The 144,179-nt window shown below is 43.1% G+C and overlaps 5 protein-coding genes and 1 long non-coding RNA gene across 13 annotated transcripts in view; 3 read left to right on the top strand and 3 right to left on the bottom strand.

Annotated features, from left to right (window-relative positions):
* Positions 1-291, top strand: part of SP110 (SP110 nuclear body protein) — a 47,957-nt gene extending 47,666 nt beyond the window's left edge. Inside the window, exon 23 of the transcript XR_003211793.2 lies at positions 144-291. The gene's annotated coding sequence lies outside the window, so the exon portion shown is untranslated. The remainder of the gene's footprint in view (positions 1-143) is intronic.
* An 11,252-nt stretch (positions 292-11,543) lies between these two features.
* LOC112837715 (probable G-protein coupled receptor 148) lies at positions 11,544-34,242 on the bottom strand. Of its 8 annotated transcripts, none has more exons than XM_073877534.1 (6): positions 34,131-34,242; positions 30,862-31,460; positions 22,910-23,121; positions 22,075-22,317; positions 21,042-21,130; positions 11,544-15,449 (listed from the first exon to the last, which is right to left on the bottom strand). In XM_073877534.1, exon 6 carries the CDS (start codon positions 15,424-15,426, stop codon positions 14,512-14,514), a length of 915 nt encoding a protein of 304 aa, XP_073733635.1. In that variant the 5' UTR covers positions 15,427-15,449; positions 21,042-21,130; positions 22,075-22,317; positions 22,910-23,121; positions 30,862-31,460; positions 34,131-34,242; the 3' UTR covers positions 11,544-14,511. The 8 variants fall into 8 exon arrangements, with proteins under 8 accessions (XP_073733635.1, XP_025746034.1, XP_025746025.1 ...); XM_025890249.2 differs by lacking the exon at positions 22,910-23,121 and adding an exon at positions 30,072-30,493; XM_025890240.2 differs by lacking the exon at positions 22,910-23,121.
* Positions 34,243-34,351: 109 nt separating this feature from the next.
* On the top strand, positions 34,352-66,042 carry LOC112837782 (uncharacterized). The gene is made up of 3 exons (XR_003211817.2): positions 34,352-34,617; positions 52,479-52,573; positions 61,489-66,042. It is a non-coding gene; the product is annotated as an uncharacterized lncRNA (long non-coding RNA).
* On the bottom strand, positions 53,449-69,847 carry LOC141370090 (uncharacterized). Its single transcript, XM_073877559.1, has 3 exons — positions 69,385-69,847; positions 59,031-59,240; positions 53,449-56,992 (listed from the first exon to the last, which is right to left on the bottom strand). Exons 2-3 carry the CDS (start codon positions 59,041-59,043, stop codon positions 56,184-56,186), a joined length of 822 nt encoding a protein of 273 aa, XP_073733660.1. The 5' UTR covers positions 59,044-59,240; positions 69,385-69,847; the 3' UTR covers positions 53,449-56,183.
* SLC16A14 (solute carrier family 16 member 14) lies at positions 68,128-95,590 on the top strand. Its single transcript, XM_025890229.2, has 5 exons — positions 68,128-68,718; positions 74,897-75,168; positions 82,145-82,288; positions 87,561-88,538; positions 94,827-95,590. The coding sequence occupies exons 2-5, from the start codon at positions 74,910-74,912 to the stop codon at positions 94,976-94,978; spliced, it is 1,533 nt and encodes a 510-aa protein (XP_025746014.1). The 5' UTR covers positions 68,128-68,718; positions 74,897-74,909; the 3' UTR covers positions 94,979-95,590.
* Positions 95,591-109,388: 13,798 nt separating this feature from the next.
* The window catches only part of FBXO36 (F-box protein 36), an 88,614-nt gene continuing 53,823 nt past the window's right edge, over positions 109,389-144,179 (bottom strand). Inside the window, exons 2-4 of the mRNA XM_025890368.2 lie at positions 143,095-143,203; positions 123,141-123,313; positions 109,389-111,922 (exon numbers count right to left, since the gene is read on the bottom strand). Of these exons, the coding sequence (XP_025746153.1) occupies positions 111,734-111,922; positions 123,141-123,313; positions 143,095-143,203 (471 nt within the window). The 3' untranslated portion in view covers positions 109,389-111,733. The remainder of the gene's footprint in view (positions 111,923-123,140; positions 123,314-143,094; positions 143,204-144,179) is intronic.

Genomic DNA, 144,179 nt, shown 5'->3' on the forward strand with positions numbered 1-144,179 from the left:
GCCACCTTCGGTTCCCACCCCAGTTTAGAGACAGAGTCTCAGGCTGTTAGAGTCTCAGGCTGTTTCACCCACAGATTTTGAAGAAAGAACAAGAGGCTTTAAACTCAGTAAGCTTAGTTACTGTGACTCTCATTTTTACTTAGGAAAGGAATGGATTAAGTATTCAAGACTCCTCAAAGAGGGCACATTCTGCGTGGAGCCCTGGGTGTTATGCACAAACAATGAATCATGGAACACTACATCAAAAACTAATGATGTAATGTATGGTGATTAACATAACAATAAAAAATTTAAGACTCCTCACTCCATCGACTGAGCTGTGTCTTCTCTTTGATTTCAAAGACAAGATAGGTCTATGAGCCGTGCTGGATATTTTTCATGAGGTCCCAGGCTCTTAATGGATCTCTTTAAGTACCAACACCACTGAGAGAGAAACAAGTGGGGGATGTGGCCTCAAGATGGGCAAATTCTCATTTTAAGTGGCATGGACTGTGATCCGTCTGACACTCTACCTTTTAGCTTATTCCTTGCCTGCGTACCAGTCAGATCCCAGTCTTATCTGTGCCCCGCCTCCAACTCTCCTACCCCTGCATTGCAACTATCTGGAATTAACCCACCCTTTCCAGTGCTGCCTCCAATTTCTGACCTTTACAGTCTGGTCATGGGTTGTTGCCGCTCCTCAATATGTCTTCTTCTTAACTGCTCCCAAGGAAATGCCCACCTCACCCTAAAGAAGCAAGAAGGAGAAACCAGGAATCTTTTTATGGTTTCCTTCAGTTCAGAATTGTAGAGCACCCCTGAGCCCACTAAGCCATGGAGTCCATGGCCATCTGGAATGCTGAGTATGTGTAGAAAGTGAGAAGGGGAATAGGGTTCCATATGCCTCCACTCCTAAAAATTCCCAGAGAAAAATATTTTTTGTAAATGCTGAAAATATGATACGACTGTTCATGGAATCCATGGTTCTGTTTATTCTAAAACTATAAAAATCATAATTTTTCATGATGATAGAAATAAAAACCCTAACTTGTACAGTGAATAGTTTTAGAACAATTGGATATCCACATGCAAAAAAATTAAAAAGAAAAAAAAAAGGAACTCAACCTCATAATCTCATATCACATACAAAAATTAATTTAAAATGGATCATACATTAAATTGTAACAGGTAACCTGGTAAAGCTTCCAGAAGAAACATGGGAGAAAATATTTGAGTCTGTGGTCAGCAGGATGACTTTCCATAGATGTCCATTCCCTAACCCTAGAACCTGGAATATGTTAAGTTATATGGCGGAGGGACTTTGCAGATGTAATTAAGGTTACAGACTTTAAAATAGGGAGCATATCCAAGTAGGCCTAATCTAATCACAAGATCCTTTAAACACAAAGAACTTTCTCCAGCTGAAGCAGAAGGGAAAATTAGAGATTCTAACTATGAGAAGGATTCCACGTGCTTTTACTGGTTCTGAGAGTTAGGCTCTCATGTGCGAGTATCAGAGAAAGGCCTCTAGGAGCTAAGGGCAGCCCTGGCTGATACCAGCAAGGAAATGGGGACCCTGGTCCTATAACCTTATGGAACTAGATTCTACCAACAACCTCAATGAACTTGGATTCTTCTAAGGAAATGGATTCTTTCTGAGCCTCTCAGCATGAGCCCAGCAAACCAACATCTTGGTTTTGGCCTTGTGAAACCCAGAACAGAGAAACCAGCCAAGGAACCCACACTTCTGACCTCTAGAACTGTGAGAAAAGAAATTCATGTTGTCCTGGGATGCCTGGATGGCTCATTCAGTTAAACGTCTGCCTTCGGCTCAGGTCATGATCCCAGGGTCCTCGGTCCCACATCAGGCTCCTTGCTCAGCAGAGAGTGTGCTTCTCCCTCTGCCTGCTGCAAAAAAAAAAAAAAAAAAAGTATATATATACATATATATATATACATATTTTTTTAAAGAAATTCATGTTGTCTTATGCCACTCAATTTGTAGTAATTTGTTACAGCAGTAAGATTTTAGGTAGGACATAAAAAACATGAACCGGGGACACCTGTGTGGCTCAGTTGGCTAAGTGTCTGCCTTTGGCTCAGGTCGTGATCTCAGGGTCCTGGGATCAAGCTTGCATGGGGGGTCCCTGCTCAGGGATGGTGTCTGCTTCCCCGTCTTCCTTTGCCCATCTCCCCCACTCATCCTCTCTCTCTCTCTCTCTCTCTCTCTCTCAAATAAATAAATAAAATCTTTAAAAAAAAAACATGAATCATAAGAGGAAAAAATGTATATATTGAACTTCATCACAGTGAAAACCTTCTGTTCTTTGAAAGATACTTTTAGGAAAATAACAACAAACAACCAAGCCAAGACCAGAAGAAAATTTACAAAACATGTATCCGATGAAGGACCTGAACCCAGAATATACAAAGAAATCTTACAACTCAGTAATTAAAAAGACAAAACACTCAATTTCTTTTCAGTCAGGAGGACAGAAGATTTGAACAGATGCTTTATCAAAGAAGATAGATAAATGGCAAATTAAGCACGTGAAAAGATGATCAACATCACTGGCCATCAGGGAAATGCAAATTAAAGCCCCAGCAAGATAGCATTACATACGTGTCAGCATGGCTAAAATTTAAAAGACTGACAATACCAAGAGTAAGTAAGGATGCAGAACAAATAGAAATCACATGCATGACTGATGGGAACACAAAATGGTACAGCCATGTTGGAAAACAGCTTGGTAGTTTTTATAAAATTAAACATGTGCTTATCATTTGATCTAACAATACCCCCCGTTGGTATTGAAATGAAAACACAGGCCCACATAAAGACCTGTATGTACATGGACGTTCATAGCAACGTTATTTGTAATGGCCAAAAACTAAATTTAGGAAATATCCTAAATGTCCATCAACCAGTGAATTGGTAAAAAATTGTGGTACATTCATGCAATGGGATACTACTCAGCAATAAAGAATAACAAAGTATTTACACACAACAACAACATGAATACCAAAAGCATTCTACTAACTGAAGAAAGCCAGACTCAAAAGACTGGTGCATTAGTTTTCCAGGGTTGCCATAACAAAATATCACAGACTGGGTGGCCTAGACAAGAGAAATTTGTTTATTTTCTCACAGTTCTGGAGGCTGGAAGTCTAAGATCAGGGTGTCAGCAAGGTTGGTTTCTGGGGGAGAGTTCTCATCCTGGCCTGCTGACAGCCACCTTCTGGGTGTGTCTTTACATGGCCTTTTCTCTCTCTGTGTGTGTGGAGAGAGATTTCTGTTGTCTCTTCTTATAAGGACCCCAGTCTTACTGGGTTAGGGCCCACTCATATGACCTCATTTAACATTAATTATCTTGTCAGAGGCCCTATCTCCAAATATGGTCATATTTTAAGGTACTCAGGGTTAAGATTTCAATATATGAATTTGGGGGGAAAAAACACAATTTAGTCCATAATAGCTGGTAATGGGATAATTTCATTTACAAGATGCCAGTTGTATGATCATCTAGAGAAGGAAAAGTGAGAGGAACAAAACACAAATTGATAGTTGCCCTGGGGTGGGAGGGAGTTGACTGCCGGAAGGAACTTCCTGGGGTGCAGAAACTGTTCTCTGTTTGGATTGTACTGGTGTCACCAGATTCTCTACAGTCGTCAAGACTCACTGAATCTACATCTAAAAGGGGTGAATTTTACTGTATGTAAATTATGCCTCAATAAACCTGACTTCAAAAGAACTACACCCAAAGTCAGACCCCCCCCCTTTGGTCCCACTTGGTCCACATGCGTCCCCTAAATTTGATCATTCTTGTTACTTACACTTTTGACAGCAACAGATGTATTTTCTAGACTTTTTCTGCCGAGACCTCTGCAGTGGAAGACCCATTTAAAGGCACAATGCCCAGAAGAAGGCTCTGTGCCTTTATGATCCCTACAACTTAGGATAATGATTTAGAATGAATTGCCTCACCCCGGCTAACAGTTCATCTCCAGATTAGGTGAGGATTAAAAATGATAATAATAATAATAAGATATTTAAAAAGAAAAGAGCACAGCCTGTCCCATATTAGATCTTCAGCTTCCCTGTATTTTACCAGAAAACAATGGTTGAATTCTCTAAAGTAAGGACATGCAGGCTGCCGTCAGAAGTGCTGACAACAGAGACCACAGAAAACAAATCAACACTCATCCCAGACCTCTCTGGCAGCAGTTACCCTTGGTGTGGAGATGAGAACTACTCAGTAAGGCTGGGAACAGCATCTGCCCTAGGGCATTCCTGCTGCAGTTTACCATTCCAGGTCTCCCACACAGCTCAGTGAAATTCAGAAAACTCCCTAGATTTAAGGCTCTTCAATCCTGATGTTCTACCTAGATATCAAAGCAATGGTAAGTCACAACCTACTGTATTATGTGTACTGGGCCAACGGCCAGGGGCGGAGTAAGTGCAAGAAAGAGATGCTGAGCCAGTCTGCTAATCATAATGAGGCTTTCAAAGACTTTTCCAGAGAACTCTTTCACTTTTTATCTTTTATGCTACCATATTTTACGGAGTCTAGAACACTACAGATGGTAAGGAAGGGGGGAAAAGTTGCAAATTAAACTATGCCACAATTATTTTTTATTTCTTCGGAATTGCACCGTGTACTTATTCAATGAGCTTTTAAACTTACTTAGACAGATTTTTTACCCCATATCACCTATGAGCCAACAAAAATATAGATGCAAAGAAAATTATTTGGTTAAGGTGTTTCTTAAATCTATTCAGTCCAATTTTCTTGAACCACACTTCAAATCAAAGTCATCAAATTCTGTGTTTTGCCAGACTGTCTTTCTAGGCCAACGTTAGCAAACGTTTTCTACAAAGGGTCAGATGGTAACTAATTTGGGCTGTGGGGTCCATGCGCCTACTTGACACTGCTGTGACAAGAAACAGCCATCAGTGGTACTTAAATCAATGGGCATGGTCCAAAAAATCTTCATGGGCACAGGAATTTGAATGTCATATACAGGCTATGCAATAGCAGAGGGTGGGCCAGATTTGGTCTGTGGACCATAGTTTGCCAACCCCTGTTCTGTACCATCAGGAGCATTGGTAATGCAGTCTATCTTTTTGAATCATACACTGTAATCTCCAGGATTGTCCTGAAACAATCCATTTTGCAAATTTGGATGCTGGGAAACATTGGTCAGGGTAGACTGGGTTATGACGCAGTAAAATCTCAGTGGCTCGGAGACTGCTGGGAAGATGGCGGAGTAGGAGGACCCTGGGCTCACCTCGTGCAGTGTGGCCACCTAGAGAACACCCACACTGGCATAAATAACTCAGAAAGCGACCTGAAGACTGGCAGAACACTCTCTGCTGCTGGAGGTAGACAAGAGGCCACAGCAAAGTGTATCCACCCACTCTGAAACGCTCTTGACAAGATCCCTTCAGTGCCATGCCACAAGCCTGACAGTGTGCAAGCAGCCAAGACAAGGGCCAACACCACACCAAAGTGAGTCCTGCTCCACGGAGAGGGGAGGGTAACCACACACCAGTCTGACTGGTGTGACCTCAGCAGTGGGCTGGGGGCAGGCAGCTGGTCTGACTGCAGGCCCCACCCGCCAACAAAAGCTTCTCAGGGGACAACACAGGGAAAGTGTCCTTCAGTTTGTTGCTACTTCGTCTCTGGCAAACACCTGGTCTTACTCAAGTCCAAGGCAGCCCCAGATCAGCCCACTAACACCACAGACACCAGACTTTGCCCACAACAGGCAGAGAGCCATAGCAGGCTGGACTGAAGGCAAACACAGCTCCACCACAACGGTAGGACACCCCTGTAGCAACACACGTAGGAGACACCCCTGAAGCACAATTTTCTGGTGAAAAGAAGACATTGCACTGTGGGGCACTACAGGACCTCTTCTTCATAAAGCCACTACTTTCAAGTGTGGGAGACATAGCTGACTTTCCGAACACATAGAAACCAACACAGCAATAGACAAAATGAAGAGACAGAGGAATATGTCCCAAATGAAAGAGTGGGACAAAATCATAGCAAGAGACCTAAACAAAATGAAGATAAGTATTATGTCTGATAGTGAATTTAAAGTAATGCTCATAAAGATACTCGCTAGAATTGAGAAAGGAGAATAGGACTTCCATGAGACCCTCCACAAAGAGATAGGAGACCTAAAAAAGAACCAATTAGAGATAATGAACTCACTAAATGAAATTAAAAATAGACCACCTGGAATAAATAACAAACAAGAGGAAATAGAAGAACAGATAAGCAACCTGGAGGACAGAGTAATGGAAAGTAATCAAGCTGAGCAGGTGAGAGGGAAAAAAAATACACAGAACGAGAATAGACCCAGAAAACTCAGCGACGCTATCAAGCATAACAGTTGCATGATAGGGATTCTAGAAGGAAAAGAGAGAGCAAAGGGGGCAGAACATTTATTTGGAGAAATATAGCTGAAAACTTCCTGAATCTGGAGAAGGAAACAAATCCAGATCCAGGATGCACAGAGAGCCCCCAACAAAACCAACCCAAAGAGTTTTCCACCAAGACACAAAATAAATAAGATGGCCAAAAGTAGTGATAAAGAGAGAATTTTAACTTAAGAGAAAGGAGAGCAGTTACATATAAGAGAAACCCCGTAAAGCTATCAGGGGATTTTTCAGCAGAAACTTTGCAGGCCAGAAAGGAGTGGCATGATGTATTCAAAGTGCTAAAAGGAAAAAATCTGCAGCCAAGAATAGTCTATCCAGCAAGGCTTTCATTCAGAATAGAAGGAGAGAGAGAGTTTTCCAGAAAAGCAAAAGTTAAAGGAATTCATGAACAGGAGCAAAACCAGGCATGCCCCCATCACAAACAATGCCATCAGCCTGTGGGTCCAAAATCCATAATCCTGCCACCCTCCTGCAGTGTCAGCATGCACTGCCTGCCACTTGCTCAATGCCAAGTCAACATGCTTTCACCTCAGATCAACAAGGGCTCAAACTGACACTCTTCCCCTCAAATTCCAGCCCTGTGCTCAGGTTTGTGCACAGAAGTGGGCATAATTATAAGAGCAGCATGAAGCAATCCAAATAGTGACACTAATTCTGTGGAATACATAATGGGTAAAAGGAGTGTGCTAGGCTGAGAACATTAACAAGCACATCAAAGAACAATACCTATAGCATGATTCTAGTTACTTAAAGAAACAAACTCTGGGAAAAATAAAACAAGATGAAATCAGAGAGGGAGACAAACCATAAGAGACTCTTAATCATAGGAAACAAACTGAGGGTTGCTGGAGAGGAAACAAACTGGGGTGGGGTACGGGGTAACTGGGTGATGGACATTAAGGAGGGCATGTGATGTAATGAGCACTGGGTGTTATATAAGACTGATGAATCACTGAACTCTACCTCTGAAACTAATAATACACCATATGTTAATTAATTGAATTTATTTTTTTTTTCATTTTATTATGTTATGTTAGTCACCATACAGTACATCATTGGTTTTTGATGTGGTGATCCACAATCCATTGTTTTCGTATAACACCCAGTGCTCCATGCAGTACGTGCCCTCCTAATACCCATCACCAGGCTAGCCCATCCCCCCACCCCTCTCCCCTCTAAAACCCTTTTTGTTTCCCAGAGTCCATAGTCTCTCATGGTTCATCTCCCCCTCCGATTCCCCCCCTTCATTCTTCCCTTCCTTCTTCTAATGTCCTCCACGCTATTCCTTATGTTCTACAAATAAGTGAAACCATATGATAATTGACTCTCTCTGCTTGACTTATTTCACTTAGCATGATCTCCTCCAGTCCCATCCATGTTGGTGTAAAAGTTGGGTATTCATCCTTTCTGATGGCTGAGTCATATTCCATTGTATATATGGACCACATCTTCTTTATCCATTCGTCTGTTGAAGGGCATCTCGGCTCCTTCCACAGTTTGGCTATTGTGGACGTTGCTGCTATGAACACTGGGGTGCATATGGCCCTTCTTTTCACTACAGCTGTGTCTTTGGGGTAAAGACCCAGGAGTGCAATTGCTGGGTCATAGGGTAGCTCTATTTTTAGTTTTTTGAGGCACCTCCACACTGTTTTCCAAAGTGGCTGTACCAACTTGTATTCCCACCAACAGCGTAAGAGGGTTCTCCTTTCTCCACAACCTCTCCAACAGTTGTTGTTTCTTGCCTTGTCAATTTCTGCCATTCTAACTGGTGTAAGGTGGTATCTCAGTGTGGTTTTGATTTGAATTTCCCTGATGGCTAATGATGATGAACATTTTCTCATGTGTCTGTTAGCCATTTGCAGGTCTTCTTCAGAGAAGTGTCTTTTCATGTCTTTTGCCCATTTTTTGACTTGATTATTTGTTTTTTGGGTGTTGAGTTTGAGAAGTTCCTTATAGAGCTTGGATATCAGCCCTTTATCTGTAGTGCCATTTGCAAATATCTTCTCCCGTTCTGTGGGTTGCCTAAATTAAAAAAAAAAAAAGAAACCCCCCAAAATAAAATGAATAAAATAAAATCTCAGTGGCTCAAAACAACAAAGGTTTATTTATCACTCATGTAAGGTACCCTAAAGGTCAGGGCTACTTTCCAGGGCTGCTGTCCCCCATGCAATGACTCAGCTTTACCCCATATAAACACATGTCCCCTCAATATTGTCAAGGGACAAGAATGTGGAAAATCACATCTAGCTCTTGAGAGGTTTTCCTCCGGGAGCGGCATGTTTTGCTTTTCACTGGCAAAGCCAGTCACATGGCATGGTGGTTTTTAAATATATCTATAAACTCATTGACATTGTCACCTCCAAAAGGTGGAGTCTAACTCCCCTTCCTTTGCAAGTGACTAGACTAGGTGCCTCAGTGCTAACACAGGGAATGTTGCAGGGGTTGTGCTGTGTGACTTTCAAAGCTAGGTGTCTTACTCTGTCCAGGCTGCTGGAACAAGACAGCACAGGCTGGGAGGCTGCTGAACAACAGAAATTTACTGCTCACAAATCTGGAGGCTGGGATCTGAAATCAGGGTGCCAGCCTGGTTGGGGGAGGGCCCTTTTCTTGCTGTGCCTTCATATGGCAGAAGTGGCAAGGGAGCTCCCTGAGGTCTCTTTTATAAGGGCTAATCCCATTCATGAGGGCTCCACCCTCATGACCTAAGCACCTGCCAAGGCCCCACCTCCAAATACCACACACTGGGGGTTAGGATTCAACACAGGAATTTTGAGGAGACACAAACATTCAGCCAATAGTATTTCAGCAATATTTCTGAATTTTAAAAAACATTAATGCAACATAAACTATAGGTATAATGAAATTTAAGTGTAGAGTTTGATAACATCAAGTATATTCACATTACTGTAAAGCAGATCTCCAGAACTTTTTAATCTGAAAAAAAGTTCATTTCAAACTTCATGCCCATCAAACAACTCCCATTTCCCCCCTCTTCCCAGCCCCAGCTCCGCCCCACTAATCACCACTGTACTCTCTCTTTCTATGAATTTGACTGCTTTAGATACATCACATAAGTAGAATCAAACAGCATTTATCTTTTTGTAATTGGCTTATTTCACTTAGCACAATGTCCTCAAGGTTCATTCGTGTTGCAGTGTGTGATGGGATTTCCTTCTTTTGAAGGCTGAATGATATTCCAACATATGCATAGATGACATTTTGTTTATCAATTCATCCATCAATGGGCAACTGGATTGTTCCAACCTCTGGGCTATTGTGAATAGTGCTATGTCCATGGCTGTGCAAACATCTCCTCTAGACTCTGCTTTTAAAAGTGTGGGATCCAGTGGAATTGCTGGGTCAATCCAGTGCCTCCATTTTTAATTTTCTGAGGAAACTTCAATCTGTTTTCTGTTGTGGTTGCACCATTTAACAATCACCAACAGTGCCCAAGGGTTCCGATGTCTCTACACCTTTGCAAACATTTGTTATTTTCTGTGTTTTTTGATAGTAGCCATCCAAATGGGTGTGAGGTGTGATTTCATTGTGGTTTGGATTAGCATTTTGTTTGATCATTCTTAAATAATAAAAAATTCTTTGGTCTTTTTGAGGTCCAAAGAACAATCTCATTTTAGCAAATGTGATAGGCAGAATAACATCCACTATTCCCACAAAGATGCCTTAATCCCTGGAACTTGTGGATGTGTTTTGCTACATTTCAAGGGGGAATTAAGGTTTCTAGTCATCTTCCCCCAAGCCCCCAGGTGGCCTGTGACTCCTGCAAGGTTAGCAGAGGTAGAAGCTGGGAGGAGATATAAGGGGCAGGAGAGACCATCCTTCCAAAGGCAGATATAGGATGATGTTTACATCTTCTGGGTGGGGCAGTCTCCAAGTGATAATTCTTTCTCTTCAATAGCGCTTTGTGGAGGTAATCAAAGTTACCCCTTCTGGGCCCTTGGGCAATCCTTGTCTCTGGCCAGGTGCTGCTCATCCCATCTTCATCTTCTGTAGCCTGTGGTAACTTCCAGCCTCTTTTTGCTGATGACCTCTCTCCTTTGGCAAGAAGCCTTTAAAGACAGGTCTTTTCCAACAACCCCAAGGTCAGATCATTCCACAATTCCTCTTGGCTCATAAGAATACTCTGGCATCCTTTCCCCTCTTCCATCAGGGGTAAATGTGTGGTTTTCTCCCATTGCTTATGTATCTTTGCTTGGTCATCAGTAGGGCAGTTCCAGCCATAGCCCTTGATCTTCTCAAAGAAAAAAAAAATGCTTAAAATTCATTAATGGGGCTGATTTTACAGTCTTGAACTTCTTCTGAACAATGGCCTGGATTCTTTCAACATTTTCTTATGATGAGTATTATGAACCACTTTTCCGTTCTTGCTTTTAGGGACTTTGCCCAAGTTCATTCTTAGTTAGCCAATATATGTTTATATAGCATATCTATGGATAAGCCAGAAATAGTTTCATGCAGTAATAATATGGTTGCTATTATGGTAAAATGCAATGTTCATAAGAACTTAGGAATCTTGAGATAATTCACATTTTTTCCTTAAGTAATGTATTTTCAGAGCTATTTGCGAAGTGTGTGTTCTCTGAACATTTCTCCCAAACCTATATACCCCTTCTGACTTTAAATTCAATATCATTGCACCATTTCCAGAGACCAAAGAAACACTTTATAGGAACCCTCAACAAATTACAAGTGACTTTATCCACCACTTCCTCTCTCCCTTCCACATCTTGCCCAGGCTTAAGGTTCTCTAAGGGGTGCAAAGGATTTATACATCATGAGAAAGATTATTGTTAATGTCATTTAGGATATGAACAAACATTCTAAATACCAGCTGAGACAACTTTCCAATCCAAGACCAGGATATCAAGACCAAAATGACCTTATAAATTTTTAATAATTTGCTCTTTGTAGATCATCTCTTAAGGAAAACACGAGAAGCTAATCACAGTTGTTCACTCTTAGACAAGAACTGGGGACCTGGAAAAAGAGGGGGAAGGGCTTACTTTTTACTAAGTATCATTTTTAACCTTTTGAATTTTATACTGTATCTTCCCAATTCAAAAGTTGTTTTAATTTTAAAAATAACAGTTCGCATTTGAAGGTATAAAACTATCATTCTAACAATCAATGTTACAAGTAAAAGTCACCTTTTTACATAAGAAAATATTTTAAAAGTTTTAAGATTAATGTGATTTCATTTATATGTGGACTCTAAAAAACAAAACAAATAAGCATACAAACAAACAAAACAAATAGACTCTTAAATACAGAGAACAAACTGGGGGTTGCCAGAGGGGAGGTTAGTAGGGGGATGAGTGAAAGATAAAGGGGATTAAAAGGTACAAACTTTCAGTTATAAAATAAGTAAGACACAGAGATGAAAAGTACAGCATAGGGAATATAGTCAATCATATTTCAATATTGTATGGTGACAGATGGTAACTATACTTATCGTGGTGAGCATTAAGTAATGCATAAAATTGGCAAATCAATATATTGTACATTTGAAAATAATATAACATTGTATGTTAACTATACTTCAATAAAAAAAATTTAACACACCCCCCCAAAAAAAGAGAAAAAAAAAAAGAAAACTTTAAGGATAAATTGAATTGTGTATTTTAGATCTAGGGCTTATAATTGAGTTAACTTTGGTAGATTTTTTGAGTTTTTATTCTACTCTTGGCTCTCAGATTATTTTATATTTCAACAAAAACAAAGAGACAGCTTGGGTTCTGTGGGGTTGGAATTTGTAAAAAGGGCATGTCTTACTGACCAGTGAGTCCACTACATCATTTGTAGAGTGCCTGCCATCTACAGGCACTGTGTCACGTGCCAAGACACAAAGGTAATCAGCCCTGGCAGTCTCTCCTGCCTTGGAGAGACGTGCATATTGCAGAATAGAAGGTCATGCTTTGAAATCTCAGAGTTGAGAATGGAGGAAGAGAGAAGACACACTGAACACCCAGAGAAGAGGCAAGAAGGACTTGGAGCCAAAATGGGGTCCAGACATGATATGGAAGCCACTAGAATCTGAAAACAAGGTGGGGGCCTAAGGATGGGAGGGTGTAATCAAAGCAGTGGGTGAAAAAGAGGCTCTTTTCCACAAGGCAGGTGTCCACACCCAAAGCAAAGTGGAAAACTGAAGCCCAAATTTCCTAAGCAATTGGTCCAGCTCTCAAGGGTGATGAAATGGTCACCTTTGGCCAAGTCATGTGAATGGAAAATCTGAAAGGGAAGGTCCTGTCCTCCTAAGCTCCTGTAAGGCCTTTCTAAGCCTCAGCTTTTCTCATTTGTAAATCAGGAATAATAATACGTACATTATATACCTGTTGTGGGGATTTGGTTTTGTGTATATGAAATGACTTGCATGGTGTCAGAAGCATAATAGTTGCTCATGTGTTGAGCAACTATTATGCTTCTGTTGTTGTTATCACCTGTAAATAAAACTAAATGTCATAATGGTGGATCCCATGGATTGGCTCTCTCAATCCTCATTTCACCCCCATTTGGGGATAACTTCCTGTTCCTGTGAAACTAGTAACTACATTTCCCAGACTCCTTTTTCTTAGGGTCTGGATGCCAGATAGGTTCCACCAGTTAGAAGCAATCACTTGAGATTTGGAAGATGGAAGGAAGTGGAGGCCATCTTCCGGTTGCTCTTTCTTTTGCAAACTTACTACATTAAGAGGGGCCTGAGGCATGGGGGGCAATGGTGGAAGCAGCTGCTGGACCACCAGATCCCAGCTGCAGTGGAATCTTGACACCAACAAGTGGTGGCTCCTGATTTCCACTCCTCCAGCCCCGCCAGCGTCTTTGTAAGCATCTAAGTCCCATATTAAATCCCATGTGTCTAAAGTACCTGGAGTGATGATTCCTGTTTCTAGAACTGAATCCTGACTAACTTAGAAGTGGATGCTTCATCTAAAGAAATCTCATATGTAAATTCCCGTGAAAGACTTTATTTTGTACTATTGTCTCAAAATGGCTTAGATTTAAATCATGAGTTAATTCCCATGTTTAAACCAGTTCATTGTTCTTCTTGATGCCATTCTCTTTGAGAACTGTTAACATAATACAATTAAAGTGTTCTGGGATCTTGAAAAGTTAACTCCAAGTATCATATTGAAAGAGGCAGAGTATATTTTTGTGATTATAACCCATCCATTGTCTTTCTTTATACTTTATTTGGTTGAGAGGAAAATGGCCCCTGAAATAAGTTTGCTTCCTAATATCCATTCTTCCTTCCTTTCTTAGTAACAAGAACCCCAATTTTTAGCTAGTGACACTACCACCCAGCTAAAATTTATTCCCGCTCTCCCTTAAAGCCAGGCATCGTCATATGACTAAGTTTTAGCCAGTTAAATATAAGAAAAAGTGTTTTGTGTAATTTCTAAAAAGTGTCTTTAGAAGGAAGGTATAAACCCTCCTTTGCCCCTTCCTCCTTCCTGTTGGCTGGAGTATGAATGTGATGACAGGACCACTAACAGCCATCTTGGGTCATGAGGTAGTATAGTAATCATGGCAGAATAGAAGAGCATGAACCTGTTGCCTACAGAGCTGCTGTATAGGACTGGATTTTTTACCTCCAGATTTCTTTTACAACAGAAAAAAAAAACAGACAGACAATCTCAAACCTTAAAAAATCATTGTTATTTTGTTTCTGTTTTGCTGTTACATATAGCCAATCCTATGCTTAATTAATATAAGAGGAAAAGCCAAGTTAACTTCTTCTCTTCATATCAACCATGGACTGTTTGTCAATTTTTAAAAACATTCTCAAGTGCATTCTCAAATCTGCCTCATTATTGAAACACAGTAGGACATGCTGCTAAGAATGTTGATCTGGGTTTAGAATTAAAGACATAAAATGATCTCACAGAGGCCAGTTCAGTGTACACAGCAGCGAAGTTTGCAAGCCAGATTAATAACTCTGACTTATTCGTATTGCTTTCAACATCAAACCAAGCACCAATTTTAGGTTGAGTAGAAGGCAAGTCCTCAAGCCCAGCTGATGATCCATTAGGGCTAGAGTTATTGATTCAAAATGGCTGTGTTTCAGGTTAAACTGGCTCTCTGTTGGTCATCATGTGACCACACCACCGCTGACAGCACATCCAACGGTGCAATCTGCTTTGCAGCTCTCTATTCCAGAGCCCATAGATCAGAGGGTTAAGACACTGGGCAAATGCAAAGACTCCAAAAAGCACCAGATTTAAAGCAAAGAAAAACACCCCACACATCTTTCCCAAGCCTATGAATATCAGGGTTGGTATTACATGTAAACCCATCTGCACTAAATGAATAAGGACTGTTTTCCTTGCTTTGATATTTGATCTATTAAAATGGCCAGCCCGTTTCCCTTCTTGGTAGATCAGAGAGTAACTTATAAGAATGATGGACAGAAGAAGGAAAAGGAAAACCATGCCAATAGCTCTGGCAGCAGAGCCATTCAAGATCACAGGGCAAAGGGGTTCAGATTTAAAAACAGCACCCTGAGTGGGGTTAGTGCCCTCTATGAGGAATAAGCAAACATTCTTGAATATAATGATTGCCCAAGACCCAGCCAGAATCCTATACTTAACTGAATCTACAAAGGACAGAGATTTCAAAGGCCAGCAAATGGCCAGGTACGTGTTGACAGCCATCAAGGCCAGGGTGAAGAGGATCCCTTCTCCAACACTTAGCTGGACTCCAAATACCACCCAGCACACCAGCATAGGACTGTTGGCCAGCAGAGCCCGCATCCCTTGGAAAACCACCCCCAGGCCGCAGTAGGAGGAGATGCACAGCAGATGGTGGCACAGGAGGATGTATCGGACCTCTTTCTTCAGCTTCGAATTCTGTGACACTATCGTGATGATGATGACAGTGACAAATGTGGCAAAGAAGAAGGCAACTGTGTATACAGAGGCCTTCACTGTTGCCTCCAGCCTCAGCCAATCTGATATGTTGCAGCGTTCAGAAGACAAGTTCATGATCTTTCAGGGCAACTTGGCTCCTGCAGGATTAAAGAACAAGAAAGAGTGACTCTTAAAGCTTCTGGTGTGGTTTTTCCAGCTCTGTGATCTTGCATACATCTCAAGGAATATGTTACATGTTTTTCTGTAGAGAGAACAACAACTTTAGATAGCACTGACATGGATCAAAGAAACTGGACAAATCATCTGGGGTCTTCACTTTATTTCAAGAGAGGGGCACATACTCAAACCATCCAAAAGGAAAGTTTGAAAGACGGACTCTCAAGAGTCAGCAAATTGCTCAAAATCAGGTCAAGGTTTTATTCTTTGTGCGTCCTTTTTCATCTTTGATTGTGAGAACTTTTTCAGTTTGGAGCCACAAAGCACAACATTGTAAAACTCAGATGATGAACCACCAAGCACTTGTTAACACTTAGCACATGCAAAGGTCTGGGGAAGACTTTAGGGCAAGAACTGTAAGGAATGTGGGGAAGCCACTGATGCAGAGTCCTGAATTCATTTGGGTCCATAAGACATGACAAGGATATTTACAAAATGACAGCAGTCACGGGTGACATTTACCCAGTACTTTCTAGGGATCAAAACTATTTTTAGAGAATATTCTTCACCAATCCTGGGGTACGTTTTATTTTCCACTAAGTGGTTTTTTATGCACTTTTCACAAATGGCGAAACAGACTTAAAGAGGCTAAGTAACCTGCTCAGGGCCATATGGTTATTGTGTAGAGGGGCCAGGATATGCATTTCAGAGTACAGCTCCTGAGCCCACCCTCTCAACCACTACAGGGATATTCATGTCAAATGCAAGGTCAAATAAATGCATGCTCTGAGTTCTTCTTTGGCCAATGTCATTGGCCCCCCAATGCCAACTGAACGCCATTTGTAGAAATACCGTTTCTGTTGTGAAGTTGGAAGACTGCATGTCCAGGAAGGTGTTGAGATCTTAGGATTACCGAGGGACTGTGGCCACTGAAATGGTAGTAGCCTCAGAAGATCTTCTCAAGCATGCACAGCAGTGAATGGCTCACCATGCTGCAGCCTGGGGATCCCCCAAATTTCAGGATCACTGTCTCCAAAAGTCTACTGTAGAGATGCCAACATCTGCCTCCCCACTATGGCTTTACTCACTTCCTCACCACCTGTTGCATTGCCTCTCTCATCAGAGTTGATTGGAACTAGGGGTAGACATCTGACTCATGGAGAATTATTCTAGGCACCACCAGTGTCTGCTTCTTAAATATCCGACTGAAGAATTCTCACAGAGAATGGAGTCTGAGTGTGATGTCATGTGCTTGGCCCGCCAGTCAGGTTGGCGCACAGGTGAGTAGAAGAAAGTGACCGAGAGAGGTAAGAGAGAAGCAGAGGTAACCACAAAGGCCCTGCAAGGCTCCAAAAGCCCTTGCAAGACAGAGAGAGAACCACCTGGGCTCCTGAATTTCTGATTCTGCTGAGATGCTCTGCATTTTCTGTCCTTGGGTTCTAAAAATATAACACACCCTTCTATTATTTGAGCTAGCTTAAATGGGTTTCCTTCTGTTCCTTTATGTCGACCCCTAGCGTTCAAAGTATATAAAGTGGACCCTGAAGGGACACAGTATATTATATGGATTTCCTAAAGAGCGTGTCACTGTGGAGACAGCTACTGCAACTTGCTGAGAATCCAAGATGTCACAGCTCCTTATGAAATCCCTTGCCCAAGGCATCTATTCTCCCCTGCATATTGTCTTGTCACCCTTTGTGGGGAATTTCTCCGGTTCAGATGGATTTTTGTGCCATTATCGTGCAGTCAGACTCTAGGCATTTATTCCTCTCTTTTCAGCCCCCAGAGAGGAATAGAAATGGAACGGTCATTGTCATTGTCAAACTCATCATTAGGTTTTCTTTTAGCTGCAGACTTTTTGGTCAAAATCTTATACCAGAACCCTTCAATAATCAAGAGAAAAATGCATTATCTGCCCACATTAAATGCCTCCTCATCGCTCATCCCCAGAGCACACTCCTTAACTGTCCTCAAGGCACCACCATAGACAATGAGGGCCCCAATGAAGATGGCATGCAGACCCTGCTAAGTCAGAACTCTGCCCTGCCTGGGGGAGTCACAAGAACTGGGCTTTAAGCCTAGGTCTGCCGCCAATGAGGAATGTGACTCCACTGGATACTGCGCTCACTTCACTTCTCTGGCCCTTGGTTCCTGACATCACAGCCATGCAGGATTGCAAGCTCCACATCTTTTCTCTCTAGCTACAGAGTCACCCTCACTCACATCCTAAAGAGCCAAATCTTAACTGAGGCCAGGAGTATCTGGGCTTTTTCCTTATTCTTTTTTTTTCTTTTTTTTAAAGATTTTATTTACTTATTTGAGAGAGAGAATGAGAGAGAGAGAGAGAGCACGAGAAGGGAGAGGGTCAGAGGGAGAAGCAGACTCCCCGCTGAGCAGGAAGCCCGATGTGGGACTCGATCCCGGGACTCCAGGATCATGACCTGAGCCAAAGGCAGTCGCTTAACCAACTGAGCCACCCAGGCGCCCCTTTCCTTATTCTTGAGACAAGACTGGCCCCGCCTTTGATCTGGAATGCCCTCATCTTATTCCCCGCGGCTGAGTCTTGAACAGAACTGCTGGCTCTCTAGAACAGGGCCTGCCTTGTCCTGCTAGGCCCCCTCCCAGGACCTAAAACCCAACCTCTGAGTCCCAGAATGAAGGGGTCACTGCTGGCAGCCTCCACAATGGTGACAGCCTCCCTGTCTGCCTGGGCCCACTCCGGAGCTCACTGTCGCTGGGTTTGACCTAGCTGATGGGCTGAACTCCCCTATCATCCAGTCTTGCTCCCCATCCCCCATTCTGCCCAGAATCCCAGTCATGTCTGTAGCTTCCCTGCTGGATTCCTCATTTCTGCTCAGCAGGGCTTCCTTGCACCTGCATGTCCCCCACCCCCCACCAGCCCCTACACACATGTCTGGTTTATTTTACAGCACATCCCAACAGCAATGAGCGGGGCTTGGCCTCGCTGTGTTCTAAGACTTGAAACCCTACACAGAGCATCGGTGACGACCATTGTGCTTCCTTTGCAAAAAAATTTAACAAGCTTCTTTTCTCCCCCCGAATTACTGTAGCTACAACTATAATAAATCTCTCTCCCTCCAGATCTAATACGGTTTCAGGCAACAAGTTTCTGTAGCTTTCTAATAAGTTTAACACACTGATTGATGAGGCACATCACTGCATCATTCTACTCCACCAATCTTCACTCCACACTGAAACATACAGTGCATATCCTAAGCAGTGAGGTTACCAGGTGGTAAAACACAGGCACTGACTCACAGAAGCCTCTCGCCCAATGGAAGCAGAATACGATATAACTAGGTAATAATAACCAGAAACATCTGCCAAATGAGTAAGAAAGTTGGGTGTCCCTGGCAGGGTTGGGGTTGGGTGGGTGTTCAGAATAGAAAGGGTCGCAGAGTCAGTGAGCGAAAGCTTCTTGGAAGAGCTGAGACTCAAATCCAGCCTTTCAAGGTTGAAAACTAGAGCAAAGCAGGGTCAAAGGTGAGGTGGATGGAGATGAGGAGAAGTGCGGATTGCAGGCAATAGAAAATGCCAAGAGCCAAGGTAAGGCAAAACCTGGGAGGTTCAGGGGACAATGAGCAGATCCAGTTGGGTGGACTGAGGGCTTATTCAGAGGACTAAGGACGGACAAAGTCCGGGACCAGATTTTGAGGGCCTTGATTCCATTCCAAGAGTTAAAATTCACTCCGCAGGCAAGAAGGAACCTGGCATGATCAAAATCAGGAGCAGCGCCTGCCACAGGTTAAGAGGCCACATGAGATGCCCACCGCTGCTTGCACAGTGGTGTCTGAGAGGCGCTCTGCAGAGCAGGCAGCCTGGCAGAGGACAAACGTACATGGTGAAGACACTACTATCAAAGCAAGTGGCTTAGAATTCTTCTTGTAGACACAAAATCTCCGGGAGGGTTGCAAATCTGCAAAATCAATGAGGGTTTTATCACCTTTAATTTATTTATGAGAACTCAGAAAGATGAGTAATTTATTCAGGACCATGCAGCCAGACAGAATCTCCCAGCCTACAAATTCATATTCTTTCTCAGAGGTATATTTGCCTATCAAGAGCTCATGGCAACAAAAGCCATGTAAGAAGTCCCCTTCTATACATATTACCTGCACTTATGGTTCATTCCTAGAGCCTTTTTCTTTGGAAATTCTAAAGTGAAAATACCTGTTTTCCTCCAGCCCAAAATGTTCCTTTGGCTTCAGCTCTGAAATAAAACCCTGGAGCTAAGACTCCCATTTGTTCCACAACTGCCCTGATGAAATCAGAACCCACCACCACCACCTCTCCCTACAAAAATCCCGCTGGAAGCATCTATGTGGGGAGGGCGGGATGGGTGCCCAGCAAAATCAGTGAAGCAACTTGTCTCATCCTTCCGAAGAGCCTGGCTTAGGGCAAATCCCTAAGGGGCAACATGTTACCCCTGGTGGGAAACTGAATATACAAACACATATGGCCAACCCATAAATAAAAATTAAACTCTGGTCCACAACCTGTAGCAACCTGCCAGGAAACCAAGCCCTCGTCCAGAGTAACCGGTGTCTCGTCTGACCGTCCAGGCAGCCAGACAACAATCTCTGTAACAACTGGCCCCAAGCAGCCGGGACTTGATTAATGATTGGCAGCTTCCCTAATTTTTGTCCCTGCTTCCAACTTAGGACCAACCAGAGAGAGTCAAATATGTCCCCCCACCCAGTCACATAGACACCTCACTTCCAGTTAGCCCGCCTGCCGTTTCCCCAGGCCCCAGGCTCCCATCAGGGCACGCCTGAAGCCTCCCCATGTCCCCCCTAAGCTCTCTCACCCCTCTACCTGCCTCTGGGGCTCTGCTATAAAGCGAGTGACTGGGGCTGACTCCCTTGCTCTAGCAACCTCTGAATATGTGGCCTTGGTTTGCTCATCTGGTTGGTCTTTGTTCATCTTCATACCGGCACGAAAAGATGGTGCTAGGGGCCCCGCAACAGCACGTGTACTTGGAGCCATTTCTCCAAGGAGGTAATGAATAGGTGGCAGCCCATTCTTCCTCCCCGGCTTGTGCCCCTATCCTGGTCGGGGTCGAGGGAGACAGATTCCTCCCACGGAGGGGCACTGCCTACCTTGCCCTCACCATGAACCCTGGGTCACTGAGCTGGAGGATCTCCCCCTTCTCTTACCTCTGAGGGCAACCATTCCCAAACAGACACCCTACTTCCGAAGGAAACCAAGGGACCGTTGGATATGTGCTAACGTGAGGGAAGGGTCTGGAAGGGAGATAGGAAGAGGGTAATGACACAAAATAGAACAGTGGATATTCGTGCTGATTGCTCAGCATGAGACGGCTCTGCCCCGGGGAGCTGACTTCTTAATCAGCACACCAAGCCCAGGAAGGAGGCACAATCATTTTTCGCATTTTTCCAAAAAGAAAACTGAGAGATAGAGGCAGGAAGGAACTCCTTCAGGGTTAATTAGCTGGTGACGGTGATACTGGAGCTTGGACAAGGCCGTCCACCTGCAGGGTGCAATCTCTAAACCCCCCGGGCCACATGCCCCACGTCAGGGAAGGGTGATACCTAAAGGTTGTGACGGACTCCCCACACTTCCTCTCAGGGTGTCGCTGGTTAATGGTGAAGTCTGGCTTCCAACCCAATTCTTCTGATTTCTGAAATGACATTTGGTTATTGTTTGTTGAGTTTTTTTTCCTAACAGGACCGTACTGGTGCAGGTGAATTGAATTCTTCTTTAAAAAGGGGGAAAAAAAAAAAGACTTAGCAGGTGTTATGCTCTGAATTGTGTCCTCCCCAAAATTCATATGTCGAAGCCCTAACCCCCAGAACTTCAGAACGTGACTGTATTTGGAGACAGAGTCTTTAAAGAGGTAATTAAGTTAGAATGGGGCCATTCGGGTGGGCTGTAATTTCATCGGACTGGTGCCCTTGCATCCTTGTAAGAAAAGGAGATGTGGACACACATAGGCCCTAAAGATGTGTGTGCACAGAGAAAAGACATGTAAAGAGACAGCAAGGGGATGATCATCTGCCAGCCAAGGAGAGACCTCAGAGAAAACCAACCCTGCTGGTCCCTCAATCTTGGACTCCCGGCCTCCAAAACTGTGAGGAAATACATTTCTGCGGTTTAAGCCACCCAGTCTGGGGTATTTTGTTTCGACAGCCCGAGCAGACTGATCCAGCGGGGAAAAGCAGCTCCTAGCTACCACCTTCCTTCCAGCTAGCTGAGCAGGGCTTCCCGTGGGTCCATTCTGCCTCTCCCCAGAACCTCCACCTGGGAATTTCTGAAGGAGGAAAGATGTCTGAGAGGGAGGAGGGCCTTCCCCTCTTGGGTGCTCACGGTCAGTCGGGTGGCGCCGGCCAGGCTTAGGGCCAGTATCTGACTTACCGCCAGTGGAAAGGACCATCGGCTGAAAACAAACCTCAGAAATGATTTCAAATGTTCTGTGGCTGCCGGCAGAAGGCCAATGAGAAGTGGATACTTCCAGAATAACTCTTGAAACCCTCCCCGAATGATGAGACCTTCTCTTCTCCCACGATGAACATGCCCTCCTCACTTTAAACATGTCCTCCCCTCTGCTCTTAATTGTGGCCTTACTTCTTTGGTATTTTAAAAGTCACTCCCGTCTGGGAAGCTTTGGTGATCTCCTCTGTTCTTCTCCTCAAAGCAGGCAGGAAGAAAGGGAGGAAGCTGGTGTCTACTGAGCACCAGTCACTCGACATCAAGAACAGGCACTTAGTAAATATTAGCTGTGATTGTTGATCATCTGAGAACAGCTCACAGAGGTGACGTGGGAACTGGATGAAATCACAAAGCCTCTGTAGGTGTGTCCTGTGAATCCTGAAGACAAAAAAAAATCACACATTTTTCTGAGTGCTTTTTCAGGCAGTTAACTTTTTGAGTTTGAACTTGCCTTTGTATTTATAAAGGGAAATTCTCCAGCTTCCTTCCCCCATTTTGTTCTGACAAAATTTCTATCTACAGATATTCTTCTAGGTACTCATAAGATTCATTAATCCAGAGACCTGCCACCTTGCTTTAATAGGAGCTTGGCCTTTTCTGAACTACTTAATGTGTAAAAACACGTTAAAAACAATGTGTTTCTTAAAAAACAATGCATTTGTGCATGTTTACTTGAGATTTTGAAACACCAGGCTGCCCACGAACAAGGGTAAGGTGAAACAAATCCCCAAACCTGGAATATAGATAAATATTCAAGGAGGAAGTATTGACAAGAAGGTAGTTCATAAGAACATTGACAAAGCTCTTTTCACTGTCCTAGATATATCTGCAGATAGAAATAGACAAAGGAGCCATCCCAGGATTTCAGAAAAAGATCGTACAATAATACTAACTATAATAGTATCATACGTAACAAACATTTTCCACGAATCTTCATATAAGTTTAAATAAGGAATTTATATGCAATTACAGTGCACCGGCTAGAATAAGAGTCATTCAATTCTGCTTAGATGGAGCTCTCTGCATTGGCATGGACTAAGAACAAAAGTAGCCATCTCGACACATAGACATGTCTTCACTCAGCTGGTGAATTTCAGCTAGAGGTATCATCCAATTTTCGAAAGTTCATGTTTCTCCACTTCACTTTTGTGAAAGACCAACATTGGTTCCTGTTTTCACGAACTGAAAAAAAGGCAAAAAATCCACAATAGCATTCCACAGTTGTTGGAGCCATTATAGAGGCAGCACGCACCCCAAGCATGGAGAGCCCCCCCACCACCACGTCCTTCCCCAGGACCATGCTCAGCAACTCAGCTTCAGGCTGCCAGAGTTTTAAACTATGTCTGTGAGCTTCACATCGATTTATTTTGGGCATCCATTAGCAAGATATGTCCTATGATATGAGAAGAGTCAATGGGAAGTGATTTTTTTTGGGTCTGGGAATGTTCACAAATTTCTCCATATAAATTAATGGTAATTGCTTCTTTGCTTTATGCCCTTTTGCCCTTTTGGCTTACAAAAGGTTTCATGGGTGGGGTGCCTAGGTGGCTCAGTCAGTTAAGCAGCCAACTTGATTTTGGCCCAGGTCATGATCTCAGGGTCATGAGATCCAGCCCCTCATTGGGCTCCATGATCAGTGCAAGGTCTGCTTGAGATTCTTTCTCTCTCCCTCTCCCTCTGCTCCTCCCCCTGCTTGCTCTCTCTCTCTCTCTCTAATAAGTAAATAAAATCTTTTTTAAAAAAAGTGGGTGGCTCAATCGGTTAAGTGTCTCTCTTTGGCTCAGGTCATGATCCCAGGGTCCTGGGATCGGGTCCCACATCAGGCACCTTGCTCAGTGGGGAGCCAGCTTCTCCCTCTGCCTTCCGCTCCCCCCTGCTTGTGCGCTCTTTCTCTGTCAACAAATAAACAAACAAAATCTTAAATAAAAAAAAAAATCTTTCATGGGAACACTGTACTTTCAGATAGTAGGAAAAACCTGCACATGTGTGCCCACCAGTGTGAATCCAAGAGTTGGAGATACCTCAGTAACCAAAACACACCAAGTCTCTGACATCATGGAACCTACACGGTCCTGAGCCCCTGACACTAACCTAGCATTCAATAAACAGATAGCATTTTTCTCCTTTCCTCCTTATCTCTCAAGATGCCAAAGGTCAATATGATGTCTAAAAACCACAAAAAGCAAACAGCAATCTGTATGTTGCTAAGCATGTGATTAATTTCCAATACTATTTCCCAGAATCTGAGAGGATTTTGTCTTTGGTCTCCTGGTTTTGCATTTATTTTTGAAATATGCTGAAGCTATTTTATTTTATTTTATTTTTTAAGGTTTATTTATTTATTTATTTATTTGTCAGAGAGAGAGAATGAGAGAGAGCCACCCAGGCATCCCTGGAGCTATTTTAATGTTTCATTATTGAAATTATTAAGCTTTTCAAAAATTAATTTACCTATGTATCATTTAACATTATTAAAGCTTATAAATCAACAATAGCTGCCTAGATAGTGAATTGTGTGTTTTGCTGATAGGAAATTGTCTATACCATAGTCAATGGCTTTCTTTCTTGCACAGTTAAAATAGTCGGCCAATCCTAAGCAACAACACACACCCTTTCTGTCTCAGCAGACCACACCTGGCTTTAGCCATAAACCAGATGTTTTATCAGTGCATTCTTGGCAGACCTGAAATCAGCAGATTCCATGAAGCTCTTTAGCTTTCTCTCTCTGACTCAGCACTGGGGATTATTGTAAACTTTCTGTCAGGTTTAATTCTATTTCTCCCAATTAAGGTATAATGTAATTATAGCTATTCTTACTAACCTTTTTTACAGGCTGTGATTTGTTTCACTGATGCAATAGAACCCCCTTAGTTTTGAAATCCACATATAACACACATTGCTTGTGAAATACTCTTATCTGCAGTAGGTATCTTTGAGTAATATATATTATACTTGATTACATATGTCATGCAAAGTCGATTCTCTTTACCTGAATACTGTATGATTTATAATTGAAAGTAAAACCCGTGGAATGCCTTAACTTTTGCCTTCTCTGTAAATTTTACTTAGCACATAGTTGATTATTAACTTGAACTTTTACTTAACTATTATATAATTGATTTCTCTCAGTTTTCAGAATCCTGTATATTTTCAAAGTTTCTTTGGCAGGGATATAAGCTCCCTGACCACAGCAGAGTCTATTACCATATGGATAGACTTGCATTTTTCCATAGCAAAGTCCACTTATACCAAGTTATTAAAGTTCTTGGTTATTTTCATTAGCATTTATATTTGTCTTTTAGAAATGGCATAGAATTTTGAATCATATTTATAGAGCATATGGTTATTTCAATATTTATCCTTGTGATAATCTTAAAATATGAGCATTATATTTATCTGTTTATTTAATAAACTTATTCCCAAATAAAAAGCATATTATTGTTATTAATGCTATTTGGCAAACATTATTTGTAACTATATTTTGTATTTCTCAATAGAAATTACATTGTAAGTATTGGTGACAAAAAATTATTAATGTTGAAAACCTCAGCTGTGTTATCATTCAACCACTTTTGAATGATCAAAAAAAATGTATAATCAGAATTTTAAAATTCATGCCTATATCCCATTTTCTCCATTCATGCATTCACTCATTCATTCATTCATTCATTCAATAAACATGTATTGTGTACCCATCTTGTGTCAGGCACTGTGCTAAATGCTGAGCCTACAGAGAAGAATCAGATATGGTCTCTGTCCTTAAGAAACTTATTTCACTGGAGGAGGGAGGAAGATGGCAGAGGAGTAGGGGACCCTAGTTTTGTCTGGTCCCTGGAGCTATCAATCATTCTGAATACCTGTGAACTCAACCAGAGGTCTAAGAAAAGAATTGCTGTAATTCTACAAATAGAAAAGCAACCACTTTTGCAAGTCTTTTTAAATTTTCATTTTTACAATTACATTCAATCCTTTCATTGTTTTTAATTATATATGTTTATATATAAGTTTCTCTTTACAATTTTGGGAGCTAGTTTCTTCTAACCACTAGACCAAAAAAATCCAGGATCTGGTGTATTGCTCTGTTCTATTCACCTGTCTGATTATATTCTCTCTCTCTCTTTTTTTTCTTTTCTGTTTCTGGTCTCTTCAGATTTGCTTAGTGTATATTTCTCTGGGGTTGTTGTTGCTATTTTAGTATTTTGTTCTCTCATTCATTTATTCTTCTCTGGACAGAATGACAAGATGGAAAAACTCACCCCAAAATATAGAACAAGAAGCAATACTGATTGCCAGGGACCTAATTAGTATGGATATAAGTAAGAGGTTGGAACTACGAGTTCAGAATAATGATTATAAAGATACCAGCTGGGCCTGAAAAAAGCATAGAAGACACTAGAGAATCCCTTTCTGGAGAAATAAAAAAAATGAAGATCTAATCAAGTCAAAATAAAAAGGCTATTAATGAGATGCAATAAAAAATGGAGGCTCTAACTACTATGATAAATGAGGCAGAAGAGAGAATTAGTGAGATAGAAGACAAAATGATGGAGAATAAAGAAGCTCAGAAAAAGAGAGATAAACAGCTATTGGATCATGAGGGGAGAATTCGAGAGATAAGTGATACTATAAAGCAAAACAGTATTAGAATAATTGGGGTGCCAGAGGAAGAGGAAAGGGGGTGGGGCAGAAGGTATATTGGAGCAAATTACAGTGGAGAACTTCCCTAACCTGGGGAAGGAAACAGGCACTCAAGTCCAGGAAAGTGACTGGACATGACAGAGAACCCCTCTCAAAAGCAATAAAAATAGGTCAACACCTTGACATATAATAGTGAAGATTGCAAATCTCAGAGACAAAGAGAAAATCCTAAAAGCAGCTCAGAACAAGAGGTCCTTAACCTAGAATGATAGAAACATCAGACTGGCAGCAGACCTATCCACAGAGACCTGGCAGGCCTGAAAAGACTGGCATCGTATATTCAGGGTGCTAAATGACAAAAATATGTAGCCAAGGATACTTTATTCAGCAAGGGAGTCATTCAGAATGGAAGGAGAGATTAAAGAGCTTCCAAGACAAACAGAAACTAAAAGAATTTGTGATCACTAAGCCAGCCCTGCAAGGAATATTAAAGGGTTAGACAAAAGCGATTTTTTTTTCTCCTTTTCCCAAGAAGAGGATCTGGGGAAGTTATTCTTTTTTTTTTTTTATGTTATGTTAATCACCATACATTACATCATTAGTTTTTGATGTAGTGTTCCATGATTCATTGTTCGCATATAACACCCAGTGCTCCATTCAGTATATGCCCTCTTTAATACCCATCACCAGGCTAACCCATCCCCCTACCCCCTTCCCCTCTAGAACCCTCAGTTTGTTTCTCAGAGTCCATAGTCTCTCATGGTTCATCTCCCCCTCCAATTCCGCCCCCCCGTCATTTTTCCCTTCCTGCTATCTTCTTTTTTTTTTTTTTAACATATAACATATTATTTGTTTCAGAGGTACAGGTCTGTGATTCAACAGTCTTACACAATTCACAGGGCTGGGGAAGTTATTCTTTTTCATGAATGTAAAACCAGGGTGGGAGATAGGGGGACAATGGTTGATGTATATATCCCAGTGGTATGTACCCCACAAATTTATATCTGTGTCACTCTGATCTTGTGAGACTTGGTCCAATACTCAGAGAAACTTCCGATAAAATTATAAATTTCCTACCTTCCTTTACACCACCCCTTGGCCACTTAAACTATCCACATCCATGGACTCAGTCTCCCACAAAGTCCACCAAAGAATCAGGCTTACATCATGGTTATTGCCATGCTTATTGCCAATGTTACCTAACCTGAGCATCTACCTTGTTTCAGACTTTCAGCCTGCCCTGATCTTAAATATGTGGTTGCCACTTAGTCTATGTCTTGACTTCCTAAATGTCTGGTCTCAAAACATTGAATATTATTTCTGGATGACCCAGGACTGAAGCCACAATAAGGACATCTGCTCTTTCAGAGTTGTCAGAGTGGTACCATGCAAATCCCTACCTGGGCCCCAAGGAAATGTGACCTGGTCAGAAGGCAAGTGTTGTTACTGGAGGAAGGGCAGTCTCCAGATGCAGGGCCACTGGTGATGAAAGGGATGAGTGAAAAGTGAGTGGGGACCAGTCAGGAGACTTCAGTTTGTGTGACCAGAGCAGCAATAATCCACATAACCAAAAAGGGATGTGCTATCTCTCGGCGGTCCTCCCAGAAATAATGCATTCTGTTTTAACACTTGGAGATGGTTTGCTTGTGAGATTAAGATGTCTCTTTGTACAACATCAGGAGGTGACTAAGTTGATCCTGTAAGTGTAATCTATGGACACCATTCAGTGTACTTACAGGTTCAGCAGAAAAGTATTGAAATAACTGCTGAAAATAGAAGGATTCTTGTTCCCTTGGAAGCAATGAAAAGCAAAGAGTAAGAAGTTAATAATGCATCACCACTGAAGAAGCAAAGAGGTCCCTATTAATGTAATATCCTGATCTACTTAATAAGCATATCTCACAAGCTGAGAGATACTCATGAGATTTCCACAGTATTATTGTTTTATTCTGCTATGTGCTAGAGTACTGTGAAGTGTCTATGGGTAGTTAAATGGAAAAGTAAGGCAAAATCCCTGCATTTGTGGAGCTCAAAATATTTTAGGGAAGATAGATGTATAAGCAAATAGTTTCAATTTTATGATTTAAGTGCTCTGATTCAAAATGCAATGGAAATCAGAGAAGGGACTCTAATCTTCCTAGAAGAGTCAGGGACAACTTCTCATGGGACAGTGACTCTAAAAAATAAGAAACATTCGTCTATCCAGCTAGCCAGCCTCGTATTCATCCATTTATTAGGTATGTGTTGAGTACCTCTGACTGTTCTAGATGCTATAGATGCACCACTGAACAAGACAAACAAAGTCCTTCCTTGAGTGAAGTTGACATTCTGGCGGGGGGCAGATGACATTACCAGGAGAAACACAGAATGGCTCCTTAAGACCATCCAATATCCACCTTCGGGCCTCATTTCTTCTCCCCCAGGTATTTTCCTACTGAGATCAGAGTGCCTTGACCACCTAAACTGGTACATTTCCATCCTTTTGATTAAGCATAGTTCTCATCATGAAACCAAAATGCCAATTGATTGTTTACCATCACGGTGGGATAATTCCAGAAGGGCATGATCGGATAAAATCAGGTTTCTGAAAATGCAGAACTGAGGATCAATTTCAAGCAGAAATAAAAGTGGGAAACAGGGTGCCCAGCCTGACATGCGTACTCCTTACCTTACATTACCAGTGGAGGTCTTTTCTGCCAGTGGAAAAATGGGTTCTCTTTTCCAGGAAAAAAGTATGTGGAAGAGCAACAGGAGTTCCTCCAAGAATCCTATGAAGAATTCCCAATACCCAGCATCTAACAGAAGTGAATCAAGCAAAATGCCTCACTTCACATTCTCTCAGGCCCCTGAGTCTTTAGACCTAGGGCCCCTTCCGTGCTGACTGCAACTAGTGTCACCCTCTGATTCCCAGTGCAGAGAGCTGCAAGACCTCAGAGAAAGTGGGGATTTTTTTTTTGTGGTAGCCACTACCCGAAAGAACACTCAGCACCTTCTGCCCAAGAAGGAAGTAGAGGAACCCAGGGACAGTGCCTCCCCTTTTACGTCCCTTCTGCAGTTGGGGCCCACTTCATGGTGTTTAACGGTGACGAGAGAAAAGGTTTCTAGAGAAAGCTAAAATGTTTCCCCACCCCAGCATAAGGGAAACATTCAAGCCACTGGAACCCGTGGTTTTAAACCAGACTAGCCTTCAAAAATCTCATGTTACATCTATAGAAATGACCACAATATCATAACAGAGGCAAGAGAAAGGCAGCTAGAAGCTTCCGCGAGGCACAGTTGGTGCCATTCCGAAAATTCTTATTTCCTGTTTGCCAACATGTCTGCTTTAAGTCTCTCAAGCTGCTAATTATACTGCGAGTGTTATACACCAATGTTTCCTCATATTTATAGCCTTCATTTCTTTTTAAAGTTATTCAAGTAATATGTTTGTTGTCAAAAATGTAAAGTAACAGATAGGCATAAATAAGAAAAATCAAAATTCCCCATAATTCCACCTGAAGATAAGCACTGTTGGCCCGTCGGTGTACATCCTTCCGGTCTTTCTTTTGTGGTGAGGATGAGCTTCTCAACATCCATTCTACCCCACACCATTGTAGAACATTCTTGCCAATTTCTTGGGATTTACCCCATGTCCACCTCCATTATGGACCCTGGTTTGGCTAAACCAAATTACGATAATCTTAGGCTCCTGCCACGCTGTTTGTTTTAAGAACCAGCACCCAATGCAGACCCAAGCCAATCAATACAAAGCATTCCTCTGGCCACCGGGTAGGCACGTGATCAAGATGGTCCAATCAGAGCAAAGCCTAGGACTCCCACTGGAGGCCTGGGTAGAGACCTTCCTTGCTTCTCTGTGTTTGGACAACCGGGAGCTGTTGGCGGCCAGCTTGCCACCACAACCCGAACACGCTTTCAGCTGAGACGGATGTTGCAGAAGGCAGAAAACAGATATAAAAAGAAATTAGGTTTTTAAGGAACTTTCAGGGCTGCTAAATTAAGCTAACACCAAAACCTATCTTACTTCTGGAGTTTCTGCTTATATGAACGAATACATTTGCTTGTTGACGTGCGTTTAAACTGAATTTTCTATTACTTGTAACTTGCATCTTCAATGACTCATGGAGACATTTTTATTAAAACGGGGCCATATTGCACACACTGTTTATAACTTCCTGCTTAAAAATACATAATAACCATCCTTCCTTTTTAAGATAAATATACTTCTACAAAATTATTAATTGCTTCAGAGTAGCCCATTATATGGACAGACATTAAATTACTTACCCAATTCCTTTTTGTGGGGCATTTACATTGTTTCTGGGTTTTTCCATATTATGTAAACAATTCAGTGTTGAGTTTCTCAGGTTTGTATTGTTTGTATCTTTACAATGAGACTGATTTCATATATTGAATTCATAGATTTAAAAAACAACATACAAATTTTAAATAAACAGTGGGAAAATAAACTAAAAATATTCTTTAAGTGAAGAATCTATAGCTTGTGATTTTTCAGGAATGTAGAAAACCCCAACTCATGTAGACTTGAGCCATCAGGAAAGTCTTTTTCTCACATAACAAACAAGGTCGTGTAGGCTCCAAGGTCGATTATTTTCCTCGCTTTGAGTGGTCGTCAAGGCCCAGGGTCTTTCTGTCTTTTTGATTTGTCATCTTCATGTTGGCTGTTTGCCCTCATTCTGATTCCCCTCACAGATGACCACAGCAATTCCTGGTGTCTACATTACGACATGCAAAGAAAGTTTTCTTTCTTTGGGCCTCTCTTCCTGAGTCTTCCTAGGACAGAAACACCTTTCCCAGAGCTCTCAGGGTCGACTTCCCTCCGGCCTCATTGGAGAACTGAGTCACAAGCCCATTCCTGAACCAACCTTGGCAAGAGAAGGGAAATTGTCACTTTTGACTTAGACTAGCTGTCAACAATGAGAGATAAACATACAGGAACTGAGCAAAGCAATGAACCTTCCTAAACATTATCTTTTCATGATTATATGCATAAATCAGAAAACTCAATATTGTTACATTGTCAATTCTCTCCAAGTTGATCTCTACGTTCAGTGCAAAACCCTAGGAGGTCTTTTTTAAAAAAAATAGGAATTAACAAGTTGATTCTAAAAATTGTACAGAAAAACAGAGGACCTAGAATAAACAAAACAACTCTGCAAAAGAGGAACACTACCAAATTTTAAGATTTACTATAAGAACTACACTAATTAAGACAGTGTGATATTGGTGCATGGAGAGACCTACACCAATGATAGATAGGTCAATGGAACAAGATAGTGTCCAGAAAAAGACTCGTGTGTGTATCATCATTGGATTACTGCCAAAGATGTCAAGATAAAGCAATAGTAAAATGGATAGTATTTTCAACAAATAGTGCTGCAGCAATTATATACATATTATTTATATATTTTAAAAAATGAACCCTGAACTGTACCTTGAGTCATACACAAAACTCAACTTGAACGGATCATAGACCTGAGTGTAAAACCAACAACTATACAACTTTTAGGGAAAAAAACAGGAGAAAAATCTTTGCAACCTTAGGTTAAGCAGATACTGACTATATAGGGCACAAAAAGTTCAAACCGCAAAATAAAAAGTGTATATTTTTTTCCACATTTAAAACTTCTGCTTTTGAACTCTTTTAACTTAATTAAAAGATAAATAACACAGATATTTAAAGAGCACAGGGTTTGAATAGACATTTCTCCAAAAAAGACATACAAATTACCAAGAAGACATGAAAAGATGCTTATTATCACTAGTCATTAGGGAAACATAAATTAAAGCCACAATGAAATACCACTTCATATCCACTAAAAGAGTTAGCATCAACAGAACAGGCCATAACTAGGGCTGGAGATGATGTGGAGAAACTGGAACCCTCATACATTGCTGGTGGGGATGTAAAATGATATAGCTGCTTTGGAAAACAACTGGTAGTTCCTAAAAACATAAACATAGAATCACCATATGTCCCAGCAATTTCATGCCAGGTATATACCCTCCAAAATGAAAACAAGTCCATACAAAGACGTGTACAAAATGTTCAGAGCAGCATTGTGCTCAATAGCCAAAAAGTGAAAATAACCCAAGTGTCCATCAACTGATAAACAGATAAAGTGGGGTTTATCCACACAGTGGAACATTATTCAGCCATGAAAAGGAATGACACATGCTACAACATGCATGAATACATTATGTTAAGTGAAAAAAACCAGAAACCAAACAATCCTACATATTATATAATTCCATTTACATGAAATGTCCAGAATAGGCAAATCTGTAGAGACACAAAGTAGGTGAGTATTTACCAGGGCCTCAGGGGAGGAGAGAATGGGGTATGACTGCTAATGGGTATGGAGTTTCTTTTTGGGGAGATGAAAATGTTCTGGATTTGGTTAGCGTTGGTGGCTGCACAACTTTGGAAAACAGTTTGGCAGTTTCTTAAAAAGTTTATATAGTTACCACATGACCCAGCCATTCCATTCCTAGGTATTTACCCAAGAGAAATGACAACATACGCTCACACAAAACCCTCTATTTGTCTGTCAAATGTTCACAGCGGAGTTATGCACAATAGCCAAAAGGTGGAAACGATCCAAATGCCCATTAACTGGTGAATAGATAAACAAATCTTGGTATATTTACGCCAAGAATACTGTTCAGCAATGAAAAGAAATAGTTAAGCTGCACTAATACACACTGACACACACAATATGGGTAAACCTCAAAAGCATTATGCCAAGGGAAAGAAACCAAACACAAAAAGATATCAAATGCATAATTCATTTTTATATGCTATCTGGAAAAGCCAAAACTATAGAGACAGAAACCAGATCAGTGGTTGCCACGAGTTAGGGGTAGAAGAAGGGATGGCTATAGGGGGGCAGAAGGGAACTTTTTTGTTTTGATGGAATTGTTCTGTCTTGAATGATACAATGGTAAGCATTTGTTAAAACTCCAAGGACAGGGGTGCCTTCGGTCGGTTAAGGCTCCGACCCTTGATTTCAGCTCAGGTCATATCCCAGGGTTGTGAGATTGAGCCCCATGTTAGGCTCTATGCTGATCATGGAGCCTGCTTAAGATTCTCTCTCTCCCTCTCCTTTTGCCCCTCCCTTTGCTCTCTCTCTCTCTCAAAAACAAAAAACAAACAAACAAACAAAAACAAAAAACAAAAAACAAACCCTCAAACAACTATAGGATTCAAAGGGTGACTTTTTACTGTATGTAAATTATACCCCAATAAATCCAATTAAAAATAAACCACATTATCCTAATCCACCTTCTCTCTACAAAAAAATATATATTTATATATAATGTAATTTATAATTTATATGTATATAATATATAAATACATATTTATATTCAGGAACTTGTTTTTTTAAATGTGGGGAGAGTCCTATAAAGAGGAAGGAAAGCCAAGTACATTTACTTCCTCAAAAGTGCACAGCCTCCATTTTCCAAAACACAAACACCTATGAATATCCATACATCACCAGCTTTGTAAAAACTTTCAACAGTGGACTACTCACTTTTTTGAGAAAGAAATCAGCTTGGCCAAGACTGTCACTCCCTGTCCCTCCACCCTGGTCACACTTGTTTTCAACCGGCAACCTGGCTGCCAGTTGGGAGGATGTTTGGTTTCAAGTGTTTTCACTTCCTCTGAAAGGAGGTTACTGTGGGCAACAGTGAATAAAATAGAGAGTGATAAAATTGGATCCAATCTGCCCACATGGGAGGTGCGGTAGGCAGGATCCGCACGCTGCCCATACCCACTAGGGTCTCTTTCCCATTCCCCTTGGTTGTATGCTTTCCCTCCCAGCAGCCATCATCTGCCTTTCTCTGCTGGAGGACCACCCTCAGGCCCAGATGCACCTGCCTGCTGCATTTGGTAAACCGGTCATCCTGGGAAGAAATTCACCACCACCACCACCACCCCCCGGCAGCGGCCCCTAACTAATGACTGGCAGATAGTCTAACTACCTCAGCTCCTTTGCACCTGATGAAGACAACTCCAAGGTAATTTTACACCAGCGCTTCTCATACTTTTATGCTTGTATGAATTGGCTGGGGATTGAGTTCAAATGCAGGTTCTGATGCAGGAGGTCTTTGAAGCTCCAGTTCCAACAAGCTCCTGGGTGACGCAATGTTGCCATCCGCAGATCCACTTTAAGCAGCAAGGGTCTCTTGTCCCAGCTCCCTATGGGATCTAGCCAAAAACAATAGGCATCTACACATGTTGGTGTATTTGAGCAAGAGGAAATGCCCCGGGGAAAAAATGTGGATAAGAGATGATGGATAAGATGTGGATCCATAGGCAGACTATAGAAGGGCTCCTCTCCAGAATTTCCAGAAACATACCAGGATTTAGGAATTCAGCTGACATTCCTGTAGTAGAGATGTATTTGTGGGCTGAAAGGCATAAGAAATTTCTGCCCCCCTGACCACTCAGAGGCAGTGAGCTGCACCCTGTCTTTGAGCAGCGGGGAAGGGGCAGTGCACAAGGGAAATTGGGGGCTATGAGTACACAGTGAGGATGTGAAGGATACAGTTGTGCCTGACAGCAGGGGAGCCGAGGTGGGTTTTAGACCATTTCAAAATTTTTTTTAAAAAAAGGAAAGAATGATTGTTGGCCGGAAGACTGGTGTGCTTTTAGGCTCTGTCAGAAGATTGCTTTGTTAGACCATGTCACAGAGCACAAAAGGGCTGTTCATCAGGCTAGTCCATATGACAGCCCAGGAAGCGATTACCTGATAACGTGTCAAGGTTATGAGGCTGGAAAACGTCCTCTCCTCTGGCTCCCATAACACTGTAAAACTACTGCTAGAACACTTACTTCTCCCCTCAGTTGTCATTCAATAAATATTCACTAGGTGCCAACATGATTCAGGCCGTATTTTAGACACTGGGATCCAAGGATAATCAACACAGAAAAGCGTTCACAGAATTTATACGATAAGTGGGAAACATAAATGATAAGCACAGCAACAAATACATACAAAATATATCAAATAACTGCCAAGTAGAGAATTAAAAAGAGGTGGAGTCAAAGCAAGAGACTTGGTAGCTACTTCGGAATGAATGGTGAGGGAGGATGTCTTAGCCCAGTCAGGCCAGTATAACAAAATACCACAGGCTGCGGGAGCTTCTAAACAAGAGAAATATATTGCTCACAGTTCTGGAGGCTGGGAAGTCCAAGATCAAGGCTCCAGCAGATTCAGTGTCTGGTGAGAGCCAGCTTCCTGGTTCATAGAAAGCCATCTTCTTGCTGTGTCTTTACATAGCAGAAGGGACAAGGAGGCTCTCTGGGGTCTCTTTCATAAGGGTACTAATCCCACTCATGAGGGCTTTGCTCTCAAAACCTAATCATTTTCCAGAGTCCCCCACCTCCAAATACCAGCACACTGGGAGAATAGGTTCAACATATGATTTGGGGGAGACATAAACATTTAGTCTGTACCACAGGATCTCTCTGAGGAGGTGATATTTAAACCAAGATTTGACCAACTTCAGGTAGGTAATGAGGAGAAAGAACACAGCTGATGAAAGGAACAGGTAGTGCAAAGGCCCTGAGGCATGAATATACTTGGCAATTTCAGAGAACTGAAAGATCAGTGTCCTTACAACAGAATGGATAAGGAGAAGAATTATTTGAAAAGTTATGGCAGAGGAGTCAGATCATGTAGGACTTTATAAGCTAGAGTAAAGAGTTTGGTTAAAACTTAATTTAGTTTGATTTTTTTCCCCCAATTTGGTAGCCAACATCCAATATAGATTCCAATGATCTTAACCTCCTGGTATTCACACCCATGAATAAGCCCCTCCCACAGTGACCTGGGGCTGGCCTGTATGAACAATAGAATAAAGCAGAAGTGGTGGCTGGTACATGACTTCTAAGGGTAGGTCATAAAGACAGTGCAGTTTCTGCCTTTGTCTTTGGAACAGCTTTGGAGGAAGCTAGCCACCATATTGTAAGGACACTGGAACAGTCTCATGGAGAGGCCCATGAGGAGAGGAACAAACCGTAGCCCCAGGCAACATCTGACTGACAGACTCTGAGCTGGGACCACCCAACCAGGCTACCCCAAAAATACATGCTTTTTTCATGAACAGCTTGAAAGTAATTTGCAGGATACTTCACCCCTAAATACTTCAACATGTATCCCCCGATACTAGAGAACCTCTGCTACATAACCACAATTAACATTACTACATTAAAAAAATTAACAATAATTCCACAATATCATCTAACATCCAGTCCATATTCAGATTTCCCAGTTGTCCAACAAATATCTCTCTGGGACTTTGGACCCATTTTACTTGTGATGATAATTCATGAATAGGTCTTAAACAAGAGATTGGCATGATCTGATTTGCATCTTCAAAAGTTCAGTCTAACTTCTGTGTAGAGAACCGATTTGAGGGGCTAAGTTTGTTTCCTGGGGCTGCTACAGTAAATTATACAATGCAAACTTGAATGTATTTTTATTTATTTATTTATTTATCACAAATAAGAATTTATTTTCCCATGGTTGTGGAGGCCAGAAGAAGGAAATCAGTAGCACTGGGCCCAAAAGCAGCTGCCTTGTAGCAGCTTCTGGTGGTCTCAGGCATTCCTTGGCTTATGGCTGCATCACTTACGACCTCCACCTCTGTCTTCACATTGCCTTCTTCTCTTCTCCGTGTGCTCCCTCTACCTCTCTCTTACAAGGACACTTGTGACTGCATTTAGGGCCCAGGATAATCTCTCCTCTCAGCATTCTTGACTTAATCATATTTGCAAATATTTTCCAAATAAGGTAACACTTACAGATTTCAAAGCAACTTCTTTCAAGATACATCTCCAAAGGCTAGTGATACAAAAGCAAAAATGAACTTTTGGGACTTCATCAAGATAAAAAGCTTCTGCACAGCAAAGGAAACAGTCAACAAAACAAAGAGGCAACCCACAGAACGGGAGAAGATATTTGCAAATGGCACTACAGATAAAGGGCTGGTACCCAAGCTCTATAAAGAGCTTCTCAAACTCAACACCCAAAAAACAAATAATCAAGACAAAAAATGGGCAGAAGACATGAAAAGACACTTCTCTGAAGAAGACCTGCAAATGGCTAACAGACACATGAGAAAATGTTGATCATCATTAGCCATCAGGGAAATTCAAATCAAAACCACACTGAGATGCCACCTTACACCAGTTAGAATGGCAAAAATTGACAAGGCAAGAAACAACAACTGTTGGAGAGGTTGTGGAGAAAGGGGAACCCTCTCACGCTGTTGGTGGGAATGCAAGTTGGTGCAGCCACTTTGGAAAACAGTGTGGAGGTGCCTCAGAAAATTAAAAATAGAGCTACCCTATGACCCAGCAATTGCACTCCTGGGTATTTACCCCAAAGACACAGATGTAGTGAGAAGAAGGGCCATATGCACCCCAATGTTCATAGCAGCAGTGTCCACAATAGCCAAACTGTGGAAAGAGCCAAGATGCCCTTCAACAGACGAATAGATAAAGAAGATGTGGTCCATATATACAATGGAATATTACTCAGCCATCAGAAAGGATGAATACCCAACTTTTACACCAACATGGATGGGACTGGAGGAGATTATCCTAAACGAAATAAGTCAAGCAGAGAAAGTCAATTATCATATGGTTTCACATAAGGAATAGCACGGAGGACATCAGGAGAAGGAAGGGGAAAATGAAGGGGGGGGAATCGGAGGGGGAGACGAACCACGAGAGACTATGGACTCTGAGAAACACACTGAGGGTTCTAGAGGGGATGGGGTTGGGGGGATGGGTTAGCCCGGTGATGGGTATTAGGAGGGCACGTACTGCATGGAGCACTGGGTGTTTTACGAAAACAATGCATTGTGGATCACCACATCCAAAACTAATGATGTATTGTACGGTGACTAACATGACATAATAAAATTAAATTAAAAAAAAAGATTCCAAAGAACAGGACCTGATGTCTTTAGGAAACCTTATTCAGCTTCCTCCAGGGACCTAGAGTAGAAGTGAGAAGACCATTGGCAGCCACTGCCCATGTCCAGGCAAGAAGTCTGTATCTTGGACCAGGATGGTGGTAGTGAAGAAAGAGCAGTGGACAGATTCAGGATAATTGCTAATAGATTTGATGGGGAGCAGTGGGAGGTGTGGAAGGAGTACAAGAAATCAAAGAACCCTCTGGAGCCTGTCTAGTACTCCCACTAATCTCCACTAACTGGGTTGTCAACTCCTTGAGAGCCCAAAGCCTTTCAGTATGTCAACACCTCTGGGACTCAGGCTGGGGCTTTTCTTATAGTGGGTCTACCCAGTCGTTTAACTGAATTGAAAAGAGATACAGGGGTCAGAGCATCAATTAGCCTCTTTGCCAGAGTGTAGCCATGTACAGAAATGTCAGAAAAGCTCTCTTTGGGGGACGCCTGGGTGGCTCAGTTGGTTAAGCGCCTGCCTTCGGTTCAGGTCATGATCCCGGGGTCCTGGGATTGAGCCTCCGCATCAGGCTCCCTGCTCAGCAAGGGAGGCTGCTTCTCCCTCTGCCTGACCCTCCCCTTGCTTGTACTCTCTCTCTCTGACAAATAAATAAATAAAATCTTCAAAAGAAAGAAAGAAAGAAATGCTCTGTTCTTTGAACATCAGTGACCCAGTCTGAACCTCTCAACAGAACCTTGTTCTTAAATTAAGGGTCCTGCTTCCCCTCTGTCCATCCTGGGTGGCTGCAGTAAGGAATCCAGAGAAATCTCTGAAAAAGATCTTTTACAAACTAAGCAAAAGCAATTTATGTGGTTTTTTTTTCTTTTAAACTGTCTTCAGTACTGTTATGTTTAAATTCATTTGGTCTTACTGATTGTTTTAAGACCAACAGCTGACAGGCTTTGAAATGCATGGATTTCTTGATAACTTTACCTGTAGTATAAATGTGAGTAAGGGCCCTCATCCATTTTTATACCTTAAACAAAGATGTCTAAGGCACATACACAAAAATCTTCTTTGAAGCCAATGAAAACAATGCTCAGCCACAGCCATATTCTGTGAAGTACAAATGTCAAACACATTCTACCAACTTTCTAATGGTAATGAAATCAACTTTCAAAAGACTGCCAATTATTAGATTTTATCTTCGGTCAGCTAGTATTGTTTGCTTTCATTGGCTCTTATTAAAATAACCCTAAAGAAATGAATATCTATTTTCACTTATTTACTCATTTCAAATATGGATACCAGGGGTGCCTGGGTGGCTTAGTCGGTTAAGAGTCCGACTCTTGATCTCAGCTCAGGTCTTGATTTCAGGGTCATGAGTTCAAGCCCTGCATTGGGCTCCACACCAGGTTTGGAGCCTACTTTAAGAAAGAAAAAAAAAATATATATATATATATGGATACCAAAGAGATTTGCTACATTCAAGATCTACACAAGGTCTTCCAGTGGCTCCACAAAGCCTGGGGGGACACAGAGCCTCAGAAGGATGTTCCTGCCTTTTCCAACCTCAGGCAAAATTTAGCATGCCCACCAAGTGCCAGTCCCCTAAAACAGCTCCACCCAATCACAGAAGTGCACCATAGAGGGAATGAAATCACCTTGGCTGGGGATACAACTTCTGCAGATTTCATGCAGATCAACATCCTGCTGCTTCCGTCTGTACCTACTTCCTTCCTTCTCTTCCTGATCCTGGCTCTTCATCTCACCCCTGCTACCTACCCTGGTTCCCCTGGTTCTGAAGATCCATCATGGACACCAGCTTGACACCAGGAGTGCTGCTGGGACCCAATTCAGGCATTCCCTCTCCAACACCAGGATTTGGGGGTTCAGGTTAGAGATACTTGGGTTTTCAGTTGGATCTCAGGGTGGCTTCCTACCTGGGGCAGGGAATGGGGAGAGGGAGGAACGGGAATTAGGCATGAATCATTCAGCAAATGCGGAAGTCTACCACATGTCTGACCATGTCTAATGCACTGGGGATTCAGTGGGGAGCTGGCCATAATCTCTGTCCTCAAAGAGTTTACAATTCAGTAAGGGGGTGGTTGAAGATGGATGCACAAGTCACTCTGGGAACACAGGTTATGGGCACTCAATTCAGTATCAGGAGGGGAGAAAATATGGGGCTCAGGGATGGGGTTGCCAGATTTAGTAAATAATAACACAGGATGCTCTGTTAAATTTGAATTTCAGTTAAAAAGCAAATAGTTATTTGGGATAAGCATATCCCATGCAACATTTGGGGCAAAATTACAGTAAAAAAGTATGCATTGTTTATCTGAAATTCAGATGTAACTGGGCATCCTATGTTTTTATTTCACCACCAAAAACTGATTTGATTCAGCTTACGAGACTGAATCCCCAAATTTTCAAGGGTGGATCTTGCAGTTGGACAGAAAAGAGGCAAATACCTATGTCATGCAGTTTGAAAGATAATTACTTCTAAAGCCCCCTTTTTTCCTCACTTCCAACTATCTGTAAAGGTGTTTGTAATTCTACCATTAGAAGTTAGCTCTTTGGGGTTATCTCACTTTTTAGTTTTCCAGTTAAGTAGTAGAAAAAAGAAAATCAAGAAAGCTAATGCAGCTTAACATAAGAAGGAACCTTCTAGAATTAAAGAGCTGGTGAGTATTAGGAAGTGAGCTGTCACAGAAGATGTTCAAGAATTGGTCAAATGTAAGGGAGGTCAACAGGGCTCGGTTGGATCAGGTGTTAGCAAGCTTTATCTGTAAAGGAGTAAATAGTAAATATCTTTGGCTTTGTGAGTCATGTGGTCTCTGTCACAACTGCTCAACTCTGCCATTGTTGCCATTTTGTAGCACAAAAAAAAAATGTATAAATGCATGGGCATTATAGTCCAATAAAACTTAAATTTCCAAAACTGGGCATCAAGGTAGATTTAGCCCAATTTGCTGACCCCTGGCTCAGATAATCTCCAACATCTTGTTCAAGCCTCAGATTCTCTGACAAGTTAAAACTTTTAAAATGCTAACACCCCCAACAGTGATCCCTTAACAGTTTGAACTTGAGCCTGGAATAAGTTTTCAATTAAGGCCCATGAGAATGGACATGGGTAGGCCCCAGGGATGGTCAGGAAGAGGTCAGTGTGCAGAGGAGGAGAAAGGGTTGAGGAAAAGTCGTCCTGTTGGTCTTCAGAGTGTAGATGACTGGAAATCAGAGACAGTTTCTACATGGTCATCTCCCACTGCCCGCACCCCCACCAGCAGATAGAGACCAGGAACAAGGGGGGGTGATACTTGCTTCAACCACCCACATGCTGAAATGAACGACATCAATGCATGTTCACAGCAAGAGTGAAGGAAAGGCCACTTCATCATCCCAGTGGTGAACAGGTTAAAAGCCAACACCCATCAGTCCCCAGAATATGGGCCTCTGTTCAACAAGGAGATCCTGTTCTCTAAAAGGCATTGAGAAGGAATAAAACAAGCCCTCGAGGGGTTAGTAAAAGGAAAAAAAGAGAACTTTAGCATTTTTTTCCTTTACCTTTTAAAAATTAATTCCATCCACTGCCTTTATTTTATGTCATTCTGAAAGCATCCAAGACTTAAGACAGAATTTTGTTCCCAAAGCCCTAGATATTAGGAAGCTCTTCTTGAGTCATGCTGGCCCATTTTCTGCTGCCATTACGGGTGCCACCACCCTGTAGACACTGCCACCCATTACCAAGGCTCTGCCACGCAGCCTACCCCACCCCCCACCAAAGCTTTGGTCCTCACTCAGACCCTGAGAAATCAGTCCTAGTGCCCTCTACCACGGGTTAACTCCTTTGATGGCTTTATTCTTCCACTCACTCAGACACCCCGAGGCCTCAAGATCTAGGAGAACCACACAGCACCTGCTCCCTGAGCTGCTGCTACGTGGCTCTGCAGGACTAGGGCTCTGCTTGGTCCTGGAAGGAGTGGGTGCAGAGGAGAGCTTGTCTGGGCTTGGTTATTATGGTATTTCCTTTGGTCTTCCCTCTTCCTGTTTCTCCTCACAAAGGGAAATGGGAGACTGAGGCATGCAAGCATCTGGGCTTTTGTGGAGTGAAGTGTATCAGCGTGGGGGCTCATGGGTATCTCCTACACCCTGTCTAGCCCAGCATGCAGACTTTATCTGATCATTTACACATAACAGACACTCAAAAATTGTGGATTTGTAGCAAATGGTTTAACTCAATACCTATAAATGTCTAAATGCATAATACAGAATAATAGCTAACTTGTGCAGCATTCGTAGGTGTCAAAACATTTCATATCTGTAAAGCAAGGGTATCAGCCAGAAAGCAGTTATTTTCCTATTTACCAACCATGATAGAAATGTCAACATTTTTAAATTTTTTAAAATTTTAATTACATACATACATTTAACATACAGTCTTATATCATTTTCAGGTGTGCAATACAGTGATTCAGCAATTCTTTACGTTACTCAGTATTCATCATGATACGTGTCTTCTTAATCCCCTTCACCTATTTCATCCATCCCCCCACTATCTCCCCTCTGGTGGCCATCAGTTTGTTCTCTATAGTTAAGAGTCTGGTTTTTTTGTTTGTCTCTTTCTTATTTTGTTTGTTTCTTAAATTCCACATATGAGTGAAATCATATGGTGTTTGTTTTTCTCTGACTGGCTTATTTTGCTTAGCATTGTACACTCTAGATCCATCCATGTTGTTGCAAATGGCAAGATGTCATTCTTTTTTATGGCTGAGTTATATTCCATTGTATATCTATATACCACATCTTCTTTATCCAGCCATCAGTTGATGGGTTGCTTTCATAATTTGGCTATTGTAAATAATGCTGCCATAAACATGGGGGGCACGTATACCTTTGGATTACTATTTTCATATTCTTTGGGTAAGTACCCAGTAGTGCAATTACTGGATCATAAGGTAGTTTTCTATTTTTAACTTTTTGAGGAACCCCCATACTGTTTTCCACAGTGGCTGCACCAGTTTGCATTCCCACCAACAATGCACATCCTGGCCAACGCTTGTTGTTTCTTGTGTTTTTTATTTTAGCCATTCTGACAGGTGTGAAGTGATATCTCATTGCAGTTTTGATTTGCATTTCCTGGTGATGAGTGACATTGACCATCGCTTCATGTGTCTGTTGGCCCTCTGAATGTCTTCTTTGGAGAAATATCTGTTCGTGTCTTCTGCCCATTTTTCACTGGATTATTTGTTTGTGTGTGTGTGTGTGTGTGTGTGTGTGTGTGTGTGTGTGTGTTGAGTTGTATAAGTTCTTTATATGTTCTGAATACTAACCCTTTATTGGATATGTCATTGGCAAATGTCTTCTCCCATTCAGTAGGTTGTTTTTTAGATTTGTTTGTTGCTTCCTTTGCTGTGCAGAAGCTTTTTATTTTAATGTAGTCCCAATAGTTTATTTTTACTTCTGTTTCCCTCGCCTCAGGAGACAGATCTAGAAAAATGTTGCTACATCCAATGTCAGAGAAATTTCTGCCTGTGCTCTCTTTTAGAAATTTTATGTTTTCAGGTCTCACATTTAGGTCCTTCATCCATTTTGCTAATATTTTGTTGAGGATTTTCACATCTCTATTCATCAGAAATATCGGCCTATAGTTCTCTTTTTTTTTGAAGTGTCTTTATCTGGTTTGGGGTGTCAAGGTAATGTTGGCCTCATAGAATGAATTTAGAAACTTTCCTTCCTCTTTTATTTTCTGGGGTAGTTTGAGAAGAATAGGTATTAACTCTTCTTCAAATGTATGGTAGAATTCACCTGTGAAGCCATCTGGTCCTGGACTTTTGTTTGTTGGGAGTTTTTTGAATACTGATTCAATTTCATTGCTGATAATTGGTTTGTTCACATTTTCTATTTCCTCCTGGTTCAGTTTTGGGATGTTATATATTTCTAGGAATTTATCTATTTCTTCTAGGTTGTCCAATTTGTTGGTATGGAATTTTTCATAATATTCTCATTTTAGCCTTTGTATTTCTGTGGTGTTGGTTGTTACTTCTCCTCTTTTATTTCTGATTTTGTTTGAGTCCGCTCACTCTCTCTCTCTCTTTTTAAATGAGTCTAAAGGTTTATCCATTTCATTGATCTTTTCAAAGAACCAGCTCCTGGGTTGACCGATCTGTTCTATTGATTTTTTTAGTTTCTATTTTATTTCTGCTCAATCTTTATTATTTCTTTCCTTCTACTGGTTTTGGGTTCTGTTCTTTTTCTAGCTCCTTTGGGTATAAGGTTAGGTTTTTACTTGAAATTTTTCTTGTTTCCTGAGGTAGGCCTATATTGCTATAAACTTCCTTCTTAGAACAGCTTTTGCTGCATCCCAAAGATTTTGGACCATTGTGTTTTCATTTTCTATTGTCTCCGTGTTTTGTTTTGTTTTTTTTAATTTCTTCTTCTATTTCTTGGTTGACCCATTCATTGTTTAGTAGCATGTCATTTAACTTCCATGTATTTGTGTGTTTTTTTTTTAATTTTTTTATTGTTATGTTAATCACCATATATTACATCATTAGTTTTTGATGCAGTGTTCCATGATTCATTGTTTGTTCATAACACCCAGTGCTCCATGCAGAACGTGCCCTCCTCAATACCCATCACCAGGCTAACCCATCCCCCCAACCCCCTACCCTCTAGAACCCTCAGTTTGTTTTTCAGAGTCCATCATCTCTCATGGTTCGTCTCCCCCTCTGACATACTCCCCTTTTCTTCCTCTCCTGTTATCTTCTTCTTTTCCTTTTTTCTTATAATATGTTGCGTTATTTGTTTCAGAAGTACAGATCTGTGGTTCAACAGTCTTGCACAATTCACAGCGCTCACCGTAGCACATACCCTCCCCAATGTCTATCACCCAGCCATCTCATCCCTCCCACCCCCAACCACTCCAGTAACACTCAGTTTGTTTCCTGAGATTAAGAATTCCTCATATCAGTGAGGTCATGTGATACATGTCTTTCTCTGATTGACTTATTTCACTCAGCATAACACCCTCCAGTTCCATCCACGTCGTTGCAAATGGCAAGATCTCATTCCTTTTGATGGCTGCATAATATTCCATTGTGTATATATACCACATCTTCTTTATCCATTCATCTGTCGATGGGCATCTTGGTTCTTTCCACAGTTTGGCTATTGTGGACATTGCTGCTATAAACATTGGGGTACACGTACCCCTTCGGGTCCCTACATTTGTATCTTTGTGGTAAATACCCAGTAGTGCAATTGCTGGATCGAACGGTAGCTCTAATTTCAACTGTTTGAGGAACCTCCATACTGTTTTCCAGAGGGGTTGCACCAGCTTGCATTCCCACCAACAGTGTAGGAGGGTTCCCCTTTCTCCACATCCCCGCCAACATCTGTCGTTCCCTGACTTGTTAATTTTAGCCATTCTGACGGGTGTGAGGTGGTATCTCATTGAGGTTTTGATTTGGATTTCCCTGATGCCGAGTGATGTTGAGCACTTTTTCATGTGCCTGTTGGCCATTTGGATGTCTTCTTTGGAGAAATGTCTGTTCATGTCTTCTGCCCATTTCTTGATTGGATTATTTGTTCTTTGGGTGTTGAGTTTGATAAGTTCTTTATAGATTTTGGATACTAGCCCTTTATCTGATATGTCGTTTGCAAATATTTTCTCCCATTCTGTCGGTTGTCTTTTGGTTTTGTGGACTGTTTCTTTTGCTGTGCAAAAGCTTTTTATCTTGATGAAATCCCAGTAGTTCATTTTTGCCCTGGCTTCCCGTGCCTTTGGCGATGTTTCTAGGAAGAAGTTGCTGCGGCTAAGGTCGAAAAGGTTGCTACCTGTGTTCTCCTTTAGGATTTGGATGGACTCCTGTCTCACGTTTAGGTCCTTCAACCATTTGGAGTCTATTTTTGTGTGAGGTGTAAGGAAATGGTCCAGTTTCATTCTTCTGCATGTGGCTGTCCAATTTTCCCAACACCATTTGTTGAAGAGACTGTCTTTTTGCCATTGGACATTCTTTCCTGCTTTGTCAAAAATAAGTTGACCATAGAGTTGAGGGTCCATTTCTGGGCTCTGTATTTGTGTGTTTTTTCCAGATTTTTTTCTTGTGGTTGTTTTCTAGTTTCATAGCACTGTGGTTGGGAAAGATGCATGGTATGACTTTGATCTTTTTGAATTGTTGAGACTGGTTTTGTGGCCTAATTATGTGATCTACTCTGGATAATGTTTCATGTGCACTTGAGAAGAATGTGTGAATATGCATTCTGCTGTTTTAGGATGGAATGTTTTGAATATATCTGTTAGATCCATCTAGTCCAATGTGTCATTCAAAGCCACTGTTTTCTTGTTGACTCTCTGTTTGGATGATCTATTTATGTAAGTGGAGTGTTGAAGTCTCCTACTATTATTCTATTACTATTGATTGCTTCCTTTATGTTTGTGTTTAGCTGCTTTATATATTTGGGTGCTCCCATGTTAGGTGCAGATATTTATATCATTATATCTTCTTGTTGGATTGTTCCCTTTTTGATTATATAGTGTCCTTCTTTGTTTCTTGTACAGTCTGTTTTAAAATCTATTTTGTCCAATATAAGTATTGTTACCCTGGCTTCCTTTTCACATCAATTTGCATGATAAATGCCTTTCTATCCCTTCACTTTCAATCTGAATGTGTCTTTAGGTAAGAAATGAGTCACTTATAGGCAGCATATAGATGAGTCTTGTTTTTGAATCCCTACTCTGTCATCCTATGTCTTTTGATTGTAGTGTTTAGTCCATTTACATTCAAAGTAATTATTAATAGGTATGTACTTATTGCCATTTTTTGATACTTGTTTTATGGTTATTTTGTAGTTCTTCTCTGTTCCTTTCTCTCTGTTTTTGAAGATTTTATTTATTTGAGAGAGAGAGAGAGTGAGCGGGGGGGGGTGGTAGGGAGGGGCAGAGGCAGAGGGAGAAGCAGACTCCCCACTGAGCAGGGTACACGATGAGGGGCTCTATCACAGGACCCTGGGATCATGGCCTGAGCTGAAGGCAGACACTTAATTGACTGAGCCACCCACGCACCCCTTTTCTGTTCCTTTCTTCTCTTGCTCTCTTCTCTCAGTTTGCTGAGATTCCTTTCTCTTTATTTTTTGCATATCTACTACTGGTTTTTGATTTGTGGTTACCACTAGGTTTGTATATAACATCTTATGCATATAGCAGTCTATATTAAGTTGATGGTCACTTAAGTTTGAACCCATTCTTTAGTCCTCTCCCCCAACCCCCACGTTTTAGGTATATGGTGTCATAATTTACATCCTTCTATTTTGTGAATCCATTGACTGGTATTTGTAGGTACACTTAATTTTACTGCTTTTGCACTTCTCATTTTTCTTACTCCTGTTTAGGGTCTTTCCTTTCCACTCAGAGTCTCCTTTAACATTTCTTGTGGGGCTGGTTTAGTGGTCATGAATTCCTTTAACTTTTGTTTGTCTGGGAAGCTCTTTATCCCTCCTTCTATTCTGAATGATAGCCTTGCTGGATAGAGTATTCTTGGCTGCAGATTTTTTTCCTTTTAGCACTTTGAATCATGCCACTCCCTTCTGTCTGTAAAGTTTCTGCTGAAAAATCAGCTGATAGCCTTATGGAGTTTCCCTTCTATATGCCATCTTCTTTTCTCTCACTGCTTTTAAAATTGTCTTTTTGTCACTACTTTTTGCCATTTTAATTACTATGTGTCTTAGTGTGGACCTCCTTGGGTTGATTTTGTTGGGGGCCCTCTGTGCCTTCTGGATCTGGATTTCTGTTTCCTTCCCCAGATTCAGGAAGTTTTCAACTATTATTTCTTCAAATAAATTTTCCACCCCCTTTTCTCTCTCTTCTCCTTCTGGGTCCCTATAATGTGAATGTTATTACGTGTGATGGTGTCACTGAATTCCGTAAAACTATTTTCATTTTGTATTACTTTTCTTCTCTCACCTGCTCAGTTGGATTGCTTTCCACTACTCTGTCCTCCAGGTCACTGGTCCATTCTTCTGCTTCCTGTAGTTTACTATTTATTTCATCTAGCATATTTTTCATTTCAGTTATTGAGCTCTTCATTTCTGATTGGTCCTTTACTACGTTTTCTGTCTCTTTGTTAAGGGTCTTACTGAAGCCTTCCACTCTTTTCTCAAGTCCAGTGAGCATCTTTATGATCACTACTTTAAATTCTCTATCAGGCATATTACATATCTCCTTCTCATTTAACTCTTTTGCTGTGATTTTGTCCTGGTCTTTTGTTTGGGACACAGTCCTCTGTCTCTTCATCTTGTCTAACTCTCTGTGTCTGGTTCTATGTATTAGGAAGGTCAGCTGCATCACCAGCTGTTGAAAGTAGTGACTTTATGAGGAAGAGTTCCTATGGTGCCCTCTGTTCTGTTCATCAGAACTTGGCACTTGAGGGGTGTCTCCTTTGTGTTTCGTGCACCCTACTATTGTGGCTGAATTGCTTTTGCCTTCAGTCCATTCATTTGCAATGGCTCTCTTTGCCTGTTGTGGGCAAGGTTTGATGCCTGTGTTCTTAGTGGGCCAGTCTGGGGCCACCTGAGACTTGAGTTGAGTCAGACCGGGTGTTTATCAAAGATGCAGTAGCACTGAACTGCAGGATGCTTTCTTTGTGTTGTACCCTGAAAAACTTTTGCTGGTAGGCAGGGCCTATAGTCAGACCAAATATCTGCCCCCAGCCCATTGCTGCAGTCAGACTGGTGTGTGTATGTTTACCTTCCCCTCTGCCCAGGGTAAGAGTAACTTTGGAATGGTGCTGTCCCCTGTCAGGACTGCTTGCACACCGCCAGGCTTGTGGCACCACACTGGACCAGCTCCAGGCAAGGACTTATTGAAGGGGACAAGTCCCCAGAAAATGCAGAAGGCAGGGCTTGCAGTGTTAGCACGTTTATGAGGGTCTGCTGTGGGAGAGGACCTAGAGCCGAGGCCTGGGTGGAGGGGGCATGTCTGCAGGAGAACAAAGGGGTGGGGTGTGCTCTTAGCAAGTTAGGTAGCAAGCGTTGCCACTACACTGGTTCCTGCTGGTGTCCATGTATCTTGGCTGTGCAGCAAGGGAGGGAAATGCTGCCAGCCAGCTCCTTTGTTTCCAATGATCCCTGCCCATCCAGCACATGCTCTGAGATTAGTAAACAAGTCTCCCTCCTGTATAGCCCAGGTGTTTTTCAAACTGCTGCTTCTATGCTGTATCTCTGTGGAGCTATTTGTTGTCTTGTCTCTTTAAGGACAGGGACTCAGTTTCCTTTCTTCTTCCAGGTCCCCCAGAGCAGGGCCTGCTGATTTTTGAAGTTCCAGGTGTTAAGCCCCACTGATTGTGAAAATTTGTGAAATTATGCCCCTCTGGTTTTCAGAGCCAAATGTTGTGGGGATTTGTCTTCCCCATGCGGGTTCCCTATGCCTGTGGTGCTTGATGTGAGGATCCATTTTGCTCCCAACTGCATCTCCACACTTTCTACCCTCGTTGATGTAGACTCCTCTCTACACTGAGCTGTGGAGAGTCTGTTCTGCCAGTCCTCGGGGTGTTTTCTGGGTTATTTATATGGATGTGGATGTTACCTAGTTTTATCCATGGATGGGGTGAGTTTAGGGCCCTCCTACTCCACCATCTTCCCCCAAAGTGTCAGCAATCCAAATGTGTCAGCATTTTAATATCCTGTATGGCCAAACTAGGAATACCAGCTGCATATTAGCCTTGCTGTACCCAGAATGGACTGGAAGACAGTTTGGAACAGATAATGTGGCATCAGGATTCACAAATAAATATGGTTTTCCCACTGTGTGAAGAACTACTTCAGAACTGTAAAAGATATAGAATTGTTTTTAGTCTCAGTACGAGGCTCACACAGAGCTTCTAAGCACAGGGACTTCAGGGCTTGCATTCACAGCATGGGCAACCTTAAGCCAGATGTGACAAAAACTAAGCTTGCCTCAGCTGCTCCTTTATCTCCCCCTTCCTTGCACACCTGCTCTTTCCTGGCCTTGGCCTCCTTCACCCCTGGGTGCTCTATCTGATGTTCCCTATCTGACATGCCGCCAATGCTCCCAGAGCATTTCATGCTCTTGATACATTCATCCGATATCAAAATGCCCTGCCCTGTGTCTTTTTCCCTCAGCTCTCTGCTCTCTCAGAAACTGAGAAACCCATCTGCATTCAGTTGCCGATGGTTGAAAGTATGCTACACAATTGGGGAAGGAGGCTGGTTCTATCCATTCTACATAATGTTCGCCCTGATTTCCAGGAACACATCCTTACCATGCTCTGTTGAACTAAGTAAATAAATAAGAAGGGCTACTCTCTGGCCATGACCCTTCCACAACTCACAGAGCAGCACCTTACCACCCCTAGCTCCCCAACTGTGAGATCTAAGCCAGTTGGCTGGAGCTGTGACTCAGCCAGAGCCAAGGGTCTAAACTTGAGGACCACCTCATCATAAATTAGACTAGATCAGACTGAGATCAAGGGAGCTACAGTGTATGAAATGGGAGGAGGGAGAGAGAGAACAGGCCCTTGTCTCAGAATCTTTTTCACACCCACCTTCTGTCATGCCTACAATCCATTGAATCATAAGAGCTTCTCAAGATTCTAGTATTGATGAGAATAGACACAGCCCCTGGGAAATACTATAATTCAGTGTTTATTCATCTATTCATCTTTCCCAAACATTTTTGAGCACTGCGAATATGCAAGACATCTACAGTTGTATCATTTAACAGTGATCAAAAATACATCCCAAAGCCTCCAAGTCTCTATCATGTCATCTTTTCAATTATCACTTATCTGCCTTTATCACTCTCTGAAGTTAGGCCACCTATCTGTCCACTTGTCTGTTTGCATCCTTTCTGACCTTCCCCAACATGTACCTCACAAGAGAAGAGACCTGACCTGGCCCATCACTGTAATCCCACTGCCTAGAACAGTGTCTGCATGTAATAGCACAGTGTGAGTATTTTGTTGAATGAATCAGAGTGAGACAATGATGGTGATGATAGCCAATCCTGGAAGTAGCTATGCTGTGCAACACGCTGTTCTGGTTTCTCTGCGTATATTATTTTATTTAATCCTCACAATCCAATGAGGCAGGTGCTGTTATTATTCCCATTTACTCAGAAAATTGAAACCAGAAATGTTAAGTAAAATGCCCAAGGTCACACAGTTAGTGAATGACAGAACCACACCTCAAGCCCAGGCAACCTGGCTCCAGAGCCCATGATCATAACCACTTCCCTGCACTGCTCTGCAAAGAGAAGCAAGACAGACCTGGTCCCTTAGAGAAAATTCTAGTGGGGAACTTGAAACAGGAGATGAATGGTCATCCCACAAGCTAGAATGTGATAAATGCAGTGAGAGGCCATAGACTAGGCGATGGGTTAGTTCAAGGGGTCTCAAGAATACCCTTTCTGAGGGATGCCTGGGTGGTTCAGTCAGTTAAGGGTCTACCTTTGGCTCAGGTCATGATCTCAGGGTCTTGGGATAGAGCCCCACGTCAGGCTCCCTGCTCAGCACGGAGCCTGCTTCTCCCTCCCCCTCTCCCTCTGCCTGCTCCCCCTGCTTGTGCTCCTTCCCTCCCTCTCTCCCTCAAATAAATAAAATCTTAAAAAAAAAAAAAAGAATATCCTTACTGAGTGGCAGAATAGGATCCAGGTGCCCTTGAGTTATGGAGAGGACTGCCAGGAAAAGATGGGGAGAAAAGTATCCCAGAAAAAGGGAATAGTATGACAAAAGTCACAGAAGTAAAAAATATGAAGCCACGTTCAGAGACTGGTGTGAGGAAGAAAAGGAGTTTGTCCAGATGGAGCCCAGGACTGCAGAGGCAGAGGACGAAGTGGTGGAAGCTGAGGCTGCGTTGGGGGTGAAGAGGGGTGTGGGCACTTCATGTGGAAGCGGGGGTGACATGATCTGAAGCTTACCTTTGAAATGCCTATCTGTTCTAGCCTGGCGACCAGGAATAATGGTCACTAAGACACTGGAGACCCAGGAGGTGGGCAATTTGCCCCGAGGATGAAGAATGTCATTTCCAGCAGTCAAGGTGGTGCGGGGCGGCGGCGGTGGGGGGGGGGGGCGGAACCCACTTGGAAATGATCAGAGGACCAGTCGATGTCAGAGGCTTGATGGGCAAGAAGGCACCTGGAGGGAACAGTGAGAGTGGAAAGATGCACCACTGAACTGGGAACAGGTTGGGCTCCAAAGACGATGTGTTTGACAACTTTGCTCTGGCCCGTCCCTGTTCATAGATGTCATTTAAATTCTGAACCTCAGACCTTCGTGCTGAGACTTTCTTTCTTTTCCCCTTCCCCCCAGTTCATGAAGAGCTCCCTGCAAATCTCATCCTTTTGGATCCTCTCAGGCCTCTGGGTTTTCTGTTAAATTTAAACAAAACATGGAGTATCTACCGCTGATCTGTGGTGTTATTTAAAATGCCCTGAGGCTGGGATGCGTGGGTGGTTCAGTTGGTTAAGCATCTGCCTTTGGCTCAGGTCATGATCCAGGGTCCTGGGATCGGGTCCCGCATTGGGCTCCTTGCACAGCCGGGAAGCCTGCTTCTCCCTCTCCCACTCCCCCTGCTTGCTCAGTCTCTCTCTCTCTCACACTCTCTCTGACAAATAAATATCATAAAAATCTTTAAAAACAAAAAATAAAATAAAATAAAATAAACAAAATGCCCTGAAGCAAAATAAATTTCAAGCCAGGAATACACCCTTCTAATCCCCAAAATGGAGTTTTTGTAAGGAAAAGGGAGCAGATGAGCCATGGTCCTGGACTGAACAAAGGAAAAGATGTTTACGCACAGCAACTATTTTGCTGTCGGCAATTAGAGAAAGTTGACATCCAGGGGGGAAGTAGGCTTGTTACGGAACCTGGACTGGATGGCCCCATGGAAGAACCAAGCGGCACTCGGAGATCTTGGAGGATAGGAGGCTTATTTAATGCCGGCGGGCTCAGAGGAGAGTGGTCTCCAAAGGTCTAAGCCCCACACAAACAAAGGGGGCAATTTATATATTTCTACTTCCACATACTTGGCACTTTTGGCACGTGCGTGAAGCGGGGCAGGGAGAAGAACCCGGATTGGTGCGTGGGAAGCAGAGCAGGGAGAAGAACCCGGAAGAGCCCCGGGGCAAGGACTGGGACTCTCTTGCTGGCTTGGTCAGCCATCCTAGGACACAGATTTTCCTTATCATTCCCCCCTTTGATGCCCCTTTAAACACCTAGTTTAGAGGGCATCATTGTGTTTGACTCTGAAGGTTGACAGCAAGGCTTGGGGCGAACACAGACTTAATCATAAACTTAACAGCACACCAGGTAGCAGAAGACCAGGACTGATTGGGGCCAGGAAAACCGTGGTGAAATGCGCTCAGGAGTAGACAGCAGAGGGCCAGTAAAAGTGGGATCTATGACCTTAGGTAGAAGCCTCTGGGGGAAAGTCCAGTCAGGAGGGGCAACAGTGCAGAGTCCGACTCCCAAGATGAGAGAAATCACGCCGATGAGAGCCAGGGACCACGGTGAGCAGATGTCCATCAGTCAGTTGGGTCTCGTCGAAGGTGAAGCTGGAGCGGGTTCGTGAAGTCTGGCTGGACGCTCCACTGGCACAGCTCCTCGTCCAAATGATGAGCTTTCTTCTTTCTTCCAATCTTTGACCCAAACTGAGTCCCCTGTCTGGAAGAAGTGTACCTGAGACCCTAAGGAGATTGGGGCCCTCTCAAAGGTGTACTTTTATAGGGTGGCCCCCAGGGCCTGAAGCTGCTCCTTTATCCCTTTATCTCCAACCTGGTGCAAGTTTCCTGGAAAGTTTCCCAAGCACTGGGGAAGCTGTCCATATGTTAATTAGAAACCTGATGTCCCGGGCGTGCAGCGAGCACGCAGGAGAGCTAGGGGTAGCAGATCTGGCCATGAAAGTTAGTCTCCTGACAAAACTTTGCTAAGGTTCCCTTGAGGGTGCAATTCACTCACTCTACTGTTCAGAGACCCCGTCTCCTCTTGCCTTGGTTCGATCGGAGCCTAGTGTGTCCAGTGGGCTCAAAGGTTATCTGGGCCCTTAAACTTAGAGAGTACGTCTCGGCCCAGGAGAGGGATGAGGCAATCAGGCAGATAAAGGAATTCACGTCGGACCCTGTGGCCCCCGAGTTCGCACTGGCGAGCCTGGCAAAAGGGCTGTTGTATCACCCACGTCCTGGTGACCCCAAGGATGGTCGCAGTCCTTTTGCTGAGAGGGGCCCCTGGGGAGGTGACAACAGAGTGCTTGGCCCCAGTATCAACCATAAAATTCACTGGTTGGCCCCCCACCTTCATTCTGACTGTGGGCTCATGGGGGCCAAGGAGGAAAGAGCCTGGTCCCCCTCAGTCTGAGTCCATTCCCAAAAGGCCTATGAGGTCCTCCTCTCGGGGTTCTTCCTCATAGCGGCTGGGCATTCATTTTTCCAGTGCCCTTTCTCTCTACAATAGGCACATTGATCCCTTGCCAAGGGGGTTCTGGGCTTCCCTCCTTTCGGTGGTTGGGGTCTCCCCGTCTTTGTGTTGTCCTTTTCTTTCAGGGCGGCGGCAAAGAGGCTGACTTTCTTTTTCATCTTTTTGTCGGCTTCCCGTTCGGCTGCGACCTCCCTGTTCATGTAGACCTTATTGACAATCTCTATTAGTTAGGTGATTTCATCCCAGCAAAACGCTCTAGTTTCTGAAGTTTTTTTCTGATGTTTGGGGTGGCCTGAGCCACAAAGGAGGTGTTTACCATCCGTTGGCTTTCCTGTGCCTCGGGGTCAACTGGAGTGTATATCCTGTGTTCATGGGTTTCTCAGCTCCTACCCGGATTCCCCAGATGTGGGCCTGTCCCTCAGTTGTGGTGAAGTCCCATGCTGGGCGCTCTTCGGGTGCGGCTATATTAGCCCAGGCAGCAGGGTTGAAGACTCCCGCTGGTGCGTGTTCTTCCAGGTACTGCCATGCATCTTTCATTATTCTCCTCCTTTCCTCTGTGTTAAACAGGGTGAGGAGTAACTGTTGGCAGTCTTCCCAGGTTTGCCAATGAGTCTGGAAGAGGGATTCTATGAGGTCTACCGTGGCCTGTGGTTTCTCAGAGTAGGATGGGGTGTTATGTACACGTGAGACTTGTCACTGGTTCTCCTGTTACAACTCACCATCATTGGGACATCCAATGTCCCTTCTGAAGGCCACCTGACATCAAAGGTGGGCCATTCCAATTCACATAGGGTTCTCAACTTGCCGGGGTTCATCCTGACTCCATAGTCTCTCGAAAACCCTTTTCCCTGAACTTTGGGGCTGGTGAGTAGTGTGGAGTCTCCAGGTGAAGTTGAGAGATTTGTTCGAGATCTGTACAATGTCTGCCACAAATGCAGGTCCATTGTCACTATGGATTTTTAATGGCAGGCCGAAACAGGGCACCATCTCCTGCAAGAGGACTTTAGCTACTTCCCAGCTTTGCTCCGTCCTGCTCGGGAGGGCTTTGACCCACCCAGAGTATGTGCATACTATTACTAGGAGATATTTGAACCCCCTGCTCGGCTGCACATCTGTGAAGTCTACCTCTAGATCTTCGAAGGGGGTTGCTCCCATCCTCTGGACACCCGGCAGGGACTGTGGTGCAGACCGAGCATTGTTTTTAGCACATGTTATATACATCGTTCACTCATTGCTCAGCATAGTACCGGCAGCTGACTGATGTAGTAGTGCTTCTTGAGAAGGGCCTCTAATGCAGTTTTTCCCAGATGAGTGAGTGGGTGGTGTTCCTTGACTAGTTGCCCTCCAGTTGCTGTTGGAACAAAGATGTACCCATCTGGCATCACCCACCAACCCTTTTCAGTCAGGGTGGCTCCCTCAGCCATGGCCCATTCCTTTTCCTTTTTAGTGTAACTGGGAGGAGGGACTTCTTCCGGGAGTGTCAGAGACATGGTGAGGGAAGGGGCTCTGTCTGTGTCCTCACTGGCTGCAGTCTTGGCTGCCTTATCTGCCAGACAATTTCCCCACACTATGGGGTCAACTCCTTTCTGGTGTCCCTTACAGTGCAGGATTGCTACTTCCTTTGGAAACCAGATGGCTTCAAGGAGACTCAGTATCTCCTCCTTGTTCTTGATAGATTTTCCTGCTGCGGCTAGGAGGCCCCTTTCCTTGTAGATGGCTCCATGTATACGTACAGTAGCAAAGGCGTACCGGGAGTCAGTATAGATGTTGACTCGCTTGCCCTCACTGAGGGTGAGGGGTCGGACTAAGGCATATAATTCAGCCCGTTGAGCTGACCATCCAGCTGGTAATGCCTTAGCTTCTAGGACTTCAGTGGTTGTGGTTACTGCATAACCCTCTTTCCAGGCACCCTCTTGTAGGTAACTGCTGTCATTGCTGAACAGCGTGAGCTCTGGATTCTTTATGGTTTGATCCCGCAGATCTGGATGGCTCGTGTAGATTTCATCAGTCACCTCGGAGCAGTCATGGTCTGATTCCCCCTCTTCTGTGGGGAGAAAGGTTGCTGGTTTAATGTCCTTACTGTTTCAAGGGTGACCTGCAGGTTTTTGCAGAGGCGCCCTTGGTATTGCGCTAGCCGAGAGTGGGGAAGAAAACGGTGTCCCTATGTGTTCAGGAGGAACACAGCTGCATGAGGGACCTTGACATTAAGTTCTTGCCCCAGGGTAGGTTTGTCTGCCTCCTTGATGAGTAGGATTGTGACTGCCAGCGCCCTGAGGCACAGTGGCCATCTGGCTGCCACGGGACCCAGCTTCTTTGACAGGTAAGCCACTGGCCGTTGCCAGAATCCAACAGTCTGGGTGAGTACCCCGAGTGCTATTTTTTCCTTTTCAGTCCAGGCAGGGGGTTCTCGATCTGGTCTTCCTAAGAGATCATAAAGGGGTCTTGCTATTGCCGAGAACCCAGGGATACAGATGCGGCAGAATCCTGCGTGTGGATTCCGGTAAGGAAAAGGGTCATCATCTCCCTGCCACAGCCCGCCCCAGACAAAAAGGGGGCCTACGAGAATTCCTGGGGGCCCCCAGGAATTCTCCCCCAGGGAGATGATGACCCCTTTCCTCTCCAGCCCTAGTTCTCTCTTCCCTTGGGCGAGGAGGAAACCAAGGTATCGGACCTGTTGTTGGCAGATTTGTGCCTTCTTCCATGAGGCTCGGTATCCCGAGTCTGACAGGTTTTGTTTCTTTTCTGAGCCACTTAGGTGCCCCTGGGGGTTGATTTTTAAACACACAGCTTCTGGGATAACACACAGCTTCTGGGATATTCCCCCCATCCCGGGGGTTGCTTTTTCAAACACACAGCTTCTGGGATAGTACCCCCATCCCACCCATTTTGATTCAGTGGGTTTGCATAGGAGGGATAGTATTACACCCAGTGCTCATCACAACACGTGCCCTCCCTAATACCCATCACCTGGCTACCCCATCCCCCAAATAGTTGCCTTTTTAACAAGGTCCTCCCAGGTGACTCTTACAAAGGAGGTTTGGAAACAATGTCTAAGCTTTGCTGTTCAGAGGGCAGCCAGTGGACCAGCAGGATCTGTATGGCCTGGAGTGTCTTGTTTAAATCGCCAATGTCAGCCCTACCCCAGACAGACAACTGGAATCTGCCTTTGAACAGTATAGTGGCTTGGCTTTTGATCTGACCTCTTCTCTGTTTTCATTTTAGTACGGTTCCTCCCCCTGACTTCCTTGCCCCAGTCCTCTCCAGAAGAGCCAGTGTCCCTTGCCTCTCCCTACCTAAAACCTGTCCCATCCCTGGGGGATGCTCGCCCCAACCTCCCACCACCCAGAGATGACAGGGAAAGGTGCTCTGTGAAGCTAAAGAACCTAAACAGCTGGAGATCTTGCCTTGTTAGAGAAGGCCAACTTGACTCCCAGGTCCTCCGACCTCTGCAAATTCCAGACCCCCAGGCCTGTCTCATGATCTCAATTTTGGTTGCTCCGCTTTGTCTCCATCAAGTGTTCTGAAGCATTTCACACACGACCGGGCTTAGGCAATTTGGCCAGACCTTCTTGAAATTTTTGATCATGGTCTCTAGAACCGTAGGTTTACTCTGTCCTGACCGCATGATGTCCCCGTGTGTGGTGGCACAGAGTCCTGAGGAAGGGGGGGCCGTGCCTCCTGAGATGAGGAGACCAATCAGATGCCCGTCCGGCCGTGTCCTGAAGAAGCTTAGGTGAGGCTTAGCCTTAGCGGTCTCAGCATTGTGACTTATAGTCAGAAACTATTCCGATGCCGCCATAGACCGTATGCCGTTCACCATGGAACCGCAGATGGGCCCACTCAGACTCCACAGGCTTCTGGGGACTTAAGGGTGCCCGCTGCGGAGTCACAGAATCAGTCCGCTTGAGTAAGCCAAGTCGGACAGTGCATTCATTCACACATTCACAATCCAGAAGTTATTACATTCCCTCCCTGGGAATCCCTACCTGTGAGACCTCTAAGAGGTCTCTGGGAGGTGATCAGGCTCCCCTTCCACCCCAGTGGGGGTGGGCCTGTCTGGGTCCTGGGGCCCCAGGCCTTACCGGAATCCGACATCGGGACCAGGTCCTCACCTGCCAAGTCTCCTCAAGTCCGGTGGGAACAGCGGAGCGGGGCCAGCCCGAGGCGACCGGGGTCGGAGATTGCTGAAAATGAGCCAGGGCGCGCCTTCTCTGTTACAATCCCTCGTTCTGTCACCACCCTGCCGTTGCCCCCAAACCGGGGGCAACAATGGGCCAGCGCGGTTGTGTTTCCTGGTCAGGGAACCAAATGTTAGGGAACCTGGACTAGATGGCCCGATGGAAGAACCAAGCAGCGCTCGGAGATCTTGGAGGATAAGAGGTTTATTTAACGCCAGCAGGCTCAGAGGAGTCTCCAAAGGTCTGAGCCCCAAGCACAAACAAAGGGGGTAATTTATACACTTCTACTTCTGCATACTTGGCACTTTTGGCACATGCGCGAAGCAGGGCAGGGAGAAGAACCCAATCGGTGTGAGTGGGAAGCAGAGTGGGGACAAGAACCCAGAAGAGTCCCGGGGCAAGGACTGGGACTCTCCCACCGGCTCGGTTGGCCATCTTAGAACACAGATTTTCCTTATCAGGACAAGAGCAGTGAACCAGAGGATTCTCCACAAGGCCAGTAGGAACAGAGTAGGACCTCCGACCCACCCAGTGGCAAGAAGTGTCACCCATGCAAGCATTCCAAGTGCTAGTTACACAGGGCACTGGGGCCCGCCATCCAGAATCAATCACATGGGAGCCACGGAATCAACAGAAATACAAGGCACCCAGGCCCCATGTCATTCAGGATCCTCATCCTTGCAAGGGATGGATCTTAACCCAAACTGACTCAAGCGCACACATTGGTCCATGTAACAAAAAGCACAGATTCTGGAAAGCATGGCTGGGCCCAGATGCTCAAATGAGGGCATCATTTCTTTGTGTTTCCAACTAATGGTTCTGTTCTCTCTAATCTTAGATTGTGCACCACCCCCATGTCCGATGTGGTAGCAAAAGCTCCCCCCAGCAGTTTGAAGCTTGGGTTTCACAACCTTAGTGAGGCCAACAGAGAATGCCTCTTTTCCAATAGTTAAGCCAAAGTTCTGGGATTGGGGTGATTAGCTTGGTTTGGGTCATGAGTCCATTCCTAAGCCAATTTCCATACAGAGGGCAACAAGAATGGAGAGATGTTAAGTCTGCAAAGGAAACTCCTTGTAGCTTTTCTGAATTTTCTGGGACTGCCTAAAATCCAAAACCCAAAGGCAGAGAAACAGGAAAAGAAAAAGCAGTGAGATTAGCCAGTTTCCTGCAACATTGTTAATGAAGGCCACAATAGCACTGTTTGATACGAAATGGAATTTGGCACCGGAAAAAATTCAGTTAGCAAATAACAGGGATCACTCATGTCCTGCTAAGTGCCAGGCATTGTTCTAAGGACTTTACATACTTTAAAAATTCTTCTTTACTCCTAAATACTTCAGTGAGCATTTCCTAAAAACAAGGACATCCTCTCACGTAAGCAAAGCACAATTTCCAAAATTAAAAATTTAACAAAGTTATAACACTGTTACCTAATCTCCGGAACTGAATCAGATTTAGCACTACGACTGGTAAAAACAACCTGGGATCCCACATTGCATTACATGTCACGTCTCTCTCTTCTCTTTTAATCTGGAATGTTCCTGGATCTTTGTCTGTCTTTCATGACCCTTGCCTTTTTTATTAAGATTTTATTTATTTATTCGAGAGTGAGCGAAGAGAGAGAGCACACATGAGCGGGGGGGGAGGGGCAGAGGGAGAAGCAGACTCTGCACTGAGCAGGGAGCCTCGATGCGAGGCTCGATCCCAGGACCCGGAGATCATGACCTGGGCTGAAGTCAGACTCTTACCCGACTGAGCCACCCAGTTGCCCTGACACACACCTTCTTGAAGAGTACAGGGAAGTTAATGCCGAGATGTCAAGAAGGTAAGTAACCTCATTAAGAGGAGAAAAAAAGTAGTGAACATTGAGATTTGAATCCAGGTGATGAGGCTCCATGGTTTATACTCCTAACCACTAATTTGTGCTGCCTCTCAAAAGGGCTGCTATCAGGCCATCTTTTCTCTGAACTAGAATGGGTTGAGATGACACCATTTTCAGTACGTGAGAAAGAAGTCCCCTGCTTACATGCCAGGCATGTGCGTTGCGTGCATTATCCTACTTAACCCTCACAATAACCCTTTGATGTTGTCCTGCCATCACATCTACTCCAGGGCTAATGCCCAGGCTACATAAACACAGAGGAGAGGACTGGAGTCCAGCTCAGGCCTGACTGACCTCACAACCTAAATACCTAAGCACTGTGTGCTCTTGGCTTCTGCCACACATTCTCTGCTGCTTTGCATCCAGGAAGAGGACAGCTCTTTGGTTTTCATAATCACTGGTTTACATCGTCCTAGGAGTTTCTTAATGCTGGCCTTTGGCCTTCACAATATATTGAAATCAACTGATCTTCTCTTGCAGAGGAACCTACGTAGGCCCGGCTGGGGAACCTGCCTGGTGAGGAAGGTTACAGAAACCGTCTGGGGCTGGAAGAGCCACTGGTGTCCCAGAAAGAGCACTGGGCGTCCAACTTGCCATCAAGACAAAGAGGAAAACTGGAAACCGCAGACACAAGGTCAAGTCAACATGAGCAAGAGTCAGGCAGAAAACAGAGTGGAGGAAGGCCCAAGAGCAGGGTAGAACAAAGAGGCCCAAGAACACCGCCACCACGGGCTGAAGAGCTGCAGCCCACTGTGACCTCTTGCTAATCGGTTTCCTAGGTGTCTGTCCAACTAGAAGGTACAGGGTAGAAGCATAAGAATTCCACCAAAAGTGATCATAGAAAACAGAGTCATAGAAAAGAGAACCACCCACCCCCTACGTAAAGTAAAAGAGCCTGTCTACTGATTCTCCCTTAAACTATACATTGTCCTACAATAGCTTGCATTCATTTTCCTGGAGAGCACACTTGTCCCACAAGAAGAGAATGGCTCAAGGGGCCCCATCCAAACTCCTTGCCTCTTATGTTCACAGCATCCACATCTCATCTCTTCAACTGGATTCATCAGAAACATTTGCTTCTGCAAATAAAGACTGAGGTCATGACTGAGCAGAGAAAACGCTGGATCTTTCTCAAACCGGTTCATGGAGTCCCAGACTTAGTCTTTTCCCCCCGCCACCCAGACTTCATCTTCTTCATTAGTGACCTTCTCAAAGAATATGATGTGGAGTTGACTTTTGAACATAGAGCATGAATGTTCTCATGTCGACAATCCATTTCTGGACACTCAAAATATTTTAAAAATAGTGTAAGTTACAAGTGTACTGTGCTTTAGAGGGTGTGATAAAATTTAAATCTAAACCTATATGAAGGTTTGGTTGTATATGAAGTTGGTGTATAAATATATTGGCATGTGGGTATTCTTCTAGCCTCAGAAGGATTGATTAGGCATTTCCATTAGTGAATACACTGAGAGCATTTAAAATAACATTTGATCTACAAGCAACTTCTTGGGGAAATGGGTATTGAATAAAAGAAGAAACACCTATAGCTGCAAGAAAAATATTTAATGATTTGCTTACTATCATCACTGATTTCCTTAAAGTCCTTAAAAATCATGTTTAATATTAACCAACAAAATTATCATACAATGGCCACGAAATGAGCATTACTTCTTTTAAGACACATGCATGAGGAAATTTTTAATTTCCAAGTTAGTGACAGCACTGGCATTTTTAGAACTTCTACTCTTATGAAGTCACATGCTACTCCATGAGGATATTGATTATTTCTATCAGAAAGGAAAAGGTAAGACACTTGGAAGACTAAGGTAAAGATGCAAACATGTTGCTGACTTTGCTGTATTTTACCCTTGATCTGTCCTTGAATTTGAATCCATAGAAAATGTAAGCTTGCAACCACCTGGGGCAGGAAAAGTTTTGTTGGTGCTTTGAGATGAAGTCTGAGGAGGTCCTACACCAGGAAGAAAATTCCAGCCTGAATGCTTGGGATTTCTCTTCATGTCGTTGCTTCTAACACCCCTTAGGAAAAGCAAATGGCCTCTCACTCACAAACCAGACCTGTGGGCAAACACTGGGGCTCTGTCACAGCTCGTGTGTCAGACAGCTGTGTGCAGGCAGTGAGAGAAAGGGGCTGGTGCAGGAACCACAAAGCAGGACACAGGCTGATGAACTCTAAAATAATTAGGCTTTTCTATTGGTATGCGTTAGACAAGTATGTAAGTAGTACATCGTGACCATGATTTTATGGATATTATTGCTTAAGATGAGACTAAGGAAGGAATTTTTTTTTTTTAAGATTTTATTTATTTATTTGACAGAGAGAGACACAGCGAGAGAGGGAACACAAGCAGGGGGAGTGGGAAAGGGAGAAGCAGGCCTCTCGCGGAGCAGGGAGCCCGATGCGGGGCTCGATCCCGGGACCCTGGGATCATGACTGGAGCCGAAGGCAGATGCTTAATGACTGAGCCACCCAGGCGCCCCAGGAAGGTATTTAAATGAAAGAACAGAGTTGTGTAATTAATTGTATCTTGGACTGCAGGTACATAGAAGTGGATTCACCATCACGCTTAGATCATAACCCATTCTCAGCACAGCTTATGGGTCAGTCAACCTCCTGAGAGCTTTTCTGTAATCTGAAACTGGCCCCTAAAAGCATGGAGGCCAGAGAGAGACCAAACAAAGAGGCAAGCCACTGCAGGTTGGGAGGTGGCAGCTTTAATAAGCAAGGGAACTTAGAGAGGAGGCTTGTCTTGGGCACCAGCATGGTGAGTGGATCCCCACACCATCCACCGCATCTTAAAAGTTTAGATAGAGGCCTTAACTAGGGTCAGTCATATACACCATGCAGGTGTTCTTAACACGGCATCACCATCTCCAGGATCTGTCCTTGGAACAGCTTCTGGGAATGGGAAAGACAGGGGCAGGGGTGAAGAGCCTCCAAGTGCCCAGGTCCAGCTCTCAGGGCAACTAACGGTCCCATCTTTTCCATGACCTTCCCCAACACTGGTTTATATGTGGTCCACTCTAGTCAATTTTGGGAGGGGGGATTTTTTTTTTTATTGTTTTTGGGTTTTGTTGTGTTTTTGCCATTCAGTGGTTTCCAGTTTATACACAATCTTGCACAACCATCACCGAAATCACTTTTAGAACGTCTTCATGACCCTCAAGGATCCCTGTACCCATTAGCAGATACTCTCTCCTGCCTCCCCAACATCCCCAGCCCTAGGCAACCACTAATCCACTTTCTGTCTCTACAGCTGTGCCTACTCAGGAGGTCCCCTCTAAGTGCAATCATACAATATGTGACGTTTTGTGACCAAACTCTTTTACTTAACATAATGTTTTCAAGACTCATCTGTGTTGTAGCATGTACCAGGACTTCATTTCTTCCTGTCACTGAACCACATTCCATCTTACAGATCGACCCCATTCCATGCGGCCATTCATCAGGTGATCGCCATCTGCGTTGTTTCCACTGTTGACTATTATGAATAATGTTGCTGTGAACATTCATGGCCAAGTTAGTGTGTGGACTCATGTTCTCCTTACTCAGGGGTATACCCGGAGGAGTGGAATTGCAGGGTTATTTGGTAGTTCCTTGTTGCATCTTTTGAGGGGCCACAAACTTTTCCACAGCAACTGTGCTCTTTTGCATGCCCGCCAGTGGGACACGAGGCTTCTCATTTCTCCACATCCTCACCGACACTTATTGGTCAGGTTGACACAGAATTGACCGTCACAGTGTCTTTGCAGTAAACATGGAGGGGTGTTGGCGGGGCCTGCCTTCTACACTGAGGGACAGACAGAACAGCGTCCGTGGGACAACGATGGAGTTTTTGAGTCATCTTCAGGTCCGGACTCACTTCCTAGAGGTTCTGCTCAAATGAGGTAGTCGAGGCAACACATTAAGGTATTCCTCAAAAACCTTCAGTATCTGAGATGCCTGGGTGGTTCAGTCAGTTAAGCAGCTGCCACTTGGTTTTGGCTCAGGTCATGGTCCCATGGGTGGTGAGACTGACCCCAAGCTGGGCTCCATGCTCAGCAGGGAGTCGGCTTGAAGAGTAGCTCCCTCTGCCCCTCCCCCCATTCACAGTCTCTCTCCTCTCTCTCTCTCTCTCTCAAATAAATAAATAAATCTTAAAAAAAAAACCTTTCAATATTCTGTGCTAGCAGCTTCCTCAAAAGCTGATTTTATCCCAATCTATGCCTAATCCACACCGTTAAACCCCCAAAATTAAGGCACAGATTGTCCAAATTCTTAGTTCCACCCCAACTCCAGTTATGAAATCAGTTGAATGCATGACTAAAACTAAGAGATAAAAATAATAATAAATGAATAAATAACACTAAGAGAAACAGCTTCTAGAAGCAGCTCTTGAAATGTTTCATTTTCTTAAGGGACAAGGTTATTACCTGATATAATTCAATGAAAGGTAAGACTACTATGGGAACCGTGTGTAATTTGCCTGAAAATCAAGAGATAGCATTAGGTTTCTCTACTGAAGATCCATGAGAAGAGTTTAGTGTTTGTCTTTTACATTCTAATTTAGAGTGGATTTCTAGTCCTCTAACTGGATGTACCAACCCTTGGATCACAGTTAGGCCCTTTGCTCTGGGCCTGCTCTCCAGGTACCTGTGTCAGCAAGAGACCCCTAGGCAGGTAAGAGCAGTGACACTTGTGAAGGAGAATAATTTACCAGAAAGCCTTCTATGGGAAATGAAATCAGTGTCTTGAAGAGGTGTCTTCACGTCCATGTTCACTGTGACGTTATTCACGTAGTCAGGCTATGGAAACAACCTAGGTGTCTGTTGATGGATGAATGGATAAAGAAGATGGAATATTATTCAGCTATAACAAAAGAAGGACATCCTGCTATTTGTGACAACAGAGACCGACCTGGAAGACATCATTATTTTTTAAGATTTTATTTTATTTATTTGAGAGAGAGAGAGCACAAGAGGGGGCAGGGTGAGAGGGAGAAGCAGACTCCCCGCTGAGCAGGGAGCCCGATGCGGAACTCGATCCCGGGACTCTGGGATCATGATCTGAGCCGAAGGCAGTTACCTAACCAACGGAGCCACCCAGGCGCCCCCGGAAGACGTCATATTAAATGAAATAAGCCAGACAGAGAAAGACAAATGTATGATCCCACTCATAGGTAGATTCTTTAAAAAAAAAAAAAAAAAGATTGAATGTACAGAAACACAGGATAGAATGGTTGCTTGGTTGCCAGGGACTGGGGGATGGCAGAAGTGAGGAGGTGCTGGTCAAAGGGCACAAACTTTCAGTTATAAGATGATTATGTTCTGAGGCTGTAATGTACAGTGTGGTAATTATGGTTAACAATACTGGATTGTATACCTGAAGTTTGCTAAAAGAGTAGATCGTAAGTGTTCTCACCACAAAGGAAAAGGTAACTGTATGAGGTGATGAGTCTGTGAATTAACTTGATTGTGGCAATCATTTCACAATGTACTTGTGTATCAAGTCATCGCATTGTATACTTTAAATAGATACAGTTTTATTTGTCAAATTTACTTCAATAAAGCTGGAAAGGGAAGGAAAAGAAAATCCCCTTTGGGCCTTCCAGATGTGAATTACACATGGTCCAGAGTAGAAGCTTCTCAGAAAGCAGATGAGAGGTTTCATGGGGATTTGGGATGGGGTGAGGCATGGATTACCAAGGGTACCATGAAAATTCTGGAGTTATTTGATTGAGGTGACAGTTCCCCTGACTTATGCTAAAACTCATCAAATTTAAACATGCACATTTAAATATTTATGGTTCATACTACATCACTTATACCTCAATAAACGTACAAGGTTTCTGAGGGGAAAAACAAATGTAAAAATCTCACAGACCTCTTTTCAAACAAGATGGGCTATCTGCGCTTGAGGCACTGCCCCAATCTTGACTTGCTGTCAAAGCCTGCTTGAAGTGAGTGATATCTGAGGACAGCCAAGAAGGGACTACTAACCATCGATTTGCTCATGTTCTGATCAGCAAATTAAAACATCTGGAACACATAAGCCTAGTGCCTCATCAAAATGTCCTCAGTTAGCCATAATTTCTCACAATGTTCTCAATTATTTTTCAATCAGGGTCTAATATAAAAAATGGCCATGTGAAATCCATGTAAATATTCTTTCTTGCAAAAAAGAAAATGAAACAAGGAAAGAAGAAGGCAATCTGTGGTAGAGAGCGTAATGGTTCCCCAGAGATGTCCACATCCTAAGCCCTGGAACCTGTGAATATAATAGGTCACATGGCAAAAGAACTAAGGTTGCAAGTGGCTTTAAGATTATTAATCATCTGACCTCAAAACAGGGAGATCGTTTTGATTATCCAATAATCCCATTACCAATGGGTAAACCAATGTAATCCCAAGGGCCCTTAAAAGTGGAGGAGGGAGACAGAGGGTGATGTGAGCCAAAGAGAAAGGCATAGAATGATGCAATGCTCTTAGCTGTGAAGACAGGAGCAGTGGCCACAAGCCAAGGAGCGTAGGCACCCTCTCAACCTGGTGGCTCTTCCCTGGAGCTGCCAGAGGGAACACAACCCACCAACACCTGGACTTGGGCACAGTAAGACCCATTTCAGACCTCTGACCTCCAGAACTGGAAGATACTAAATTTGTGTTTTCAGCCACTAAATGTGTGGTAACTTACTACAACAGCCATAGAAAACTACTATAAATGCCTTCGGGTGAGGTAAAATAGCACTGGCTTCATTTATGCCCATTCCCTTAACAATTTTTTTTTTAAGATTTTATTTATTTTTTGACAGAGAGACAGCGAGAGAGGGAACACAAGCAGGGGGAGTGGGAGAGGGAGAAGCAGGCTTCCCGCCTTAACAAATATTGAGAAGTTTCCATGGGCAAAGAATTTTGTTGGGAACAGGGTACACACACATGAAATGAAATTTGTGCCCGGTGCCCTTGAATGTGTAAGAGCCAACGGGCAGATACTGACTGGAAAAAGAGCAATGAGAGGTGGGACCCAGAATGGGACGAAGAATCAGGGATGCTCAGTCCTCTTTGGCCAAGAAGACTGCAGGCCCCGCCCTTCTCCTCCATCTACAAGGTGCCATATTTGGCGGCCCAGACTTGGGTGAGGGTTTGGTTCCTCTCTTCCCTGCTAGCTCAGTGAAATGGAAGCTACTTCTCTCACGCGCATGTGGGGCGAGGTTTCAAACCCCGTCCTGCGGTTATAAATGTGCAGAGCATTAGCGAGCCTCAGCCAAAGCTATAAACTTCAACCGGCCACAAGAGTGTGCACGTGGGATGACTGCAATTTTTTCCTGCCAAACCAGAATTAGCCGGTATAGGAATGAACGAGCGTGGAGATTTGAAATTGCACCAATTGGAAGAAAGCCCAGGTTAGGTTCGGGCACCTCCAAACGTACCCTTTTTAAAGCCACACGGACTGAGGCCTGGAGCTCGAAGCTCCACGAAACGCTCACCTGGCCTGGCAGCGAGCGGCGGAGAGGAGCCCGGGCGCCGCGCACCGAGCGCACAGAGGCGGCAGGAGAGCCGAGCCGCAGCCACCGGCATCTCCATCCAGGATGCTGGGCGACATTGCAACAGCTCTCTACGCCCAGCCGCTCAGGGGGCTCCGAGGCAAGCAGCAAGTTCGGGGATCGGGGCCCGGAGCCGAGTGAGGCCGAAGCCCCGCGCAGCGCGCGAGCGGTGAGTCTCCCGAGGCCCTGCGGCCCCGGAGGCACCCTGGACCGCGGGTGGCCGCTGCTCTCCGGGGACCTCGGCGAGGCGCGGCGCAGGCCGGAGGCAGGGCCGGGAAGGCTGCCGGGCGGTGGCGGGCAGGGCCGCCCCGAGGCGCGGGGGTCGCCAGCTGCGGGCGAGGCCACCGCGGGGCGGGCGGGGAACCTCGGGCCAGGGCGGAGCGTGGGGACGCGCGCCTCGCTCCCCCGGCGGCACCCCGGCCGGGCCGCGCTCCCGCCTCCGCGAGTCCAGTTTGAAACTCGAACCACGCAGTGGCGGAGCGGAGAGGGGGAGACCAGGGGCTGCGGTTAGGGGACGTTCGGGGGTGCGGAAGCCTCCCCGCGCAGGCGGCCGGGACTGCGCTCGGCCCGCTTCCCCGCGGAGCTGGCGGGTTTCGAGTCCGCCGGAGACGCGGGTGCGCGGGATGGGGCTCTCGGGGTGCCGGGGAAGCGGGCAGAACGCGGAGCCCGGCAGTGGGGCGCGCGCAAGCCCAGGGCATGCAGGTGCTGGTTCCCCCGCACCTCCCGGGGGGAGGAAAGGGAAACTAACGGGGGCGAGGGACGCGGGGCGGCCATTACCCGGCCAGAGGCCGCCAAGGCCATTGGCGAGGTTTTAAAGAAACTGAATTCTGCTTACCAATTAAGTCGTTTTCTTTCCGCGGGAAAGTTGATTCAGGCTAATTAGCAAGGATGAGTGAGGATTATTATTGAGAATTAGAAAGATTCCTTTTCGCCTTGTCTGGCGTGTGTGTGTGTGTGTGTGTGTGTGTGTGGAGAGAGAGAGAGAGAGAGAGAGAGAGAGAGAGAGAGAGATGGGGGGAGGGTGGATAAAGTAGGCTTTGGAATCCCTCAGGCCTGGCTCCACTCCCTGCTAGTTTGACCTCCAAGCTTCACTGTCCTCATTCGACAATAGCCTCAGCTTCCTCGTCTGTGAAATGGGACATTAATGCCAACTGGACAGGATAGGTGTGGAGAAGCCACTCATCACAGCCCCGGACCCATAGAAGGCATTTGTATGTTTAGTTCTCCCCGGTACAGCGTGAACCCAGGGGAAGTTTCCGATTCCCCTGCGCTGGCCTCTCCGCACTCCCTAAGCTCCCCAACCATCGCGGCTCTAACCTCTTCAGCCTGTTGGGCTCAAGTGCGCCCCCTAAGGCCCAAGATTGCCTTGCACACCAGGTCTAGAGGGCGAAAAGAACCCACGGCCCAGTTGGAGGCGGACGCACCACTCCCCTGCGTCTTACGAAGAACCAGTGACCTTCCTACTCTGTCCACCTTTCGGGAAGGTTGTAATTTTAGTTTTAACCGGGCGCTTTCCCCTTTGCTTGTCATTTATAAAGAACTCACCGCATGCCGACATAATCATAGTAGCCAAATTAAAAGTGAATGACTTGTTTATAAAACTTACTCTGGGAACAGAGCTGTGGAATATTAATTTAGTTTTAATCTCTGATACACTCCAGCTGGCTCTAAATTATTTTCGCCTCAAACTGGTAGCACATAAATATGTGGCTGGCCTCCACCTCATAGCTTTCAGGGATTGCTTCATTTCCCTCCATTTATGGTGGTTCTTCCACCATTTATGAACCCACATTTGGGGCAAATGGAAGGTTGACTGTTGGTCCCATAAACTTCCCATCGTTTTCCTTCACCTTCTTCTGTGCAAGGCCCTAATGTTATACGCTGAGCTTCCAGCAGGCCAGCCTCGAATGGGTTCCCTCTTACATATTGATCTTAGAGGAAGCCCCACACTCAGTGCCTCCATCTACCCTCAGTGTACCCCATGCGTGTTAATATTCTACATTTGTGTCAGGATGTGGAGAAAGTGAGAAAGCTTGAAGGCCATGTGGTGGAGAAAGACAGCCTGGGGACAGGATGGTCCGGAACCGTCACTGGTTCACTTGCGTGCTCGCTCTCTCTCTCTCTCTGCTCATGCTGTGTAGACTAGGATTTTAATACTCAAATGGTTATTTTGTATCTTATGGTTATGTAAATGCTAAAAGCAAACTTGGGGGTGGAGGGGTAGAAATTCATTTTTCTGTTGTCTTTTGTTTGTTTTAGTTGACCTGATTGGGCAGTAAGTTAACTGTGATTAGTCAAAACGTGAATTGCTTATAGAGAGATTCAGGTTTGAAATGCAGATGGCTCTATTAACAGGTGTGTCTTCAGGGACCTCCTGAGGACGCGACAGAACTTCGTTTTAGCCACCCTCACCCTCCACCAGTCTCTGCATTGGCTACTGTACGTTACGCGCACCCTTGCGCCTCTTGGATAAAGCTTGGCAATTAAATGCTATTTGATGTCATTTACTTATGAACAAATAAAATGCAAATGTTGAGAGCAGTTCAGTGACACCTGCATCTCTTAACCCATAAAATAAATAATTCAGTGAGAATATCAAGTTCTTAACATTGCTTAGGAAAATGCTTACTATTTCAATCGTGAGTTGAAAAACTGTAACTTTTTTGATATTATTATTTCACTTTTCCCTTGATGTAAGTGGGCTTTAGGAAAACGCCAAGTTGTGTTGTGTTGTCTTACTAAACGGAGCTGAGCATTATCCCACAGATTTAATATGCATGATGTTATTACATCAAGTGCCTTCCTTAATGCCCATCACCCAATTGCACTAGGTATTATATGCAACTGATGAATCACTAAATTCAATCTCTGAAACTAATAAAAAAATTTTTAATTTAAAATAATAAAAATAAAATAAAATGATGTTATTATTACTCATATAGGCCAGTCACTCCCCTGATTCTTCGCTTTCTGGCTTCTTGGAATTCTGCATACAAGAAGCAGAGACAGAAGGAAGACAGCCACTGAACACCCTTTCTGATCTCCCTGTAGGTTTATCCTCTGGGCCTTCTGCCAGTGCGGCTCTTTTCTGGGCTTCGAGCTCTGGAAATCAAGGGCTGCCCCATCACTTCCTGTCCCCAGGCAGGCTGTCCTCTTGCTGGGGAAGAGCAAGGTAGTGGCAGGCTAGACTTACTCTGGGAAGTGGCTCTTGAATCATCTTCCTTCTTTTTTACAAGTCAGCCACTCATCTACCAGAGGCAAAAAGCTGATCCAGATGATGTTTAAAAGATAGAGGGAGTTTTATTTTGTTATTATAAAGTTAATACGTATTTGTTACGATTTTTTTTATGAACAAGGTAGATTAAAAGGAGGAAAACTACTTTAAGACCATCATCCAAAGAATAATCTCCCTTACAATTTTTGTTTCACTTCCATCTTGGAGTGAATGGATACCTATTTTTAACAAAAACAATGAAGGGATGATTGCACACATCTAATTTTGTAGCACTCCCGTGCATAATTCACACCTTCTTTCCATGTGTTCAAACAACCTTGTACAATGATTGACTGATTGAACACATACTCTACTGTTGGAGATTAGAGATGTTTACAGGGGTGGAGGGTTCTCACCGTGTCAAGGTTTCACTACTATATTTAGCTGAATCTTGAAGGAAGAGCAGGAGGGTAGAAGGAGAGAAGTGTGTTCCCAAAAAAAGAAGAAGAGAAGGTCATGCCCCAAAGCTTAAGACACTGTGCCAAGGTCAAGGAGCTGTAAGTGCTTTAGCAGGGCTGGAGCACAGGGACCAGGGGGGCAGATAATCTGTGGAGAACCTGGCAGTGGCAAAGGGGAGTTTGGGCTTGATCCTAAAGATATCTTGACAGTGTGGATAAATCACATGGCAAGATAGCATTTTATCCCTCCCAAATGACTGCAGAACAGGGAGGTGGAAAAGGACCCAGGCAGAGAGGAGCGACATGGGCGGGAGGTGTAGTGGTTGAGAACTGGATGGCTCTTTAGGACATAAAACCATTTAAAAGATAAAAATAATAACAAGGACAAGGTATGAGAGAAGGGGAAAGTCAGGATGAGCCCCAGGACAGATCCATTAAACTGCTCTTCCACTGGCATCCTTGGGTTCCAGGTGCCCATTTCTTCCCAACAAATTCGTAGCCAGAACCAATGGCACAGTCCAGGGATCAGCCAGCTTTTCCTATGAAGGGTCAGAGAGTAAGCATTTTAAGTTTCATGGACCACATAGCCTTTAAAAAAGGTAAAAACAATTCTTAGCTCGGGGGGGTACAGAAAGAGGCTGTGGGCACTGTGCAGTCCACCACAATCCGCTTCTCTGCCCATCCCCCAACCTGTCCACACCAAAACACTTCTGAGAAAAACCCCACCATTGGAGGGGTCCTCATGTATTTGGGATTATTTTTTAGACTTCCTTCCTCCATTGCAACAACATGATTTTCAGTAACAACCATGTAGTGGGTTCATAAAAATCAGTATTTTCTTGTTTTTTCTTCTGTTTTAAAATAATTAATTGAAAAAAGAACAGATTTCTATTTTGAAGACATTATTCCAATTGCATAAAACATTGCCTGTATTAACTGCACACTTCACTTTCCAAACAAAATGTTTTCACCTCACGGTCTTGCACTGTTTCGCTGTTTTACATTTTAAACAAAATAAAATCTCCAGGTAGGCATACAGAGTGACAGAAGGGAAGAAGTCAAGTTCTGGTTCTTCGTCTCTACAGTAACTGTGCTGTTCTTCCATCTCGAACGTCCCGCTGAAGGTGGGGACCTGTGACACCCTGGGGGCTGTGGACCAGATTGTGCCACAGAGACCTCCAATAATTCTCAACTCCTGGGAACTTACTCTCAAAGCACATGTGTGTTGCTGGGGCCTCATGGGTGTCGGGGTCAAGTGTAGAACTGGGAGTTCTCTGCAATAACTCCCACGGATAATACAGTGTTTATGAGAGGGTAAGTGATAGCACCACGCTGGTTTGAAGCTTACAGATAGAAATTAAAACATCATTGTCTGCAACTTAGAGCAGCAAAAGATTTTTTCAGAAGAAGAGTATTTTATCAGTGACGTTGTCTAGATTTGCTGGCACATAGTGATCATAATAAAAAGCAGACCAACTTGTAGTCGTTTGTTGCTTTAACGTTCTCTTCCGCTGATGATGCTCGGGCTCCCAGCGCTCTGTCCTTGGTGCTGCACTCCTGTGGCTCTGTGGTGCTGTCTTGCAGGGCTCAGCTCCACCTTCAGAACTGCCTGGCAATCATTTCCACTCGTTGTGGGCAACAGTCTCTTCCATTTTCCTGAATGTTGAGGGCCCTTCATAACCACCACCCTCTTCGTTCTCAGCCAGTGACCTCACTTCCTACTTCATCCAAGAATTAGACCATCGGGTGTAACTTCTCATCCCACTCCTTGGCATCATCATCTCCATGCACCTTCTGCTTTGCTCCTCCTGATCAAGACCAATCTTCCTGTCCCACCACCTCCAGGATTACTGTCTCTGTCTCTGTCTGTCCTTCTTTTACTCCTTATCCTCAGTTCTTATACGTGTACTTAATTCTCATCCTAAGAAATAAAAATGAAACCAGAGTCCTCGCCTGACCTGGCATCACCACCCCCCTCCAGCTCCATCCAGCCCCCAAGCCTCTTTTTTGTGGTCTTGTGTATCAGACCTGAGTATCACCATTATTAGAAAGCTCTAGCTCCCATTGTAAAAAAATAAATAAATAAATAAATTGGCCTTCTAGTTTACCAGTCTCTTGGGAGTTGGGTTCATATGAGTTGGTCTTCTGAGGCAAATCCACTCTGCTGTACTGAACAGCTCAATGCTTGGACCCACAAAATGAGGACCAGGTGCTCTGTAAAGAGCTCTACCAAGGCAAAGCTACCCCAAAAGACTGTTTAGAGCCAACTGTCTTCCCTCTGTGACATCTTTGTTGTCACCTGTCAGTATCCATCTCAATAACGGACACAAGGCATGGGCTTTGGAGTCAGGAATAGCTGGGTTTGATTCCTTAGGCTCCTGGGCAGCCATACTTCCCAGCCATGAGAACTTGGGAAAGGCACTTCTTTCTTTGAGTCTATTTCCATTTCTTTAAAATGTGAATAATAATACTCATATATAGGATGACTGTAGAGATGAAACAGGTTTCACAAAAGCACTTGGCAGTAAAAGAGTCAGGAGTGTTCCCAAATCTGCATGATGACAAGATGATTCTGAAGGCCAGTTTGGTTATGATGGGGAGGTAGAGCTGTCCAAAGAAGAGAAAGCTACTTTTGGTTTGACATTCAAGGAAATTATTTGTCACGTGTATTTCAGAAAATCTTGGAAAATGTATACAAGTCATGAAGATATTGGATATGATTTTGAAGATGACCCCAAAGATAAGAAGACACTTAAGCCCCACCCAAACATTGACAGTGGATGGGCTTGGATGGTGGTTCTTTCCTCCTTCTTTGTGCACATCCTCATCATGGGCTCCCAGATGGCCCTGGGAGTCCTCAACGTGGAATGGCTTGAGGAATTCCATCAGAGCCGCGGCCTGACTGCATGGGTCAGCTCCCTCAGCATGGGCATCACCTTGATTGTGGGTATGTTTGCATGTGACCTGTTGTAAAACTGAATTATTATAAGTTGACAATTCCCCTGCTCTAAGTAAGGTTTTATATTGTTGAAACAGATACTAGATATTAATGATGGTACTATTTTTTTTATCATGGTACAATATATGTAAGAGCAAATTTACCATTTTAACCATTTTTAGGTATACAGTTCATTGCCACTGAGTGCATTCATCTCCACCATCCAGAACCTTTTCATCATCCCAAACTGAAACTCTGCACCCATGAAATAACTCTCCGTTCCCACCTCCCCTTCGCCCCTGACCACTACCACTCTATCTTCAGTCTCTATGAAAGTACCTCATATAAATGCAATCATACAATATGTGTCCTTTTGTGTGGTATTACTATTTGAATATTATAAAAAATTTGGAGTGTCTTAAAAATTGATCATTTAAAAAAACTCTCTTTTGCCCCAAACTCTGTTTTCTTGACTGCTCTAATTCATTATACATCATTATCATTACAGATCTGTTTATTTAATATTTGTGAATATTTGTAAAAGATAAAAATATTAGAGAAAACACCACAAAAAGGCAAGTAACAATCTTATTTCAGAGTTCCAGTGATTTAATTTGAAATACTGATCATATGCTGTTGAAAAATCTATTAAACTGCTTTTAGAAAAGTTACTGATATAGCAGCAGGAAGGAATAATAATGTATTTTCTAGTTAAACCTAACCACACACCAATCTGTGAAAGTAGTTCTCATGCAGTTGGAAATGCCAAGCTAGAAAGTTATCATAAACATAACATGGTCTATGTTTTTCCTTTTGGGAACTAAACAATTTTTACTGTCAACTAATATTTAATAAGCATCTATTATACACCAGGTGTTTTCCCTCACATTATGTCTTGAAAGTAAAAGCCATACTTTTACATCGAATTTTTTTTACATTTATTTTTATTTATTATTTTAGAGAGAGCGCACGCACAAGCAGGGGGTGGGGGAGGGGCAGAGAGAATCTTAAGCAGGCTCCACGCCCAGCACAGAGCCCCACTCAGGGCTGGATCTCAGAACCCTGAAATCATGACCTGAGCCAAAACCAAGAGTCCAGCGCCTAACTGGCTGAGCCAAACAGGCACCCCTACATCAAATTTTTTTTAAATTTCAAGTATTCAGGAAATTACACTGGAAACATAAATTGCCTCAAATCTTTTTCCAGTTCTGTGAGAATTTGAGTATGACAGGCATCTGTACGTTTGATGGGAGTCTCCCTTTTCAATGATTTCCACATTGGCAGTTAACTCCTTGAATCCAATTCCAAGATTTGTTGATCTTGGCTGGCATTCAGTCAATGTTATTTTGGATAATACAAACAACATTCATAATGGTGGTGGCACTAATGATCGAAAATAAGGACAAAGTATTATTTCTCAAGATGTGTGTGGAGTATGTGTGTTTATCAAAGGGAATTAATAGTAATCGGTTTTAAAATTACATAAGGACACCACTGCGTGTGTGAGGGAACTGCTGGTAAATCATCTTCCCTGCAACATTTAACAACTGACTCCTTCAACCCTACATTGGCCTTGTTAAAACTAGGATATCATAGTTAAAACACAGGAAGGTTTACTTCAGCGTAGGCAATGTGCTAGTTTTATGGTGGATGTGATTCAACCTTCTCAATAAGTCAGTGAAGGAAAACTGTGCTTCTAGAATACCTAACATCCAGGGTTTTTACCTTTTTTTTAAAGATTGATTCATTTATTTGAGAGAATGAGCAAGAGAGAGCAGAGCACAAGTCAGGGGAGGGGCGGAGGGAGAGGGAGGAGCCGACTCCAGGACTCTGTGAACACCACCCAAGCCGGAAGCCAGACGCTTAACCAACTGAATCACCCAGGCATCCGATTTTTACCTTTTTAAAAACAAATCTTTAAGGGGAGCCTGGCTGGTTCAGTCCATGGATCATGCAACTCTTGATCTTGGGGTTATGAGTTTAAGCCCCACATGGGGTATAGGGATTACTTACAAATAAAATCTTAAAAAAAAAATCTTTAAGGGGTAGAACGAAATACTTACAGATTCAATCTAGGAAGTATGTGTCTACCACAAAAAAGACTCAGCGAAAGGCCAGGATAGGAAATGTCCCATTACTTTCCAAATCATCCAGTGAGGTTGTCTTAGGTGTTATTTTGTGTCTCACAAGCTCTACAAAAATAAGCAGTGGGAAGCAGTCCTGAAATTATTGGCAATGATTTTTGAATATGACCCCCAAAATAAGAATACCTAACTCATAGCAATGGTGAAATGTGATTGTCCTCTTTAATTTATTTGTTTTTAAGATTTTATTTATTTTATTATTTGAGAGAGAGAGAATGAGAGACAGAGAGCACGAGAGGGAAGAGGGTCAGAGGGAGAAGCCGACTCCCTGCTGAGCAGGGAGCCCGATGTGGGACTCGATCCCGGGACTCCAGGATCATTTACTGAGCCGAAGGCAGTCGCTTAACCAACTGAGCCACCCAGGCGCCCGTGTCCTCTTTAATTTAGTTGGGAGGTAACTATACATTCAGAATTCTGTTTCAGAGTCCATGAATCCCAGACAGTGTCATTTCAGCTTGTAGGCTAACCTTTCAACAGGAAAGGCACCTGCTAGATAAATATCTTGTGTCTTGGGAATCATAACACAGCAAGGCTCATAGTTATATAAATAAAAGGTCTTTTATCTTATCGTGACCCTAAATTGCTGTTCATTATCTTAAGCTGCCTGATACAGGGCGGCTGCAGGTCTGTTGGGTGTTTTCCAAGCCAGAAGGCTGCAAGAACAGCTCTCCTTTATTTGCCACTTACCATATGCCATGTTATGTACACAGTCTCATTTAGATCCTGCAACAACACTAGCACCAGGGAGAACTCTGTCTGTCTGCGGAAGAGGATGCAATGCTCACAGAGTTTAAGTAACTTATTGGAGGTTGAACAGCCAATAAGCATGAGAGAGGCTTCCAAGCTGGTCCACTGGACTCAAAATTGTGTCTACTGTACCATACTGCCTGCCACTACCTCAGATGAGAACTGAAAATATGTGTGAAGTGAATAAATAGAAATTGTTCTCATTTTCCAATCATTGTGAGTCTATTTGGGTTTTCTCTTTTAAATTAAAAAAAAAAAAATCCGTGAATTACGTTACAGAGTGGAAAGCCATCCCTCTCTTGGGCAGTGGCTTGCATGTAGGAAACTCAATAATTTCATTCTTTGCTAGCATGGACTTTGCCAGTTACCTGCCAAAGGTCCCAATTTTTAACAAAACATAATCGCCTCAGTCGTATTTACGGCAGCCTTGGTGACAGCCCTCGGAAAAATTCTTGGTGGAAGCTACGTTAGGGGAATCTGCGGGCTGCAAAAGGTCACTGTCTTGCTAAGTAGAGTTAGAACAGTGGTTGACAATCCTGGGTACACATCAGATCCACCTGGGGAGCTTTTAAAAACCCTGTTGCTCATGCTGCACCTAGACCATCAAATCAAAATCTCTTGGGATGAGATCCGAGCATCAGGATTTTTTTTTTTTTAAGCTCCTAAGTGACTCCAGTGCTCAGCCAAGGCAGTGAGTCATTGATTTAGAGGCTCTGAACTCCTTATTGCAGTGAAGAGTTAGCCCAGGAGGCCAGGAGTTCAGCGAACCTTCTTTCATCCTTGACTGTGTGCCAAGGTCGCCTCAGATAGTTTCTCTCCTCACCTGAGCTTTTGTGAACCAATGAGATGCGGCAACCGGCAAGAAATTATTACTCCTTTATTATGTGGGAAATGGGCCAGAGTCAGATCCCTTCTGCAGAGGAGAAAGTGTGCGTCTCATCCCAGAACACTGAATTCCTCCACAAAAGTGGGAATCATATCGGCAGACAACTGTCCCTCCTTCACCTCCTTCACCCCTTGTCCTTAGACCATGTGGGGAGTTCGTTTCATTTTGGCGAAACGCGAACTTGGTGTCAGAGATGCCAGCTGAACATCAGCAATGATGAGAAAATGGAGCGGAATCAGAACGCTTGGGTCCGACTTCTTTATTTTGACCTATCCGTGTTTTGTGGCCATGGAGGGGTCACAGCATTTCCCCGGCTGGCTTTGCCCACCTGCGAGTCGTAAAGGACGGCAGCTCTACCACGTGAGAGATGATGAACTGAAAAGCCAGACACTGTTATCAACTTACCTTCCTATCAGTAAAGCAATTCATCCTTTCTCTTTGATATACAACGTCCCTCCAGACAGGAATATCTGCTTCTTCGTGGGAAATCCACCTCCCTCCTTTCTCCCCAATTGTTTCCTGAATGCGGTGTTTCCGAAATATACAGTATCACAGAAACACTTGCTTCTGGGCCCTTTTTGTTACATGGAAAACATGATCATGCTCCTGAACTGCGATCTGGTGACCTGTCATAGCTTAAAGGGCCAATTAACAGCGGACCGATGAGTCGTGCCTTTTTCTCTTTTTTTATCCACTCATCCGAGATTCGATTAGTGAAGTGACTATGGGTTTAGGAAAATAAAAATCTTTGCGGGGTGCCCGGGTGGCTCAGTTGGTTAAGTATCTGACTCTTTTTTTTTTTTTAAGATTTTATTTATTTATTTGAGAGAGAGAGAGAGAGAGCATGAGAGGGGGGAGGATCAGAGGGAGAAGCAGACTCCCCGCTGAGCAGGTAGTCCGATGTGGGACTCGATCCCGGGACTCCAGGATCATGACCTGAGCCGAAGGCAGTCGCTTAACCAACTGAGCCACCCAGGTGCCCAAGTATCTGACTCTTGATTTGGGCTCAGGTCATGATCTCAGGGTCCTGGGATTGAGCCCAGCCTCAGGCTCCAGGCTCAGCAGGGAGTCTGCTTGAGAGTCTCTCTCTCTCTCTCTGCCCCTCCCCGCACTCACACACATGCCCTCTCTCTATATCAAATAAATAAATCAATCTTTTTAAAAAAATATTTGTGGGACACCTAGGTGACTCAGTCAGTTAAGTGTCTGCCTTCAGCTCACGTCATGATCTCAGGGTCCTGGGATCGAGCCCCGCATCAGGCTCCCTGCTCGGCGGGGAGTCTGCTTCTCCCTCTCCCACTCCCCCCGCTTATGCTCTCTCTCTCTCTTTCTCTCTGACAAATAAATACATAAAATCTTTAAAATAAATAAATAAAAGAAAAATAAATAAATATTTGTGAAGAAATCAAAGACACATCTTCAACTTACGGTTTCAGAATTTCAGTTGCCCCCAATAATTCCCTCAGATGTTTATATCAATGTGTTTGGTTTGTGTATTATTTATATCATGTGCTTATTTTATAATATATAACAGTATATTTATGTAAAATATATTTACTATATTGTCTATTCTAAGAGGTTTATCTGCTGAGTTCTTTTCTGTAATGCACCAGGGTTAAATTAATAAATCATTAACTTCATAACTTTTAGGATTAGGCCCGCTCACATTCATTAGACAAGGAAGAAAGTTCATTAGCAAACTGTACATCCAAATATGTACATGAATATAGTTAGAACTTTAAAGGAAATTTTAATTTCAGTTTGAACTAAAAGGGGAAGCTCCTTAGAGTTTAACAGATTTTTAACCTGAAATAGTCTCACCAGAATATAGGGTTTCATAACTATGAAAAGTAACAATGATCAAAAATAAGATGATTTTTAAAATGTGCCATCTTACTGAATATTGACGACAGCCTCCTACTGTACTGCTAAATACAGATTGCTTTTTGCACAGGAAATCAGGAATCACAAGGCAAGCATTAAGCTTCTCTGACATCAGAAGTTACCACAGGGGTGCCTGGGTGGCTCAGCTGGTTCAGCATCCCGCTCTTGATCTCAGCTCAGGTCTTAATCTCAGGGTGGTCCCCGCATTGGGCTCCATGCTGGACATGGAGCCTACTAATAAAAATAAAGAATGAATGAATGAATGCATGCAAGAATAAATAAATAAATAAATAAATAAATAATCAGGAAGAAAACAAAGAGGTTTGACAAAAACCAGAGCGTCATAGGAAAGTTAAGTAACCAGGATGTATGTCATATGACACTATGTTGCTGTGAGCATGGCACCCGCTGCAGACCGGAGCGTATTCCTGAATCTCCACAGTGTCAATAAAATGCATAGCCTGGTGGGGCCGGCTTGGGACTGAGAGTTGGCAGGGGCTGAAGTACATAAGAAGTGATGAGAAGTTCTTTTCAACACGGTTCGCATGCAGGTGTCCTCATGAAAATAAGCTATCAGTTCTTTGGAAGCATGGCAGTCCTGAGAACCCCCTCCTTTACTCCCCTTAGGTCTGGAGTCAAAAACTCAAATAACAAGTAATGTAAATGAGCCGCAGCACAGCTCCAGCCCATCGTGGCTGTGTGGGAAGCTGCTGGATTCTGTGTTGCCATTGGATTTCTTGTGAATGCTCTTAATTTTTAAAAGCTGGCAACTGATTCAAAACATCTTTTAAAGATTTTATTTATTTATTTCAGAAAGAGGGAGAGAGAGCAGGAATGGTGGGGAGTGGCAGGCAGAGGGAGAGGGGGAAGCAGGCTCCCTGCTGAACAGGGCTCCATCCCAAGACCCCGGGATCATGACCTGAGCTGAAGGCAGACACCCAACCAACTGCGCCACCTTGGCCCCCCAAAACATCTTTTAAACTATGTTCTGGATAAACAAAATGCATCCACAGGCTGAGTAAGCCCGTAGACCACTAGTTTAGGACCTACCTGTGTTGTAGACAAGAGAACGAACTAACTCATTTGTCTATTTATTTCAGGTCTGCTTTTCTTGAAAACCTAGAACTTTGCGCTCTCCAGTGAAATTACTGAAACCCATTTTTGCATGCTAAAAGCTTTTTGCATATAAAGCATTGGGGGTTTGGGTTCATTTTATTTAATAGCCCTAGTAATGTTTTATTCTTTGTCTTCATGTGAGGATTTGCGAAGAAAGCATGAAAGTAAAACACCATCAGTCAATTCCCTTTTCAATGTCCCGTGACAGGACCTTTCATCGGCTTGTTTATTAACACCTGTGGGTGTCGCCGAACCGCAATAATCGGAGGGCTGGTGAACTCGCTCGGCTGGGTACTGAGCGCCTATGCCGCAAACGTGCATTATCTCTTTATTACCTTTGGAGTGACAGCTGGTAAGCATATTGATTTTTTTAATCTTAATTTTAAATATATTTGTTGGGCATCTTGACAATGAGTAATTGTGGAGAAAAGAAACCCATTAAAATATTTTGTCCTTTTTTTAAAAGATTTTCTTTTTGAGAGAGCGTGCGAGAGAGCACGAGCCGCGGGGGGCTGGGGGAGGGAGGTGCAGAGGGAGAGGGAGAAGCAGACTCCCTGCTGAACATGGAGCCCAGTGCTGCGGGCCCTGATCCCGGGAACCTGGGATCATGACCTGAGCTAAAGGCAGACGCTTAACCCATGGAGCCACCCAGGCGCCCCATAGTTTGTCCTTCTTTTCCTCCACCCCACACCACCATATACTCCAGGAAATACTTTTTAATATAAGATATTATATATGCCTTAAGTGTGGAAAAACAAACTAACAAGTGTACTTGGCCTTCCTATTAGAATTTAATTAAATTTTTTATGATCGGTTCCAAGTGCTAGTCTTCTCTCTTATGAAGAACAGGAAAAGGAAAGTAATAATACAGACATAGGTGAATAGATTGAATATTAAGAAAACTAAGAACATTCTCTCATTTAATAACTGCAGAATGGAGCATGAATCATAGAATAATAATTTTCTCCTTCAGCCCTATTCAAATGAATGTAATAGCAGCAAAATCCACACACACACACACACACACACACACACACACACACACATATATAGACTCTTAAGAAGCAAATCTAGAGCAGAGAATGTCACTCCCCCAGCGAGTAAGTAAAAATTGGCTACCAGGCAGCATGGTTTACATATCCAGTCTGCAAAATACATTCCCAGCTATAATTTCCTTTATCAACAGGAAGCAGAATTCACACAGATAAGTAGTTTCTTACTTGTACAATTGTATTGCAGTAAACCAGATCCAGCCTGACTTTCTTTTTGAGTACAGAGCTACCATCCTAATAAGTGACACATTGACAGAAGTGTTGATATAAGAAGTAAAAGAATTTGGAAATCTTGCCTTTTTTTTTTTCACTTATTATCTGTGTGGCTTTGGGCAAGTTACTTAACCTACTTATGCCTCAGTTTCCCTATCTGCAAAATGGGGTCATGAAGAATGCTTGGTTTAGAGGGTTGTTGAAATGATTAGGAGATCATCTGTATAAAGCACTTAGCACGATGCTTATCACAAAATAGAGTCCTTAGTGTTAGCTAATATATAATTGTTATATTAATGTAACATTCTTATTATGAGCTTAAGTGCATGCTTTATGATAGCAGGAGACTGTGAACACAAACACCTACTCTCCAAAAAGTTGGCAAGTTGGTTCTCTGTAATTTACATCGATCCACATCTACACATAAAGCACTTCTATGTCCTTTGAAGCATAGTTTGAAAACCATTGATCTGAAGGACTTGGTAACAATTCTTAAAGAATAACTTAAGATGTTTCCCCTGAGTGTTTTAGAAGCTTTCCCCCAAACACTCCAATGAAGAGAGCCAGCACTGGGGTTTTTATATTATAGGTGAGGAAATACTCCACTAAGCCTAGGGAGCCACACTGGGGTCCCCAGGCAGACATGTGGCACACCTGTGAACTGGATGTGGTGGTGGTTGATTATACAGACTGACTTGATCCTACAAACTGGGACTTGAGATTAATTCTCGTCATTTAGAGATCTCTGTGATTAGATTCTTTGTTTACATGAGCTTTATTTCTTGCAGTTAATTGCTTATTGACCTGCCATTAATATTGTTCCCATATTTTTTTAAAAAGATTTTATTTATTTATTTGTCAGAGAGAGAGAAAGAGAGCACAAGCAGGGGGGAGGGGCAGAGGGAGAGGGAGAAGCCGACTCCCCGCTGAGCAGGGAGCCCGATGCGGGCCTAGATCCCAGAACTCTGGGATCATAACCTGAGCTGAAGGCAGATGCTTAACTGACTGGGCCACCCAGGCGCCCCATTTTATTATTTCCATATTCATTCACTTATTTAACAAATATTTCTGGACCCAAGAAAGTAGGAGGAAGATCAGGGGGCTGCTGAAGGGAAATGTGTCTTGAGACACTTTATTGCTCCCACTTTTTATACAGGAAAAACCCAAAGAAAGTCTTGGAAAATAAATGTATCACATCCCCCACAAACATATATCTAACTATATGTAACTGGAAAATCCAGCTAAGTCAGTTAGCTTATAGAGGCAAAATCCTGGGCTGTCATCACGGAGGCATGTGGAAGCTGATTGCAATCTAGCCCTTATTTAACAGAAAAGAAAGATGGGAAAATCTAAAAAGCAAGCACTTGAGAGATACATTTCACTGTACAATGTACATTTGGAAAAAAACTTTATTGATATTCTTCTTCCTTCCAAAAAGCACTTGAGACAGATTTATTTGTATCTGTCTCTCTCTTTTTTTTTTTAAACACCTAGACAATTAAAACTGTGTGGGAGTATCCTCCTACGAGGCAGAAAAATAATGTCTGTTTGAGCAAACTTACTTAGCCAGGGGAGTCTGGACCAAATTTCTTCAGCCTTACCAGAGCTGCATTTTCTTAAGCCTGTCTCCTGAAGACACCTTTTCCCGCACCCACACGGACCCAGGATCACCGGATTTCCTCTACCCCTCTGGGCCTCTTTCCTCCACCTGGTTGGGAGGGTTGTAAACCCTCATCTGAACCGGCATGTGGTGAAGAATTATTCCAGGACCCTGTCCAGGGCTGGACATTAGCAGGGCCTTGACTGACCACTGGGCTCGAACCACATATCCCCAAGGCCTGTCCTACAAGCTCATGGAGTAATTGTGCCTATAACAGACAGCAAAGCCATGTGAGGAAGGAGGGGATGCTGTTAAGGGCATGGATAAGTGTAACAGGGAAATAGATACTTGTACCATTGGGCATGGCTTTCTTTTTTCCTCACACATGGGATTGTTTATTATTCACACTAAGTTAGAATTAGTGCTGCTCTTAGGCTTAGGTACCTCGGTTCTGTTCCTACTAATCATTTTATTCTGCTGTTGTTTAGAAATCTGTAACTACATTAAATTTAGGATGTTGGTTATTGTGAGTCACAAATCAAAAAATAAACTTGTGCTCTCAGCAAAATCCAGACAATGACAAATTTCACAGGACGAATGACCCAGTTTCCTCAACAAATAAATTTCAGGAAAAAAAGAGAAATTTCAAGGAAAAAAAACAAATTTAAAGAGGCTTAAGATTCATATCCACAAGTAGCACTGTGTGGGCCTTATTTGGATCCTGATTAAAGAGACAGTTTTTAAAAAATATAGTCATTTATGAGACAATTAGAAATGTGAACACCTTCTGGATATTTCATGGTATCAAGGAATTGTTTATTTTATCAGTTAAGATATCATCATCATTATGCTGTTTAAAGAATTCTTCTATTAGAGATTTATACTAAAATATTTGCACTTGAAATGATGTACAGGAGATCTGCTTTACAGTTAGAGGGAGGAGGGAGTGTGTTTATGGGCTATTAAATATTTTTCTCTGCCTCTTTGAATATTAGGAAATGAGAAATTCTGGTTTTTTGTGGACTTAAACGTCATAAAGATTAAGCCAGAGTTTAGTTCAAAATTAAGGGTAGCTGTTTTCTTCATGCTCATTTCTCCATAATGCAAATAATTATTACCCTCAGTGAGGCTTGCAAAGGGGCTTGGGGACCTGCCCCCACTTCTGCTGGGAATCACTTAGAAGCCAGCTTAATTGTTCTTAAAACAAGGGCATCCACCTGAAGACTGGTTGAGGATCATTGACTTCTGACAGTTGCTGTAAATATCACTGCTCTCAGGTAAATAAAGGAGGCGGGTTGCTTCTGGAGGCTTCTTTTAGAAGCCCGGGCTGAAGCAAAATCCTTCTTCAAAATCCTACCTGCCAGCAGCCAGGGGGATGAGCTTTTTAGGGTGAGAGGCAGTGGGCAGTGGAAAAGGCCCAGGCTGTGCAGTTGGGTCTGGGTTCCACCCCGGATTCTCCAGTCCTGCAACAGGGTCTTGGGAAAGTTACTTAACTCTTCACGAGGTTCAGAGAAAAGGCAGAGGGATGCCTGGCTGTCTCAGTCCGAAGAGCGTGCGACTCTTGATCTCCGAGTTGTCAGTTCAAGCCCCATGTCGGATGTAGAGATTATTTAAATAAATAAAACTTAAAAAAAAAAAAGGTAGAGCCACAGCTAACTTCCGGGTTACTGTGAAAAACCCAATCACATAAAGCCTATAAAGCAACTGGCCCATCAGTGGTACTCGATTAATGGTAATTAGTATTATAATTGTATGTATGATTACTCCGGTCTCCTTTCAAAATCAAGTATTTCTGAAACTATTCAATGATGCTGAAATAAGGAGGCTTCGGCTCTGGGAAACACCATTGGTCAAAGTCTCTTTTGTACTATCATGCTGCCGTCCTAATGTCAGGAAGTCTTAAGTATTAGAACCATATGGGGCCCCATGATCATTAAAGTGGGTCTTATGGTTTCCCTCTGTCTGTACCTAGAAGTTGAGAATGCAACCCACAACCTCTTGGGCAGCTTTTTATTTTATTTTATTTCATGTCTTTTTTAAAAAATAGGTTTCCTGTTTTTTAGAGCAGTTTTAGGTTCACAGCAAAATTGAGAACAAGTACAGAGAGTTCAGTTATGCCCCCTGCCCGCAACGCACACCGTCTACCCCACCAGCATTTTAATTTTGTCGATGGAAATCACAAACTGTTCCAATTTTCTAAGAAAAATACAAGTGAAAATCAGAGCTACAAATTAGTATTAGGTGGTTTTGACATCCAGTCGCTGGGTATATTTATGGGTACCTTTCTTTTATTCTTCCTGTTAATTTGTGAACAAATGGACTTGTTCCTGAGGCTTCTGCAAATTGCCTGGAATTGCTCTCCATCCGCTGGTAGAAAAATAACTTTCCTGGGCACTCGATGCAATTAGCACTGACAGCAGGGCCCCAACATCCATTCATTCTTCCATTCATCTACCTTCTCATCCATTCATTCATTCTGATATTATGATGTAAGGATGCTGGCTTATTTTATTATTGGCGGTAGCCCGTGCTGGAGGGAAATGATGGGCTGGAAGCTTCCGTGGATAACCCTGACGGTGCTTACCCACCGAGCTGCTTTTTCACAAACGTTATTTCTTTGTGTTAAAAACAACAATAAAAATTTAAAAAACCATAGAAACGAATATAATGAAATGCCGATGACCTTTACGTGCTGCAAATTCTGGATATGGCCATTTATGTTGTGCCGTGGGCTTTTTCTTCCCATCCAACCCGCGCAGGCTTTGGAAGCGGCATGGCCTACCTGCCGGCCGTGGTCATGGTGGGGAGGTACTTCCAGAAGAGACGCGCCCTTGCCCAGGGCCTCAGCACCACGGGGACGGGGTTCGGCACCTTCCTCATGACCGTGTTGCTCAAGTACCTGTGCGCGGAGTACGGATGGCGGAATGCGATGTTCATCCAAGGCGCCGTGTCCTTAAACCTGTGTGTCTGCGGGGCGCTCATGAGGCCCCTCTCTCCTGGGAAGGACCGGAACGACGCGGGAGAGAGAGATCCGCAGGTCGTGCTGGGTCCCTCCCCTGGCTCGAAGTCAAGTGGGCCGCCGGGCGGAGCAGAAGAGAAGGGTGCGGGGCCCGGGAACGAGGAGGAGCCGGTGGGTGACCTCCCCGCCCAGGCGGGCCCGGAGAAGGCCGAGCACACACAGAACCTGTGCGCCCTCCGGGTTCTGAAGACCGCCAGCCAGCTGACCGTGAGAGTCAGGAGGGGCTTCCGGGACTGGTACTCGGGCTACTTTGGCACAGCCTCGCTCTTTACCAATCGAATGTTTGTCGCCTTTATTTTCTGGGCTCTGTTTGCATACAGCAGCTTTGTCATTCCTTTCATCCACCTCCCGGAAATCGTCAATTTGTATAATTTATCGGAGCAAAACGATGTTTTCCCTCTGACTTCAATTATAGCAATAGTGCATATCTTTGCAAAAGTGATCCTGGGCATTGTGGCCGACTTACCTTGCATCAGCGTTTGGAATGTCTTCCTGATGGCCAACTTCACCCTTGTCCTCAGTATTTTTATTCTCCCACTGATGCACACCTATGCTGGCCTGGCGGTCATCTGCGCACTGATAGGCTTTTCTAGCGGTTATTTCTCCCTCATGCCCGTAGTGACCGAAGACTTGGTGGGGATTGAGCACCTGGCCAACGCCTACGGGATCATCATCTGTGCCAATGGCATCTCCGCGCTGCTGGGACCACCTTTTGCAGGTAAACCATACAAGGTTTTAAGAGCTTAGAGTACATGTGGAGAGTGAGGTAGTGTTCTCATTTATATTTTAAAGTCCAAGATAAATAAGAAACAAGTTCCCATTCGTGTACATGCTCCTTTTCTTCCCATTCTGCTCCCCCCAACTTCTCATTTGTAAATGTTAGCAACGTAATGGTCATTCTTTCAAGCAGAATGTAGGTGAACCTTGCATCTCTATCTGCAAGGTAAGTTGGCGAAGTTAGCAGTGGGTAATGGAATAGTGCAGAACCCCTACCCCATCGGGAGGAGGCAGCTTCTACCCACCTCCAGCTGATTTCTGTCACCAAGAAACATGGAAAATTTTTACCAGATCTTCTATTATTAGGGTTTTTTTTCCCCTACGAAAAACCCAGGAACTCTGGGCTCTTCGGGGACATTTCCAGATTTTTTAAATTTAATTTAATTTTAATTGACTATAGTTGACATACATTACATTAGTTTCAGGTGTACAACACAGTGGTTCAACAATTATGTACATAATGAATTGCTCATCCTGATAACCATGACATTTCCAGACCTTTAAAACACTGTGTGTAGGTCCCACACAACACATCTATGAGCTGGATCTAGGCCCATAGCAATGTCTTGTCCCTGCTATAGTAATTGCCACAAATGCAGTGGCTTAAAACAATACAGATTTATAATCTTATAGTTCTAGAGGTCAGGAGGCTAAATTGGATCACAAAAGGCTAAAAGCGAGGTGTCAGCAGAACTGCGTTTTTTCTGGAGGCTCTATGAAGGAATCCCTTATTTATTTATTTATTTATTTATTTATTTATTTATTTATTTATTATTTTTATTTATTATTTATTTTTATTTTTATTTTATTTATTTATTTGTTTGTTTATTAATTTGCCTTTTACAGCTTCTAGAGACTGCCTGCCTCTGTGGTTCCTAGCCCCTTCTGGCATCTCCTAAGCCAGTGACACAGCAGTGGTCACAGACCTCTCTGATTCTGACACTCCCACCTTCTTCTTTCACTGATAAAGATACCTGGGTTACATTCAGTCTGCGGGACAATCCATGATAACCCCCCATCGCAAGGTCCTTAACTCAATCACACCTGCAGAGTCTCCTTTGCCACGTAACATAACATTCACAGGTTCTGGGGATTAGCATGTGAGCAGCTGGGGAGGGTTGGGGCGTTCGGCACACCAGAGGCCCAGAGCCCACCAGGTGACAACATCCCAGGCAAGCTCTCTCACAAGTGTTCACCTCGGTTCAGTGGAGAACTTGCTTCTTGCAATGGACATACCAGAAATCCCAGGCACCGAGGCGTCCTGTGGGAGCCAGAACCTTTCTGAACCTGGTGTTTGTGGAAGAACACATCAGGATCGGCAGGTAGACTTAATCTCCAAGAGGCCAGGTGCTGGGCGAAGGTGACAAGGTCCCCCCTCTGTCCAAAGACTGGAGGCAGGAGTCCACATAGTGTGGCCGGGGCTGGGGCCAAACATCAACACAAAGGTGCTGTCCCGAGGTGGCCATTCGGGCTGCCGGGCTAGGACCAGTGGCTGTTGTCACAGCTGACGCAGGTTTTGTGCAGTGTTGTAAGCTGACCCGGCAGAGCCTCATCTGTTCAGATGCCCGCACTCCCTGCTCGTCTGGCTCCTCCTGGCCCTTTATTCTCATATCCTCTGCAGGAATACCTCCTCTAGGCAACCCCATGGGTGCAGGACAAAGCCCTCCCCGCCCCTTTCTTCCTGGTCTCTCTAGGGATCATAGCATCATCTCCCATCCTAAGACCCCACTGACAGAAGGCTTGTTTCAACACATTTACTTTGAAGTCCCCCACAGAATTTGAAGTTCAAGACATCATGGTTTTTTGCCTATACAGCTGACAACACTGGCAGTTGGCTGACTAAAGGATTAAGAACTAAGACTCACTTTAGGAAACCCAGTGGTCACCTATGGGGCCCCTCCTGGGCCAAGCTGCTCCTATTCTCTGCCTGTGCACAGAGAGGCAGGCACAGCATTTCTAGGTGACAGTGAATAACTATCGCAGTGCAGCAAACTATATTGGCAGCTATAAAGTTAGAACTCAGTAGTCTCGTGTAGAATTCTCTCTCAGGGATCCATTTGGCTGTAGGAGAACACCCCACCAATGGTAGCTTAAGCAGAGATTTAATAGTGTCACATAGTCCAAAATCTGTAATTCAGAGATACCAGATGGTATTGGGACAGTGTCTCCAAGATCCTCTGGCCTTTTCCTCAGGCTAGTTGCCTCATGGCCACACAATGGCTGCTGCTGCTCCAGCCCTACATCCTCATTTATACCACGAAGAAAAATGGGAAGAAAGGCTCAGTTTCAGCCGACTTCCATTTTCATCTGATTGGCCAGAACAGTGTCACACAGCTAGTTCAAGCTTCAGGGGGAACTGTATTTTGCTTCCTAGCCCCTGTACTAGATGAAGGAAAAGAGAAAAGAATGGAGATTGGGGGTTGGGTCAGGCAACCAATGGTACCTTCCAGAGATGTTAAACTGAAACATCCATTACGAGGATGCGGACATTATCAGTGGCTCATCCACTCTCGTTGAAGGTTCTTGTTGAAGGTATCGTCTGTGGGAATGGAATCTGTCCTTGTTGGTTCTTTCTGTGATCCAGGACTACTTTCTGCTTCTAATGGTCCGCCTGGGGTTATTTTTACACTGATCTACCAGATTTCGGTAGCAGCATCATAACACAGCTGTGAGGTGCAGCTTAAGCAATTCACGATCAATGTTCGTTAGGCACCAAAGTTGGCCAGCATGGCTTCTCTATCTCATTCACATGTCACATCCTTCTCACAGGATAGCATTCCAGTGCACGTTTTGGAGTGGAAGAGAAGGGAATTAGAACGAGAAGCAGGGAGTTATCCCTGGCCCTCAGTCATCAGGGGTTACCCCTGCCTGCTTCAAGCTTCCTCCCTCGAAGCGGGTCTAGAGCTGAATGTCATCCACCGTGGATGGTAGATGCCGTTGTATTAACAGTTAGGAACCGTCTATGAATGGGTGTCACGGGGACTAGAAAATCAATGTTGTGCTGTGCGTCTCTAGGCCAGCAACCTCAGGGGACTCTCCTTCTGTTTGTTTGTTTCTTCTCCTTGCACTGAAGTCATGCACCAGAAGAACGCTGAACGGCACTATTGGCTAACTGCGTTGCATTTAATTCATTGACTTTCCAGGCCAGAGAGCCAACATTGCAGTGAGATACAGGCCCGGCCTTTTACGCCTCATAGTTCGGAAGTGACGGGCAGTACGAGTGACCGAATTACCACATTACATTCTTGCTAGAAATTCGAGGTGGGCTAGGAATTATTATTACTTGCAGGGTTTGCTACAGGGAAAATTATTGTTCACATTACCTTTTTCTTTTTTAATGGGTTCAGAAATGAATGTATTTTCCATTTTTCAAAGTGGCTTCTACTGGCATTAAGAAATCTGGTGCCATTTACTAGCGTGTTAGACAATCACACAGTTCCATTTAGGAGAAGAATATACAATCAGATAGCGAACAGATATTGCAGCTGTGTCATTTAGCAACATGAACTTCTTGATCTAGTTCATTTGTAATATTGTTGGGCATTCAGTTCTTCTCCTATAAAGATGTAATGATGGTGTAAACTTTTCTAGACGTTTCCAGTGTAAAATATAGCAAAACGTGGCCACCAGATTTGACTAAGAATCCACACCTACCTCCTCTCTTTGCCTAAAATATAACACCCTAGCAACAATTTGCAGGGTTTTTCATCAAAAGCTGGGAATACCTATTTAATAAATAAGAAAAACAGACATCATTCCTCATTTGACAGACTCAAAGGAAAAGTGAATGCAATTTAATAGGGAATCAGATTTTATTTGGAAGCTGTTGATTTGAATTGATGGTTGGATCAGGGTTGCCAAGGATGCCAGGCTCTGAACCAAGGAACCGAGATCAGATCTGTAGGGAGAGGTGGTGAAAGATGCATGAGGTGGGTAGCTCGTCAGAAGCATCATTTGTCTGAAGAGTTATATCCATGTGTGCTGAGGATCAAAGCACAGAGTGAAGTCCTGTCTCTCCTGACCCGCTTTGCCTCTGATGCAGGAATGGATTCAATTCAAACTGGCAGAAATGTTAAAAACGGGCGCCAAAAGAAAAAGGGGCAGGATCCAGAGTCTTTTAAAAATAAATCTGAACGATAGACTAGAGAAACCTATGGGGTTAATTTAACATAAAATTTAAGATTACTTCCCCCAATTCTTTCCTATGAAATTGGTCAAGTTGGGGGCACTTTTTTAAAAATGGACACATGAGTTCCTGAGTTACTTTTAAAGACTGGAGTGAGAGGACAGACACCCTTTTACAAACATTTATACTTTTAGAGGAAAGAAACTATTTTAAAATATAATGAACTCAGCTAACGACCGTAACAATGTATAATATACTTAGCAGGTTCCAAAGTCTGCAGAGGCAAGAGGGGGGATGGGGTGGAGGGAAGGGGTTGCAAGGGTGTACTAAGGGGGATGGTGTTTATTACTGTCCCCCGCAGAAGGAGGACCTGTATATGTGCAGACAAGGAGCCAAGAGAAAATGTGTTTGAAACTCCAAAAACTTGTGGCGTGTGCTCATGGTTAAGCTTGGGGCTGCAGGGAAAAGAGGTAGGCGTGCAGTGGTTACTGGTGACTCTGAGCCAAGTTGGGTGCGTTCTTGTTCATATGTCAGTGTCACAGCGCCTTTCTGTTTCATTTCTGAAGCCGAGTCTTTGTTTTTTGGATTAGACGATTCATCTCCCTTGTTCCTCTTGTCTCAAATTGGAGATTGGGAAAAACTGATAGAGCATTTTACTAAAGCTACATCTCAGGAGTCCTGTGCTTTCTTCTTTTGTGTGTATCAAACAATAAACAAACTCAAAAATGTTGGTGAACTTTTAAAGGCTATCTGGAGTCTCCAGCTTTTGAGTGGTTACAATATATAAATGTTTCCTGCTGTCAAGTGTTTGTTTTTCTTTATGATGACCTTTGACTCACCCAGGTGCGTTAATTATGCACGAGACACAAATGCAGAAGACAGACAATTGCCCGGAAGTCAGAGGTACTGCTTGAAAAAAGTGCTGACTTTTGTGTAGCTATTTGTTGGTGGGAGAAGGTTGAGTCGTGCTTGTACATTATTCGTTTACCAGTTAGATATTTTTTAAAAAGATGTTTTTTGAAAAGTGGTCACAAAAACTATGGTTGGTCCTTAAATCATTCCTATTTTCCTTATGTCTTTGCTAATGAATGTACTTGTTGATATGAAAAAAAAGGGAATGTTCAAAATTTGTGTTTTCACCATAAATGAAATGCCTGTGGACGGCTTAATCCTCCCAGTTCACATGGTTTGGCTACGTGGGGACCTTGACATGTGACTGATGCTTAGATTTAATCACTGAAGTCTAATCCATTTCATAGTCTCTGAGGCTTTTCTTTCACATTTTAACATCTCTGAAATTGGAATGCATTTTACAAAGCCCCAGGAAAACAAGGAGTCATATTTTAATTGACAAGGATATTTCTTTCTTATTGCTACATAAGATAATGAGGCATCATGCAATTCATGATATCTTAGAATCCATGAAATATAGTAGTATCTTCCAGAGTGCCTAGTAAGATTACTATATGAAAGTTTTAGATTATGGTATTAAAAACTAATAATTTAGTCAGTATTGAAGGCTATATCCTTGGCAATTTAAAGTTCTTTGTATATAGAAATATTAAAGTTTTATAGCTGTAAATGTGAATTTTATAAAACATGGAAAATTTTATTCTTTCTAGAACAGATGTTTACTCTCAAATATTCCACAGTGAATGAAAGTTCAAATGCCTTCTGCTCAGCCTCTTTTGATATGCCCTAGAAACTTCTTCAGAAGAGTTATGAAGGTTTTTAGAAAAGATTTGTGGTTATATTTGTGAAAAAAGAAAATCATTAGGTTCCCTTTTCACTGTTGGCTTTGTGTCAGCCTGAGAGACTCTGAGGGCTGGGAGCCACATCCTCCCAAGGGTCGGCCAGCTACTCTATCCATGCCTTAAGCACTTTGTGAGGTACCCTCGCAGCTTGGAAGATAAATGCCTGCCATTCTCAGGCACTGAGAAACTCTGGCTTATATAGCCTGGGCTTAAAAATGGCGAACTGAAATATTTGGGTCATGACATGACATGTAAATAAATTCTCATAGAAATATTTACACTCACAGTAATTGTGTTCTTGACTTTTATCAGCTAGGTTACACTGAATGTATTCCTTTTTGTTTTGCAGGCTGGATCTATGACATCACAGAAAAATACGATTTTTCCTTCTATATATGTGGCTTACTTTACATGGTAGGGATACTCTTTTTACTCATTCAGCCGTGTATTCAAATGATAGAACAATCCAGAAAAAAATACATGGACGGTGCACACGTTTAGCGTCATGTTCTGTTTCCTGTAAGATTTCTGTGGGGTACCCATGCCTACCTCACGTGGTTGCTGTGAGGAGCCTGTGACATTGTGGGGAAGCGCTTTGTATGGTAACCTGCACTGTCATTTGTAAATGCCGTGGTCATGACTGCATTTGAAAGCAGCACTGTCTTTCCGTTTGGGGAGAAGCAATGCCGGAAGGAACGAAAGACTCCACACATTTCAGAGATGACAGTGTCCTTCAGAGACGGCCTGTTAAATAATTGGTAGAAATGCCCTTATGAAAACCACTCTTTCTCGTCATCCACTGGGACTAAGGTTTTAGATACAGCTTTTGAAACAAAAGACGAGGAATAAAATCTTTTAAACTCATCTACTCTTTGTATGGTGAAAATAATTTATCTCAATGCTTCTGGAAAGCTTGTAGGTAAATGGGTTTCAAGCACAAAAATCTCATTAGCCTTCGGAACTTGTTACAGGGGGCTGTTGATCTACTAGTGGAAAAAGTAAATGCAGACTCTGATTTCAAAGGTAATACATTTAGTACAATGAAAGAAACACAGTTTATATTTTTATGGAAGAATTCTGCAGCTAGGCGGTACAGTTTTTCAATCTCCCTCTTAAGAAAAGCATCTGTCATCAATCCTAATTTAGTATTATTTAGTTATAAACTGAATCTTAATTCAAAACCTAGATAAATAATATTGATTTCCTTAGCAAAAAGTCGTATTTGTCACAAAACACTGAATCAAGGACTATGATTTAAGCCCTTTTATTCATATCATTAGTCTCTTCATTTATGAGCATGATCTGGGGTTTATAAAATTTTTTTCTGAGTTTCTCCTGCCCAATAAATAAAACAGAGAAGGAACTGCTGGTTGGTGTGCAAAGTTGGCAGTTAAATCATCTGTGAAGTGTGTTACTGATCCAAAATGTGAGACTATCAAGTTGCAAGCATAAGGAGCGGAATGCCCTCAGTCTAGACGTCTGGGCCCCCGATGCTGGAGTACGTGGTAACTGGTGGCCCTTCTCCGGGGCCTCTTGTTACATAGACCACTCGTTTGCCTGATGCTGGAGTACGTGGTAACTGGTGGCCCTTCTCCGGGGCCTCTTGTTATATAGACCACTCGTTTGCCTGATGCTGGAGTACGTGGTAACTGGTGGCCCTTCTCCGGGGCCTCTTGTTACATAGACCACTCGTTTGCCTGAGCTTGACACAGTTTTAAAAATTGGTCTCCTGATTGATTTCATCCACAAGATGACTGTAATCCATGACATCAAATGATGCTCCTCCTTTATCTGAGATCTCTATTTTTCTAAGCCAAACAATTTTCAGCCTGCAGAATGTTCCTCCCCAGAGTCGTTTGGAAATTTCTGGTTGCCTCACTTGTTTACACATATTTTAGAACTCTTTCAATTTCCACTCACAATTTGTTCATCACACGCACACAAATCCTTTCATATCATTGCCGACGTCTTGGGTCAAATTTATCTAAAGTGAGCACAGACCATTCTTAATTATCCTTGGTAATTAGAGGCAGGAGTAGTCCTAATGATCGGAATCACAGAGTGTTACCCCCAGCGTTGTTTTAGCCAACAGTACCAACAGCTTCGGAGCTGTTAACAAGGGGTTACAAGGACAAGCCTCCATTTTCTTCCATCTCCATTATTTCCTGCTCTAATGCCTAGTGGGAGGGGTTAGATAATCAAAGGGGCCACCAAAATCACAATAATAATAAAAGGCAGCTAATGGAAAGGAAAAACAAAAGCCTGGTTAGTATACACACTCTAATATTACCTCTAATGACTCGAGAATCGCCTATAGATTGTTATAGATAATAAATTTCATGTCAGCCTCCTTTTGGTTCAACGCAACGACCTGTTTGTTATCATTACAGCTTTGGCGGCTGTTTAATAATGCAGATGTCTATTTTGATAAAGGTACTCTTAAATCCTGCGGCAATGCTCTCTCTCTCTCTCTATTTACTGTAAAGTCAGAGAATTAGACCAAGGAAACATATGTGTTTTGAAATTGACTACATGACTTCCATGACTCATTTTCAGACAACATCAAATTAAGTATTTTTTGAACGGTGCTATAGAGCCAATGCGTTTTGATGCTCACGCTGTTGGCTGTGCATCATCAACGGGAACTTTTTCCCCTTATACCCAAGGTAGATCTGCGGTTTATACAGGTGTTCGTTGACTCTCTGTGTTGACGGAATGGTGATTTCTACCCAATCAGAAGTTCCTATTTTACAAGAAAAAGACAAACAAACAAAAAAACAGTAAAACCTGCTTGCAATATTTATGTGGACAATAGAATAAAAGAGAATGCTATGAGGAATTACAGCAAATATATGAATCCTTTCTGTTTAAACGATGTTATTCTTTACAGTTCTTTGGCAATCTTGTAAAGGGTTAATTGTATATTTATACCATGTGCTTTATAGTGTTCCCCTCGCATATCTAAGTCATTTTTATTTATAGATGATGAAATAAATTTTGTCCTCTTTAAAGATGGCCAGTGTGTTTTTGTGTAAAATCTCTATTTTCTTGGCCTTAAGGGGGGAAAGTCCTAAGACAACTGATGTTTAGCTGTGTGGTTCTTTCCCCTGTAACAGTTTCTTTCCAGATGTGGTCATTGAACCACCTGGAGAGAATCACGTAGGGTGGCTGTTAGAAGTGCTAAGTCCAGCTGTTAAGTTTGAAATGTACACGCTTTTTCATCCAACAACTGCATTTCTAAAATTTTCCCCTGCATATGAACAGAGACAAATGAACAAAGATTTTTAGATTTGTTGTTTGTTGTATAAAAGACTGGAAACAATTTAAATGTCCATCAATAGAGAACTATAAAATAAAGTATGGTATTTATGCAGCTATTTTTTTTTTTTTAAGACCCATCTAGGGCTCAGTCGGTTAAGCATCTGCCTTCAACTCTGGTCATGATCCCAGGGTTCTGGGATTGAGCCCCACATCCATCTGGCTCCCTGCTCAGCAGGGAGTCTGCTTCTCCCTCTGCCCCTTCCCCCAGCTTGTGCACTCTCACTCACTCAAAAATAAATAAATATTTAAAAAAAGAATAGTGGCATTGTTTTACATTTTTGTAGATTTCTTTAATATCTGGCTTCATAGAAGACAGCTGGATTCTCATCTTCTGTATTCAATCTGTTGTGATATGTGGTTTTGATTGATATACATGAAAAGATCAGCCTTATACCAATATGTAGTTGGAAAGGGGAGGAGTATTTTAATAATCTTTTCAGATAATTGTAGATTTTTTATTTGATACTGTGCCAAAACTCAACACACTTGTATTTCTTTTTTTTTAAGATTTTTATTTGTTTTTGTTTTGTTTTAAAGTTTTTATTTATTTATTTGAGAGAGAGAATGAGATAGAGAGAGAGCATGAGAGGGGAGAGGGTCAGAGGGAGAAGCAGACTCCCCGCTGAGCAGGGAGCCCGATGTGGGACTTGATCCCGGGACTCCAGGATCATGACCTGAGCCAAAGGCAGTCGCTTAACCAACTGAGCCACCCAGGCGCCCAACACACTTGTATTTCTTAAAGGTTAGTTGCAATGTGAAATCTGACATGGTATCAGTGAACTTTTTGTACAGTCTTCACATTAGAAGCCATTGATCTGTCTTGCACTTTGGATGAATCTTTTGCCCAATAAATGATTTTGTAACATAATGCTTTAGTCATTTGGAAAATATTGGTCCACCGAGTCTTATAGATCATCCAGATATTTTTATATTTCATACAGTGTGTTTAAAAATCACACAATCCTTGTGTGTTTCCACTTATATAAAATATCCAGACTAGACAAATCCATAAATACAGAAAGCATATTGGTTGCCAGAGGCTGGGAGGAGAGGGGGAATGGGGAGTGACTGCTAGTGGGCACTGCCAATAGGGTATCCTTTTGGGGTGATGAAAATGTTTTGGAACTAGATACTCGTTGCATAATTTTATGGATCTATAAAAACCACCGAATTATATGCTCTAAAAGGGTGAATTTCATGATATGTAAATTCTATCTCAATTGGCAAGTGGACAAGCTCATGGAGGTTGATATAAATTACCCCAAATTCTAATTTCCTTTTGAAAGCTTAAATATTATCATTGGCAACAAATCCTGCAGTTATTTTCCTTGAAGTGACAGCCTCATTTTCAATAATGTGTCTGCCAAATATAAACACAGCGTTTCATGGAAAAGGCACTAGTGAGCTTGCAGCTTGGTTACAGAAGTGCTTTTCCCCAAGACAACCACTGGACTTTGATTTGCAGCAGCTGTGCTTTGTGCCTACTTCCCATTTTGTCACGCAGAATATTAAAAAGATGTGGACTCAAGAGGAAAGACTTAATAAAGAAAAGGTGATAATTTTTACGATTTCATCAAAGATAAGTGAATCTGGCCATTATTTGACTGCAAGCGCATGGCAGTGAAAAATACAATGACTTCCAGGACATTTTGGCGTCCCTTCTTTGACCCATGCTAAGGCGCTTTGACCCCATGTTGCTTTTGCACCATCAGTGCAAACATCCACACAGTTGTTCTGGGATCAGCCATGAGAGTGAATAAAATTGTGCAATATTGTGAATGTTTCAGCACCATTTGAGTTTGTTTCCAAGCATTCACATAAAAGAAGATCGGTGCAGGGATGCGGAGGGGAGTGCCTGGGTGGCTCAGTCGGTTAAGCATCTGCCTTCACTCAGTTCATAATCTTAGGGTCTTGGGATGGAGCCTCTCACTGAGCTCCCTGCTCAGCGGGGAGTCTGCTTCTCCCTCTCCCTCTGCCTGCTGCCCCCTCTGCTTGTGCTCTCTCTCTCTAATGAATAGATAAAATCTTTTTAAAAAGAAGAAGAAGTTCCCGGATTAGCTGGTGCTGATTATCAGATGAACACAAGCAAAATGGCGAGTCTAGCCACTTGTATTGACTTGTCCGTGTGTAAGACAAAAGTACAATACTGCAGAGAAGATACTAACTCAACCTTCATGTTTGCAGCTGAATCTTCAGTATGACAAGCTACTGTATCATTAGAAAGTGGCACTGCTGTGATTCCTTTTGCTGACTCTCCATCCAGCAGACATTCAGCAGCATCAGCGATATGGGCGCCTGTGTCTGTCTCCAGGCGGTTGGGCGCAGTCACTTCCCTGAGCTGTACTTCAATGGCTTTTGCATTCCTCGTTTGAAAGGCTGTAATGATCAATTTTTGGCTTTTAATGAACTCATCACATCTACATTTAAAATACTCGGTTCCCTTTTCTTTAAACCCTACATTATTATTCTCAAAATGGTGCCACAACTTGAAGAGGCCCCAGAAAGGTAAGATTTTAACATCCTAAAGCTGAGGAAAAGATAAATCTTGGGAAATGTTTTGTTTCGTGTTTATACTTTTTTTTTGTAGATTTCAGTTTCCTCTTTTTCAGCATCTTTCGGTTTAGACGGTGCAGCTGTGGGCTAGGAAAGCAAGCTTCCTAATGTCCTTTTTTAAAGCAAATGATCCATCATTGAATATAATAAAAATATAAGTAAAATTTTAAGTTTTAGAATAAAATACTATTAAATTCTAAAATCTTGATTTTTATATAAAGTCTAAAACTTATAAACCATCTGGAAGGATATCTTTAAATTACATTGCAAAATAAGCCAACAAAGTATACCTACCTCTTGCTTGTGTTTCCACGTAGGAAAACTTCAGGATATCAAAATGATTTATACCATGATAATGAGGTTACATAAATTATGGCAAGCATAACAAAGCTAGCTAGCAAGAGCACAGTAGAAGTACTGAGAATGAACTGAGGCAGCCTCTGAAAACTGAACAGATTTATACCCTAAACCTACTACTGAAGAACATGCTAGAAAACAAAAATAGACAAGCATACATTCCACTAGCCATCAGAGCACTGACATCACGACAGGTTATGTAGCCTCTGAAACATTCCACTGTTCACTTGTAAATGAATGCGTGGAAAAGGCAAATAATGTCTTAGGATCATTATGAAAATATTTTTGACCTCACAGACTGCCAAAAGGGTAACAGGGAACCCATGAGAGGGCCAACAGCACACTTTGAGAACTGCTGTGCTAGAGGAATCCGAAGGAGAGGGTCACTGGAAGTTAAGTGGCTTTGAAGGCTGGGCGTGATTTGGTTAAGGGGCTGGCACTGTGACGGGGGGGCAAGGGGAGATCAATGTGAGCAGAAACCCCGACTTGCGAAAGCCCAGGAGGAGTTCAGGTTCAACAGTTGTCTGAAGTAAACCGGTGGGGGGTGTGGGGGGCTAGACCTTGACAGACAAGCTAATAAAAGAGGCTATGAAGTCCACACTGTTAAGCTCAACCTCGGCAAGGCGGGAGGCAAGGCTAGCTGTCAGACAGTGAGTCTCAAGTGTCCTTCCTACTGGAAGCATGTGTCCCGGAAGAACAGGATGGAGCAGAGACTAACCCCACCTCCCTGGGGAGCGTATCAGAACCTCCAAGGGAGGAATTTCAAACTATCACCCTCCTACGCTCATTACCCTCCTCCACTGCCATCACCAAGCAAGCTCCGTGAGAACAGGGCCCTGGCCCATCTTCTTCGAGGTGTTCCCAGGCCCTTGGCACAGTGTCTCCCACTGGGCACAAAGCAGGAGCCTGAGAAGCCCCTGGGCAAAAGCCCCCTTGCGGTGCTATGTTTGGTGGTGGTGAGCTTGAGCACCAGCAGCCTCTCTCTGACGCAGCATCACACCACATAGGCTTGGACCCATGAACAGCCTGGAGAACTAACCTGGAGGTTAAGTAGAGGCACATGTGCAGGACGTTTAGGGGTGGGAGGAAAGGAGCAGAAAGCTAGGAAGCGAGCCCACTAGTGAAGAACCTTGGACGTTACCGGAGAAAAAAGCTGAATGTTTACTGCCTGTGAACTTGCTGGTGGGTCGAGCTGTGTTCTGTCTACATGAGCATCCCCAGTGCTGAGTCCAGTGCTTGGAGCAGAGTAACTAATAAATAGAGTTTGGAAATGAATTAACAAGGAGAAACAGGGTAGAAGCTAAGGGAGTCACTTCAGAAGGCTGCCAATAGAGGCAGGAAGAACAGAGGACATAGTGGGAGCAAGGGGGGCGGTAAATGAAGAGTTAAAGAAGTTTGGAGGTTGCCAAGGAGAGAAACAGGATGGCACTGAGAAGGACAGTAGGATGAAGGGAAGTTTCTTTCCAGGAGAGATGGGTGCAGATAAGGAAAGAAAACCAATGTGGATCTGTGAAGAGGAGAGCCTGAAGGTGCGGGAGAGCAAAGAGAGGGGAAGGACCACGGTCCCTGCCCATGGGAAGGAGTGAGCGTTGGAAATAAGGTATCATCTGCCTCTCAAGGTAGAAAGAAGAGAAGGCAGGGCCAAGGACAGGGAGATTTATTTAAAGCAGGAGAGAAACACAGCTGTGAAGTTTACACTGATATTTTCTGCAAAGGGGGAGGCAAGGTTTGAAGATCCGCTGTGAGGAGTCCAGGAAGTAGATGAGACGACAAGTGGGCTGTTAAAGGGGTGGCGGGAAGCCAGATGAGCCTGGCCGGATTCTGTGGTGCACCAAGGCAGCGCATCTGAGCATGTTCTCCCCAGCAATGCTCTGCACTCTGCCGCAGGGAAAAGGAAGTAGTCTGCCAGTCCAGCAGACACTGATGGTGGAGGGGGAGGGCTGTCAGGTGTCATTGAGGGTGTCACTGATCACAGAGATCAGAGAGGGCGGGCTACCAAACACAGCCGGTGAAGGGCTACTGCCTGAACAGGAAGAGCTGAGAGCAGAGTCAGAGATGCTTGGAACAAGGGGTGGGTAAGGAGACACCCCTGAAAAGGGAGCCTGGCTTCACCCCAGAAATCTCAGATGGGAATGCTGCAGAAGAGCCCGCCATGTTGGCCACGTGGGAGTGTGCTTATGGGGGCCGGAGGTCTCCAACGTCAAAACGTTCACAAACAGCAAAGTGAGGAGAGAATGCTGATGCTGAATTAGGAAGGCTGGGAAGGAAAGGAAAGGAAAACCGGGTCGTGTGGAGGGTGGAGATCACTGGAAAGGTTAAAGTTGCCACAGATGAACTCTATGGACCTCCAGCAATGACAAGCAGAGAGGGCTGGGTTGAGAGTCTCACACTGGCACTGGGGAGCCTCTTCCGTTGTCAGGTCAAGTAGAAAAAGGGAAGAGTCTTTGGGAGGGACTCGTTCCCAAGTGGAAGAAGTGGCAGGAAGAAGAGGGGACTGAGTCTGAAAGTCCCACTGAGCCATATTCAACCCTCCACTCAATCCCTTACTTAGTTTTCCTGAAGACTGTGTGAGGGTTTGGAAAAAGAATTAACTCATTATTAAATGAACTTAAGGTACTTGTTTATAGAAAAAAAAAGGGCAATAATTTAATTCATCAAGAACCTAGATGGAAAAATCCTCAACAAAATATTGGCAAACCAAATCCAATAATACATTAAAAAAATCATTCACCACGATCAAGTGGGATTTATTCCCAGGATACAAGGGTGGTTCCACATTCACAAATCAGTCAGTGTGATACATTGCATCAACAAGAGAAAGGATAAAAACCATATGATCATTTCAACAGATACCAAAAAAAAGCATTTGACAAAGTACAACATCCATTCATGCATCCATTCATGATAAAAACCCTCAACAAAGTAGGTGTAGAGGGAACATACCTCAACATAATAAAGTCCATATATGAAAAACCCACAGCAAACATCATACTCAATGGGGAAAAACTGAGAGCTTTTCCCCTAAGGTCAGGAACAAGACAAGGATGTCCACTGTCTCAACTTTTATTCAACATAGTACCGGAAGTCCTAGCCGAAGCGATCAGACAACAAAAAGGCATAAAAGGCATCCAAATCAGTAAGGAAAAGTAAAACTTTCACTATTTGCAAATGACATGATACTATATATAGAAAACCCTAAAGACTCCACCAAAAAACTACTAGACCTGATAAATGAATTTGGTAAAGTTGCAGGATACAAAATCAATGTACAGAAATCCATTGCATTTCTATACACTAATAATGAAGCAGCAGAGAGAAGAGATTAAGGAAACAGTCTTGTTTACAACTGCATCAAAAATAATAAAATACATAGGAATAAACTTAACCAAAGAGGTGAAAAACCTGTACTCTGAAAACTATAAAACAATGATGAAAGAAATTGAAGACGACCCAAACAAGTGGAAAGACATTCCAAGCTCATGCATTGGAAGAACAAATATTGTTAAAATGTCTATGCTATTTGACGGGGTCTTTGGTCTTGGAATCAGGGTAATGCTGGCCTCATAGAACAAGTTTGGAAGTTTTCTATTTCTATTTTTTGGAACAGCTTCAGAATAGGTATGACTTCTTCTTTAAATGTTTGATAGCGGGGCACCTGGGTGGCTCAGTCAGTTAAGCGTCTGCCTTTGGCTCAGATCATGATCGCAGGGTCCTGGGATCGAGCCCCATGTCGGGCTCCGTGCTCAGCGGGAATCCTGCTTCTCCCTCTGCCTGCCACTCTGCCCGCTTGTGCTCGCTCTCTCTCTCAGTCAAATAAATAAATAAAATCTTTAAAAAAAAATAAATGTTTGGTAGAATTCCCCTGGGAAGCCATCTGGCCCTGGACTCTTGTTTTTTGGGGGAGGTTTTTGATTACTATTTCAATTTCCTTGCTGGCTATTGGTCTGTTCAGATTGTCTATTTCTTCTTGTTTCACTCTTGATAGTTTATAAGTGTCCAGGAACACATCCATTTCTTCCAGATTGCCTAGTTTGTTGGCATACAGCTGTTGGTAATAAGTTCTAATAATTGCCTCTATTTCCTTGGTATTGGTCGTGATTTCTCTTCATTTATGATTTTATTAATTTGGGTCCTTTCTCTTTTTTTTTTTTTTTTGGATAAGTCTGGCCTGTTCATAGCAGCAATGTCCACAATAGCCCAGCTGTGGAAGGAGCTGAGATGCCCTTCAACAGACGAATGGATAGAGAAGATGTGGTCCATATATACAATGGACTATTACTCAGCCATCAGAAAGGATGAATACCCACCATTTGCATCGACATGGATGGAACTGGAGGGGATGATGCTAAGTGAAATAAGTCAAGCAGAGAAAGACAATTATCATATGGTTTCACTCATATGTGCAACATAAGGAATAGTGCGGAGGACCACAGGGGAAGGGACGGAAAACTGAATGGGAAGAAATCAGAGAGGGAGACAAACCATGAGAGACTCTGGACTCCAGGAAACAAACTGAGGGTTACCGAAGGGAGGTGGGTGGGGGGATGGGGTAACAGGGTGGTGGGTATTAAGGAGGGCACGTGTGGTGATGAGCACTGGGTGTTAAATGCAAATAATGAATCGTTGAACACTACATTAAAAACTGATGATGTTTCATAGGTTGGCTAATTGAACATAAAAAAAGCCTATATTATCCAAAGAAATCTAGAGATTTAAAGCAATTCCTATCAAAATACCAACAGCATTTTTCACAGAACTAAAACAAATAATCCTAAAATTTGTATGGAACCACAAAAGACCCCAAATAGCCCTAGCAATCTTTTTTTTTTAAAATTTTATTTATTTATTTGACAGAGAGAGAGAGAAAGCACACAAGCAGGGGGAGAGGCAGAGGGAGAAGCAGGCTCCCCGCTGAGCAGGGAGCCCGGCACGGGGCTCAATCCCAAGACCCCGAGATCATGACCTGAGCCGAAGACAGAGGCTTCACTGACTGAGCCACCCAGGTGCCCCTAGCCAAAGCAATCTTGAAAAAGAAAAACCAACATAGAGGTACCACAATTCTAGACTTCAAGTTATATCACAAAGCTGTAATAATCAAAACAGTATGGTACTAGCCCAAAAAAATAGACACACAGATCACAGAATAGGAAGCCCAGAAATAAACCTACAATTATATGGTCAATTAATCTTTGATGAAGGAGGCAAAACTATACAATGGGAAAAAGTCTCTTCTACAAATGGTATTGGGAAAACTGGAGAGCCACATGCAAAAGAATGAAACTGGACCACTTTCTTACACTACACACAGACATAAACTCAAAATGGATTAATGGATTAAAGACAACATGGATTAAAGACCTAAATGTGAGACCTGAAACCGTAAAAATCCTGGAAGAGGGCACAAGCAGAAATTTCTCTGACATCAGATGTAGCAACATTTGTCTAGATATGTCCCCTGAGGCAAGGGAAATAAAAGCAAAAATAAACTATTGGGACTACGTTAAAACAAAAAGCTTCTGCACAGCAAAGGAAACAACCAACAAAACTAAACAACAACCTAATGAATGGGAGAAGATATTTGCCAACAATATAGCCAATAAAGGGTTAGTATTTTAAATATATAAAGAATTTATATAACTCAACACTAAAAAAACCCAAGTAATCCAATGAAAAAAATGGGAAGAAGGCATGAACAGACATTTCTCCAAAGACTTTCAGATGGCTAACGGACACATGAACAGATGCTCAGCATCACTCATCACCAGGGAAATGCAAATCAAAACCACAATGAGATATCACCTCACACCCGTCAGAATGGCTAAAATCAACAACACAAGGAACAACAAGTGTTGATAAGGATGTGGAGAAAAAGGAACCTCGTGCACTGTTGGTGGGAATGCAAACTGGTGCAGCCACAGTGGAAAACAGTATGGCAGTTCCTCAAAATTTAAAAATAGAACTACCCTAAGATCCAGTAATCGCACTACTGGGTACTTATCCAAATAATACAAAAACACTAATTTGAAGGGATACATGCACCCCTATGTTTATTGTAACATTATTTACAATAGTCAGATTATGGAAGCAGCCCAAGTGTCCCTCAATAGATGAATAGATAAAGAAGATGAATAGATAAAGATGTATCTTTGTAAAGATACAATGGAATATTATTCAGCCATAAGAAAGAATGAAATCCTGCCATTTGCAACAACATGGACAGATCTAGAGAGTACAATGCTGAGCAAAATAAGCCAATCAGAGAGAGACAAATACCATATGATTTCACTCATATGTGGAATTTAAGAAACAAAATAGCAAACAAAATAGCAATCAAAGGGGAAAAAAAGAGAGACAAACCAAAAAACAGACTCTTAACTATGCAGAACAATCAGATGGTTACCAGATGGGAGGTGGAGGGGGGATGGGAGAAATAGGTGAAGGGGATTAAGAAGACACTTACCTTGATGAGCACTGAGTAATATATAGAATTGCTGAATCACTATACTGTACACCCGAAACTAATACAATACTGTATGTTAACTGCACAGGAATTAAAATATTAAAAATAAAAAATATAAAATAAAGGGCGCCGGGGTGGCTCAGTCAGTTAGGCGTCTGCCTTTGGCTGAGATCATGATCCCAGAGTCCTGGGATTGAGTCCCGTGTCAGGCTCCCTGCTCAGCGGGGAGTCTGCTTCTCCCTCTACGCCTTCCCCCTGCTCGTGATCTCTCTCTCTCTCTCTCACTCTCTCTCAGATAAACAAATAAAATATTTTTTAAAATAAAAATAAACAAATAATAAAAAAATGAATAATTTAGTTCATCAAAAGCTTGGAATATTCTCTGGATAACTAAATTAGAATGGTCTCTTATATTGTGCTCAGGGCCTAATAATTTCAAATGACCTTGGGTAAATCCCATCACCTTTTCAAATTCCACTGGTCAAATGCGGTGTTGGCTCCGAAAGGAGAAGTGATATGTGGCACTTGTGGTTAAGAACATAGACTTTCAGGGGGCCCCTGGGTGGCTCAGTTGTTAAGCATCGGCCTTCGGCTCAGGTCATGATCCCAGGGTCCTGGGATCGAGCCCCGCATCGGGCTCCCTGCTCAGTGGGAAGCCTGCTTCTCCCTCTCCCACTCCCCCTGTTTGTGTTCCCTCTCCTGCTATGTCTCTCTCTGTCAAATAAATAAATAAAATCTTTAAAAAAAGGACACAGACTTTCAGTATAGATTTAAATCTCAGCTTTACCACTTATTAATCATGAAACCTTGGGAAATTTGTCCTCTTTGAGAATAATTTCAGCTTTGCAGGCCATATAGTCTGTATTGTAACTACCTAATACTGCTATTGTCATGTGAAGGTGGCCATAGATAATACATAGGCTGTGCTCCAATAAAACTTTATTCTACAGACACAAGTGGCTGGTCAAATTAGGCCTATACCATAGCTTATAGATTTCTGATCTATGGGACAGAAATAATAAATAATCACTTACCTTCAAGGGTTGCTGTAAGAATTAAGTTGGTTACTATCTGTTTTTTGGCACCCAGTAGACACTGAACAAATAGAAGCTGCTCTTCTTCTTATTATTATTATTTTTACTATTTCTAAGGTTTATTATTATTTTTACTATTTCTATGGTTATTCCAACTCAGTCTGTGACCATGGATCTATGGCTGTAAGACTTCCTGGGTGTGCAGAACAAATTTCACAACTGAAAATTACTTTTCTGAATGGAGATCTCTGTGGAAGGAACACAGATCCGGGAACTAATAAACAGGAAACGTGGGAGTTCTCTGTGGCTCCCGGCCCTGAGGACTCCACATTACAAGGACAAACCACTGCTATCCCAGTGTGTGGATGATCTTGTTTCAAAACAATAAATGCATAAATCTAAGATAGCAATTTTCCTTTGTAAAATGACCTGATATATGGCATTATGCTCCTAACTGTCAGGGCACCTTCTTTCATGTGGTGGTTGCTTGTCTACTTAGCGTTTTTAACACCCAAGTGAAGACATTCATCGTCATTTGAAACCAACTATTCAGAGTTGAAAAGCTTGTATATTGTCCCATAGTATATTATCTTAACAAAAACTGAAGATAAATGTCATCCCACTAAATCTCAGAGCAAAAAACTATGCCGTGCACATGTTTATGTTTTTGGTAAGGTTGTTCTATATTAGTCGTTGGCATCTTGGGAGTCAGGTTGGGGTAATTAATGAGGGCTGGTGACCATCTTGGACAGAAGCCACTGGGAAAACAATGATAAGTGGTGGCTAGCGAGTTGTCCCCACCCCTGCTTCCCATCCTTCACTCCAATCATAATCTGTCTGAGGCGCCTGGGTGGCTCAGTCCCTTCAGCATCCGACTCTTGATTACAGCTCGGATCATGTTCTCAGGGTCGTGGGATCGAGCCCCACATTGGGCTCCATGCTCGGCACAGAGTCTGCTTCTCTCTCTCCCTCTTCTCCCCCTGCTCTCTCTCTCTCCCTCAAATAAATAAATAAATAAAATCTTTTTATAAATTCATAATCTCAGTCTCAGTTCTTGAGTCTACCCAGTGCACAATAGTTTGGATTCCATTATAACTGGGGTTGAAGGCACGTACCATGCTAACTTGTTCAGGGGGAAAAAAAGCAGTAACGGAACTTGATAGTAAGTAAAATATATTTATTTTTTTATTTTATAAACTTTCACATTTGCTGTTGTTCAGTAGTTGTTCTTACAAAACTAAACATATAAATCATCAGAAAATATCAGCATTTTGCTTTTACTATTACAGTGGTAAATGAGAACAGACTAGAAACACTTTTGACTTAAAAGGTGGGAAAGGATAAGATTATAAAATGCTGTGGCATTTCACTCTGAAATGGTATGTCACACATACAGTAATTCGTCCACATAAAAGCTGTCTGTGGAGGCAGAGAGGTGTAGCTATCTATTCCCATCTGATGGGATTACCCCGTGGGATCTAACACGGAAAATAAGGCTGAAGAAGAGGGGCAAAATGTTTCAACCACTGAGGATACCAGTCCCCTGCAGAATTTTAGGTTGGTAATATTTGTTTGCTTTTTTTTTTTGGACCAAAAAAAATTATAATTGTGTAATAAGGCACCCAAATTATTAGGGCTAATAATCACTGAAATAATAATAACCTGTGCTATTTTAACTACTATCAGCAATAGCCAATGTATCAATAACTCATTTTTCATTGCTATTTACTGTTATTATCTATTTTTATGTTATAATATTTTCCGTAGATAGTAAGAGTTTTCAAATAGCCACATTTGTGTTCTTACTGATTCACGTTGAATCTAGAACGTCTTGTCTGCCCATAAGCTTTCAGAGTCTCAGTTAGTTGATTAAACAGGACATATGAAATGCTTAAGCTGTTGACGTATTTGCATCGATGTTACGAAGGAGCTGTGACTTTATATTTATGCAGTTATGTTGTGTACCAAACCGTGCATACACACAGTCGTTGGGCACACAAGGTATTAATCAATGTTCTGGCCCTGAGTGAGGTTGCGGACTTCGGGGAGAAACAAGGCTGCAGGATCTGTGCAGAAGTGCATGCCCCCTCGGCCTGCCGGCGGTCACCTGTATCACCCTGGCAGAGGCCCTCCTGGGTGGCGAAGGCAGCCCGGCTCTCTCGCCAATTAAACCTTTGCTCTTTGCTTGGACTACGTCCAGAAACAACTCTGACAGGATCCTCATCTGCCAGGAAGCCGACTGCCCTCGATTTCACAGATGTCGCTGGAAATATATGACTGAGTTTTAAGGGGGTGAGTTTTAAGGGATGGGGGTTAAACCTGGTTTGACACGAACACAGGTTTAGTAAAAAAGATCCCTGAAGTCGTGGCTCCAAGCCATTCAGGAGGACTTGAGCAGGGAGATCAGCCCATGCTGGAGGCCTCAAGATGACACAGGAAATTCCTCTGCACGGGGAGCAGGTGGGGCATGTATTATTTCTTCCAGGCACTAAAGTGCAGGTCGCAGGGAAAGAAGAAATGGCATAAGGGGATGGGAGGTTGATAGCTACTTCTTTCTGTAGCCTAAAAGGAGTCATCAGATGATTTGCTGCTTTGAGTGTCATGGGCGGGGGGGGGGGGGGGGGGGGGACTACTTTATTCTCAGGAAAGCTTGGGAAGAAAACAATTTGTAAATTACCCATTCAGAGAGACAGTTTCCTCCCCTCAAACTGTACTGTTTTTACCCCTCTTCCAAGTTAATAGACTACAAACCGCACTTGGGTTTTCACTCGGTTACCCACAGCTTGAGATCTTAAAAATCCCTGGGGTAGAAGGGGTAGCTTTCCGCATTCCTGCGGGGACGGGAAATTGGGGCAGCATCCCCCTAAGGAAAGTTTTATAGGCTTATTTGGCAATGTGAAGTCCCGGAAAGTTGGACTCTGGAGAGGCTCTGTGAGCACAACAGTGGACTTCGCTCCAGCCACGCCCCAGGGCCAGATCGGAGGCTGTCCACATGGAGGGACAGAGCCTGGCATCCAGGGGCCACATGACAGGGCCCTGAGTTAAAACGTAGGCGAAGAGCGCTGGGAAGGCGGCCGTGCCCACCAGGCTGCCTCCCGTGGCCCCTGCCCCTCGCTGTTTCCCGTGGGGACGCGGAGCCCCCTCTATCAGGCCAAAATTCAGAAGGGCAAGTAATCCTTTCAAATGCCTAGAGCAAAACAGATAAGGAGTAAAAACCTGCGAATAACCATTTATTGTTTGTTTCTGTACAGCAGAAGCCTCTTTTTCTTACGGGTGTCACGGGCTTCCTATCCAGCAGCCCTTTGCTGGGGCCACGAACTGGACCCTCCAACAGGGGGACCGTGGTTCAAGCGAGGCCCCGCCTAGTCGGGTGGGGCTGCAGGTGTGTGCAAACCCGGTGTGCTTTTCCGATGGCTCCTTGAATCGCCAAGTTCAAATTTGAGTTCGGGGTCGAAGGAAACGGGAGAGATTTGGACACGGAAGGGAACGACACCCAGGCCTCGACCCCCCTGCCGGTAAGAAAATGTGTCCCTAAAATTTACTGTTTCCCTGGCTCTCTTGTCTCTGTTTCCTCTTGCGGAGTTGCCGCTGAAGCTGCAGCTTGTTGGTGAAGAACATCTGCCTCCAGCCTATGTCCTTGGCCAGGGCCCGCATGTCCGGCGTGATGGTGTCACAGGCAGACTGGACTACCTTCTCCCACAGCTCGTCAGACATGCACAGCTATGGGCGGGAAGAGCCAGGGGTCGTATGTCAGACACGGTTAAGTACAAGGCATCTACTCACTCGCATCATCGCTGCCCAATTCCCGTGGCCTGTGAGGCACCGGGGGAGACGCGATGTGCGCATGTGCACCACGACGCCCTCTTCCTAGAGGAAGGACCGGGGCACGAGCGCCTGGAGGACAAAGCAACACTGGATTCATGGCATAAACCAAGGCCCGATCTCACTGAAGGTGGAAAAGGCAAGATGGCTATAAATAGTACATATACAACATTGGGTTGGTTTGTTGTGTTTTTTTTTTTTTAAGATTTTATTTATTTATCTGTCAGAGAGAGAGAAAGAGAGAGAGAGAGCACACAAGCAGGGGAAGCTGCAGGCAGAGGGAGAGGCAGGCTTCCCCCCGCGCAGGGAGCCCGAGGCGGGACTCGTCCCCTGGGATCATGCCCTGAGCCGAAGGCAGACGTTTCACCGACTGAGCCGCCCAGGTGCCCCATATATAACGTTATACGGTTAATTTATATATGCATTATATTGTTCATTTCCAATGAACCACCTAACAGAGGCTGACAGTGTGGTCGACCTCCCTTCCATCCAGTGCTGCAGTAAATTCTCAGATGGGAGCATTGCTAACTCCTGCTAGGCTTGCCTCCATTTTATTTTATTTTATTTTATTATTTTATTTTATTTTATTATTACTATTTTTTTTTAAAGTGGGCTCCACGTGGGGCTTGAACTCTCAACCCTGTGATCAGGACCTGAGCTGTAACCAAGACTCGGTCACTTAACTGACTGCACCACCCAGGCGCCCCCTGATTTCCCTTTCATCAGTTCTAGTCAGTGGTCGTTATTCGTGAAAATCCAGAAGTGGAAAGACATAGGCACTGTGGGCAAGCAAGAAGGAGCCCAGAGTCCCGTTAGACCCGTAGTGCCCGAGCACACTGGCCTGGCTCCTCCCTTCTGCTCGAGCCCCTCTCAGACATGCCCCAGCTACCCGAAACCCCACAAAGTCTTCTCTTACAAGGAGGCAAAGAAAAGCAAGAAGTCTGTGGACCCCTCAAAGATCAATAACTCATGGAGCAAAGGCTAAGGGCAAGAAATTTTGTGTTCAGGACCACATTTATTTATTTATGTCTATTTATGTCATAAATTATTTATTACAGTCAAATAATCCGAAGCAATCTCATAATGGGATACAATGATGGAAGGGAAGGCATTCAGTCAATTTACACACAATGTTGCTGAAGAACCATGGTGTGCAAGGAAGGCAGATCCATGTCTAGAATAGGGCCAGGATCTGGGAAGGACAAATTGCTGCTTCCTCCATGATGAAGAGTCTGGTGTTACTCACCTGCCACCAAGTTACTGACTGGACCCCCCTGGAGTACAGCCTTCACTGGGGGCGCAGTATTAGCCTCTCCTGTGGCAGTAGCCCGATTTATCTTGATAGGAGGAGGCTACTGTCGAGGCCACACACAGGCCCCATCTTTGCCATGGGCCATTTTGTTTATGAGCCCAGCAAACAGGAGGGTGGCTGGGGAAACACGCTGACTGACATTCGCAGAGCATTTTACCCATCTAATTACTGAAAACCTCCTCTGCATTAAGTGCCTTTTGCTGAGCAGTCACATGGGACACAAATATTGTTATCCTCTGGCTTATGCTGAGAAGTCCATCCAAATACCTCTTCCCTAGGAATCATCACTAATCTCCAAATCTGGTTCTTTTCAAGACTTTGACCATCTAGCCCAAACAGTAGCCTTCGCCCAGGAGAAATCCAAAAACAGAACAGTTTTCCTACAAACAAATTCTTGTCTTTACTCTAAGGCCCTGGGGGACAAGCTGTATGTTTCCTCGGGAGGTGTGCTGCAGGTCTCAGCAAGGACCCAGACAGGCCCCCCTGCCATGTAGGCTGCAGACATTTAGAGCGTCATCGAATCTGCTGGCTCATGAGAAGCCAGTGGCACGGCTGCTTACAACACAATCCAGACCAGCAGCTGCACCCCACTCACCCCTGGCGGCTTTAGAGCTACGTGCAGAAGCACACTCAAATTGTATATGTACCTTGAAAACTAAAAAAGATCCACAAAGATCCATGGCCGCTTTCTTACGGTAGGAAGTAAATCTACGGCACGGGATCTTAGGTAATTTATTGAGATAGCAGGCCTCTCAATTTTTGCGCAGTTCGCCTCCACCTCCTTGGCATACACATATCTTGCCTGAGCATCCAAGGTATCTGCTACCTCCTGCTCATCAGCATGATGTCATCAACGTTGAGCAGCACATAGGAAGGTGACAGGATCAATAGATCTGTGATATATGACCCATAGCCAGAGAACCAACATAATCCTGATGCAAAATGAAGAAGGTATACTGTCATCCCCATCAGAGGAAAGCCAAATCTATTGTGGTGGTCTTATTGGAAAGTCCAGGAAGACATGAGGATGGTGTGTGACAGGGTGGTGGCAAGGGAGGAGGTGAGAGATGGCCAGGCTGTAGATATATTTTGAAGGCGGATCTCCTAAGACTTGTGAATGAATTAGAGGAGAAGTAAGAAGAAAGGGAAGAATTAATGATGAGCTTTTTGGCTTGAGCAGCTGGGTGAATGGTGTTGCCAATGACTGAGAAAATAAGATTGGGAGAAGCAGAATTGGTCAATAGGTATGTGGCGGGGGGGGTGGGGGGACTATCTAGAGGTCTGGTTTTGACACATTAAATCTGCGATGTCTACCCTACATCTAGGTGGGAGTGTTGAGCATGCAATTGGACTTAAAAGTAAGGAGCTCAAGGGGGCAACCTGGCCTGAAAACATAGGTTTGAAAATTATCAGTGTGTAAATACTGTTTAAAGCTCTGGGATTGGAGACTATCAGCAGATGTGACTGCAGAGAGAGAAAATGCCCAGGGAAGAGCTCTAGGACATTCCAACAAGAAAGCAGTCAGAACGTACTGCATGGAGCCCTGGGTGTCATACAAAAACAATGAATAGCGGATCATTACATCAAAAACTAATGATGTCTTGTATGGTGACTAATATAACATAATAAAATTAAACTAAAAAAAAAGAAAGAAAGAAAGCAGTCAGAAAATAAAAAAAGTTTCCAGCAAGGGAGACTGAGAATAAAGAAGAAAACCCAGACCGCAATCCAAGGTCTCAGAGGCTGCGGAAAAGACAGGAATGTAAAACTGGTGTTTTCGCAAGATTGTGTGCAAATGGCAACCTTAACAAGAGGTTTTGATGGCACAGTGGGGACTGAATGCCTGGCTAGCGCTGAGCCCGAGAAAGGACAGGAGAAGAGGAAGTGGATATAGCAAGTACAGTCACTCTTCTGAGGGAATTTTGCTTGAAGAGCTGAATGGGGAATCGGGTCAAGGCCTTTTGTTTGTTTGTTTTTAAAATTTATGTGCCGATGGAAATGATCCAGTAGAGGGGGTAAAACTAGTGACAGGGACAGCTGCACGAGCAAAGTAGCGGAACAGAGGAGCTGAAATGCACTGGTGGAAGTGTGACCACGGGTAATGAGGAGAACTTCTTACTGGGACAGGAAGTTCACAGGGTCGATGGGCAGAGGGATGAGGTGCCAGTAGAAGAGGGGAAGGGACAATGGAACAGTCCTCTGGGTACCGCTTCGGACGAGATCGCGCGCGTTCAGGGTGCTATGGCCGTAGACTGGGGACTGCTTCGGATTCCTCCGCGAAATGAGGCCACAACATCAGCTAAGAGTGAGGAAGAAGGAGACTTCAGGAGAGAGAAGAGAGTGTAACATAGACATCTTGGAGGGCAAAGGAGAGTAAGAAACTCCGTTTCTAAGATAAAAGGTATTTTATGTATAATGCCGTCTTTGGTTCTGAGTCAGTTCTTAATGCCAGACACATGTTCAAAAAATATGGTCCCAAGAAACACGGAGAAAGAAGAGAAGTGAAAGGATGAAGGTCTCTTGTTTCCACTGTTGAAGATGTGAAGGCAGGGCACTGTGTTCAAGACGGCACACTATTATGGTCCTGCCTACGGACATATGGATCTTGATGTGTGCCCTGCTCCATTCTGGATATCCGGTTTGTCACAGAGCCAGCGGTGCTCAGCAAATATTGCATCTGTTCGCCACCCCCGCCCCACTATTTCCCGGCCCTCTGCAGTCAAGGGGGGCTGCAAAAGTAGTTCTGGTCGAAGGGCTAGGAGTAGAAGTGCTATATCCAAGCCCAGGATGTGAACCTCCAGCTGTCTCTTCCCTGCCACAGTGTCTGAGGAGACTGCGCATTCCAGATGGTGCAGTACAAGATGGCGGCATCTCCGGTCCCAGATGGCCCACTGAGCATCCAGCCCCGGCCAGCGGGAGGTCAGGAGAGCAGTAGCCTTCACCCTCTAACCTGTGGCCTTAGACATAGTGTGAATAGCACCACATCGAAGGGTTGATGCCCCGAACGTTTCAGAGAGCATGGTGGGTGAGGAAGCCCAGTGGCCTCCCTTGTCTCTGGGAGGAAGGCCTAAGCGATTACAGCCCCCTCCCCCAACACCCACAATGTAATGTGTGTGTAACCGGAGCTGGTGTCTGCTCCGGCCCTGGACACAGTCCTGCTCTGCCTGTTGCCACCGCCATCTCTACCTGTCCCTCACAAGCTGCGCCCGACCCCGAGTACCAGGATTGGAATCCAACCCAGCATTCAACAGCTGTCTAAAGGGGAAGCATGGGTGCCCCTGATTTCTGTCCACCGACCGTGGGCCACCATTTCAGCCCACGTGGCGCACAGCCCGCCACCTACTTCCCTCCCTGCCCCCAGCCCCAGGCAGCCAAGCATTCCCACTAGTACCCCTCCCCCGCCCCCAGGGCCTGGCCTTGGCTCTGTCCTGCCTTGCTCCCCTGCATCCTAACTTCCTTCTGAGGAGCGGGGAAACATGTCAGCATCATCTCTATTTCAGGACACCATTACTGCTCAATTTTGAGCAGAAAGCAGCCAGGACTTTTTACTTTTGCACTTTCCTATATTTTTATGCTACTCTAAAAGTACTCTAATAAGGGAAAAGAAGGAATTACAAATAGAAATGAATAGTCTAAGAAGGCATAATCACTTAAGATCCTTTCTGCAGAAATATCAAAGCAAAAAGTATTACACATACACATAATGGATACTATGACACAGCAACACTGAATCTTCCGATATTGACAGCTCACCAAACATTCTGATATCAATCAAATCATTTGTTACCTTCAACAGTCCTTCAAGGTCTAATTTCTCTACTCGGATCACAACATATTCTAAATATAAGCAACAAAGGGCAACTCTTTGAAAGTGTCTTAATATTGAAAAATTAAATGGATCTTCCGATCCTCCTTTAAAAGATTTGAACTCTAACACCACGGTAGATGACTACCGCATTACCGGCACAATACATTTCAGGATATCAGTGTGTCTCATATAATGAAGATTCTTGAAGAAAACTATGAGATTTGGAGGGAAAGAAAAAAATTCTCAAAAGAGAGCTGAAATTCCCACCAGTGTAACTTCATTTGTGACTCATATTTTATACTGGAAATATTTACAGTTTGTTTTATATTATAAATTGGTCTACATAATACCCCCATTTAAGACGCCCAAACCCTGGGGCTCTTTGCTTGGTAGACGCCAGGCTGAGAAACACAAGGTATACATCCTGACTATGGTTCCAGTTATTTGATCCAAGGCACAGCTAATCGTGGACTTAGCTCCCCCTCGTGGTGGTGCATGAACTTAACACACATGATGCTGTTTAAAAGTTTAAAGGGATCCTAGGGCTTATCCACTTAAGACCTCTCCTTTTACAAATGGGGAAATTAAGGGTCTGAAAGAATAAGGGTGGGGCACCTGGGTGGCTCACTCAGTTGGGCATATGCTTTCGGCTCAGGTCATGATCTCGGGGTCCTGGGATCGAGCCCCTTGTCGGACTCCCTGCTCAGCGGGGAGTCTGCTTCTCCCTCTGCCTCTTCTTCTGTGCTCTCTCTCACTCTCTCTCTCAAATAAATTTAAAAAAATCTTAAAAAAAAAAAAAAAGAATAAGAGTGCTGCCCAAGGCTCCTAGTGGGGAGTGGCTGATCGAAGAACAGAACTCTGTCTTTGTCTGATTTAAACACCTCCCAATGCCTGTACACAGTGAAGGTAGGAAAACACCCCACCACCACCACCACCACCACCACCCCCCAAGCTTCCAGCCTTTTCGAATCTCTTGAGACCTTTTATCTGTACCATTTTAATATCAAATTCTTGGGCAGGATTCAGAATTGGGTTGCTGTAAATACAAGCAAACACATCAAGAGCAGAGATGCTGGATCCACCTCAGACCTGCCCACCTACCAGGGTGTGGGCCTCGAATCTCTATTTTCACCTGCTCCCCAGGTGCTTCGCCTACTTGGCCAGTCTTGGGAATCATGGTCATAGGGAGTTTGTAGCTGTTCCTGAGTCATGACCAAGATGAATATGTTTATATACCAGTCACCATAGTCTTGCCCTGTCTGGGCTTCAACCTTTCATCTAGCTGCTGAGGTTCTTTGGGTCTACTCGGCTGTAGTTTGCTGAAAAAGGATAGCATCAAGGCCTGGTGCCACCTGGGCCAAGCCAGCATGCCCCCAAGCAGGTTCCTAGCAGCATTACCCAGCATGAGTTTGCAGCAATCCCAGGGCTGGCTCTCAGGCGGCCTTTCTCGTATACCATGACATGGGATTCACCTTTCAGGGGTGTGCTCATATTAGCCAAGCTCCCAGAGGATGCCTCTTTGTTGTTCACCCTGAGAAATACAACCACCCAGCAACCAGGCTTTCGGATGCTCATCCATGGAGGCGCTGTGGTTGGGTCAACATGGAATCAGAGCAAGAGCAGATGGTGGGAGTTAAGAGAAGTGGGTCGAGGGCGCCTGGGTGGCTTAGTCAATTAAGCGTCTGCCTTCGGCTCAGGTCATGATCCCAGGGTCCTGGAATCGAGCCCCATGTCGGGCTCCCTGCTTCGAAGGGAGTCTGCTTCTCCCTCTCCTTCTGCCCCTCCCCCGGCCTGTGTACTCTCTCTTTCTCTCCCCCAAATAAATAAATAAAATCTTTAAAAAAAAAAAAAAAGAGGTGGGTCAGAAGCAGGGCATTCCTGGGGAAGGTAAGAATATTAGCAAATGCCAAAGGCCCAAGAGAGCCTACCCAGCACATGAGAGATGGCCAGGAGAAAAGTCAGCAGAAAATCCTGGAAACAAAGATGGGTCAGGAAGTGAAAGGCCTGAAACAGGCCCTTTAGATGTGACAATGAAGGGGTTCCTGTGAATGAGGCCAGGGATATTTAGTTATATTTCTGAGGCATGGACAGAGGGGGGAAAAGGGAGATGAGGTAGGTTGAGAGTAGACTAGTGGCTTTGGGAATTTAGGATGTCATAAGACCATTGAAATTTTTAGAAATCCAATAAAACAAAAATTAAGAACCAAAATAAGGTTACTAACTTTTTAAATTTTTCCAAGTAAGGATAATTGGTTAAAATGATCATGTTTTAAGGCCATTATTTCATAAAAGAAGGGACATTTTGGGGTGCCTGGGTGGCTCAGTCAGTTAAGCATCTGCCTTCGGCTCAGGTCATGATCCTGGAGTCCAGATTAAGTCCCGCATCAGGCTCCCTGCTCATCAGGGAGTCTGTTTCTCCCTCGGTCCCTCACCCTGCTCTCGTGCTCTCTCTCAATCTCTAATAAATAAATAAAATCTTTAAAAAAAAAAAAAAAGGACATTTTAAATCTCCAAAATAGGAAGGCCTAACCTCCAATAAAGGATGATCATTTATAGGCTGGCTCAGTCGGTAGAGAATGAGACCCTTGATCACAGGGTCGTGAGTTCAAGCCCCACATTGGACGTGGAGCCTACTAGTAAAAAAAAAAAAAAAGATCATTTAAATGGAATAAATTTGGCTTGATAACAAACTCTTCATATATCATTTACTTACTGTTCTCATTTCATCATGGATTATAAAATCTTGCTCCCATTGATAATGCTAGAGGGTGAACTGCCCTGTAAACTTTTGTTTTGTTTTGTTTTGTTTTCCCAGGGAGAAAAGGAAAGAGATTGGCTGCAAATAGAGTCAAGAGTTTTTGGGTTCTTAAGGATGAGGCTGATTTGAGAAAATTTCCAAGAGGAAAAAACAAATGAAAGAAAGATTTAAAAATAGGAACTAAATGCAATATAGTATCCCAGACTGGATCCTGAAACAGCAAAAGGACATTAGTGGAAAAACTGATGAACTATGAATAAAGTCTGTGGCTTAGTTAATAGTATTATATCAGTATCAGCTGCTGAGGTTTGATAAATGTCCCCGGTTATATAAGATGTTGGTGTTAGGGAAAGCTCGTGAAGGGTATATGCAACCTGTATTATCTTTGCAACACTTACAAATCTAAAATTATTTGTAGGGGCACCTGGATGGCTCAGTCAGTGAAGCATCTGCCTTCGGTTCATGATCTCAGGGTCCTGGGATCGAGCCCCTCGTCGGGCTCAGTGGGGAGTCTGCTTCTCCCTCTGCCTCTGCCGTTACCCCATCCCCTTGTTCTCTCTCTCTCTCAAATAAATAAATAAAATCTTTTTTAAAAAATAAGATAAAATTATTTATAAACAAAAAGGTTTTTAGGGCCGCTTGGTGGCTCTGACTCTTGATCTCAGCTCAGGTCTTCATCTCAGGGTCGTGAGTTCAAGCCTCGAGTTGGGCTCCACAAGGGGCGTGGAGCCTACTTTAAAAAAAAAAAAGGTTTTTTAAAAACAATAACAACACAGAAGAGAAAGGAGATAAGTGGCAGACTAAAGTCCCTTGGGTCAGACCTTGGAGCCAGGTGGCAGGCGGCACTGGCCTGCAGAGGAGAACACCTCCCTCCCTGAGGTCAGAGGAAAGGATTAGACATGGACACAAATAATTTGCTAATAAATTTGCCTGCAGAAATTTGAAATGGAAGCTTTTTTCTTTTCATTAATAAGGAAGTAAATAGCAGGACAAAGCAGAAAATAATGTATAAATGCAGGTGAAAACTAAGTAAATGGTATGCAGATAAAATGTAGACTGAAGACAGAAATGAGTGGTTACTGTTACGTGGAGAGATAAAAGGCAGCAGCCCTGGACCATTCTCCATCTTCAAAAAATTCTGCTCTGCAAGGATACTGAGAGCTGAAATCAGCAACCTAGAAAAGGCTTACTTTAGAACAGCAGGTAAAGTACGGAGGATATTTCCAAGACAGCATTGAAATAATGGCAGGACGCTAAGAGGAGTCATCAAGATGGGAAGGGAGCAACACCTGGAGAGAAGACAGTTGCTCAGTGTAAGGAATAAATTGCACAAGACACTGCAGTTGCTGCCATTCTCTGTCAAATCCTTCCATTTCATTTCGGGAACAAGCGCAGGCCCTAGCAGAAGCTTTCAATAGATCCCCACTAGTATATTCATGTATTTAAAATTCCTTTTCATTGAACGTATGAATAATCAGATTCTTATCAGCAGCAAATCTTAACTTTAATACATATGTTAATGGCAAAAAAATGTACAGAGATTACTCATAATACTTGCTTCTGTCTCTCCATTTTTAGGGGGAAAACTAAGTAAAAACATATGGCTTTATTCTCAAAGATATGAAATAATATAGATTATATTATTTAAAACTAATATATATCAAGAAATATGATGGCATTATTGTGAAAAAAATGTTGACTTTTTAGATAATAAGACTATGAACTGGGGCGCCTGGCTGGCTCCATCGGCAGAGCACGCAACTCTTGATCTTACGGGGTCCTGAGTTCAAGCCCCACGATGGGTGTGGAGCCTACTTAAAAATAAATAAATAAATAAATATAAATACAAAGAGATGGGTGAATACTGTCTTCTTTTATTTAAAGATTTATTTATTTATTTTTAGAGAGAGAGAGATCTCACGTGTGGGGGGCGGAGCAGCAGAGGGAGAGGGAGAGAGAGAAACCCAAGCAGACTTTGCACTGAGGGCAGACCCCAGTGCAGGGCTCAATCTCATGACCCTGAGATCACGACTTGTGCTAAAACCAAGAGTCAGATGCTTAACTGACTGTGCCACCCAGGCGCCTCATGAATACTGTCTTTAAAGAAAAAAAAGAGATTATGATTAAAATCATCTTGGGAAATATTGCATGCTCCTTTTTTTAAAGATATTATTTATTATTTGACAGAGAGAGAACACGCGTAGAGGGAGAAGCAGACTCCCGGGGAGCAGGGAGCCCGATGTGGGACTCGATCCCAGGACCTGACCTGAGCTGAAGGCAGACGCTTAACCGACTGAGCCACCCAGGCGTCCCTACTGCATGCTCTTTTATAAATGGACATTGCCCCAGTAAATTACAACTAAATACCAGGTTAGGTTTCTTCTGTTTCAAACAAACTCCAACTCTGATTAACTTAAGCCAAAAAAGGATTTAATGGAAGTGTGTTTAGGAATAACTAAAAGGGCAGGAACCAAGGCACCTTCCAGGATGCAAGGAGAAGAACCAATAATGGTTGCCACAAGACCCTGACATTGGGCAAAATTAGCACCAAGTGTGTCTTCCGATGGCATCATTCTGCTGAGGATTCAAAGTAGTGAGAGACAGTCCATTCTGTCAGCCTGGGGCATGGAAGACAGGGCACTATGATGAACAATTCCCCAAAACCACCCACATTGTGAATAGATAATTCTACAAAGGGCTGTTAATGGAAGAAAGGGAGATGGATAGAAGACTCACTACTCACTGTCTTCTTTCATGTGGCCATGCCTCTGCCGGAATCGTTGCCTGGACTTAGAATGCCCCTTGACCTGAAATACCCCTAGTCTTCCAGACCACCTGGTGAGCTCTTATTTTCCCTTGAAACCCCAGATAAAGTAATCCCTTCTGTGAAGACTGGCAGAGGAAATCACTTTGTACTGTCTTTGTACCTCATACACACATCCCTTGTTGAACTCCTCACATTATATTGTAATAATCTGTATCTGTTAGGGTCTCTCCTATTAAACTGTAAGTTTCTTGAGGGCAAGAATAATGTCTTTTCATGTCTGCTACCTCTGTGCCTAAAACAGGGCTCATGATCAAGTAAGTATTCAACAAATGCTTGCTGAAATGAATGCAAACAATAAACCACCATGTGAAAGAAAGCAAGAAAGCAAGCAAGCAAGCAAGCAAGCAAGAAAGAAAAGACTTTGAGGAAGCACAAAAAAAACCCTGCATAGACATAAAATAATTATGTTACCTGTGCAAATCTGCGTGATGTTTGAGAAAGCCTGGCAATATCTTCAAGATTCAGATAAGAAATGATATTCAGGAGCAAATTGTCTGAGAGCTGTTCAAGGAAGTCAAATTTACCTTCACATAAATTGAAGACATAGTCTAATATTCTTGCACCAAATATTAAGGCAATTTGAACTGTAATTCAAAGAAACCAACAAACCAACAGGTTATCATGTGGAGTCAGGTAAAAACCATGATCTTTATCAGTAAGACGTGCTATAGGGCATTCTTCCCCAGGGAGTAATGTTGGCTTCTGCTGAGTTATCCCCACCTTCACCAAGCTGCCTTTGGGACCAGTGACATACGTTTGTGAGACATTTGTTTCCAAGTGCTGTCCCTGCCATGAGATCGGCACCTTTGAGGGACACTCACTGTTTAACGCAGTGATGAACTACATCCCCTTGATCTCATCAGCACCAAATCCCAGTCCAGACAACTGACTTGACTAGTTCTTAGCTCCATCCTCACCATCACCCCTGAATGGGCAAAGATGCTAGTCCATGTGGGTTTTCTACCATCCTTCCTCTCCCCAGATTAGTCTGAAACATATTCATATCTCTTAATTTTAGTTGATTTTTGTTCTCATTGTTATATGTTGTTTCTCCACCAAACTTTCTTCTTTCCTCTTTACCTTCTTTCTTTCTTTTTTAAAGATTTTATTTATTTATTTGATAGAGCACAAGCAGGGGGAGGGCAGGCAGAGGCAGAGGGAGAAGCAGGCCCCCTGCTGAGCAGGGAGCCCGATGTGGGACTCACTCCCAGGACCCCGGGATCAAGACCTGAGCCGAAGGCAGTTGCTTAACCAACTGAGCCACCCAGGCGCCCCTCTTAACCTTCTTTCATCCCTATCTTTACATAATGGGAAAAAAAAAATAGAAAGAGGCAAAGAGGAAAACAAGTGGATATTTCATGAGAATCATGTTAACTTTTTGCCTAATATTTTGTACAATTTTTCAGTTATTTCCAAATTAGAAAATAGTTCAAAAAGAATCAACCAATTATAATGATCTAAACATTTTCAATGCAAGAAAGTAATAGCTTATCTTTTTTTAACCCAGTTACCTAAAAAAAAAAAAGAAAAGAAAAGAAAAGGCTAATAAGTAGGAAAACATGTGTGGAAGGATACATATTCAAATTTTAACAGTGGTTAAATCTGGGCAGTGACTTTCATTTTCTTCCTTTTGTTCATCTGTATTTTCTCTTTTTTCTACAATATACCTATATTACCAGTGTAATTTTTTTAAATCTAGGAAGGAAGGAAGGGAGGGAGGAAAGGAGGGAGGGAGGGAGGAAAAGGGGAACGGAGGGAGTGAGGGAGGGTTGAAGGAAGGAAGGGAAGCCTGCTACCTCCTCATACAAGAGAGGAAGACAGGGTAATGATGGAGTAAGCATGTGGATTCCAGTGATTCCAAAGCTGGGGACTTTTTTGGTTTCTTGAAGCTCATTTTTTTTCCCTTCTGATTCTGAAAGCACCACTATAACTAGCCTTTCTAGAGGCCTGTTCTTAGAGGAGAGAGAGTTCTCTACTCTACAGGGACTAAATACCCAAGATTTGGGGACCACCTTCCTTCCTCAGCCTGAGCATTCTTTCCGGAGCAAGTAGGATGGAACTGTCAGGAACCCTGGGCTCCATGCAGAAGTCAGTAGAACCGAGATTCGACGGGTTGATGGGTCTCTGATTTCAGAATGGATGTAAGGTGAGAGCTATCTTTATGTCAAACTCCAATTGTGCAATGTAGAAGAGCCAGGTATATAAGATTGCTCTCCAAAATGGGTTAGTCCAGCATTCCAAAGGCATTAAGGGTTTTAGTGGCTTCTGAATTCTGAGAGCTTCCAATTCAAAGCACTTCTAAAGTCCAAGGGCTTTCCAGAGGGAAAAAATACCCTTGTCAAAAGTTTAACTCTAAAGGATAGGTTTCGTGGAGGGACGCCTGGGTGGCTCAGTTGGTTAAGCATCAGCCTTCGGCTCAGGTCATGATCCCAGGGTCCTGGAATCGAGTCCCACATCAGGCTCCCTGCTCCGCAGGAAGCCTGCTTTTCCCTCTCCCACTCCCCCTGCTTGTGTTCCCTCTCTCAGTGTCTCTCTCTCTGTCAAATAAATAAATAAAATCTTAAAAAAATAAATAAATAAAAATAAATAAACTACTATATCCCAAACAAAATACACAGAGCAAACACTGACAGAATTATGAAGAAAAAATGATAACCCTCCACTGCAGTGGGCGATTTTATAACCCTTCTATCAATACTCATTACATCACACAGAAGTGAAATTATAGAATATTTGAGTAACACTTTTAAAAAGAGTTATTAAAAAAAAGTTATTCAATGGACATTGTTGTAGAAAGACAAAGATCTAATATTAGTAAGTTATGCACCCAGATAAAAAAAAAATGGTTACCTCCCTCAGAAGAAAATATAAAGATAAGAGCAAATATTAATAAAATAGAAAAGAAACAATGGAGTTGATCAGGGAAACAGAAGGGTTGATTTTTAAAAAGATTAATAAAATAGATAAACTTCCAAGAACAAATAAGAAAAAAAGGACAAAAGCATAACTCAGTCCTACAAGGAATAAAAAAAAGAATATAACTACAACAGGGACTTACAAAAATTGTTACACTGGGGCGCCTGGGTGGCTCAGTCGGTTAAGCGTCTGCCTTCGCCTCAGGTCATGCCCTGCTCGGCGGTGAGTCTGCTTCTCCCTCTGCCCCTCACCTTTTTCCTTTTTTTTTTTTTTAAGATTTTTTTTTATTTATTCACGAGAGACAGAGAGAGAGAGAGAGAGGGAGAGAGAGAGAGAGAGAAGCAGAGGGAGAAGCAGGCTCCCAAGGAGCAGGGAGCCCGATGTGGGACTTGATCCCAGGACCCTGGGATCATGACCTGAGCCGAAGGCAGACGCTTGACCATCTGAGCCACCCAGGCGCCCATCTCTGCCCCTCACCTTGCTCGTGTTCTCTGTCTCTCTCAAATAAATAAAATCTTTAAAAAAAAATTGTTATGCTAACTAACTTAAAATTAGACCTATTGGACAATCCTTCAGAAATATAGAACTTATCAGTTCTGACTCAAGAAGAAAAAGAAAACCTGAGAGATTATAACCAGTAAATAAATTGAATCCACTGATCGGATCAAAAAGGAAAACCTCAGGTAAAGCTTCAGATTTTCACTGCTTTACAGGTGAACTTTATAAACTCTTAGAGAACAGACAAGCCATATTTTATGCAATTTGTTCCAAAAAATAGAAACAGAAGGAAACTTCCAAATTAAATTATGAGGCTGCTCAAACTAGCAATGATGGTAGGCAAAAGCAAAGGTGCATGTGAAAAATCACTTAGGAATGGACACAGCTGGGGCGCCCGGGTGGCTCAGTCGTTAAGCGTCTGCCTTCAGCTCGGATCATGGTCCCAGGGTCCTGGATCGAGCCCCACATTGGGCTCCCTGCTCGGCGGGGAGCCTGCTTCTCCCTCTCCCACTCCCCCTGCTTGTGTTCCCTCTCTCGCTGTGTCTCTCTCTGTCAAATAGATAAAATCTTAAAAAAAAAAAAAAGGAATGTACATGGCACACATTCTAAATATAATGTTAGGAAATTGAATCTATCAAAATATCAAAAACATAGATAAATTGTGACCACTACAGTTAATCCTGAGATAATCCAAGGATGGAATAACTTTGGAAGACTATTTAATAAAGTTTGCCATATTAACAAATAGGGGGAAAAATGATCATCTCAAAAATATAGGAATATTATTTCATAAAATTCTAACACCTATTTATGAATAAAAACTCTTAGAAAATTGATAATAAAAGGGAACTTTTTTAAATCTTTTTTATTGTTATGTTAATCACCATACATTACATCATTAGTTTTTGATGTAGTGTTCCATGATTCATTGTTTGTGCATAACACCCAGTGCTCCACGCAGAATGTGCCCTCTTTAATACCCATCACCAGGCTAACCCATCCCCCCACCCCCCTCCCGTCTAGAACCCTCAGTTAGTTTTTCAGAGTCCATCGTCTCTCATGGTTTGTCTCCCCCTCCGACTTACTCCCCTTCATTCTTCCCCTCCTGCTATCTTCTTCTTTTTCTTTTTAACATATATTGCATTATTTGTTTCAGAAGTACAGATCTGTGATTCAACAGTCTTGCACAATTCACAGTGCTCACCATAGCACATACCCTCCCCAGTGTCTATCACCCAGCCACCCCATCCCTCCCATCCCCCAACACTCCAGCAACCCTCAGTTTGTTTCCTGAGATTAAGAATTCCTCATATCAGTGAGGTCATATGATACATGTCTTTCTCTGATTGTCTTATTTCACTCAGCATAACACCCTCCAGTTCCATCCACGTCATTGCAAATGGCAAGATCTCATTCCTTTTGATGGCTGCCTAATATTCCATTGTGTATATATACCACATCTTCTTTATCCATTCATCTGTCGATGGACATCTTGGCTCTTTCCACAGTTTGGCTATTGTGGACATGGCTGCTATAAACATTGGGGTGCACGTACCTAAAAGGGAACTTTTTTAACCTGATTATCTGATATAGGCTAGTTACCAGAATCCTAATAACAGTAGCAATAATAATAACAATAACAAGGCACCTAGCTGTCTCAGTCAGTAGAGCATGTGACTCTGGGTCTCAGGGTCATGGGGTCAAGCCCCATGTTGGGTGTAGAGCTTACTTAATAATAATAATAATAACAACAGTAGCCAATATTTGCCAGGTATAGCTCTAATATATATGTACACACACACACACATAGTGCATATAAATCATATATATAATCATTTGGTTCTCACAATAATTCTATGAGATGGGTACTATTATTATTCCCCTCTTAAAGAGAGAAAGATGATAAATAGGGTAAGTGGCTTGCCCAAAGTCACACAGTGAGAACCAGGATTGAACCAAGCAGTATGCTCCACTGTGCCTCTCCTAACCATGATGGTGGATGACCTTTCATGTCAGGCATGATTAGAATGCCCACTCTCATCACCGTTTCTACTCAGCATTGTTTTAGAGATCAAAAAATAAGTAAGTAAAAGACATAAAAATACATTGGGGTTAGAAAGCAAGGACAAACTGTCAATATTGCAGATGATCTAAATATCAACATATGAAAGTCAAGAAATTGTACTGAAAAATGATCAGCATCACTTCTCTATACACCAGCAACAATTCAAAGTGATGACTTAATAGGCATTTGTCTTTTGACCCAGTAATCTCACAAACATATATTGACCAAATATGAAATGACCCATGCACAAGGTTATTCATTTTGGCATTATTTGTATTACCACAAAATTGGAAAGAATCCAAATTTTCATCACTGGGATTTTCTGGTGCGTTCACACAAAGAAATACTATGCACTTCTGGAAAAAAAAAAGAAGGAGGAGGAGGAAGAGGAAGATCTTTAAAGACATGAAGTGATCTCCAGGATCTACTGGTGGAAAAGTAAGCTGTGAACAGTAGGGATAGAACTCTACCATTTGTATAAGGGGTGAGGGAATACAAATATATATATACGAGTTTGTTTATATGGCAGAGAGAATCACTGAAAGGGCACCTAACAAATACAAGTGCTTAGCCCAGGGCAAGGGAAGGAAAGGGTGGAGCAGACTGGGATGAAACCAAGCCTCTGAATGTACATTGTTTTACAGTTTTGAATTTGGAAACACACAAGTTTTATATAATCTTAAAATTGAATTTTAATCTCTTTAAATTTTACTCTTTATAACTTAGAGGCACCAGGTGGCTCAGTCGCTTAAGCATTCAACTCTTGATTTCGGTTCAGGTCATGATCTCAGGGTCCGGAGATTGAGCCCTGTGTTGGGCTCTATACTCAGTGCAGAGTCTGCTTGAGATTCTCTCTCTCCCTCTGCCCCTCCCCTGCTCTCTCTAAATAAATAAATAAATAAGATCTTAAAAAAAAAACTTAGCATTAAAATTATTTTTTTTACATGATTCTATTCTTAGTTACAAAATAATCATAAAGTACCTGGGAAGAATTTGAGTAAAAAATGTTGAAAGGTCAAATAAAACCTATATGAAGAAAACATTAAGACTTTATTGAAACACATAAAAGAAGACCTAAATTGATGGGGAGACACACCATGCTGATTTTGAGCAGACCAAAGGATGACAATTCTCACCTCAAAAACCTAGAAATTGAGTCCAATTCCAATTAAAATCTGAACAGGGGGGCACATGGGTGGCTCAGTCTGTTAAGCGTCTGCCTTCAGCTCAGGTCACGATCCCATAGTCCTGGGATCCAGTCCCGCATTGGGCTCCTTGCTCCACAGGGAGTCTGCTTCTCCATTTGCCCCTCCTCCCACTCATTCTCTCAATCTCTCTCTCTCTCTCAAATAAATAAATAAAATCTTGAAAAAAAAAAGATATTAAGTAAATATGGTGCTCACTTCAGCAGCATGTATAATGAAACTGGGATGATAAAGGGAAGATTAATATGGCCCTGAGAAAGGATGACAACAAAATTAAAACCATTTAGATAACATGATCACATGATATCAGCTAGAAATCAAGAAAAAAAAGTAACCAAAAAATCCCCAACTACCTGAAAATTAAACAAAATCTTTCTAAATAATCTAAGGGTCGAAGAAGAAATCAAAACTTAAGAACTTAAGTTATGGAACTTATGAAACTTAAGAGATATTTTAAACTGAATGAGAACACAGGTACAACTTATCAAAACTAATAAAGCGGGACACCTGGTTGGCTCAGTTGGTTAAGCCTCTGCCTTCAGCTCAGGTCACCACCCCAGGGTCCTGAGATCGAGTCCCACATCGGGCTCCCTGCTCAGTGGGGAGCCTGTTTCTCCCTCTGCCTGCCGCTCCCCCGGCTTGTGCTCTCTCTCTCTGACAAATAAATAAAATCTTTAAAAGAAAAAAGAACTTCTTTAAAAAGAACAAAAAATGGAAACTAGTAAAGCTACACCTAAAGAAAATTTAGGGGGAAAATGAAAACAATGATTTAAACCCCTATCTCAAGAAGCTAAGAAAAGAACAACAAAACAGACCTAAGGGAAGTAGTAAGAAGGAAATAATAAAGGTAAGAACAGAAATCACTATACACCAACAACAAGACAGAAGAAAGAGAAATTAAGGAGTCGATGCCATTTAAAACTGCACCCAAAACCATAAGATACCTAGGAATAAATCTAACCAAAGAGGTAAAAGATCTGTACTCTGAAAACTATAGAATACTCATGAAAGAAATCAAGGAAGACACAAAGAAATGGAAAAACGGTCCATGCTCATGGACTGGAAGAAGAAATATTGTGAAAATGTCTATGTTACCTAGAGCAATCCACACATTTAATGCAATCCCTATCAAAATACCATCCACTTTTTTCAAAGAAATGGAACAAATAATCCTAAAATTTGTATGGAACCAGAAAAGACCCCGAATAGCCAGAGGAATGTTGAAAAAGAAAAGCAAAGCTGGCGGCATCACAATTCTGGACTTCCAGCTCTATTACAAAGCTGTCATCATCAAGACAGTATGGTACTGGCACAAAAACAGACACACAGATCGATGGAACAGAATAGAGAGCCCAGAAATGGACCCTTAACTCTATGGTCAACTCATCTTTGACAAAGCAGGAAAGAATGTCCAATGGAAAAAAGACAGTCTCTTCAAATGGTGTTGGGAAAATTGGACAGCCACATGCAGAAGAATGAAACTGGACCATTTCCTTACACCACACACAAAAATAGACTCAAAATGGTTTAAAGACCTAAATGTGAGAACGGGATCCATCAAAATCCCTGAGGAGAACACAGGCAGCAACCTCTTCCACCTCAGCCACAGCAACTTCTTCCTAGAAACATCACCAAGGCAAGAGAAACAAGGGCAAAAATGAACTATTAGGACTTCATCAAGATAAAAAGCTTTTGGGGTGCCTGGGTGGCTCAGTCGTTAAGCATCTGCCTTCAGCTCAGATCATGATCCTAGGGTCCTGGGATCGAGCCCCACATCGGGCTCCCTGCTCGGGGAGGGAGGCCTGCTTCTCCCTCTCCCACTCCCCCTGCTTACGTTCCCTCTCTGTGTCTCTCTCTCTCTGTCAAATAAATAAATAAAATCTTAAAAAAAAAAGATAAAAAGCTTTTGCACAGGAAGGGAAACAGTCAACAAAACCAAAAGACAACCAGCAGAATGGGAAAAGATATTTGCAAATGACATATCAGATAAAGGGCTAGTATCCAAAATCTACAAAGAACTTATCAAACTTAGCACCCAAAGAACAAATAATCCAATCAAGAAATGGGCAGGAGACATGAACAGACATTTTTCCAGAGAAGACATCCAAATGGCCAACAGACACATGAAAAAGCGCTCCACATCACTCGGCATCAGGGAAATCCAAATCAAAACCTCAATGAGATACCACCTCACACCAGTCAGAATGGCTAAAATTAACAGGTCACAAAACGACAGATGTTGGCGGGGATGCGGAGAAAGGGGAACCCTCCTACACTGTTGGTGGGAATGCAAGCTGGTGCAGCCACTCTGGAAAACAGTATGGAGGTTCCTCAGAAAGTTGAAAATAGAGCTACCCTACAACCCAGCAATTGCCCTACTGGGTGTTTACCCCAAAGATACAAATGTAGTGATCCGAAGGGGTACATGCACCCCCATGTTTATAGCAGCAATGTCCACAATAGCCAAACTATGGAAAGAGCCAAGATGTCCATCAACAAATGAATGGATAAAGAAGATGTGGTATATACACAATGGAATATTATGCAGCCATCAAAAAAACACGAAATCTTGCCATCTGCAACAACATGGATAGAATTAGAGGGTATTATGATAAGTGAAATAAGTCAATCAGAGAAAGACAAGTATCATATTATCTCACTGATATGAGGAATTTGAGAAACAAGACAAAGGATCATGGGGGAAGGGAGGGAAAAATGAAACAAGACAAAACCAGACAGGGAGACAAACCATAAGAGACTCTTAATCTCAGGAAACAAACTGAGGGTTGCCGGAGTGGTGGGGGGTGGGAGGGATGGGGTGGCTGGGGGATGGACATTGAGGAGGGTACGTACTATGGTGAGCGCTGTGAATTGTGTAAGACTGATGAATCACAGACCCGTATCCCTGAAACAAATAATACATTATATGTTAATAAAAATATTTTTTTTAAAAAGAACAGAAATCAATAACATTAAGTAAATAAAAATAGAGAAAATTAACAGAGCTAAAAGGTCTGTGAAAAAATAATAAGATGAATCAACCCCTAACAAGGGGTCACAAAAAAAAGGGAGAAAGCACAAATCACCATTATCAAGGAAGGAAAAAGAGGAGAGCATTACAGACACTACAGCCATCAAAAGAAGAGCATATTCTGAGCAAAGTATTTGATAATTTGGATAAAATGAAGTAAAAGTGACCACTGTTAACATCTTTTGTTAGTATTGGGTATAATATTATCTTCTTTTCTGTAGGTTTAAGATATTTCTGAATTTTAAAGCTTTTATATTTATTTAATTTATCTTATTTTATTTTGTCTTATTTTATTTATTTGGCACAGAGAGAGAGCACAAGCAGGGGGAGCGGCAGGCAGAGGGAGAGGGAGAAGCAGGCTCCCTGCTGAGCAGGGAACCCAATGTGGGTCTCAATCCCAGGACCCTGGGATCATGGCCTGAGCCAAAGGCAGACGCTTAATCATCTGAGCCACCCAGGCGCCCCAAATTTTGAAGCTTTTAAAGAGCAAGGTATAGGACACAATGTATAAGATTCTTTTTTGTTTGTTAACATATTTTGTATAAATGCACAGACCATTTCTGGAAGGATATACAAGAAAACTGTTCATGATGGTTGTCACAGGAACTGGGAACATGGGGCCAGAGGCAGACTTACTTTTATTCTAAAACCTCTTTAAACTGACTTAATTTTTATATTTACTGTGTGTGTGTATTAATTTTTTTAATCTCAGAAAATTAGTTAATAAAAAAATGATAAAATACAAGAAGAGTCTTGCTGAGATCTGCCTTCCCTGCTCTGTAGCCCAGAGCCAGGCTCCCACACTTCCTTGAAGTGCTGTCTCCAACACTCTCCCACCCTTCCTTCACCCACAGGTCCCTACCACAGATGGGCAGAAACTAGAAATCCAGGCTGAAGTCAAGGAGCAGCTGACTCAAGAGGACAGAGAGAAGGAGGGAAGTAGACTAAGAGGTGGTGGGCAGGCCTAAGAAAATAAAGTTGTAGGTCAAAGGCTGAGATACAGGCTAAGTGAAGAAGGGACCCAGAGAAAATGGATCATGGATCCATGGCATGGGGCTGATGCAGATTTGGGAACAAGGAAAAGCCAGTTGTTTCCCACTCTCTTTTTTTTAATTTTATTTATTTATTTGACAGAGAGAGACACAGCGAGAGAGGGAACACAAGCAGGGGGAGTGGGAGAGGGAGAAGCAGGCTCCCGGCTAAGCCGGGAGCCCAATGCAGGGCTCAATCCCAGGATCCTGGGATCATGACCTGAGCCAAAGGCAGATGCTTAACGACTGAGCCACCCAGGCGCCCCAGTTGTTTCCCACTCTCTTATTTCTCACGTACCAATATCCCTAGGATCTAGAACTCAGGCCAGTATTTCAGGATTATTAGTATTGATTGGTATTATCAATTTTCCCTTATAGTCCCCCATTTCAAACATGCAGTCCCGTTTTCCTCATAAATCATCTAAGTGTCTAAGAAAATTTCAATTCTTTGACATCTAAATTATATCACCCATGCTTCCTTTTACAAGCAGTAGCAGAAATAAAAAAAAACCTTTGTCATTTGGCTCAGAAGATATGGTTGTTGAAGGCATTTGGTTTTATCATGGGGATTTTTGTGGATTGGCCTAAATCCTTAGCCACCACTTATAACTCATTCAAAGATCAAAGCAATCAACTTTAAAGTGGACTTAAGTTGGAAAACAACTTATTTTTAGGTTGGACTCAACCTCAACTCATGAATCAGCACTTTCAACTGAGTTTATATAGGCATAATTTTGCTTTAAAGTCAATTTTAACAGATATTTCCAATAACTAATTTTCTGGTAATTCCTATTTCTTTAATTTAGGGGAAAAATCCATAGATGTTTCTTCAGATTTTTAAAGGTCTCAGAGGAAAAAAAAAAATTAAACTTCCTAGACAAGTGGACAAAGAATACAAACAGGCAAATTACAGAAAGGATATAAATGGTAATTAAACATGACAGGATGCTCAACTTACTAGTTATCAGGAAAATGCTAATTAAATATGACACTATTTTCACCATCTGAGTGGAAAAGATGAAAAAGAATAGTAATATCTAATTAGTGATGGCAAAGTTGCAAGAAAACCATATCCTGTCGGATGGAATATAATTAATTCAGCAGTTTTTTGGAGGGCGGTTTGTGAGGACATTGAAGTAACTGGCATTTTATGTAAATTTTGGATTACTCAAAATTAAAATATGGTGACATCAAAATATTAATGAAGTCTCATTTATGAAGAAACGTTGAAATAATGTAAATTGCCCGATTTAAAATTCTTTCAAAATAGCATAATCATAAAGGTCAAATAAGTTATAGATGGCATTTGCACTGCATCCATCCCATGGCAGGGCTACTCAAGCTAGCTAACAGAAATACCATTGCTGGTCAAGTGAGCCTTGAACTACAGATTCAATAATAAAGTAAGATATTTAAAATACTCTATCAAAAATTTATAATGAATGTACATTTCCTTGGTCCTAGTAATTCCATGACTAGGAATCTATGTTACTAATATTCTCACATAAGTGTGCAAAGATAAATATGCCCCAGAATGTGCCCAAAGCCTTCTGAAAATGCCCATCAATGGAGGATTGTATATTTCTACCATGAAAACACCACAGTCTTGGAAAAGGACGAGGTACTTCTTTATGTATGCTAACAGAAAAAATGTTCACAATATAGTAAGTGCAAAAACAAATTAAAGAATTAAAGATTCTATTTTTGTAAACAAACATGCACAGTCCCAAACAGAAAGAATTCAAATGCAAAGGAAACTATTTATAGTGGTTATCTCTGGGGAGTAGAGGTTGGAGGAAGAGAGAAGGAATTTTCACTTTAAAAATTTTAAAAACTAGGGCGCCTGGGTGGCTCAGTCGTTAAGCGTCTGCCTTCGGCTCAGGTCATGATCCCAGGGTCCTTGGATCGAGTCCCACATCGGGCTCCCTACTCGGCGGGAAGCCTGCTCTCCCTCTCCCACTCCCGCTGCTTGTATTCCTGCTCTCGCTATCTCTGTCTCTGTCAAATAAATAAATGAAATCTTTAAAATAAATAAATAAATAAATAAATAATTTTAAAACTATATTAGCTAGTTTATAGGTGTTAGGCAAATTCTAAGCACTTCATTCAATTACTCCTCATAAGGACCCTATGAGCTAAATGCTGTTATTATTCCCGTTAGCAACAGTTGAGGAAACATATCCAAAGAGACAAAATTAGGACCTCCTGGTTGGCTCAGTCAGTGGAGCATGCGGCTTTTAATCTCGAGGTTGTCAGTTCAAGCCCCACACTGGGTGTAGAGATTACTTAAAAAAAAAAGACTAAATCATTTGCCCAAGGTCACATACGTAGTGCATTTGAAGTCAAGATTTGAATAGAAATAATCTGTATTAAGCAACACTCAATTGCCTGCTAATAGTTTCCCATGTATGTAAGTTTGAATGGCTTTTTAAATAAACATATGAATTTTGTCTTTTAAAAATACAAATCTACAGGCACCTGGCTGGTTCAGTCAGTGGAGTGCCTGACTCTTGATCTCCGGGTCGTGACTTTCAGCCCCATGTTGGGAATAGAGATTACTTGAAAAAAAAAAAAAAGCAAATCTGGGGGGGAAAATTCAGCCATGTTTTTTATTTTGACACCTATCGCTGTGGTAGGCAAGATAATGCCCCTGCCAAAGATGCCCTATATCTAATCTCCAGAGTATGTGACCTTACATAGCAAAAGGGCCTTTGCAGGTGTGATTAAAGATCTTGAAATAGAGAGATGATCAGATTAACTGGGTGGGCCCAATGTAATCACAAGGGTCCTTGGGAAGGAAAGGAGGATGCAAGAGGGGCAGTCAGAGAAGATGTGACCACATAAACTGTATCAGAGCAAGAAAGGTTGGACATGCCATCATCACAGGTTTGGAAGATGGAGGAAGAGGCCAGAAGCCAAGGGATGCAGGCGCCTCAAGAAGCTGGAAGGGGCAAGGAAACAGAGTCTCCCCTAGAGCATCCAGAACAAAGGCAGTCCTACTCACATCTTGAATTTAGCCAGATGAGACTTCTGAACTCCAGAAATATAAGACAATAGGCAAGGCACTGACCTATGCAGCTTTACAATTCCTATAAATAATAAAAGTACCTATTTATTCATGACAACAGAAAAAAAAAAGAAATATAAGACAATAAATTGCTATTATTTAAGCCACTATATTTGTGGTAGTTTGTTACGGGAGAATTAGGAAACCACTACAATCATTAATTACTAATGTAGTAATGATACACTCTGTTTCTAAGATTATGGGAATTCCCCTACATGGAAAGTTTGTGTTTTGCTATGGGCTGAACTATGTCCTCCCAACCTCCCCCAAATCCACATGCTGAAGTCCTAAACCCCAGAACCTCTGAGTGTGACTGCACTGGGAGAAAGGACCTTTATCGTGGGGCTTGAACTCATGAACCTGAGATCAAGAGTCACATGCTCTACCAACGGAGCCAGCCAGGCCCCCCCATGGAGAAAGGACCTTTAAAGGAGTGATTAACTTAAATTGGTCATATGGGTGGGCTCTAATCCATTCTGACTGGTATTTTTTTTTTAAGATTTTATTTATTTATTTGAGAGAGAATGAGAGAGAGAGAACATTAGAGGGGGAAGACTCCCTGCTGAACAGGGAGCCTGATGTGGGACTCGATCCCGGGACTCCAGGATCATGACCTGAGCCGAAGGCAGTTGCCCAAACAACTGAGCCACCCAGGTGCCCTCTGACTGGTATTCTTAGAAGAAGAGGAAATTTGGACACCTGGAGAGACACCAGAGGACAGGTCCTATGAGGACACAGTGGGGTGGCCATCTGCAAGCCAAGGGGAAAGGCCTCAAAAGAAACCAACCTTGCCAGCACCTTGAACCTGAACTAGCCTCCAGTACTGTGAGAAGGTACATTCCTGGTGTTTCAGTCTGTAGCATTCTGTTATGGCAGACTTAGCACACTCGTGCAGATTTATATGATGTATTCCTCCAGAGCTGCTTATAACTACCCTAAGTATTAAAATACTAGGAAGTTCTAGAATTTACTCCCTGTGCTCTTATATGAATATAGAGCTATGAAAATATAATTTGAGCACAGTGATTTTGTTATTTTAAACAATATTTCTGCATCAGAAAATGTATTTTCATTCATTTTAACAAACATACTAAGTGCCTACCAGGTACCTGATCTTGAAAATGGAAGGATTAATAAGATGTGGTCCCTGTGTTTGAAAAACCGTCTTCAAAGTATCAGTCTGGTAGTGTGACCAGACTTGGTGTAAGGTATTTTCCGCCTCTGGAATAAACCATTGATCAGAAACCTGAACTCTGTTAGGACCAGACTTATAATTTAGAAGGATCTGTTTTAGAATTTACCTTGTCCCACTCCCTAAGAGTTCTCTCAAATAATTCATAAAACCATTTACAGAGCTATGTACCAGGCATTGCTCTAGGTGGGTGCCAAAGACCCATTGGTAAGCAAAGCAAAGTCGTTACCATAATGGAGCTTACATCCTAGTGATGGAGACAGACAATAAGTGAACAAATAACATAGACTATTTCATGTGATGAAAAACGTTATGGGAGATCCAGTCTTCCCCAGTAAGGAAGGAGGGGGTGATTTTTTTATATGGTGGTTAGAGAAACACTCTCTAATAAGGCAGTTTTGGCAGAGACCTGAATGAAGAGCAAATCATGGGGACATCTGGGAAAATACATTCTTAACAAAGGGAATAGCAAGTGCAAAGGCCCTGAGGTGGGAGCATGCTTGCTTTGTTCAAGAAACACCAGGGAGGCCAGTCTGCCTGAATTAGAGTAGGCAAGAGGGGAAAGTGGCTGAAGATCACTACAAGACTTGGATTTTTACTCTACGTGAGATAGGAAGCCACTGAAGGGCTTAAAGCAGACAATGTGACCTGATATATGTCTTGAAGGGCTGATTCTGGCTACTGTGATGAGAACACACTATTGTGGGGCAAGGGCAGAAAAAGTGAGACCAGCTAGAAGGCTAATTCAATAATCTGGTGAGAGGTTGTTGTTGGTTGGACCAGAGTTGGAATTGGTGAGAAGCGTTCTGTATTAGTTATCTACTGTTGCATAACAAATAATCCCCAAATTTACTAGCTTAAAACAACAAACATTTATTGTCTCACACAGTTTCTGAGGTTCAGGAATGTGGGAGTGGGTGGTTCTGGCTCAGAGTCTGTCTCTCCTGAGGTTCAGTCAAGACGTTATGTGGGTCTGCATCATCTGAGGCCTTGACAGTGCCTCTAGGGTCCACATTCAAGAAAGCTCATGCATATGGCGGCTGACGGAAGGCCTCAGTTCCTCATCACATGGGCCATTCCACAGGACTGCCTCAAGGCACAGCAGTGGCTTCCCCCAGAGCAAGTGATGAGAGAAACGGGGAAAGGAGAAAAGTCAGACGTCATAGTGTCACTTATAACCTTATCTCAAAAGTAACACACCATCACTCCTGCCAGATTGCACTGGTCACACCCACTGACCGGGCACAGTGCGGGAGGGGATTTCACAAGAGCATGAATGTTGGGAGGTGGGCATCTTTAGGAATCATCTTGGAGGCTGCGAACCACCGTTCAGATTCTGGTTTTGTTGATGGATTATATCTAGTGTGTGCGAGAAAGAAAGGGAGCAAGGCTATCCGTGGGATTTAGGCCTTTTTTTTTTTTTTTTTTTTTTTTTTGCAGGAGGGAAGATCAGGAGCTATTTTGGGATATGCTACATTTGAGAGCCTATTAGAAATAACTCAAGTGGAGATGTCAAGGGAGCAGCCAGATAAATATCTGAGTGTGGGGTTTCTGGGGAGATGGGCCAGCTGAAGATATCAATCTGGGACTGCAGTATATGGTGGCATTTAAAGCCGGAGCCCGGATCCAATCCCCCAGGAGTCAAGCACAGACAAGAGAACAGGCACTAGAGATAAGCCCTGGCCCCCAATATTTAGATTTGGAGAGAAGAGGAGGAGCCATCAAGGAGGCCCAGAAGGAGCCAGTGAGGCAGGAGGAGAACCAAGAGCTCGGAGCTCCCAGAAGCCAGGGGAAGAAAATGTCCCCTCCAACTTCAGTGCTGCTGAGAGGTCAAGGAAACAAGAGTAACACGGTTCTGGTCCTCTGCCAGGACTGCCACCAAGGGTGACCCAGATTCTAGAGACCTACCACCAGTGTGCACCATATGAGTAGGAGAGGACCTTCAGATGAGAAAAACTTTGGGGGGATCTTGGGAATATGATAAGGAGGAATGGAAAAAAATCAAACCCAGTCAAATATCAATACTTAACAACAGCAAATAGTGATTACGAGTTGATTATGTATTATGTGCGGCTCTAAATACTGTTCATGTGTCAGGGCACTGAATGCCCAAGCGACCATGTGGAATAACCATTTTTTTTCCCCAGGTATGAGGAGAAAGTGGGCTCATAGAGGGAGTCAGGGTCAGCCTGTGGTCACACAGCTGGGTAGAGGCAGCAGGGATTCAAATCCCGGCCACTGGCCCCTGAGCCCCTCTCTCGGCCCAGGGCACACCTGTTCTTTTTTTTTTTTTTTTTTTTTTAATTTTTTTTTTTTTTTGAGAACGAGAATGAGAGAGAGAGAGAGAACACATGAGAGGCGGAAAGGTCAGAGGGAGAAGCAGACTCCCTGCTGAGCAGGGAGCCCGATGTGGGACTCTATCCCGGGACTCCAGGATCATGACCTGAGCCGAAGGCAGTCGCTTAACCAACTGAGCCACCCAGGCGCCCCCAGGGCACACCTGTTCTGCTGTAGAGACGCCTTCTGAGGGATCCCTTAAGGACCAAGGAGGAGAAGGTGACCAAACAATATCATTGTCTGGAGTTTTCTCCTCTGCCAGAGACCTGGATGCTGTAGGAAATCTAAAAAGTGAAACACAGGAGACTTTGAACTTGTCAGGTGATTTAATTCAGTATATCAGCGCTACTCCTGGCTAGAGGCCACCAGCCAGTCCTGAGACTGCAGTTCTCACACTGCTATTTTGTTTTGTTTTATTTTATTTTATTTTTTAAAGATTTTATTTGTTTACTTGAGAGAGAGCAAGAGTGAAAGAGAGCACAGGGGGAGAGGGAGAAGCAGACTCCCTGCTGAGCAGAGAGCCCACGTGGGGCTCGATCCCAGGACTCCGAGATTATGACCTGAATGGAAGGTAGAAGCTTAAATGACTGAGCCACCCAGGCGCCCCTCAAACTGCAATTTTAAAAGTCCCACTTTATTGCCTATTTTCCCAGGATCAGGACTCCCACAAGTGTTATCCCCAAGCCACTGTTACCCCACCCTCACCCCTATATCCTAGCAGGGGGCAGGAGTGTGGGAGGTGTCTGGGGCAAGCAAGAAACTGTACTCAGGGGCGCCTGGGTGGCTCAGTTGGTTAAGCGACTGCCTTCGGCTCAGGTCATGATCCTGGAGTCCCGGGATCGAGTCCCACATCGGGCTCCCTGCTCGGCAGGGAGTCTGCTTCTCCCTCTGACCCTTTTCCCTCTCGTGCTCTCTATCTCTCATTCTCTCTCTCTCTCAAATAAATAAATAAAATCTTTAAAAAAAAAAAAAGAAAGTAAAATGGACCCTGACATGAAAATGAAATGTGTTATATAGCAGCTTACTTTATTTTTAAGATTTTATTTGTAAGTAATCTCTATACCCAACATGATATAGAGTCACCCCAAGATCAAGAGTCACCCACTCCACTGACTGAGCCAACCAGGCTCCCCTACAGCAGTTTACTTCATAACTGTGCAGAAACATGTCTATTTTACAATTAAATAAGTAAGGAGTGCCTGGACTGATTTTTATTCAATGAAAAGTGGATAGTCTTTCCCTAACATGGTTGTTTTTAAACCACTAATGCATTTTATAAGTACTTGCTATAAAGAGGTTAACAAAATAAGATGTATGCAATATCAGGAATTGAAGGCAATCAATCCAGACTTTCAACTGGTTAAGGAAGCACAACCAAACCAAACCTACTCTCTGTCTTAAAAAAAACTATTACATGCTATAATTTAAAAAATAGAATGTCTTTTAAGAGTGTTGATTATCAAAGATCCACCCAGAATGTGTCTTTGAGAATAAGATTACTATACTTGATTTTTCCACTCTCGGTGCTTAGTCCTGGCAATGTCCGTAATTAGCTATGGAACCCTGGAAAGTCACATCCATCCTGAACCTCACTTGTGAAATGGGGATAATACCAGTTATTTCACAAGGATATTGTAACAATAAAATGAGAACGCATATATAAAAGTATTTGATATTAACTCCTAATAAAATAAAAATCTCTAGCATAGCTTCTAGTTTTCAATTTTTATACTCAAAGTAAATAATTATTAAGGAGTTTAGTTAAAGGGCATCCTTTTAAGGGACACATACTGAAGTAGTTTAGCATGAAATGATGTAAGAACTAAGATTTGCTTCCAACTAATCCAGTGGGAACAGTGGCTTGGTGTAGAGATTTTGGCCACATCTTGAGTCTCATTGAAGCCAGGTGATAGGTACATGGGAGTTTGTTAAAAACCACTGTTTGCTTTTTATTCTTTTTAAATTTTATTTATATATTTATTTTTTAAAGATTTTATTTATTTATTTGACAGAGACAGACACAGCGAGAGAGGGAACACAAGCAGGGGGAGTGGGAGAGGGAGAAGCATGCTTCCCACTGAGCAGGGAGTCCGATGTGGGGCTCTATGCCAGGAACCTGGGATCATGACCTGAGCCGAAGGCAGACGCTTAACAACTGAGCCACCCAGGCATCACTTATTTTTTATTTTTAAAGATTTTATTTATTTATTTGTCAGAGAGAGAGAGACAGAGAGGACAAGCAGGGGGAGAGGCAGGCAGAGGGAGAAGTGGACCCCTCCCCCATGGCAGCTGCTTCACCGACTGAGCCATCCAGGCACCCCTGCTTTTTATTTGAAATTTTGATATTGTGAAAGCAAAAAGCACAGGGGAAACTGGAGGGCAGTTTGTATTTAGCTCATGTACTACCTGATTAAGGCTACTTCTGAGCAAACCTTGATATTAAAAAGAAATGGGGGTGCCTGGGTGGCTCAGTCGGTTGAACATCTGCCTTCGGCTCAGGTCATGATCCCAGGGTCCTGGGATCGAGTCCCGGGTCGGGCTCCTTGCTCAGCGGGGACCCTGCTTCTCCTCCCTCTGCCTGCCACTCCCCCTGCTTGCGCTCTCTCTTTCTCTCTCTCTGACAAATGAATAAATAAAATCTATAAAAAAATAGAGAAAGAAAAGGTAGCAATTTTGCCCAAATGCATGAGAGTTCATGGATTTGAGAATTTGATTATGTTTTCAAATAACCTTTTAATTTATTTTTAACTAAAGGAAAGCCATTTTAATTAAATGTTATAAGAAAAAATTAAATTTATGCAATTTAAGATTATTAATGGAATCAACGCATCAGCCTGGAATCTTAAACACTTGGAGATCTTTCCCAAGAGAAATTTTGGGATATGTTTAACAATTTTCTGTCTTGAAGTACATAATAACATATCAATATTTCAAATGATGATATGCTGGATATTTCTGTGACAAAATCTATCACTAATTAAAGGGAACTGAGCAGTAAGTACATAACATGCTCCCTTCCTTACCTTGAAGATGGGAGTTCTCTAGGAACTCTTCATGAGACTCTTTGGCTTCTCCAGGTTTTGTTGATCGATACTCACTCCTCAGAGAGATCTTCCACCATCTAAAGATCACCTGTGATTGAATAGAAGGGGATAGGAATTAAAACTGATTCCAATACCAACAGCTACAGTTTGGCCTGGGATTTTGAAAGATCACTGCAGTAGGCACACAAGGCTATGCGTCCAACATCATATGTAACTTTGCAATCTGGTGTCACATCACATTAGAAGTGAGGTCTGTGCATCAGCGAACATTCTTCTCAGAGATTAGGGTCACAAAACCAAAGTGCTGGAAGGAACCTTAAACATCTATCAAGTCACTTGATGTTAAAATCACGCAGACCCAAATGGCTATCTGTCTCTTGAGGGTCTCTGAGAATAGGCATTCTCTAACTCGCTCCACTCTCTGCCTTCCTTCCTGTCTACAGGGCAGACACAATGCATGGATACTTCCCTCACAGAGAAAGACAGTTACATGGCCAGCACCAGGGAAAGCACCATTATGCTTTGTCTGATGCATGTAAGTGTCATTACACAGGACACTTCTTGGTCATGGATCTGCCGCTAGTCTGTTTGACTTCTATGAGCCTGTTGGTTTATCAGGAGCAAACCTCATTTCCATGGTTATGGACTGCATGTAAGTTCTATGTTGATTTCATGGCAGTGTCAACTCCTGGCCTGGCTGAGGAGCCCCCTGAAGCTTATCCAATTTATCTCACGCTCTTCAACCTGTCATGGAACTGGGTAGTTAATTGAGATAACAAAGCCTCCACCAATTTGACAAGCAAACCAGCTTCTTTCCACACTTAGATGAGGGCTACGGGGGAAGAAATGGAGAAGGGGACAGTGCAGAGAAACTGGTTGGCTTCCATTCCCGCTAGCATCACCTTGTAAGGTTACAATTATGGTCAGGAAAGCTCAGCCCAAGGCAACATTGTTAAGCAAGTGAAACTTGCTGTGGGCCCTCCCCTTGTTTACAGTTTCCTCTCCCCCGTCCCCACCCGCCCATCGCTCCCTGGGGTCCTCACAGGTCCTGGGTATGCCTTTTT

This window comes from Callorhinus ursinus, unplaced genomic scaffold (assembly GCF_003265705.2).
Source record: "Callorhinus ursinus isolate GAN/ISIS: 27379988/994484 unplaced genomic scaffold, GSC_fseal_2.0 scaffold2, whole genome shotgun sequence".
Taxonomy (NCBI): Eukaryota; Metazoa; Chordata; class Mammalia; order Carnivora; family Otariidae; genus Callorhinus; species Callorhinus ursinus.

What these genes read in the sequence shown, in the direction of transcription:
- LOC112837715 (XM_025890287.2), bottom strand. Translation starts at nt 15,426, where the DNA reads ATGAACTTGTCTTCTGAACGCTGCAACATATCAGATTGGCTGAGGCTG.
- SLC16A14 (XM_025890229.2), top strand. Translation starts at nt 74,910, where the DNA reads ATGTATACAAGTCATGAAGATATTGGATATGATTTTGAAGATGACCCC. An exon ending in GGGCATCACCTTGATTGTGG is followed by an intron (nt 75,169 to 82,144) that starts GTATGTTTGCAT and finishes GTCCCGTGACAG; the next exon opens with GACCTTTCATCGGCTTGTTT. An exon ending in GCTGGGACCACCTTTTGCAG is followed by an intron (nt 88,539 to 94,826) that starts GTAAACCATACA and finishes TTTGTTTTGCAG; the next exon opens with GCTGGATCTATGACATCACA.